The sequence below is a fragment of the Lepidochelys kempii genome, chromosome 23, assembly GCF_965140285.1.
Source record: "Lepidochelys kempii isolate rLepKem1 chromosome 23, rLepKem1.hap1, whole genome shotgun sequence".
In the NCBI taxonomy this organism is placed as follows: domain Eukaryota; kingdom Metazoa; phylum Chordata; order Testudines; family Cheloniidae; genus Lepidochelys; species Lepidochelys kempii.
The window spans coordinates 3767992-3888780 of record NC_136402.1 but is presented as its reverse complement, the minus strand read 5'-3'; the positions used below and the strand labels follow the sequence as shown (position 1 = coordinate 3888780).

The following is a 120789-nucleotide window of genomic DNA, read 5'->3' as shown; positions in this document are numbered from 1 at the left end:
AGAGGGGGTGAGGGAGCCCAGAGAGGGGAGCAGGGGTCAGGCCCCGGGTGGGGGAATTGGGGCAGGCCCCAAAGGGCAGAGCAGGGGGTTGGGGAGCTCAGAGGAGGTAACTGGGGGGTATTAAAGGGGCAGGGCCCGGGGGGGGAGCACAGAGGGGGCTTAAGGGGATATCAAAGGGGCAGGCCTGGGGGGGGGGGCGGGGGTGTGAAAAGGGCTTGGGGTGTGAAGGGGATCGGGGCTGGGGGAGGGGCGTCGAAAGGTGCTGTGGTCGCTGCGCTGTTGGGGCCCCTGTGACCCCCCCGCCCCCCCCAGCCCGGGACAAGGGCTGCACGGTTTGTGACCGTGGCTTTCTTTGGGCGACCTGGTTTGTCCTGCTTTAGTCCCTAAGCTGCCCCCACACACACACACACACCCTCCTGCGCCCTCCATGTCCACGCCCCTGTCTCCTGCCGTAACGACACTGCAGCCATTCCCCCTCTTCGTCCCCGCTCCGGGGCTGGTCGCCAGAAGGCGACTTTGGACCATGCTGAATAAAAATAAGGGTTTGGCTGCACTCCCAGCGCTGAACCGGTGCAGCTGCACTGCGGTAGCACTCAGCGAAGACGCTGTCTACACCAGTGGTTTTCAAAGCCGGTCCGCCGCTTGTTCAGGGAAAGCCCCTGGCGGGCCGGGCCGGTTTGTTTTCCTGCCGCGTCCGCAGGTTCAGCCGATCGCAGCGTCCACTGGCCGCAGTTCGCTGCTCCAGGCCAACGGGGGCTGTGGGAAGCGGCGCGGGCCGAGGGATGTGCTGGCCACCCTTCCCGCAGCCCCCATTGGCCTGGAGTGGCGAACTGTGGCCGGTGGGCGGCGCGATCGGCCGAACCTGTGGACGCGGCAGGTAAACAAACTGGCCCGGCCCGTCAGGGGCTTTCTCTGAACAAACAGCGGACCAGTTTTGAGAACCACTGATCTACACCGATGGGGGTGCCCCACTTCCCGGAGAGGCGGTAGCTTCAGTCCGCAGGAGAAGCCCTCCCGTCGACGCAGTATTGTCTACAGCAGGAGTTAGATCAGTATAACAGCGTTGCTTAGGGGTGTGGAAAATCCACCTACCTATACTGACATAAGTTTGTAGTGTAGCCCAAGGCTAACACTCTCTTCTGAAAATGCATTAATTTGATGTGTGGATCCAGGGGCAAATCTCAGCTCTGCAAACTGGACCGTGGGAGCCTTTCTGTCTTTGGAGCCCCAGTATTATCAGTGCTAGCCGATCACGGAGCCTGCTAATTCAGCAGACTTCAATTAAGACAATCGGCACAGTCTGCTGACAAAGGCACTCAGCCAGGTTTATTGCTCTCAAGGCAGAGTCCTAGTACCCTGGCTCCTTGGTTAGAGGTACACTAACACATGAGTGCCCAGTGGCAAGGAATGATTCAGTCAGCAGCAGGAGTCTCTGCTGTCCCCAAGCCATGCAAAGGATCAAGGCGAGGAACCCTGACATTTATAAACTGAGCCAAACAATTGGGATAAACAACTTAGGTGCCACCTTACATGGTTCATGACATCTGTTTGTTACCTCCCCTTGTTCCTGATATGTTGGATAAAACATCCCTGTTCATTATTCTGTCAAATCATCTTATCATGTACAAGATTGGGATGTATCTGTACTAGCCTTCGGAAATGTATTTGTCTAATATGTAATTTATGTAAATATCTAGTGCATTATTATTTTGCCAAGGCAAGGCGTACTCTGTGTTCACGGCCTTTGGTTCAGGCCTCAGATCTCACGCCAGGCCCAGTGCTCCAGGCTCTCTCTCTCTACTACATCTGGTAGAGGTGTTCGTACACTGTAGGATTCAGCATTGTCTCTTACATAGATTTGTACTGGATCTCCTTTCAAAAGTCTAGTATCATTAAATTCTTCATTGAGTTCTTCCACCCTCCTCACTAGGCCCATCCTGGCTGCTACACTACAGCTGAGAAGATTGTTGGGCTTTGATCACATGCACTCTGAATGCATAGCTTTCGTCTTTGTAATTTGTTTCTGTGGTGAACTAGCCCAAGCAGCTCAGAATTCCTCCAGGGCTAATCAGAGCTGTGTCAGGTGGCTTCAGCTGTGGAAGGGGTTCAAGGTGATTCCGAGATGACTGTGACATCAGCTCCTGAGTCAATTTTAAAGTCAATCATCTTGCCATGAATATTCAGTTTCACTCTTCAGACAGGTTCTGTGTCATCACAAGTGATAGATCCCAGAAACAATGGCTCTTGATTGTCTGTAGTATGAGTCAACTCCCTGACTGCTTTGGTGTGGCAAACAATTGCAAAATGTCCATCTTTCTTGCATTTATTACACTGTGCGCCTCTGGCTGGATATGCATCATCTCTTGGGATATGACTTTTTCCACACTTTGTGTAAATCAGCTGGAATTTGTCCCTCTTAGCCTGGGAGTTCTCTCTGCTTGCCTCAGGGCTTTTCTGATAATGACTTTTAACGCTAAAGTGTCTGTTTACAGGTTCTAAGGCCATGTCTTCACTAGCACTGATGTCAGCAAAACTTTTATTGCTCAGGGGTGTGAAAAAAACACACACGCCGGTGTGACATAAGTTTTGCCAACATAAGCGCTCACGTGCACAGTGCTATGTTGGCAGGACACGCTCTCCTGCTGACATAGCTACCGCTGCTCATTGAGCTGGTCTTCTTATGTCGATGGGAGAGCTCTCTCCCGTTGGCATAACGCGGCTCTACAAGTGCTTTTAGAGCAGAACCGCTTTATCAGTGCAGCTGTGCCACTGTAAGCTTGTAAGTGTAGACATGGCCTAAGCTAGTTTCAGGTTTTCCAGTTTGTAAAGTTTCTCTAGGTATGGCCGTTTCACCAGTTCAGATTTTATCCTTTAGTGCTCTGGCAGGTGTGGCTGAGGTTCATTTAAATAAGGAATTTTACACACACTGCCACCTTTTCGCTGAACAGCATAATCTAATTTAGCATCCCATTTCAAAAAAGGCAGGAGCTTGGATCCAAGCGTGTTGTGTAGGTGCAGAGGTCCACCTGGGGGGCACTGGATCAGCATTCATGTCGTGCCCTCTGTCAGTACCTGGCTAACTGCTGAAAAGCTAATGATCCAGCCGAATTCAGTGAACCCTGGTCACTTGTCAGCCATCATCCCTGACGTGGTGCCATCCCCTGGCTTTCTAGTCATCGCCTTGGCAGAGGTCTCCTCTTTGCAGCTCCTCTCATACCCTCTGGGAAAATTGTAAGGATCCACTGTCTTAGCTTCTCCGCCTCTCAGTACCCACTGGGCTACAAGGCAGCAGGCAAACTCTGGTGGCACATTCCTTCGTTCGTGTCATTCAGTCCGCTTGTCATCTGGAAAAACAACCAAAGGCAACTTAGGTCAGGTCCTGGAATAAAGGCCAATTGTCCTTAAAAATCAAAAGCAGCCAAATCGCTGCCACTAGAGAGCTGTGATTCCCCAGCTGCATATTGCACTGCCTCCATGAAATAAAAATCTTAACCGCTTGAGGGCACAGGCACAGAGAGTCATCCATTCAGGGATGGATGGAGGCACAGATGAGGCAGCTGCTCATCAGTGTGGTTGGTCTGAAAGAGAAAAATAGTGTCTCTGGAATGAACTGTTAGAGAATTTCTTCCATGAGGAGTAAATGCCCACTCTCTGCTCCCCCACCCCATATAGGGTTTTATCTACCTCTCCAACAATATAAGGCCCAGAGGAATCTACGTTGTTGGGGATGGGCGGGAGTCCAGGCTGGACATCTCTTATTCCACCAGGGATGGAAGGAAGGAACTGAAGTATAAAATTGCAGAACCAATAACTGTGGTATGTAACCTATCACTGAAATCAGCCTCTGTACCAGATGACTGGAGAATAGCTAAATGTGATGCCAATTTTTTAAAAAGGCTCCAGAGGCGATCCTGGCCATTACGGGCCAGTGAGCCTAACTTCAGTACCAGGCAAATTGGGTGAAACGAGAGTAAAGAACAGAATTATCGGACACATAGATGAACACGCTATATTGGGGAAAAGTCAACATGGCTTTTGAAAAGGGAAATCATGCCTCACCAATCTATTAGAATTCTTTGAGGGGGTCAACAAGCAGGTGGACGAGGTGATCCAGTGGATATAATGTACTTGGACTTTCACAAAGCCTTTGACAAGCTCCCTCACCAAAGGTTTTTGAGCATGGGATAAGAGGGAAGGTCCTCTCGTGGGTCAGTAACTGGTTAAAAGACAGGAAACAAAACGTGGGAATAAACCGTCAGTTTTCACAGTAGCGAGAGGTAAATAGCGGGGTCCCCCAAGGATCTGTCCTGGGCCCAGTGCTGTTCAACATATTCATAAATGATCTGGAAAAGGGGGTAAACTGTGAAGTGGCAAAATGTGCAGATGGTACAAAATTACTCAAGATAGTTAAGCCCAAAGAGAGCTACAAAAGGGTCTCACAAAACTGGGTGACTAGGCAAAAAAATGGCAGGTGCAATTCAGTGTTGATAAATGCAAAGTAATGCACATTGGAAAACAAAATCCCAACCATTCGTACAAAATGATGGGGTCTAAATTAGCTGTTAGCTCTCAAGAAAGTGATCTTGGAGTCATTGTGATATGTTCTCTGAAAACATCCACTCAGTGTGCAGGACAGTCAGAAAAGCTAACAATGTTAGGAACCATTAGGAAAGGGATAGATAATAAGATAGAATATAACATAATGCCACTATATACATCCATGTGTAACCCACACACCTCCTGGATGTGGTTTCTGTCCCATCTTGTGGCACCAAGACCACTTAGAGAGAGACATTAATGAGTCTGCTTAACAGCCATATGGCTTGTAGCTCATGCAGTAGAGGCTCATGCATTAAGCTCCCGAGGTCCCAGGTTCAATCCTGCCTGCCGATGACTAGGGTCTCTTGGCGTTACACATGGTACGCCCACACCTTGAATATTGCATGCAGTTCTGGTCGCCCCATCTCACAAAAGAGATATTGGAACTGGAAAAGGTGCAGAAAAGGGCAATGAAAATGATGAGGGGGATGGAACCGCTTCTCTACTAAGAGAGTTTTAAAAGCCTGGGACTGTCCAGCTTAGAAAAGAGACGCCTGAGGGGGGTATGAGAGAGGTCGATAAAATCATGCCTGGCGCAGAGAAAGTGACTGGGGAACGTGTTATTTACCCCTTCGCATCACACAAGAATTAGGAGCCACCTGATGAAATCAATGGGCAGCATGTTTAAATCAAACAAAAGGAAGTACTTTGTCACCCAGCGCATAGTTAACCTGTGGAACTCATGGGGATGTTGTGAAGGGTAAAAGTATAACTGGGTTCAAAAACAAGTGAGATAAGCTCCTGGAGGACAGGTCCATCAGTGCTATTAGCCAAGATGGCCCGGATGCAACCCCATGGTCTGGGTGTCCCTGAACCTCTGATTGCCAGAAGCTGGGACTGGATGCCAGGGGATGGATCACTCAATAATTGCCCTGTTCTGTTCATTCCCTCTGAAGCGTCTGACACTGGCAGAAGACAGGAAGCTGGGGCTACATGGACAATTGGTCTGACCCAGTATGGCCGTTCTTATGATGGGATAGATGCATGTGGCACCAAGCTGTTAAGAATTATGAGGCAGAGGGAAGATACGGGGGACTCATGGGGGTGAAGATGGGGTGGGGGGAGAGAAGCTAATGGTTGCGAAGACTCCTTCTGAATGTGATCCTGATAGAATCATAGAAATGCCGGGCTGAAAGGGCCCTCGAGAGGTCATCAAGCCCAGCCCTCTGAGCTGAGGCCAGATCAAGAAAACCTAGACCAACTTCTTCTGAAAAACCTCCAGCGACAGGGATTCCTGTTCCAGACCTTCACTCCCCTGAAAGTTTGTCTTAATATCTCACCTAAATTTCCCTTGCTGCAGATTAAGCCCATTGCATCTTGTCCTGCCTTCTGCGGACATGGCAAACAATTGACGCAGTGCTGCCTGGCTGAGTCTGCAGGTGGGATAGCTTGGAGATCTGGCTCAGCGGGGTGCTGACCAGGTTGCCTGATGCTGGCCACTTAAATGGCAGCACTGTCACCTTATGATTGTTTTTAGCAGAAACCTTCAACTCCTCGGGGATATGGGATGGAGCAACAGCCCTGCCCCTCCCTCCCTGTTCAGACTTTCTTCCCTATCTGCTAGGTACCTGTCCCTACAGGCCCCAAGATACCAACTGGCAGCGTTCAACTCCACCACCCAAAGCAAACAAACCCCAAGGAACGCAGGGGAGGGAATGAACCAGGGATAGTTTTCTATTAACCTTTGATCTGTTTCATTCTGCGTCTGACATTCCTTCGGGGTTAGCGAAACGCTCAGAGCCGAGCTTGCCTCAACAACCCAGATGCCAGACTGGTGGCATGCCAGCATGGCAGGGAATGCTTGTGTGCCTCAGCTTCCCCATCTGTAAAATGGGGATAATCCCACCTACCTTCTAGCGGTGTCATGAAGCTTCACATTTATGGGGGTGTTCAGACCCTATAGTTTGGTTAATGCACAATCACCTGACATAGGAACAGCAAGACTGGATCAGGCCTGAGGGCCATTTGGCCCAGTATCCTGGCTCTGACACTTCCCAGCACCAGATGGTTCCGAGGCAGGTGTAAGAACCCTACAGTAGCAGGTATGGGAGAATCAGCACCCCACATTAGAGAGTAGGATGAGACTAAACAGTCAGAAATTGACTTAAACCCCCAGAAGCTGGAGGTTCAATATCCCTGCCAATATTTTTGTTAGCATGAATGCCTCTAACTCTGGATATTCTTGTTATCCACATAAATATTCAGTCTCTTTTTGAATCTTCCTAAGTTCCCAGCCTGAACAAAATCATGTGGCAGGGAGTTCCCCAGACTAATTATGCATTGTGGGTTTTGTCGGGTTTGAATTTCCCACCTTTAACTTCATTCAGTGTCCCCTGCCCTTGTATTATAAGACAGGAGGAAAAGAAGCTCCAAACAACTGTCTTTTTCCCAGTCTCTACATTACAGATTTATCATCTCCCTGCCCTTTTATTCATCTTTCTACGGTAACCAGCCCAATCTCTTCCCTCTCGTTATTGGAGAGTTTTTCCAGGCCCTCGATCATTCTCGTCACCTTTCTCTGCACACCCTGTAATTCTGCGATAACCTTTTCGACATGAGGCAACCAGCGCTGCACACGACCACATGTACCCAGTTATTTCTCCAGCCTCTCTAAAACTTACTGGCTGCCCCATCACCTGGGGCGCTGGATTCTGCAAAGCCTTTGACACTGATTCTGTTAATTACTGAAGCTGCACTGAAACTTGTGCTAACCATTAAAAAAAACCAGCAGCCACCGACTCCGATTTTGCCCCCAGGTACCCTTTGCACTAGAAGTGCGGAATAGCTAAATGCATGAGGAGTTTGAACTCAGATCCTCAAACCACTTTTTAACTTAAGCCGGACAAAAGACTTTTTGTGCAGCCTGGTGTCAGGGATTGTACCTTTAAGAGACCTGGCAGTGAAACACCCCAGGAAGTGAACTGGTTGGAAGCAAGTGAGCTGCAGGCTTGTATAAAGATGTATTTGTTTGCGTTAGCCGCCTCCATGCCTGATACCAAGCAGGGGACGGCAAAGCCAGAGACACAGGGCCTGCTGGTGTGAATCAGCACCGCTCAGACTTTAAACATCTGGTTGATCCCGGTTCATATCCTTTTCTTCCCCTTTACTATCCTAGAACTCAAAATAGCTTGACCATTTTCCTTCGGCTTTTCCAGGGAAATGACCCTCTGGCCTGAGATAAATCCTTGGGATTTTTCAGACAATATATATTTTTTAAAAATAACATTACAAGAGGATGAAAAAATAGGGCCCAGAGTGCAATAGGTGCTGCATCCTTAGTTAACCCAGAATGGTCCCAGAAAAGCCATTTGTAAATTTGTCCCTCCTCATGAATCACTTACAGTGCTCCCTGCAGCACAGCGCCCCCTAGCACTGCACGGGGGCATTGGGGTCAGGCCTGACTGCCAGGGGAGAGTGCCCCCTACTGGCCCCGCTTTTCCCTGCAGCACAGCGCCCCCTAGTGCTGCACTGGGGCATTGGGGTCAGGCCTGACTGCCAGGGGAGAGTGCCCCCTACTGCCCCCCCTTCTCCCTGCAGCACAGCTCCCCCAGCACCACACGGGGGCATTGGGGTCAGGCCTGACTGCCGGGGGACAGCGCCCCCTACTGAGTCCCCGCCCCGCTCCTCGCAGCACCAGTACCGCCCTGACGCACGGGCGAATGCTGCAATCCCTCACCTGCGCCCGAGGCGTTAGGCTGGAAACAGGCAGGGATACCACTCAGGTCCCACTGGGTCCCAGCAGCCAGTGGGCAGCGTGGCTGCTCTCACCCGGGCCAGGATGGACAGGAATGCATGTTGCTCCCCTGAACCCAGCAGTCCCACTGCAGCTGCTCCAGGAGCTTGCTCAGGAATTGAGGCGTGGGCTGCTCCCGGTGACCCTCGCAGGGGTGGCATTGCTGGTCGGTCTTGCAGGTCCTGAGCTTCTCCAGCTGGCTCAGGTGCCTGATCAGCAAGGAGAGGCTCTCCGTGTGCTCCCTGTGCTCCCACTGGATCACCCGCAGCTCGGTGTGGAAGCAGTTCAGGTTCTCCGCCATGCACACCTGCTGGGGCAGCAGCAGAATGTGGGAGGGGATGGGAAAATGGATCGGTTTCAGGGGCCCAGAGGGCCCTTCCCATTGACCCCAGCCGCGGGACAGCGGGGCTCGCCACCCCAGGAACCGGTGACAACGAAGCAGCGCCTGACCCCGTCCCGTCAATTTCCTTAAATGTCCGAACCCTGCTAGGTCCCAGGCTCTAGCCGGAGCCAGGAGCTGTGGGCCTTGCTGGCTCAAACCATCCTCCGGCTGGGTCCCCAAAATCTCATCAGCTGGGCCTTGACCACCACCTCTTCCTGTGAAGCCACGAACCTTCCTTGGCCAGAATTCTGGACTCAGACACCTGGGTTCTAGTCCCAGCTCTGTCCCTGGCCTGCTGGGTGACCTTGGGCCAGTCTGTGCCTCAGTTTCCCCTCCAACCCTTTGTCTATGTAGATCATAAGCTCTTTGGGGACAGGGATTATATCCATCTAGGGTATTTATGTGCCTATAGTGACCGAGCCCCTCAAAAAATGAGTGCGTTTCCCAGGAAATCCCTAGATTTCCTATGCAAGATGTACCCTCTCCAGTTATGTAAGAATTCAGCCTTTTGAAGCTTCCCTGTGAGGAGGGGACCATTGTCTGCTGATCACCTGTTATGCCAGGACAAGCTCAGAGGCCCAACCTATATATAAAGGAGGAACTCACGGATCTACAGAGAGTTTGTTCTGAACCAAGGCGGTTATGAACTGGTAAAACCACTTGGTGGGGTGTGAAGGGCTGAGCCCGGAGCCAGAGCGCTTGCTGGAGCTGCGGGATCTCTGCTAAGCTCGTTAGCGCCCACGTCCGGAACTTTGATCGTTTCAATGTTTTCTCTGGGATGCTTCGGACCGAAGAGTAAATGGGCTTGCTTAGAAAATCTGGGCCGTGCCTGTACCTTTAACTTATAGGCAATTACACTGTTCCCTTGCCTCTGAGGGAAAAGTTGAGTCTCTCTTGCTGGGGACCTCACAGTGTAAGCAGGGACCTGTGCAAAGTGGAAGAACCCGTCAGGAGGGAGAGAGACACAGGTCTCTGGCCAAGAGAGGTGATAGCTGAAGAGCCTTAAGCGGGTGCCCTTGGTGGACTGGGAATACAGGGGCAGTTCGCCTGAACAGTGCCACTATCACCCCCATTTTACAGGTGGGGAAACTGAGGCACGAGGCGGGTAAATGACTTTCGTCAGAGCTGGAAATTGAACCCAGGTTTCCTGAATCCTGGGCAAGGGCTAGAGCCCCTGGGCCGTCCCTCCTCTGAGTCTGGGTGTGCACCTGGCACAGCGGGGCCTCTGGGTGGCCCCCTAATCCAACCCACCCACACTTTATAAAACCATCCAAGAGCCTCAGCTGGTGCAAGGTGGTAGCAGGAGTGACCAATGCTGCCACTGTCAAGCCATCGAGTCCCTGCTGTGAGGGGACAGATCAGAATCAGGGCCTTAGAGCAGAAAGGCCCCATATCCCATTGCGCCGCGACCTGGGGCCTGTGTCCTAACCCATGAACGGCATTCCCCATACCGCCGAGCCACACTTACTGCTGGAAATTCACCCACTTCAACAGCGCTACCCCGGGCTGGGTTGGACCCAGCGCATGGAGGGTTTCAAGGGGACCGCTGGAGCCTGGGTGGCAGAGGGTACGTACTGTGATGTCTTCCGGGGTGTAGAGAATCCCATCGGTGGCGTCCCCCTGGAAGAGAGCAGCACCACGGGTTAGGGGGACAGGCCCCGCGTAAGGCAGCAGGGGGAAGTAGATTCCGGAATAGATCCTCCATGCAGCTGTTCCTATTCCACAAAAGCTGTTCCGGTCAATTTCCCCCTGCAGACAAGCCAGCTCCCCCGGCCTTCTGTTTAAATTTCCTCTGAGCAATCGTGGGCCCATTATACAGATATAGCTAACTGAGACTGCGCCCTGTACGGAGGAATCTGCCCGACACTTTGCACTTCTCGGTCCCCTGACATTTCAGAGGCTCAGGGCCTTTTACAGGGCACAATTAAATGAGCCTGTTAAAACACCGCCCAACCAATGGCAGGGAAGGATCATGATCCCTGTTTTACAGATGGGGAAACTGAGGCACGGAGCAGGGACGTGATGCATCCAAGGTTGAAAGGAGAGCTCACATCAAACCTGGGAAAGCGGGTGTACTAAAACTGGAGAGCAGGGGGGCTGGGAGCCAGGAATCCTGGGGTCTATCCTCAGCTCTGGGAGCAGAGCAGGGTCTAGTGGTTAAAGCAGGGGCTGCGGATCCAGGACTCCTGGGTTCTATTCTCAGCTCTGGAAAGAGGGATACAGGGGCAGAGGAATGCAATGAGGGATTCATGGAGGGTGAGGTGCCATGCTGATGGGATGCCATGGGGGTGGGCCGCAAGGCGGGTACAGCCCCTGGCAGCAATGTGGTACCTTGCCCCCGGCTGCCAATGTGTCTCGGCTGCGTCCACTCCCTTCCCACGCCTGGGCCTCTCTCTCTACTGAGCGAGGAGCCTGGGGCAGGAGATAGCAATACCTGCCTGTTAGGAACGGCTCCGAGACTCCAGCTGCCCATGGGGGGCCCAAGAGGCTACCCAGGCCCTTCACCTATGGCATGGGGGTGGGAGAGCTCCATCCCATCTTGTATCCCCCCCTGCACTGCTCACCAGCAACTTGGTGACGTTCTGCAGGACCCTGATGGCCTCCTTTCCACAGACCCGTCTCCCGCGCACTAAGCCGCTCGTCAGCAAAGAGACCAAGAGGAGCACGTGGAGTCCCGTCATGCCGGGAGGCAGCCTGGCCTGCTAAGGGCCATGTTCACGTCCACCGCTCCAGAGCCTTCAGAGTCCGAGATGCAGATGCAGCTGGAGAGCCCACGAGAGCCGGGCGAGGTCCTGGGGTCCTCTGCAAAGCTAGCGATGGGGGCATGGCCTGGCTGTCTCAGGCACCGTGTGGACCCCGCCCCCCCGGTGTGCTTCCATCAGCACTAGGGACCTTATGGCTGTCAGGGCCCAGGGTGAAACGACAAGGAGACAGACCCTGCTAGAGGGGGTGGGGCGGGGGGTCAGCAGTGGAATTTCCATCAACAAGAGTCGCTGTGGGACAATGTCACAACTCTGCCAGAGACCCCTCTATCCATCCCCATCCCCCACCACCCCTTCATCCATCCCCTCCCCTTCGTCCATCCCTCACTACCCCTTCATCCATCCCCATTCCTCGCCACCCCTGCATCCATCCCCATCCCTTCATCCATTCATCCCCATCCCTCGCTACCCCTTCATCCATCCCCATCCCTCGCCACCCCTGCATCCATCCCCATCCCTTCATCCATTCATCTCCATCCCTCGCCACCCCTTCATTCATCCCCATCTCTCCCCACCCCTGCATCCATCCCCATCCCTCACCATCCCTTCATCCATCCCCATCCCTTCACCCATCCATCCCCATCCCTCGCCACCCCTTCATTTATCCCCATCCATCCCCACCCCTCCCCATCTCTCTATCCACCCCCATCCCTCGCCAACCCTTCATTCATCTCCATCCATCCATCCCCACCCCTGCATCCATCCCCATCTCTCTATCCATCCCCATCTCTTCATTCATCCATCCCCATCTCTTGCCACCCCTGCATCCCTTCCCATCCCTCCCAACCCCTTCATCCATCCATCCCCATCCCCACTTATTTCTATCAGTATACACCTCTCTCTCTCTCCATCCATTGGTCTCTCTTTATCCTTATACACCCCCCCATCTATCCATTTCTATCCCCATACACATCTATCTATCTGTCTGTCTATCCCTATACACCTCCTCTATCTAATCTATCTATCCTCATACACACTCCTCTATCTATCTACCCCCTACACATCTATCTACAGATTTATCCCCATACACACCATCTGTCTCCATGCACCACTTCTGTCTAACCTATATATCCACCCATTCCTCCCCAACTCTCCCCATACACACCCACCCACCCACCCATCCATCTCTCTCTCTCTATATATATATATATGGCATCCATCCATTCACATACATACCTCTCTCTCCATCCATCCATCCCCACCTCTACGCATCTATCTCTGTACCCTCCTCTCCATCCATCCATCCCCACCTCTACGCATCTATCTCTGTACCCTCCTCTCCATCCATCCATCCCCACCTCTACGCATCTATCTCTGTACCCTCCTCTCTCTCCATCCATCCATCCAAACCTGACCTATGAGGAAAGGTTATAAAAAAATCGGCATGTTTAGTCTTGAGACAAGGAGGCTGAGCAGGGACCTGATAAGTGTCATCAGACACACTAAGGGCTGTTATAACGAGGACGGGAGTCAGCTGTTCTCCATGTCCACTGGAGGTTGGACAAGGAGCAATGGGCTTAATCCGCAGCGAGGGAGATTGAGGTGAGATATTAGGAGAAACTTTCTAACTCTCTGGGGAGTGAAGCTCTGGAACAGGCTCCCAAGGGAGACTGTGGGGACCCGGTCATTGGAGGTGTTAAAGGGCAGGTTGGACAAACACTTATCAAGGGTGGTCTAGGTTTCTTCCGTCCTGCCTCAGCACAGGGGGCTGGGCTTGCTGACCTCTCGAGGTCCCACCCAGCCCGACACCTCCCAGATTCTCTGATTTCTGTCAACCAGCAATCACGCCCCCTGTCCGCGCAGCTGCCCGGGCCTCATGGCAAAGCCAGGCCTGTTGAATGCAAGAGCGACACCTTAACCACTAGACCAGCCTGCCTCAGGATTGGAGCTGAGCTCGCCGACTCCTTCCCCCAGAGCCCTGCGCCAGCGACATCCCCTGCCGGCTGCCAGGCTCCGAGGGACCCGAGCCAGCGCCCCGGTGCGGAAAGGCGCCCGAGGGCGTTGCCAGCGTCTTCAGCCTCCGTCAATGCACCGTCTTAATTCGAGAAGGGGTCAGCCAGGGGGCAGATGGGCTCTCGGGCCTTCAGTCTGAGACCAGAGCCAGGCTGGGGCCCGCGGGGGAGCAGGGTCTGGCAGGGCAGCCTGGAGCCGGCATAACTCTCTGCCGTGGCTCACTGGGAGTCTGCGGCGCTGGCTGACGACATGTAAACATGAGCGGGGGAGGAGGGGGCGACTGGCCAGAGCAGCCATTAGTGGGGACTGCAGAGGCTGGAGGATCCTAACATGATTACGTCCAGACACTGGCTAATTATAAAGCTGCTGGCATCTCTGTCCCCACTCCCCCTCCCTCCATCTCCATACACACCGCTGTATCTATCCATCCATCCCTATACATACCGCTCCATCCACCCCTCCCCATACACACTGCTGTGTCTATCCATCCATCCCTACACACACCACTCCATCCCTCCCCATACATACTGCTCCATCCATCCATCCCCGTACACACCCTCCCTCTATCTCCATACACACTGATCCACCCATCCCTCCATCCCCATACACACCGCTCCGTCCCTCCCTCCCCATACACACCGCTCCGTCCCTCCATCCCCATACACACCGCTCCGTCCCTCCCTCCCCATACACACCGCTCCGTCCCTCCCTCCCCATACACACCGCTCCGTCCCTCCATCCCCGTACACACCGCTCCGTCCCTCCCTCCATCCCCATACACACCGCTCCATCCATCCCTCCATCCCCATACACACCGCTCCATCCATCCCTCCATCCCCATACACACCGCTCCGTCCCTCCATCCCCGTACACACCGCTCCGTCCATCCCTCCATCCCCATACACACCGCTCCATCCATCCCTCCATCCCCATACACACCGCTCCGTCCCTCCATCCCCGTACACACCGCTCCGTCCATCCCTCCATCCCCATACACACCGCTCCATCCATCCCTCCATCCCCATACACACCGCTCCGTCCCTCCATCCCCATACACACCGCTCCGTCCATCCCTCCATCCCCATACACACCGCTCCGTCCATCCCTCCATCCCCATACACACCGCTCCGTCCCTCCATCCCCGTACACACCGCTCCGTCCCTCCATCCCCATACACACCGCTCCATCCATCCCTCCATCCCCATACACACCGCTCCGTCCATCCCTCCATCCCCATACACACCGCTCCATCCCTCCATCCCCGTACACACCGCTCCGTCCCTCCATCCCCATACACACCGCTCCGTCCCTCCATCCCCATACACACCGCTCCGTCCCTCCATCCCCATACACACCGCTCCATCCATCCCTCCATCCCCATACACACCGCTCCGTCCCTCCATCCCCATACACACCGCTCCGTCCATCCCTCCATCCCCATACACACCGCTCCATCCATCCCTCCATCCCCATACACACCGCTCCGTCCCTCCATCCCCATACACACCGCTCCGTCCCTCCATCCCCATACACACCGCTCCGTCCCTCCATCCCCATACACACCGCTCCATCCATCCCTCCATCCCCATACACACCGCTCCGTCCATCCCTCCATCCCCATACACACCGCTCCGTCCCTCCATCCCCATACACACCGCTCCATCCATCCCTCCATCCCCATACACACCGCTCCGTCCCTCCATCCCCATACACACCGCTCCATCCATCCCTCCATCCCCATACACACCGCTCCGTCCCTCCATCCCCATACACACCGCTCCATCCCTCCATCCCCATACACACCGCTCCATCCATCCCTCCATCCCCATACACACCGCTCCATCCATCCCTCCATCCCCATACACACCGCTCCGTCCCTCCATCCCCATACACACCGCTCCGTCCCTCCATCCCCATACACACCGCTCTGTCCATCCCTCCATCCCCATACACACCGCTCCATCCCTCCATCCCCATACACACCGCTCCGTCCATCCCTCCATCCCCATACACACCGCTCCGTCCCTCCATCCCCATACACACCGCTCCGTCCCTCCATCCCCATACACACCGCTCCGTCCCTCCATCCCCATACACACCGCTCCGTCCCTCCATCCCCGTACACACCGCTCCGTCCCTCCCTCCATCCCCATACACACCGCTCCATCCATCCCTCCATCCCCATACACACCGCTCCGTCCCTCCATCCCCATACACACCGCTCCGTCCATCCCTCCATCCCCATACACACCGCTCCGTCCCTCCATCCCCATACACACCGCTCCGTCCATCCCTCCATCCCCATACACACCGCTCCGTCCATCCCTCCATCCCCATACACACCGCTCCGTCCCTCCATCCCCATACACACCGCTCCGTCCATCCCTCCATCCCCATACACACCGCTCCGTCCCTCCATCCCCATACACACCGCTCCGTCCATCCCTCCATCCCCATACACACCGCTCCGTCCATCCCTCCATCCCCATACACACCGCTCCGTCCCTCCATCCCCATACACACCGCTCCATCCATCCCTCCATCCCCATACACACCGCTCCGTCCATCCCTCCATCCCCATACACACCGCTCCGTCCCTCCATCCCCGTACACACCGCTCCGTCCCTCCATCCCCATACACACCGCTCCATCCCTCCCTCCATCCCCATACACACCGCTCCATCCATCCCTCCATCCCCATACACACCGCTCCATCCATCCCTCCCCATACACACCGCTCCATCCATCCCTCCATCCCCATACACACCGCTCCGTCCCTCCATCCCCATACACACCGCTCCATCCATCCCTCCATCCCCATACACACCGCTCCATCCATCCCTCCATCCCCATACACACCGCTCCATCCATCCCTCCATCCCCATACACACCGCTCCATCCGTCCCTCCATCCCCATACACACCGCTCCGTCCATCCCTCCATCCCCATACACACCGCTCCGTCCCTCCATCCCCATACACACCGCTCCGTCCCTCCATCCCCGTACACACCGCTCCGTCCCTCCATCCCCATACACACCGCTCCATCCATCCCTCCATCCCCATACACACCGCTCCGTCCCTCCATCCCCATACACACCGCTCCGTCCCTCCATCCCCGTACACAGCGCTCCGTCCCTCCATCCCCATACACACCGCTCCGTCCATCCCTCCATCCCCATACACACCGCTCCATCCATCCCTCCATCCCCATACACACCGCTCCGTCCATCCCTCCATCCCCATACACACCGCTCCGTCCATCCCTCCATCCCCATACACACCGCTCCGTCCATCCCTCCATCCCCATACACACCGCTCCATCCCTCCCTCCCCATACACACCGCTCCATCCATCCCTCCATCCCCATACACACCGCTCCGTCCCTCCCTCCATCCCCATACACACCGCTCCGTCCATCCCTCCATCCCCATACACACCGCTCCATCCCTCCATCCCCATACACACCGCTCCATCCATCCCTCCATCCCCATACACACCGCTCCGTCCCTCCATCCCCATACACACCGCTCCATCCATCCCTCCATCCCCATACACACCGCTCCATCCATCCCTCCATCCCCATACACACCGCTCCGTCCCTCCATCCCCATACACACCGCTCCGTCCCTCCATCCCCATACACACCGCTCCATCCCTCCATCCCCATACACACCGCTCCATCCATCCCTCCATCCCCATACACACCGCTCCGTCCCTCCATCCCCATACACACCGCTCCGTCCCTCCCTCCATCCCCATACACACCGCTCCGTCCATCCCTCCATCCCCATACACACCGCTCCGTCCCTCCATCCCCATACACACCGCTCCATCCCTCCATCCCCATACACACCGCTCCGTCCCTCCATCCCCATACACACCGCTCCGTCCCTCCATCCCCATACACACCGCTCCGTCCCTCCATCCCCATACACACCGCTCCGTCCCTCCATCCCCATACACACCGCTCCGTCCCTCCATCCCCATACACACCGCTCCATCCCTCCATCCCCATACACACCGCTCCATCCATCCCTCCATCCCCATACACACCGCTCCGTCCCTCCATCCCCGTACACACCGCTCCGTCCCTCCATCCCCATACACACCGCTCCATCCATCCCTCCCTCCCCATACACACCGCTCCGTCCATCCCTCCATCCCCATACACACCGCTCCATCCATCCCTCCATCCCCATACACACCGCTCCATCCCTCCCTCCCCATACACACCGCTCCATCCATCCCTCCATCCCCATACACACCGCTCCGTCCCTCCCTCCATCCCCATACACACCGCTCCGTCCATCCCTCCATCCCCATACACACCGCTCCGTCCCTCCATCCCCATACACACCGCTCCGTCCCTCCATCCCCATACACACCGCTCCGTCCCTCCATCCCCATACACACTGCTGTGTCTATCCATCCCCATACACACCGCTCCGTCCCTCCCTCCATCCCCATACACACCGCTCCGTCCCTCCATCCCCATACACACCGCTCCATCCATCCCTCCATCCCCATACACACCGCTCCATCCATCCCTCCATCCCCATACACACCGCTCCATCCATCCCTCCATCCCCATACACACCGCTCCATCCCTCCCTCCCCATACACACCGCTCCATCCATCCCTCCATCCCCATACACACCGCTCCGTCCCTCCCTCCATCCCCATACACACCGCTCCGTCCATCCCTCCATCCCCATACACACCGCTCCGTCCCTCCATCCCCATACACACCGCTCCATCCATCCCTCCATCCCCATACACACCGCTCCATCCCTCCATCCCCATACACACCGCTCCATCCATCCCTCCATCCCCATACACACCGCTCCATCCATCCCTCCATCCCCATACACACCGCTCCGTCCCTCCATCCCCATACACACCGCTCCGTCCCTCCATCCCCATACACACCGCTCCATCCATCCCTCCATCCCCATACACACCGCTCCATCCATCCCTCCATCCCCATACACACCGCTCCGTCCCTCCATCCCCATACACACCGCTCCGTCCCTCCATCCCCATACACACCGCTCCATCCATCCCTCCATCCCCATACACACCGCTCCGTCCATCCCTCCATCCCCATACACACCGCTCCGTCCCTCCATCCCCATACACACCGCTCCGTCCCTCCATCCCCATACACACCGCTCCATCCATCCCTCCATCCCCATACACACCGCTCCGTCCATCCCTCCATCCCCATACACACCGCTCCGTCCCTCCATCCCCATACACACCGCTCCGTCCATCCCTCCATCCCCATACACACCGCTCCATCCCTCCATCCCCATACACACCGCTCCATCCATCCCTCCATCCCCATACACACCGCTCCGTCCCTCCATCCCCATACACACCGCTCCGTCCATCCCTCCCCATACACACCGCTCCATCCCTCCATCCCCATACACACCGCTCCGTCCATCCCTCCATCCCCATACACACCGCTCCGTCCCTCCATCCCCATACACACCGCTCCGTCCATCCCTCCCCATACACACCGCTCCATCCCTCCATCCCCATACACACCGCTCCGTCCATCCCTCCATCCCCATACACACCGCTCCATCCATCCCTCCATCCCCATACACACCGCTCCGTCCCTCCATCCCCGTACACACCGCTCCGTCCCTCCATCCCCGTACACACCGCTCCATCCATCCCTCCATCCCCATACACACTGCTCCGTCCATCCCTCCATCCCCATACACACCGCTCCGTCCCTCCATCCCCGTACACACCGCTCCGTCCCTCCATCCCCATACACACCGCTCCATCCATCCCTCCATCCCCATACACACCGCTCCGTCCATCCCTCCATCCCCATACACACCGCTCCGTCCCTCCATCCCCATACACACCGCTCCGTCCCTCCATCCCCATACACACCGCTCCGTCCCTCCATCCCCATACACACCGCTCCGTCCCTCCATCCCCATACACACTGCTGTGTCTATCCATCCATCCCTACACACACCGCTCCATCCGTCCCTCCATCCCCATACACACCGCTCCGTCCATCCCTCCATCCCCATACACACCGCTCCGTCCCTCCCTCCATCCCCATACACACCGCTCCGTCCCTCCCTCCATCCCCATACATACCGCTCCATCCATCCATCCCCGTACACACCGCTCCGTCCCTCCCTCCATCCCCATACACACCGCTCCGTCCCTCCATCCCCATACACACCGCTCCATCCATCCCTCCATCCCCATACACACCGCTCCGTCCCTCCATCTCCATACACACCGATCCACCCATCCATCCCCATACACGCTGCTGTGTCTATCCAATCCAACCCTATACACAGCACTCCATCCATCCCCATATACACCCCTCTATCTATTCATCCACCCACATACACCGCCTCTGTCCATTCCCACACCCCCATCTATCCCTGTACTCTACACACCGGTCTCTCTATGCATTCCCCTACACACCCCTTATCTATCCATCCACCCCCACACCTCTCTGTCTATCCCTGTACACACCCCTCTAGCTACCCATCTATCCCCAGATGCACCTATCTACTCTTCCATCCCCATACGCACTCCCATTTCTATCTCTCTCCAGCCATCACTATACAGCCCCTCTATGTATTCATGCACTTCACACACTCCTCTATCCCTGTACACACCCCTCTATCCATCTACCCCCCCACCATTTCCTTCCATCTCACCACTCCTCTATCTACCCATCTACCCTCATGCACACCTATCCATCCATCCATCCACCCACCCATCCATCCATATACACCCCCACCCACCCACTCTGGCTTTTTCTATTTCTGTCCACTCCAGCCTCAGACACCCCCCTCTATCTATCTAATCTATCGAGCCCCCCATCCAGAAACTCTTACAACTCACCGAATGGTGTGATCTAATAGTGGGTGGGACACTGGCTGTCAGGACTCCTGGGTTCTGTTCCACCTGTGTCACGGTGCTGGCGGGGTGGGGGGTTGTAGGGCTCGGTCAATAACTGGTCACAGATGGCACCATGGGTGGAAGGAGCCAGAGGAATGTGACACATGAAAGCAAACAATGAACAAAGCCATGTCATCCCTCATGTCTCAGTAGGCCCTGCTAACCTGCCCCCTATGGCCAGGCATACACCGGACAAATATTGTTACCTGTGGCAACGGGGTTTCACTGGAATCCAGATTCACCCCACGCCAGTCCAGCGGTGCTGAGTCACGCGACACAAGGTGCTTTGCCTAATAATAACGGTCCCTTCTCCCAGCGTGTACTTTGGCTAATTTCTCTTCCCCGTATGCTGTCTGTCTGCAGCCCTCTGGCCCAGGGCTAGCTGTGCCTTAGCACTGCGTATGGGATCCCAGTATTAACAGCTCCTGCGCTCCACCCCAGAGATGGCTGCATTTCAGCACTAGGCAGATGAGCCCTTTATAAAAAGCTGCCCCGCCCTGCTGCAGAGGTGGCTGCATTTCAGTGCTGGACAAGTGATTCCTATATAAACAGCTGCTGTGCCCCACTCCAGAGGTGGTTGCACTTCAGTGCTGGGCAAGTGATCACTGTATAAACAACTATCGTCCCATCTCATAGTGGCTGCATTTCAGGAGAGGGTGTCTCTGAAAATAGCTACCATGCCCCACCCCAGACACGGCTGCATTTCAGCGCTGGGTGAGTGATTCCTATATAAACAGCTGCTGTCCCGCGCTCCAGACATGGCTGCATTTCAGTGCTGGGGGAGCAATCCTTGTATAAACACCTGCTCTGCTCTTCCCCACAGGTGGCTGCATATCAGTGTGGGAAGAGTGACCCCTGGACAAACAGTTACACCTCACCTCAGAGGCAGCTACATTTCATGCATGATCCTTGTACTAGCAGTATCCGTGTGGTGCCCCAAAAGTGGGTGCATCTCAGCACCAGGTGAGGGATCCCTGCTGTGCCCCACCCCAGAGGTGGCTGCATCTCAGTGCTGGATGCAGTGAATCTTCTGTGCCTAGTTTGCAAAGCACAGTGACAAAAAGTGCTACAGAACTGCAAAGAGAGCATTGTTAATTAGCTCCAGCCACGCTGGAGCGAACAGGCACCCACCCAAGACGGGCTCACGCCGATGGACAACCCAGCAACAGAAAGAAGAGGCTCAACTCCCGGCCTTCACAGCCCAGGGGGACAAAATCAGTTCTTCGACAGCTGTTTGGTGACCTGACCATGCCTCCCACCCATGGAGCGGGGAGAAGAACGGCAGATCCAGCAGGCTTTGTTCGGCTCCTTCCCCTACCCCTGCCTGCATGGGAAGGGAAAGGCCCGCAGAGCAGGGCTATCTAGCACGCACAGGTGCCCTTGGCTGGAAGCCCTTAAAATCCCTTTTCCTTGCTATGTTGCTGCAATAGGCAACAGGGACTGAAGCTTGAGCTAAAGGGCTGAGTCCCCCCCCCCCCTCCCATCCCCCGGGTCCCAGGCTATGAAATCCCCTGGTGGATCAGCCCAATGGGCTACATGGCCAGGGAGCTCCCTTGCCCCCAGCTGTTAGGCAGGACAACTCAGCGGGATGGGCCCTGCTGGGCAGGTGGGAAGCATGACAGGACCGGAGCAGGAAGGGCTGGTCTAGTGGCTGGGGCATGGGCATAGCCGAGTGAAAAGCACTTACACCGTCCCCCTGGGACATGCACATGGCTCCCTGCTCCGCCTTGGGTCTGCTTCTTCTTTCTGCTCTCTGGTCCACAGGGCAGAGAAGCGTCTTGGAGCTAAGCTTGGGGCGGGGAGGGGGCACGCCTTCACATGCCCCTCCCACTCAGCGCAAGGGGCAAGGAGAGGCCGAGACTTGCCCGTCTGACCCGTCCTGCTGAGCTTGTACAGGAAGGGCTGCCAGAGCGCGCAGCCCGCCCTACAAAGTCCAAGGAGGCGCGCGGGAGGCCGGATGGAGGAGCGGCTGCATTCCAGGCACTGTGGTTCCGCTTCCCCCGGGGGAGGGGAGAGGGCTTGTAGCTTGGCAAACTGGAGAAATTAGTACGCTTGGCACCGTCGGTTCCCAGACAAGGTGTCATTCTCCCAGTGGGGAAACTGAGGCACGGCAAGAGGGTGGGGGGAGAGACTTGTCCAGAACGGCAATGGCACAGCTGGGAAAGAAACCCAGGAGTCCTGGCTCCCAAATTCCTACCTCCATGAAACACTCTTCCCCCTAGGGCCGAAGACGGAACGGAGGAGTCCTGACACCAAGCCCCCAACTACTCAACCACGCTGCCCTCCCCAGAAGCAGGAGTAGAACCCAGGAGTCCTGATGCCCGGCTCCCCTGCTCCTTCTTCAGGGCTCACCTCCTGCACTTTTCCCCTCTCTCAGGGATACCTCGCTGACTCCCATCAGCCCCTAGACACGCACGGCTCCCTGCTCCGTCTTCCTTCCACATAGTTCCAGGGCTGTCATTCCAGGGAGGGCAGGAGCCATGGTCAAACCCCCGCCCCCATCCCGTCCGGTCCCGTCTGGTAGCAGACTCCTTCCCTGCTTAGAAGCCTTGAGGCTTGATATGGTATTACTGCTACCACCTATTAGGTGTATTACGGTAGCAGCTAGACGTCCCAGCTGAGATCAGATCCCCTTTACGTAGGGTGTGGCACAAACCCCATGTACGTCTACACTGCACTGTACCTCTGGTCTCAGGTTTGAACCCAAGCTCCCCTCCCCCCCGAGGAGGAGTCTGGTGGCACCTTAAAGAGAAACCTATTGATTTGGGCATAAGCTTTCGTGGGTAAAAAACCCACTTCTTCAGATGCATGGAGTGAAAATTACAGACACAGGCATAAATATATATTGGCACATGAAGAGAAGGGCGTTACCTTACAAATCTATAGATTTATATACATATAAATATATATCTATTTATGCTTGTATCTGAAGAAGTGGGGTTTTTTACCCACGAAAGCTTATGCTCAAATAAATCCGTTCGTCTTTAAGGTGCCACCGGACTCCTCGTCGTTTTTGTGGATACAGACTAACACGGCTCCCCCTGAGCAATGTAAGTTACACCGACCTATGTGCAGCTGTGGCCAGGGTCGGCGGGCGAGCTCCTCCAGCTGCCATCTTGCTGCCTCTTCACCAGACAGGCGACAGCCGCACAAGGGGCCAGGCTCAGCAGCCACAGCAGACTTGGCTCCCCGAGGGGGGAGTGCCACGCTCGCAGCTTGGGGCAGGGACCAGCTCGGTTCTGTGTCTGTCCCGTAATACACCTAACAGCAATAAAAATGTACAGCGCCTAGCACAACGGTATCCTGGTCTGTGCCTAGATGCTACCCTAATACACCTAATAGCAGTACAAATGTACAGCACCTGGCACAATGGGGGCCTGGTCTGTGCCTAGATGCTACCCTAATACACCTAATAGCAGTACAAATGTACAGCACCTGGCACAATGGGGCCTGGGCCACGACTCAGGCTCCTAGGCAGGCCACCTCATACCAAATAATGGCAACAGTCCCGAAGCAACAGCCCGACAAACGGCACTAACTGGGGCTGCAGCAGGAGAGCACAAGAGTGTTTTGCTCGGCGGCCGAGGAGGTGCCTGGATGAACAGTGATAGCCCAGCGTGACGGCTGCGGCACCGGGAACCAAACCGGGGACCTCCAGAGCTGACAGCGCCGTAGTTAGGGGACTGTATCAACACACCTCATGGGGGGATTGGCACAGCAGGGGACCTGCCCCATGCACCCCTGGGTGACACAAGCCCATTCAAACAGCTCACCCTCGCAGAGCTGGGCCGGGAACCCAGGAGCAGGTGCCTTTCACCCCCCACGCCCAGCCACCACCCAGAGGGCACTTTCCCCACGCTATACGCTCCGTAGAACAAGCCAAGGGGGAATCACAGTTTTGCCACCTGATGGTCGTTGAGGGTGGTAGTTGGATGTCTGCTCATCCCCATGCAACCCGATGGGCTGGGGGGGTCGGGGGTGAATTCCCAGCACTGGGGATTGAACCTTTGACCTCCAGGCAGGCAGAGCCAGAGGCAACGCCAGCAACCTGAAGGGTATGGCAGAGTCTGGTCACTAGAGGGGGGCAGAGAGCCACATGGTAGGTAACAGAAGAGCTGCAATATGATCCCCCCTTCTCATGACACCTCCTCCCTCCATCCTGGGGGGACCATGCCGCTTTCAGGGCCACGGGGCAGCCAGTCCCAGGGCAGTGGTGGTTTGCAGAGACGCCTCCTTCGGCAGGAGCCACGCCGCGGGGCGTCGAGCAGCTGCCACGTTCTTGGTCGCTGCCCCACTGGAGCTGGGATCGAGGTGCAAGGCCCCGTGTCCCACTCCCCAAGCCAGCCAGGCCGGAGCCAGTACCCCCTAAAGGGGAAAGGCCCCATGCGCCATTCCTCAACCTCCTGAGCCAGCCAGTCCCCCCTGCCCTTGGGGCCAGGTGGGAACCAGTGCCCCCTAGAGGGGAAAGGCCCCGTGCCCCATTCCCTAACGCCCCCAAGCCAGCCAGCTCCCCGCACCAGGGAGGCCGGGCGGCAGGCAGTGCCCCAGTCCCCTGCTATCAGCCTGGTTTTAAGAGTGTATTGGGTTTGTTTGTTTTTAAAATGACCTTCATGTCAAAGCAAAAAATTATCCGTACACCAAGATCTGCGCTGTGGGTTTATTTAACCGTGTCGTGTCACTTTAGGCAGAGCTACGCAGCTGAGGGGTGTGTATAGGAAGAAGGCCCGGATCATCGGGACAGCAGTCACGGGGCTAACACAGGGGATTAGGCGCCTAGAATCCACCCGACAGTTTAGTAAACCTGGCCACTCATTTTGGGTGCCCAACCTGGGCTAGATTTTCAGACACCCAGTCCCCTGGCTCTAACCACTGCATCATACTCCCTCCCAGAGCTGGGACTAGAACCCAGGAGTCCTGGGCCGTGCCCCCAGTCATTCAGAATCAGCAGCCCCTTTTGGAAGATTTGGGAGCTCAGCACGGAGTGTCCCGACACGCTGAATGCTTCAGCCCTCAACTTTTTTTGCGATCCCTGCGACGGCTGTTGAGAAAGCCGCTGTTTGGGGGCCATGGAGAACCCAGGTCTGCAAGACAGCAGCAGAAAAAAAGAAAGAAAGAAAGAAAGGCCCTGGTGCAGACCAGAGGGAGCGCTGAAAGGCGACCTGCCCAGGAATAGACAAGACTGGATCTGTGCCCTCTTCTGTCTGTCTCAGGCCTGGTCTGTAGAGAAAGGCGGCCTGCTTTAGCGATCCCGAGCCAATTCAAGTGGACCAGCGTGGACCCAGCTACTTCAGTATAAATGCGCTTACGCTGTAGCAAAGCGGTCATGATAGGGTTAACTAGGTTGCCCAGAGTATTATGGGCTGGAGCCATGCTCTACCCTTCCCCCCCCCCTTCCTTCCGGCACCCTCTAGAGGTTAGGTTAAGGCATGACCCTAGGATATGGGAATCCTGCATCCCTTTTCTGGCTCCCCTGCAACCTCCCTGTAAAACCTTGGCGAGAGTCCAAGGGAGCTTCCAGCCACTCGGCCAGCGTGCACGCTCTCTTGTGATGCAGGGAAGTGACGCAGCCCGTTCCCAGCCTTCAGGCCCCTGAGTGGACGTATTTTCCCTCGCAACTTGCAAAACCAGGGATGAGGCAAACTGCAAGGAGCACGCCTGAGGGGGAAATCGAGGCGCTTCCTGCAGAAAACGAGGATTAGCAGCAACCATTCCATCGGCTATTGCCTTGCAAATGAGATTTGGGCAGAGAAGCCGTTTTCCCGGCAATCAAACCTCCAGAAGTTTGTCACCAGCTCAGAAAGCAGGAGGGAAACGCTGGGAAGGCGGGCGCACAAGGCATCAAAACTGCAGAACGTTCCAGGTTTCATCGCAGGACGAGGGGAGACGTGGCCACGTGGCCACGTAGCCGAGGCCGGGCAAAAAGCAGGAGCTGAATATTGCTTGCTTGGCGGTGGCCTAGAGGCCAGGACAGATGTGGGGGGCGGGGGTTGTTAATCAAGGATGATCGCTGGCAGAAGGGAAGAACCTGGCCCAAAGCAGTAGAATTAGCACCAGCCCTGGATGCTGCCGTGAGAAACTGACAGGAGTTGCTCTCAGACGGCAGGGGCAGAAATCAAAACGTCTGCCCGCAAACACGGAAGTTGCTGCTTTATTTAAGGGCATCGCAAGAGAGTTGGAGGGATGACGGCGAAAAAGGGAGGGTAAGCCCATAATACCCCGGGGAACCCAATTAACTGGGGCTCCAAGGCGCGACCGTAATACATGCAATAGCAATAAAGATGTACAGCGCCTGGCACAGTGGGGGCCTGGTCCATGGCTAGGGCTCCTAGGGCCTTCCATAGTACAAATGGAGGGAGGGATAGCTCAGTGGTTTGAGCATTGGTCTGCTAAACCCAGGGTTGTGAGTTCAATCCTTGAGGGGGCCATTTAGGGATTGGGGGCAAAAATTGGGGATTGGTCCTGCTTTGAGCAGGGGGTTGGACTAGATACCTCCTGAGGTCCCTTCCAACCCTGATATTCTATGATTCTATGAAATAATAAATAATCACTGAGGTGGGTTTGCACTCATTTAACTAAGTTGGCTTTGAATTTTGGGGGCGGGGGGTTTAGTTAAATTGGTGCCATTTTTGCGCCTAGACCAGCCCCAGGGCTAGTTCTCCATCGAGTCCTGCAGGGTAGGTTGCCAGGTCAACGTTTCTCCTGTAAAAGCTTGCTTTATTGCCACTGCAAACTGAGATCAGGGCCCCCTGGGAGACTGCCCCTGCTCCAGACAGCTTCCAGTCTAACCGGACAAAGGCACAGTTATTGTACAGACCGAGGGGGACCCAGGCCTAGAAAGATGATGTAACTTGCCAAAGGTCACACAGGGAAGCTGTAGCGGAGGTGGGGAGTGACCCTTGATCTCCTGCATCCCCCACCAATGCTTTAACCACAGGGTAAGGCTACTTCTGTCCTATTGCCCCCGTCTCTGAGGTCCACGTGATTTCACGGCCCTCCTCCAGCATCAGTTTTATACCGGCACCCAGCACAGGGCCATCAACCGGGTTTGAACCTGACCAGATTGTCTCATTCTTTCCTTGTACTCCCCTTGTACAGCTGTCTCTACCTCGTCTCACTGGTCTTATGCCTAGTACGGGCCTCCACCACTCAAGCTAACAGAGTCGCTCCCAGAGCTGGCAGCGGTAGCAGACTGTTACCAGCTCGCAAGAAGGCTGGGGCGGACCAAGTTTAATTTCTCTGGGTGTCTTGATCCATTGGAAAGAAGCAGAACGGGGGGAGGGCCCACACCCCAATTTCATTTCCCTTCGCGAGTCACCTTTAACACCGCCGCGCTGCACACGCGGGGGATGTTTAACTCCTTCCCCGCCGCTGCTAGATGGGCCGGATGGATAACAGTCCATATATTGAAATCAAGGCCCTCACGCCAGTCTCTAAAGCCCACTCCTGTTCTCAGCCTCTTTTCCCTTCCAGGAAGCCCACCCAGAACTGCCTATGCCCAAAGTAGAGGGGGTTCAGCGATAGTTTACTGCCTCTACCTGCTGCAGCGACCCCATGGGGACCCCGGCTGCACAGATGGGGCCTCTGACCAGCAGCAAAAATCCAGCTTCTGTGCTCCGGTCAGCTGGAATCACAGCCAGTGAAAGTCACAAGCAAGGGCAGTTCCTTGTGCACAGGGGGGATGGAGAGATCCTATGGGAATATCACAGCAAGCCAAGCCAACCGCGGCACCGCCCGCTCTCGGTCCTATATTCTGTTCAGGATGGATCCAGTCCCGGGTTTCCTCAAGGCCAGGGATTGGATGCTGCCCGATTTCTCCTCTTCCTTGTAGTACCCCCGTTTCATCGCGGCCGTCAGGTACTTGAACAGACTCTGCCAGGGGAGGGGAGAGAGAACGCACAAGGGGTGAAGCAGGCCTGGCAGGGCGGCTGGTTCGGGCATGGTCACCTTGGGGCCAGGGAGGTGCCTTTTGCCCTCCCTGTGACATCCCACTAAAATCTGGCTAAGTTAGAAGCCTTTGGGGGAGGTAGGGGGGAATCTCAGTTTGCACATGCTCAGTAGAGACTGGTTAGAGTTTGGCAACTAAATTCTCCAAAGATTCCGTCTGCACTTAGCATGCTCCAGCCCAAGGCTGCAGGGGCTGAGCAGAACAGTCTGTCTGCGTGATCCGTATCGTAAAACGTACACGCGAGGGGGCCGAACCTAGCCCCCTTTGCACTCCCTGAATACACCCTGCAGGGGCTAGCCCAGTCCCCAGTTAGAGCAGCTTGAGGGCTGCTCTAAGTCATGCTCAGTCCCCCTGGGTCCTGGGGGGCAGCGAATAGCCACAGCGCAGGGCACTCCGGCCACGCCCCCGATCTGCCCCTTGTGGGCCCTGCGGAGGCCTGTACGGGGTGGACTATTTCAATCCACATCAAGGCCCCTGGATGCAGCCAGAAGAGCCTGAGTGTTGCTGAGAATCGGGCTCCAAACCCATTACTAGGCCAACCAGGAGGGCCAAGCCCCCCCCGTAAGCCCCAAAGAGGCCTCGTCTAGCTCCCATTCCGCTGCAGCTGACGGCGGGAGCCCCACAGAAAGGGATCGGGGAAGGATGAAGGGGTCCAGCCCACCCAGGCGTGGACGGGAGCTCTGCCAGCAGCAGCACGGGAGACGGCCGTGGAGCTGCTCCCTACCTGCCAGGCCTCCTCCACTTCCGGCGTCCAGCGCTCCTTGAGGATGGGCTGCACCGTGCTGATGAACTGGATGCCCACGTACTGGAAACAGAGAGCCAAGGCAGGGTCAGAGGGAGGCGCCAGCCCCAGCCCTTCCCTGCCCGGGCTACAGATGGACCTGTGGCAAATACAGACCGGTCCGGACGTGGCTGGGCGCCACCAAGAACACAGATCTCTCCCGGCCCAGCCAGCTGGTGGACCGATCACGCTGCACAGCTGTGTTTGCAGCCGTGCATGCAGGGGAAAGCAGTCCATAGTGGCGAATTGCGGGAGAAGGGGGAAGCAGTTCACACTGGGAAGTGCTGGGAAAAGCAGTTTGCACCGGCGGATTGTGGGGAAATCAGTTCGCACCAGGGTATCCTGGGATTGGGAAAATTGGTTCGTCCTGGTGAATGGTGGGAAACGCCATTTGCCCTGGAGCATGGTGGCGGGGGAAAAAGCAATGGGTACCAGTTCCAGGTTCCAACTGGTGAACTGTGGGGGGAAAGTGGTTTGTACTGGAGTATGCTGGGAAAAGCAGTTCGTCCTTGTGAATTGTGGGAAAAGCGGTTCATACTGGAGCATGCTGGGGGGAAAAGAGCCGTTTGCACAAGTGCATGCTGGGAAAAAGGATATTTCTACTCATGCATGCTGGGAAAAAGGCACTGTGTACCAGTGCATGCTGGGATAATTGCTTTGTACGGGAAGGTGCTGGGAAAAATCGCTCCCAGCCTGCCACCGTGGTGCAATGCACTCTGGGATACCCTCTGGGATACCCTGGTTCCAAACACCATGGGGGTTAGCAGATCCCACAGGAGCTCCCTGACCCCCGCAGAATGGGGAGGTCCACCCCCTCCCCTGCAGCCGGGTCCCTGGGGTGCTCACCTCATAGTACTTGGGAGGGGCATTGTATCTATAGTGACTCCTGCCAAGCTCAAAGGCCAGCTGTTCCAGCTTGTCCTCTTGGTCCAGCCGGGCCACGCTTTTCTCGATGAAGGACATCACCCTGGGGTGGGGGAGAATCAAGCATTGGATCGGGGGGCGTGGCTGCATCGCACTGGACTGTGGCTAGTCCCTGCTTCCCATGGGGCAGAGCGGTAGGCGGGAGATGTGCCATACGCCGCCAACATCCAGCCTTCTAGCCTGCCAAAGCTGGCTGCTTCAGGTGGGAGCCCATCTTGCACCGGGAGAAATTCCTTCCTGACCCCCTCCAGCACCAATGCCCTGGTGCATGAACATGGAGAACCCTCAGGCCCCATGTCCAGAGGCCCCAAGCCTTGGCAGGTCCCACTGGCTGCACAGTGAGTTGTGGGTGCTCAGCACCTCTGTAAAGCAAGCCCCTGGCACAGGTTCAGCTTCCCCAGAGTCGACCCAGCTCAGGAACGTTCTTTGGCAGGCAGTTCCACAGGCTAACAAGGGCTGGTCTGCAGACGCAGGGCCTTGTTCTTCAGACAATAATAATATCGGCCTAGCAAATTAACTGACTAACCAGCTCCCCCTCCCAGCCCCCCCCAAATCTCCCCCAAGCCCCCACAGTTCTGCTCCCAGCCCCCCAAAGCTCCCCCTGGCTCCTCTCCAACCTTCTTCCCATGCCCACCACCCCATACCATGGTTGGGTACTCCTTATGGGACTGGCTCCAGCCCTGACCCTCCCCGTCTCGGACCACTCCCATTTCCATAGCTTGATTACTTTACCTTTCAAAGCCGGGTCTGGTGGGAGAGCCCACCCTCATTTTGGGGAGCAGCTCCCCTTCCCACGTTAGCCAGCATGGGGAGATGAGATGCTTCTCCCCCACCCAGATCCAGGAACAAACCCAGGAGTCCTGGTTCCCAGCCTCTCTCCTGCTCTAACCACTAGATCCCACCTTCCTCCCCTCGGCGATCCTGGAATAGAACCCAGGAGTCCTGATTCCTGTCACTCAGCCACTTGCATTAGCCTTGTGACTCAAGGGCCGTGCTGCGCCCTCATGGACCCAGGAGCTCGGGCCTGGCATGGTAGCGGGTTCCACGGCACCCCCCCCCCCCCAGGGACCCACCTCAGGCCATGAGCTCGCAGCTCCTTGTTCATCTTGAGCTGCTGCAGGTCATCGATGTCCCGGAAGAGGAAGAAGACATCTTTGCACTCGGGGTGGGTCTCGAATAACCTGAGCGGGGGAGGGGAGGCAGACTTAGGGGGATCGGGCGCTAGCCGTTTAACTGGGTCTTTTTGGACTACAGGGCAGCTGTGCGAAGTGCACGGGCGTGACCCCTAGGGGTCGTGCCAAAACAACACTCTGCCGTGTATACTGCCCCTCCCCGCCCCACAGCACATTGCAATGGTGGGAGCCGTCCACCTGCCTGCGTAGACGGCAACATGGGAAGTGACTTGACCTCAGTAGGGACCAGGAGAGAACCCAGGAATCCTGACTCAGTGCCCCTCTGTAACTGGCAGAGCAGCCCTCCCCTTCCAGGAGTGGAACCCAGGAGTCCTGGCTCCCTGCCCCCCCCAACCACTGGACCCCACTCCCCCCCCTCCACAGAGCCAGGAGTGGAACCCAGGAGTCCTGGCTCCCTGCCCCCCCTGCTGTAACCACTAGACCTCACTCCCCTCCCAGAGCCAGGAGTGGAACCCAGGAGTCCTGGCTCCTGGGCCAATTCTCAGGGTTCAGACCACACACCTTTTCACAGGGTTTGGTGAGATTCTGGAATTCCCTTTTATCATTCATCACCCATTACTGTCATGTCTAGAGGTGCCAAGCAAGACCGGGGCCCCACTGTGCCAGGCAGTGCCCAGACCTCAGTTACTGTGTGTTTGTGTGTGCAGCACCTGGCACGATGGGGCCCTGATCTCGGTCACTGTGTGTCTGGGCGGCGCCCGGCCCGACGGGGCCCCGATCTCGGTCACTGTGTGTCTGGGCAGTGCCCGGCCCAATGGGGGCCCCCGATCTCAGTCACTGTGTGTCTGGGCGGCGCCCAGCCCAACGGGGCCCCGATCTCGGTCACTGTGTGTCTGGGCAGCGCCCGGCCCGACGGGGCCCCAATCTCAGTCACTGTGTGTCTAGGCGGCGCCCGGCCCGACGGGGGCCCCGATCTCGGTCACTGTGTGTCTAGGCGGCGCCCGGCCCGACGGGGCCCCAATCTCAGTCACTGTGTGTCTGGGCAGCGCCCGGCCCGACGGGGTCCCGATCTCAGTCACTGTGTGTCTAGGCGGCGCCCGGCCCGATGGGGTCCCGATCTCGGTCACTGCGTGTCTAGGCGGCGCCCGGCCCGACGGGACCCCGATCTCGGTCACTGCGTGTCTGGGCGGCGCCCGGCCCGACGGGGGCCCCGATCTCGGTCACTGTGTGTCTGGGCAGCGCCCGGCCCGACGGGGCCCCGATCTCGGTCACTGTGTGTCTGGGCAGCGCCCAGCGCAACGGGGCCCCGATCTCGGTCACTGCGTGTCTGGGCAGCGCCCAGCCCGACGGGGCCCCGATCTCGGTCACTGTGTGTCTGGGCAGCGCCCAGCCCGACGGGGCCCCGATCTCGGTCACTGCGTGTCTGGGCAGCGCCCAGCCCGACGGGGCCCCGATCTCGGTCACTGTGTGTCTAGGCAGCGCCCGGCGCGATGGGGCCCCGATCTCGGTCACTGCGTGTCTGGGCAGCGCCCGGCCCGACGGGGCCCCGATCTCGGTCACTGTGTGTCTGGGCAGCGCCTGGCGCGACGGGGCCCCGATCTCAGTCACTGTGTGTCTGAGCAGCGCCTGGCACGACGGGGTCCCGATCTCGGTTACTGTGTGTCTGGGCAGCGCCCAGCGCAACGGGGCCCCGATCTCGGTCACTGCGTGTCTGGGCAGCGCCCAGCCCGACGGGGCCCCGATCTCGGTCACTGCGTGTCTAGGCAGCGCCCGGCGCGATGGGGCCCCGATCTCAGATGCGGCCTGTGGGTGCGACCATAATCCACTAACCCTAATGTAGACAGACTGGATAAGAAGTCTCCCGTCTTTTGCCGAGCCCAAGAGAAACAAATGTTCAGCTGGGCTAACGCTCTGAACGAACAGCTTGGGTGGACGCTCTGCAAGCATCCGTGCTAAATATAGTGCTCTTGGGAGAGTGATTGTTCTGCACAGGGGAGCTCTGGGGAGAGCCATCTGTCAGCCCCTCGCCCCATGCGGCACGGAGGGGGAGGAGACCAGGTTCAGCGCACTTGTGCCCAGTGGAAGGCAGCAGCAAATTCCAGCCAGTGGTGCCACCGGCTGCAAGGCTTGTTGGCTTTTGCAGGCTAAGCAGGGTCTGGACTGATCAGTATCAGAGAAATGTCCGGCGGGAAGGGACCTCCGGAGGTCGTCAGGTCCAGCCCCCTGTGCTGGGGCCGGACCAAGTAAACCTAGACCAGCCCCGACCGGGGTTTGTCCAGCCTGTTCTGAAAAAGCTCCAGTGACGGGGATCCCACGACCTCCTTTGGGAGCCTGCTCCGGAGCGTCACTCCCCGGAGAGTTAGAGAGTTGCTCCTAATATCTCAACTAAATGTCCCTTGCGGTGGATTACACCCATTGCTTCTTGTCCTGCCTTCAGCAGACATGGAGAACAGCTGATCCTCGTCCTCTTTACAACACGCGTAACGTATCAGACGACTGTTCTCAGGCCCCCCCTCAGTCTGCTTTGCTCCAGACTAAACCTACCCACTTCTTTTAACCTCTCCTCCTAGGACAGGTTTGCTAAACCTTGGATTCTTTTTGTGGCTCTCCTCTGGGCTCTCTCCAGTTTGCCCACGTCTCTCCTAAAGCGCGGCGCCCAGAACTGGACACTGCGCCCCAGTGCCGAGTAGAGCAGGACAATGACCTCCGTGTTTTACATACGACACTCCTGATAACACACCCAGAATGTTACTTGCCTTTTTTGCAACTGCATCACATTGTTGACTCATATTCAGTTTGTGATCTACTCGAACGACCAGATCCTTTTCGGCAGTACAACCCCCTAACCGGTTGTTCCCCATTTTGCATTTGATTTTTCCTTCCTAAGTGACGTACTTTGCACTTGTCTTTATTGAATTTCATCATGTTCATTTCAGACCAATTCTCCAATTTATCCTGGTAGTTTTGAACTCTAATCCTGTCCTCCATAATGCTAACAACCCCTCCCAGGTCAGTTGCATCCACAGATTTTATAAGCGCACTCTCCACTCCATTATCCAAGTCATTGAGGAAAACATTGACCGGTACCGGGCCCAGGACTGACCCCTGCAGGACCCCACTACATACGTCCTCCCAATCTGACAGTGAACCATTGATAACTCCTCTTTGAGTTTGGCCTTTCAATCAGTTGTGCGACCACCATATAGTGATTTCATCTAGGCCACATTTCCCTAATTTGCTTATGACACCATCATGTGGGACTGTGTCAATAACCTTAGTTAAATCAAGCTATATCCCGTCTACCGCTTCCCCCTCATCCACTTGGCCAGCAACCCGGTCAAAGAAGGAAATTAGGTTGTTTTGGGATGATTTGTTTTTGACAAAGCCAGGCTGGTTATTCCTTATCACCCCATTATCCTCTAGGTGCTTATGAATTGATTTTTTAATAATTTGCTCCAGTATCTTTCTGAGTATCAGAGTTCGGCTGGCTGGTCTGTAATTCCCCTGGTCCTATTTGGACCCCTTTTTTAGTACTCTGTTTGCCCTTCTCCAGTCCTCTGGGACTCCCGTCCACCAGAAGTTCTCAAAGATAATCACTAATAGTTCTGAGATTGCTTCAGATAGTCCCTTAAGTCCCCTCCGGTGAATTTCATCAGAGGCTTGAATACATCCAACTTCTTTAAATAGTCCTTAACCAGTTCTTTCCCTAGTGTGGCTTGCGTTCCTTCCCCGAGTTGGTAATATTAATCATGTAGAGTCTCTGGCCACCATTAGTGAAGACTGAAGCAAAATAGGCATTAAACACCTCGGCCGCCTTCCCTGCTAAGTAAAGCACCTACACTTGCCTTCTTCTTCCTCTTAATGTATTTAAACAACCTCTTCTTGTGGCCTTTCGTGTCCCTTGCAAGGTTTAACTCATTTCTTTGCCCTTCCGATTTGTTCCCTGCATGTTTGTCCCTGTTCTGCTGTTCTCCTGCTTAGCAATGAATTCATCCATGTGTCCACTTTTTCCAGGCTTCCTCTTTGATTTTCAGGACATCAAAGAGCCATATTGGCCTCTCCTTATTCTTATCTTTCCTTCCCATTAGGATGGTTGGCAGTTATGCCTTTAATATTGTTTCCTTCAGAGACCGCCAGCTCACTGGAATTCCTTTGTCCCTTAATGTTCTCCCCGCGGGACATTACCTACTCGCTCTCTGCGTTTGTTAAAGTCTGCTTTTTCAAAAACAACGAGGAGTCCTTGTGGCACCTTAAAGACTAACACATTTATTTGGGCATAAGCTTTTGTGGGCTATAACTCACTTCATCCGATGCATGGAGTGGAAAATACAGTAGGCCATGCATCTGATGAAGTGGGTTGTAGCCCACGAAAGCTTATGCCCAAATCAATGTGTTAGTCTCTAAGGTGCCACAAGGACTCCTTGTTGCTTTTGCTGATACAGAGTAACACGGCTGCCCCTCTGAAACTGCTTTTTCAAAGTCCATTCTGCTTCTTCCACTTCTTCCTTTCCTTTGAATCAGGAAATCTCTCATTTCATGATCACTTTCACCCAAATCGCCTTCCAACTTCAGATTCGCTACCAATTTCTCCTTGCTGGTCAGACTCAAGTCGGAAAGGGGTTCCTTCCAGTGACCGAGATCAGGGCCCCAAGAACAGATTGGAAATGTTGGGTTTGGCCGTGTTTCTTTTCCAACAGATGCCTGGATAATTAAAGTCCCCCATTACGACCAGGTCTTGTCTTTTGGATATTTCTGTTATTTGTCCTAGAAATCCCCCATCCACCATCTCTTCCTGATTTGGTGGTCTGAAGTGGACCCCCACCATGACACCACCCCTAATTTTATATTACCCCTTTTATCTTTCCCTGGGGACTTTCAAGCAGTCTGCCTTCCTCCCACTTCCTTCAGAACCTCAGAAGAAGTGATGCTTGATGTTATGGGGCGCTGTGCTCTGAGAAGCGGGGCTCTGAGGGGGCTCAGTTGGGGGCACTCTCCCCACACAGTTCGTGCTGACTACACTGCCCCGGTGTGGCACCAGGGGGCACTGTCCTGCAGGGAGCAAGGTGGAGGGCTCGGTAAGGGGCATTCTCCCCTGGCAGCCACCATGGCCCATTGCAGTGCATAAATCAATGATCAAACTTTCGTAACCCTCCAAAAATCCAAGAAATAAAAACAGCACTCTGAAAATTTGAGGGAAAGGTTCAGATCGGGTTTCTGATGTTTGGAAGTGGATTTGCTGTGCATGGAACCGTCATCTAGTGTAAAGGACCGGACTCCTGGGTCCCCACCCCAGCTGTGGCCCGGACTCCCTGTAAACATTAGGGCTCCTGGGTCCAGGCCGCAGCTGTGCCCCAGACTCATTCACTGAGCATCAGGACTCCTGGGTCCCATCCCCAGCTGTGGCCTGGACTCCCTGTGAGTGTCAGGACTCCTGGGTCCTCTCCCCATCTGTGCCCTAGGCTCGCTGTGTGACCGTGGGCAAGCTCTTTCACCAATCTGTGCCTCAGTTTCCCCATCAGTAAAAGCAGGCTAGTGGTCACGTCCTGGGGTCTGTGAGATTTCCTTCCACTGTTTGTGAAGTGCCTTGAGGCGCCTGGATTTAAGGCCCCCTATGCCATGCCCAGTCTACTTGTCTGTGATTATGCTCTGAGCAAGTTCAGTGAAAGGAAATCACGGGCAATTCCTCGCCTGGGGCTAACTCCTTGGCCTCTGCGAGATGTGGCAAGTCCCTAAAACGGCAGAGAGGTGCTGGGCTATAGAACTCGGCTCTGCATGCTCCACAAGCCCAGACGTGGAAAATCCTCACTGACTTGGAGCAGTAGAGGGGTTTATGACACATAGTTTGACCGATTCAGTCCAGCGGTGGGAAGTACAGTCCTGACGCACCAGCTGGTGGACCAATGGCCTACACTTTAGTTTATTTGTGAGGGCAGCTGAGCCTGGGGGGGGGGGCGCTTGGTGCTGGTTAATTATGAATCTTTATGCAAAGCAGCCCAACGAAGGAGAGGAGGAAAAGCCGCAGGGATTAAATAACCCCGCCACCTCACCCCCCCAGCTTCCACCGGGATCCGCGGGGCTGCCCACTGGGAAGGAAAGTTAATTGGAGCCCCGGCACCTGGGGGTGCCACGGAAGTGGGTGATCGCCTGGGCGGTGCCCTTTCTGCACAGCTGATTGCGCTGTGGTTTATTGCTGGCGATGCAATGGGGCTGGAGGTGTGGGGGGGGCGGGGCTGCTGCGTTGATGCAGAATCCGGTTGCTAAGACGGAGCGGAAGGCGGTTGTCGTGTCAGGGCTCCTGCTTCGTCACACTTCAGAATCCCACCCTGGGGGGGCCTGGCCCTTTAAGCAGGGGAGCCAGCTGCGTCCTGTGCCAACCCCAGCCCACCTCTCCAGGTGGAGGGGAGGAGGGGCGCTTGGGGGAAGGTGAGCATGCAGAGCCAGGTCTGCCTGAGTTCGGGCAGTAGCTAGGACCAAGCACGGTTAGCCTGGGAATGCAGCCCTGTGGGGGAGAAGGCCGGGGAAGGCTAGAGGAGCAAGGAGGGATGGAAGGAGGCTGGCCTGAGATGCCAAGGCCTGGGGAGTGAGACCTGCTGGGAGTAGAACAGAAATCAGTGTGGCCTCATGGATTGAGCATCAGACTGGGGCTAGGGAGACCCTTCCCCTGCCTCGTGACTCAGTGTCCCCACCTGTCCAATGGGGATAATGCCACTGAGCTCCGTTGTAAAGTCCTCTGAGATCCTGCTGGATGGGGCGAGCTAGGGCGCGGAACCAGTGACTTGGAAAGAAGTGCACCTGAGGCCATGAAGAAAAGGGGCTGAAATCCTTCGGCTGCTGAGTTCTTTGAGCCACTGGCCGGCGAGAGCAGAGGACTGGGATGTCAGGGTTCATAAGCCATGCGGTTGTCAGGCAAACACAGGCCTTTTACCCATAACGCTGGCCGCATACATGCTGTGGGAAGGGCTCTCCCCTACAATCCTGCCTGCCAGGTGCATCCTGTCTTACTAGGGATCGCGATAGAGCACTAGCCGGGGGCACAGGACAACTGGCTTCTATTCCTGGCTTTGCCACTGATCTGTTGGGTGACTGGGGGCCAGTCCTTTTCCATCTCCGTGCCTCAGTTTCCCCTCCCAACTTTTGGGTATTTAGATTGTGAGCTCTTTAGGGCAGCACCCGGCATGATGGGGCCCTGATCTCGGCTGGGGTCTGGGCAGCGCCTGGCACGATGAAGCCCAGATCTCGGTTGGGGTCTGGGCAGCACCCGGCGCAACGGGGCCCTGATCTCAGCCGGGGTCTGCGCAGTGCAATGTGGTCTCCCCCAGCCCCAGCCAGAGGGAGGAGGGCCGGGTGCTGCTGGACACCTAGTACATCATCAAGCCAGGCAACACCAAGGAGAAGATCGCCTTCTTCGTGGCCCACCAGTGCAGCAGAAGCAGCCTCCTCCTAATGAATCTATAAGGGGCCAATGAATCTATCTATGAGGCCAAAGTTAAGGGGTGCTGAGATCCAGCCCCAGCTCTAACTGGAGCCTTCATTTCCCAGCAGGCCTTAATGACCCTCATTAGGCAGCTGATGCGATCGGACAGGCTTGCCGTGTTTCCAATCAATTTGCTGTTTCCCCTATTGGATTAGCCAGGAGACCTGCAGCCGGGTAATTGGAGTAATTGATGCCATATGGAACACAGGATGGGCTCCGGTGCCATGGGAGAGGAGCCTTCCCCACACGCGGGGCCGGAGTTCCCAGATAAACAGCCAAGGGGTGGGGGTTACGGATCAGCCTGCCCGGGGAAAGTTAAACCCTGCTGGTGCCTCTTCGCCCTTCCTGGTGGATGAACGTAGCCTGGGAGAGGCGCGTTTCTCTGCCCCAGCTCCTCTTGGCCTGCCTCTCCATCACGCTCAAAAGCCCTTTGTCCCTCTCTGGCAGCCCAAACGGTCCCCTGAGAATCTCCCCATGGCGGGGGTCTTCCCCAGCTGGTGTGGAGCTGGTGTACAGCCTCCTGTGACCAGAGAGCCCTGCGCTGTGACTGTTCTCTGCCCCCAGGGCTCATTGGGGGTGGATCAGGGACATAGCTGGGGTGCTCTGCGCTGTGGCTATTCTCTGCCCTCCAGGGAATTCAGCCAACATCTGCGTCACCAACGCTTGTGATTTCGTCAGGAGTCTCACGATATTTGGGGTCTTTCCCCAAAGTCCCAGCTGCGGGAGGCAGGGGATTTCGGGAGACCCTTGGCTCTCGTTTTAAACAGAAATGACGTGCGTTCCTCACGGAGGCAGCGAAAAGCTAGGGAACGCCGCAATGGAGAACCCAGAGTCTGTTCTCTCCTTTCAAATCTCGGGGCGGGGTGGGGGGGGGCGGTTTAAGCCACTCTGGTGATTTGGGGAGCCTTCACGCTGGCGACGCTGCGGCAACTCGCTGACTCCCGGGGAAGGTGCCTTTAATGGGCTGGCCCTGAGGCACGGGGGCCAGGGTGGGCACATGCCCCCCAGCCGCCCAGGCTGTGTCTGCTCTGCGGATGAGTGGAGGCTGGCAGGCTGCGGGACAGACTGTCCCCTCTGGCCTCCCCCCTCCAATGCTTGATCCAGCCAAACGAATCAGCAGGTCCTGGTCAGTTGCCACCTAGTGACCCCAAAGGGGTCTGATCTCTGGACAGTTTCTCCACCTCAGCAAGAACTCGAGCAAAGCAGTTTGCTCTTCCCCACCCCGCAGCTCAGCGCCCTGCTACCGGCAGGTCAGAGAGACACAAGCGCTAAGCCGGAGCAGGCATCAGCACCCCCCAGCCAAGCCGTCTGGTACGACCAAAGCCCACTGCACTGTGGCTATTCTCTGTCCCCACAAGGCTAATAGGGGCAGATCGGGGCTGGGGCCAGAGCAGGGTGGGGACTAGGAGGCAGGACTCCTGGGTTCTCTCCCCGCTCTGGGAGGGGACTGGGGTCTAGTGGTTAGATCCAAGGGGCCTGGGAGGCAGGACTCCTGGGTTCTTTCTGGGAGAGGAGTGGTTAGAGTAGCAGGGCTAGGCATAAGAATTTTTGGGTTCTCTTTCCATGTCTTATAAGGGTATTTGGTCTTGTGGCTGGAGCAATGGGGGTGGAGCCTGGGAGTCAGGACTCCTGGTTTCTGTTCTGAACCCTGTCACTAACTTTGGGCAGATCCCACCCTGTGCCTCAGTTCCTCCCTTCTGTTAGGAAGGCAATAAGGATACTGACCCTTCCTTCGGGAAGGGCTTTGAGAGCACGAGATGAGAAGCCCCCCAGTAACCGTGAAGGTTATTAATTCAGAGAGAGCCCCACAAGTGTGCTGACCGACAATTATTTGCTTGAGCGTATTACAATCGTAAACTGCTGCTCGCAACTTCTATCCAAGGATCCAAAAGTGCTTTACAGACCTGCATGAGTTCAGCACCACAAGCCACATCCCCTGGGGAAACAGAGGCAGGGAGAGGGGAGAATTGCCCAGGGTCACACGGTAAGTCAGTGTCGGAACTGGGAATGGAACCCAGGTGTCCTGTTCTCCCCTGGGGTAATGCTCAACCCTGCTCCCCTCCCAGAACTAAGTATGGAACCCAGGAGTCCTGGAACCCAGTGCCCCCTCTGCTGTAAGCACTAGACACCGGTCCTTCCCATCCCAAAGCTGGGAATAGGACCCAGGAGTCCTGGCACCCAACCCCCCCTGCTATAACCACTAGACCCCACCCCCTTCCCAGAGCTGGGATAGAACCCAGGAGTCCTGGCTCCCCTCCCAGAGCTGGGATAGAACCCAGGAGTCCTGGCTCCCAGCCCCCAATCATTAGACCCCACTCCCTTCCCAGAGCTGGGATAGAACCCAGGAGTCCTGGCTCCCCTCCCAGAGCTGGGAAAGAACCCAGGAATCAAAACCGACAGTGCCTGTATTCTAACCACCCAAATGTGAAATGTAGGAATAAACACAGGTGCAAAGAAACAATTTGCCGTTAAGAGCAAGACCCAAAGACATGTGCAGGGGTCGGTTTCCCTGGGCTTCCTCCTCACAGATCAGCGGCTGACCTCGAAGGCTAGCTCCAAACCGGCCCCATGGCCACACAGCAGCGTTCCAGTGGAGTCACTAGACCAGATCCGCAGCGGGCGTAAACAGCTACGGCCCCATTGGGTCAGATCCCACAGCTGGTGTGAATGGGCCAACGCTCCACCGGAGTCAAAGGAGCAGTGCCGGCTGACATCAGTTGCGGGTCTGGGCCCGTGGGTTCCCCTTGAACACCCGCGAGCTAGACCAGACACCAGCTCTGAACACACTTGCATTTTGGGCTCTGCTTTGCTAGAAACATGGAACTTTTTAAAGCCAAGAAACTCCCATCGGCTGCTTACAAACCAAACCAGTTGGGGGATTTTCTTTGGTGGCAAAAACTGTCCACCCCCAGCAATATCCCCGTGCACCCCAGAGCAAGCCAGACTCCAGGACAGGGACCAGGGAGGGGAGTGGGGATGACATGGACCAGGCGTCTGGATCGCAGACAGCCTCTGTGCCCGAACAGCCAGCGAGCCGGCAGCTTCGCTCACCTGATAAAGACGATGATGCCGACCCGGGCGATATTGTCGTGCAGGATCCGCCAGGACTCCTGGATCCGCTCCTTCTGCGCGTCCACCAGCGGAAAGGGAACTGCCCCCGGCCCGTCGCCGCCGTGCTCCGGTCCCGTTTTCGACGCCGCTTGGCTTTCCACTGACGGGCGCCGCTTAGACTCTGGAATGGTTTTCCCCGGGGTGATCCCGGAACCCGACAGAGCGCACCCCATCTCGAGAGGGGAATAAAACCCACCCCCAGCAGAGCTTCAGGGGACCGGGGGGCCGGACTCCTGGGTTCTATTCCTGGATCTTCCAAACCAGCTAGACAGACAGAGATACAACAAATGAGTTAGGGACCTGCAGCTGGACTGAATTTTAACCTTAGTACCTCCCCTGGGACGGAAGCCCCAGAGAGTATACCCCAGCGCAGAGCTCATCGCTCAAAGCACCACGAACTAGCTAACGATCTAAAGGGAAACAGACCTTCAGCCTGAGGGACAGCTGGTGTAAACTAGCTCCTTCCAAGCTGGCTGACTACCGGCGATTTACACCCCCTGAGGATCCGGCCCTGAACCTCCAAACGCTCCCAGCCAACGCCCCGATAACGGGGACCTCCTGATGCAGCCAGCAGCGTCCACCTACCCTGAAAGCCCCCCTCCCACCCCGTCCTGGGCGACCAGGAGGAGGCTGCTGGAGATGGTGAAAGAGGCCAGCGGCGTGTTTGAGGCTCACGCATGCAGGTGGATCGTATTTGTACAGAGCTGAATAGTCCAGGCTCTCCAGGGTCCTAGACTACACAGATTCAGCCCTGGTCGAAACATAATGAATGGGAGCGTCTGGTCTCCTACTCAGTGCACATGCTGGTGGGGGGGGGGTGGCTTTCCAAAGAGCTCCCCCAGCCAAACGTTTGCTGTCCTGGGCCTGCAGCTGGTAACAAGCTCTCAGGACCCGGCTTCTATGGAGCCGCATAGAAATAGTCCATAGACACACAGGACTGGAAGGGACCTCGAGAGGTCTCTAGTCCAGTCCCCTGCACTCCTGGCAGGACTCAGTATTGTCTGGACCAGGAGCGAGGCGATGTCGGCGAGACCGAGCCTGGGACGCTGCGCCCAGTTCTGGAGTGGGGGCGGGGGGAGGACGCATTCAAACACGCCTGTTGGCAAATTGGGGCGGGCGCAGAGAAGAGCCACAAAAATGATTCAAGAGCGGGAGAAAATCCCCACGCGCGAGAGAGATTTTAAGGGAGCTCCCGCTGGCTTATGACAAAGACGATCAAGAGGTGACCTGATTTAACAGCGTATATGGCCCTGGTTACTTGGTCACAGCGTCGACTGGGCGAGCGTCCCGGGCTTTAAAGGGGCTCTTGCGTTGAGCAGAGACAGGCAGAACAGAAATCACTGGCTGGAAGTTGAAGCTGGACATATTCCAACTGGAAATAAGGCCCTGCTTTTTCACAGCCAGGGGGACTAACCCTGGGAACAAACGGCCAAAGGAAGCGGCTGTCTTCAGACGCCTTGCTGCAAGACAGACTGGATAGTCCAGTGCAAGTGATGATCGGGCTCCGTATGTGGGGAGCTGGGCAAAGTTTAACAGCCTGGAGGTCAGACTGATGATGTAATGGTCCCGTCTGGCCTTGGCTTGGGCCAACCAGGGCCAGCTGGGGTGGATAGGGCAGACACTTGTCCAATAGGAACCAGGCCAAGGGCCATCCAACTTAGTTCATGCAGGTCCCAGGGGCTCCCAGCAAATGGATATGGTTTGGGTCTTTGCTGGCGCAAGGAATCCCTGTGCATTGGGGTCAGATCAAGCTGGATGTTTGTCCCGGAGGAGATCACCTGAGCTAGGCTTGCTGTACTGGAGGGAGGCGTCTTGAATTATTATTATGCTGCTAAGCATGTGCTATGCTCAGGGGCCCCGACTCCCAGCTTCCCCAGCCCGGCACTTGGGGGCAGGTGGCTTTTGAGCTCTGCTTTGCACTCCCTATATTCCAGGTCTGGCCTGAGGTGAATATTAGAGCAGCCTCGGGGTTGCTCTAATTTATGCGCTGCCCCCTGGGGGCAGAGAAAAGCCACAGTGCAGAGCACTCCAGCCAGGCGCCCAGTTCCGACTCAAGCAGAGAGCCCTGACACCAGCTCCACACTGGCCAGAGTAGATCCCCGGGACAGGGGGAATTTTGGCCCGGGGCTGCTTGTGCCCTCAGTGGGCCCTGAGCATGTTGCCCACTGACTCCAGCAGGAGGGAGTTAATCAGTCCCACAGCTGCATCTGGTAGGCGTCAGAAGCGCCATGACAACTGCCAAGCCCTGGGATCAGCGATGGATCCATGACATCCCTTTTTGGGGGGGGCGGGAAGTGCCCAAAAAACAATGAGGCCCTGGGCATATTCGTTAATTTCAATTGATGCTTCTTGAACAGTAGGAGTCAGTGTTAAACACATCCAGATTCATTCTGTGCCCGTTTACCCCGTCTGACTTGAAATCAGGATCTGTACCTTGGGTCAGGAGGGGCCCAGTGGACGGCTGGGCAGCTCGCACAGTGTGACGTGGCTGGAGGGGGGCAGAGGGGCTGGGGGGGCCACAGGGGCTGGGGTGCATGAGTCACGGGCACTTTGCATTGGATGGGGGCCTCTCTAGCTGGCCTCACGTGCTCTGAATCTGCCCCATTCTCCTGAGGTAGATCCATGCGGTCTGCACCCCCTGCCATAGTTCTTGACACCCTCCCTGCCCCCCCATGCCCTGGGAGAGGGTTGTCCCCTTGCTGGTATGACTCAGAGGCGGGGGAGGGAGGCTAGCCCATAACCTGCCCCCTCCTCCAGTGCAGAGCTAGGTGCAAATAAGCAGCTCCTTGCAGGTTCCATTTCCTAGAGTCACTCCCTGTGGGCCCTTCTCCGCCCCTACCCTGCTGCATGCTGGGAAAATCTGCAGACACGCACACACCCCTTACTGCTAATGATGCCAGGGAGCAGAGAATTCTGGGTATTTTTTCCAGGTCATAGTAGCTGAGCACTCCTGGGAGTATTGTGTCTGTTTTACAGGCGGGGAAACTGAGGCACAGAACAGTTGGGGGGGAACTTATCCCGCAGCAGCAGAGCCAGGAATAGAACCCAGGTATCCTGCCTCCTCCTCCTCCAGTGCCCTAGCCACTGTACTGCACTGCCTCATTGTATGGATGGGGAAACTGAGTCACGGAGCCTGGACAGTGACTTGCCCAAAGTCCAACAGGATGCTGGGACTTGGACCCAGAGCTGCTGAAACCCGGAGTTTAATGCCCCCGGCCCCGTCTAGCAACTGCTAAACCAATCTTCCTACCCGCCCCCCACCCCGCTGCACTGCATTCTGGGATACCTGCCCCAGTGTGGGACCCAGCCAAGGGCCTGCCAAGGCTGTCGCAAACCTGCTAACACGCAGGCTGCCCTCCCCTGGAGAGTCTCCGTCTGCCGGCCGGCCTCCCCCACGCGGGCTCGGGGGAATTCCAGCTCAGCCTGGATTTCTTCAAACTTATCTCCTGCCATCTGCATCCAGTTCCCAAAGGTCGGTATGCTCCCTGGCGCGCGGCCTGCCCGCCTTGCAGCCTTCTTCCCACCCCGCCTCGCGGCACACCAGCAGGCCCCAGCTGGCGACAGATCTTGGGGTGGGTGGGGGGGGTCACCCCGGATCTGGGGTTATTTTTTTTTAAACTCCAGAGCCTGTTTTACAGGGTCTTCCCCCACCCTCCCCCAATGCCGTTAATTAAATACACCTGTTTCTAAAAAGAAAAGTGGGCCTAACGGATTCTGTGCCAGAGACGAGGTGGGTGAGGGGAGACCTCCTTCTGCTGGGGACCACGCCAAACAAATTCTAGGCTATGCAGCCATCCGATCCCCCCTGCAGGCTTTGAATGCTGGGTTCTCAGATCCCCACCCCACCCCTGCCCCAAGCTGCTCCAACTGGAGCTCCAGGAAAAATTGCCAGGGGAGAGGGGGTTAATACATGCTTCACCAGTGGGGTGATGTAGCTATTTGCCAGGCAGCCGCAGGCAGGTGGCAATCAAGCGCCAGGAGCTCCCACCCCAGCTCTGGAAGGGAAATGTCACACAATGGTTAGAGAGAGACACATATATGTGACAAATCCAGCCTGAAAGGCAGAGCGGATTCGAGCTGGGTCTGCCGGGCACCTGGGTTCTGTTTCCAGCACTGGGACTTGGGGCGAGTTATTTGTAAAAGGGAAAAGTTTAAGATCCAGACGCTTTGAAAGGTTGGTGGGCTACGGTCGTCCTCTCCAGGCCACGGTCACAACTCCTGCACTGGGCTTTCTGCCTCCCACAGCCGCAGCCTGCAACCACAGGCCCCCTGCTCTTCCCAGAGCTGGGAAAAGGAACCCAGGAGTCCTGAATGCTATTTCACTGCTCCTTTTCCAGAGCCAGGGACAGCAGACAGGAGTCCTGACTCCCAGACCGCCCTGCTCCAATCACTAGACTCCACTCCCTTTCCAGACCCAGGGATAGAACCCAGACCGCCCTGCTCCAACCACTAGACCCCACGCCCTTTCCAGAGCCCGGGATAGAACCCAGGCGTCCTGACTCCCAGACCACCCTGCTCCAACCACTAGACCCCAATCTGCTGTAACCCCAAAGGCTGGGAATAGAACCCAGGAGTCCAGGGTCCCTCGTTCAGCTCATTGGAGCCCAGCTGCACCGTGGCTGGCCCCAGTTTGAACCCAGCTCCAAAAGAAAACATGCCCCCCCGGCCCCAAGCCCCTGTTCCTTCCCAAGCCCAGCCGGTAGCAGCTGTGGGACACAGCGAGCCAGAAAGGGGTGGGGTGGGGGGATCTAGTGCAGGGGTGTGGGGGGGGGGGAGGGGGGTTCTGTGCATCCATTTCCAGCCCCTTCATGTCTCCAGCCCGTCTGAAGGCAAGAGGGAGAGTGTCAGGCCAGGGTCACCCCGGGAGCCACCGCAAAGGCTGTCCGGCTGCAGCTGCAGCCAGCTCTGGGTTTGATCTGCTTGGTTGTGAGTCAGGGCTATGAGCAGCTGGGGAGGGGGAGCAGGAGAGGGGAGGGGTGGGGGGGAAGGGAGGGGGAGGAGTGTGGGGGCAGGGAAAGGGAAGGATATGTATGGGGAAGGGAGGGGTTGTGTAGGGGACAGAAAAGGGAGGGGGTTGTGAGGGGAGGGGGGGGAGGGAGAGGGGAGGATATGTATGGGGGAGGGGAAAGTTTGTGTAGGGAGGGGCAGAAAAGAGAGTGGCTGTGACAGGAGGGGGAGCAGGAGAGGGGGCGTGGGGGAAGGGAGGGGGAGGATATGTATGGGGGAAGGGAGGGGTTCCGTATGGAGGGGAGGGGGCAGAAAAGGGCATGGGTTGTGAGGAGAGGGGGAGCAGAAGAGGGGAGAGGTGTGGGGACAGAGAGGCTATGTATGGGTGAGTTTTTGCTCACAGGAGGCGGCCCCTGGCTCTGGGGCTCCTTGGTCTGTCATAACGAAGGAAGGACACTTAAGTGGTGGGCTGGGAATCAGGACTCCTGGGTTCTCTCCCTGGCTCTGGGAGGGGAGTGGGGTCTAGAGCAAGGCTGTATCAGAACCAGGACACCTGGGTTCTCTTTCTGGCTGCGGCAGGGAGAGGGGCCTAGTGGGTTGAGCCGGGAGCCAGAACTCCTGGGTTCTAATCCCACCAGCTCATTGTGGGGCAGCCACTTTCTCCTGAGCCTCAGTTTCCCCATCTGAGAAAGCTTGGCTAAGGAGATGTGCTGGGGACAGTTATTCCAATGAGGGCCTGCTCGAGAGAGAGAGGGAGTCCAGCATCACTGAAAACATCACTGTTTATTTATGGCTGGCAATTTTTTTTCTCTTCCAAAATTAACGTTAATACAAAAACAAACCAAACCAGAAGTAAAAAGAACAAACACGTCCAACCAAGTTGTACGTATGATACAGGGGCCGTAAACCAATCCACCAGGCCGGTAACATAACATCAGATCCTAACCACCGCCAATGGATTTACAAGAAGGCAAACTTCACAAGAAGCCAGAGGAACTAAAAACCCTGGGGCGTTAATTTAAAGGTGATTGTGACAGCATAAATAATGGACAAAGCTGTTTGAAAACCACAAAAGCTCTGGCGAGCAGGGGTGTGAGCCGAGGCGGCCGCTGGCCCAGAGGAAAGTGTAAACATTCATTTTCGGTCACAAGTGGCTGTCCAACGATTTGGACGGAGACAACGTTACTGGAGGCCTGATCCTGGCGCCTGGTCCCTCCTGCTCTAACCACTGACGGGAAGCAACACACTCCTTTCCCAAAGTTGGGGGTAGAACCCATGAAACCTGCTCTCAGTCCCCCCCACCCCTGCTCTAACCACTAGATGCCACTGCCCACCTAGACTTTACGAAGAACCCAGGAGTCCTGGCTTGCTCTAACCACTAGATCTAGCTACCTTGAGCTGGGAAAAGAACCCAGGCGTTCTGGCTCCTGGTGCTTTGCTCTCACCGCTAGGCCACGCGCCGTTGGATTGGAGCGCATTGGGGAAATCTGAGGCGACGTTGGCAGGAGCAATCCATTAGCGCTTGGAAGGGGCTCAGAGGCCATGGTGATGGGCAGCGTAGGAGCATACGAATACCTGGATAGCTTGATCCCTCATCCCTTCTCAATTTCACAGCCTTCAGCACTTACCACTCACCCCCGTCCCGCTCCCGCACACCCCTGGTCACACTCAAATGTCCACCGACCTCCTGTGTCACCCTCCCCCTCCTCGCCATGGCTCAGGGGGTCACGTCTGCCCAGGAGGGCGCAACGCAGCTGAGAATGGAACCCAGGAGTCCTGGCTTCCCTCCGCTAACTGTTGATCTTCACTCTCTCCTAGAACTAGGACAGGAACCCAGGTCCCCTTGCTCTCTCTGTTAGATCACACACCAACCCAGATCTGGGACTGGAACCCAGGAGTCGTGGCTCTCACCGCTAGACCACACGTCAAGCCAGACCTGAGAGTGGAACCCAGGAGTCCTGGCTCCCTCCCTAACCAGCAGGGCGCGTTCCTGCCCAGACCCGGGAAGAGAAGCCCAGCAAGCTGGCCGCCGACCCACTGGTCTGAGCGCCGCACTAGGCCTAGTGTCGGTTTTGCACTATCTTTTGGCTTTTCCATTTGCAGGGGTGGGGTGTTATTTGGGGGCCACATCAAATAAATCGGTCGATTCGCTGGATGGCTCTGAGGACAGGCAAAAACGACACCAGGAAAGAACTGGCCGAGGGACGGCAGGGATAGAAGCCGTGCCGGGGGGGATGAGGCTGGAAAAATACGTACCATGCGGCCCAGCGACAAAGCAGGGCAAAGCAGATGGGGTGGGAAGGGGGTTCCCCAGTGGGTGGGGGAAGGAAGGGCCACCTCCACCACAATTCCTCCCCAGGGCTGAGATTCACCCCTCTGCATTGGGACAACACCCCACAGGAAGTCACTGGAGGTAGGACAGTTCTGTATTTGTACAGCACCTGACAAGTGTCCTGGGCCATGACAGGGCACCTAGGTGCTACCGTAATACACCTAAGAGCAATAAAAATATACAGCACCGGGCACAATGCGGTCCTGGGCCATGACGGGGCACCTGAGTGTTACCATAATACACCTAATAGCAAAACAAATGTACAGCACCTGGCACAGTGGGGGGGTCTTGGATTATGACTGGGCTCCTGGGTGCTACTGTAACATAACTAATGCTAATAAAAACATACAGCTTCTGGCACAATGGGATCTGGCCCATGACTGGGGCGCCCGAGTGCTACCGTAATACACCTAATAGCAATGAAAACATGCAATTTTTGGCATGGGGGGAGGGGGTGTCCTGGTCCTAGGTGCTACGCTAACGCAGTCAATAATAATACCCTGGGGGAGTGGCTCGATTTACAACCATGTTGAGGGAGACAGAACCCCCTACTTCAGGGCATAAGATGATCTCAGACTATTAGAGATGAGACAGATTCCTAATGTGGCGGGGAGGGGGGAGCTTATCCCCCATCTGCCCCTGCAGGGTTCTTACACCTTGCTCTGCAGCACCTGGCGCTGGCCACCCTCAGAGCTGGGATACCGGGCGAGACGGGCCTCGGCTCAGCTCCAGTCTGGTGCCCCCTCTGACGTAAACCAGGTGGAAGTGAGATCAGAGTCAGGTCCATGAACAAAGAGGAGCTATGAGACCAGCTGAGGGCTGGGGAAGCTCAGTCGATTTCATTAACCGAGGAGAGGACGTGATGTCGGGCTAGAAGTACTGCCCTAGGTTGGGTTAAACCCCCTGAAACGGATGAGCTAACAGCTGTCCTTCATTCAACTTCAGTGTAAGATACAACAGCATTCTCCAAGACCACAGCAAACCACAGCCACTCAGGAATTCAAAAGACTTTGGTGAAGGGGAGTTTGGCAGAGTATAGATTTTGGGGTAAGTGTCTTGGAGGCACAGCACATGGAGAGGGAGATGCACAGAAAGAAAGACAGACACACCCACAGGATGTGTGCTGCTGTGGGTAAGGAAGCGAGCTCTCATGTTTTGGGTCCACCTGTGTTCAGAGAAACAGGACTTTGTATGGTCCCTTGCAAATAAACAAGATTGCATCAAAGGTGCCAGATTCTATCGTCAACTTCTCTTCCCAGCTGGAACAATTGCATGGCCCCCACCTTTGATGAGCCGCTTGAGTCAAAAAGGGGCGGTCGGACCTACACGGGAAGGAGTTTGTTGATAGTGGAGGGCTTGATAATTGAGCAAAGGGAAAACAAGATCTAGAGGCAGGGAGACTGGAAACAGGGAGGGGGCAGCAAGTGGGTAATGGGGCAAGGAGCTAACCATTGGAGAAGTTCCCCAAGGGACAGGGCAGATTCTCCAGCTCTCAGACTCTTTAGATCAAGACTGGCTAAAGATTGGCTCTAGTTTAGCCTGAAGGCATGGGCTGGACAGGAATGGCCAGGAGGGGCTGGCTGCCTGGATTATACAGAAAGGCAGGATGGTGCCTTCTGGCCTTTTAAAAAAAAAAAAAAAAGGCCACAAGAGAAGGAAATGAATGACATTTTAAACCTGGCCTTGACATCTTGACCAGATTGCCCAAGGCGAGCGTTGCCCCAGCAGTCAGAGGAGAAAAAAGTTGAATCTCAAATGGACGAAAACATGCAGGCTCATACATTACAAGCGGTAAAGGAGCTAATAACCATAGAGAGATTCCCCCCCCCGCCACCCAATTGGTGGGCTGTGAAATAATTTGCAGAAACATGTAGCTAAATGGTTCCATCTGGAAGGCTCGATATTAAATACCAGAGTCTCTTTAACTACCTGCTGCTCCAATTTAAAAATTGCCTTGTGCAATCCCAGCTTTAGAAATGAAGCAGAAAAACTCATTGCAAAACCACAGACATAGCTGCACTGCTTTTCCAAGGAGCCGATCTTTATTTCATTATTCTCATTTTATTGCCACCCTGTTCCTGATTTCCTCTTTTAGGGAAAGGAAACACACACACACACACACACACTATTTCCCCTTGTTAATTTCAAGGAAAACAAGCAGGGATTCAAACATCCCAAGAAGTTTCATCCAAATCACAACCCAGGATTGCTCCATCTGGAGGGATTTTACTGTACCTGTGCAATATTTAAGCAAACTGGTATTTTGCATCTTAAATTCATCAGCAAGATCCACTAGAATCTCAGGGTAACTCAGCTCCAGGGAAAGCTGGGAAGAAACTGAGGAGTGGTTTTGAGTTACAGGGTTTTATGTGCCTAGGGAGGGGGAAAAAATCATTCTGGAGTAATTTGGACCAGTGGCCACTCTGTAGAGCTGGAGAGCCACCAAGTTTAAACGGGGCGAGTCAATGGGGCCAGATTCCCAGCTGGTTTAAACAGACATTGAGCTGATGATTTCAATGTTGATCTGATACAAATATTTTTAAAAACCGGTTCTACCCAACTGTCCCAATGCAATTTTTACGGGCAAATTTGAGTTTAAGGTGCGTTTAGGCCTCGTAAACAGACGGACTTGGCTGCCTTGTCATTTCCAGCACGCTCTGTGTGATCCTGGGGCCAACTCTTAAGCATGTGTTGAGGACACACCTGTGGTTCCCTTGGAGAGAAAGCAACTTCCCACTTCCTACATATTTTAGGGCATGCACCAGCTTCAGCTCACCAGAGCTGTAGTTTCAGTTTCTATTAGATTAATTACAGTAGCACCCGGAAAAATTGAGATGTATGCCGTGCCCAGAGCAAGCAACACACCCTGCCCCAAAGAGTCCACAATCCCCCTGGGGGGAAATGAGGCACAGGGCAGATGAAGTGACTAGACCACAGTCACACACTAGGAGTTTGTAGCAGAACTAGGAATACGACCCCTGGGCAACAGCTCACGCAGGTTTAAGGGGGACTTCTGTGGAGCTGGATTTCTGCCCGGGGAGGCCCAAACAGCAGAGTGAAGGCACAACAGGGATTGTCTGGCTGCCACAGCTCAGCATCTCAATGCACCAGAGTCCAAAGACAAACTGACCCCCGGGTCTAGCAAGCCGAGCCAGGCTCCACGCAGCTTAATGCACCAGGCTCTGCACCAGGACAATGGCTTTCCCCAGGCCTGCTGCCCTCGCTCTGCTGGGCTGCTTCAAGCAGAGTGTGGCTGAAGCAAGGATTTGGCCCGGAAGACACTTTGGTTTTCACCCTTAAAAGGAGCAGGAAAATAGTTGGGTGTATGCCTACTGCCCCCTGCTGGCTCTGCGTGGGTCCACACTGCTCCCTTCTGGCTAGGCGGGTGTGCGTGCAGATCCCCCTGCTGGCTAAAGAGGTGTGCATATGTCCGTACTGCACCGTGCACGCTGAAGGGTGCGTGCAGGTGTGTATCCTGCCCCCTGCTGGCTAGGCTTTTGTGTGCGTTTGTGTCCCCCTAGTGCCCACTCCTCTTTACAAACACCCACACCGCTCACTTTGGTCCCCGTCCAGGCCCAATCCGCAGAGGAACGAGCTAGGCAGTTAAAACAACCCAGAGCCAGAACCGAATGCCGTTTGCCTCAGGTGGGGGCTTGCAAGGCGGAGAGCACTTAGCCTGTTGGCCTGTGGGTGCCGTGGCCACCTGGCTGGGACGAGCACAATCCGCTGGGGCCACACGGCTTTTACAGAACAGGTCCCGCAGCTCCCTCCTGGCCTGGGAGGGCTAGAGACAGTTGCTTAATTGCACGGACAGACTCTTGAGTTCAGCTGGCCTTATCCACCCCACTGTGCCTCTAAAGTCACCCAAGGAAACCAGATCCACAGCTGGCATCAAGGGGCTTCATTCCATTGGGGTCAATGGGCCCAGATCCCCAGCTGGTATCAACGGGCCTCACTGCAGTGGGGTCAATGGGCGTCGCTCCATTAATGGACCCAGACCCCCAGCTGGTATCAATGGGCCTCATTCAATTGAGGTCAATGGGCCCAGACCCCCAGCTGGTGTCAATAGAGTAGGGCCAAATTACCCTAGCTGGGGATCTGGCCCCACCCCTGCCAACCCCAGTGGGTCAATAACAATTCATCCCCCCCTACCATCCAGCCCTAGAAATTGGTCCCATTGGTCCCAGGGACATGCAGAGCCAGGAGTGGTCCTGCAGCCGTGGCTGTAAACCCCCCCGCCCGACCTGGCCCGTCACGTTTTCTGCGGGGTCTCTAAGGTGCTGCCGTTGATCCGCCTTGCGCTGGGCTGCCCAGGTGCTGCCAGCAGCGGGTGGGTGAGGCTGACCTGCGCGTTGCTGAAGGAGGCGATCCGGCCGCTGCCCCCGATCTGGATGTTGACAGTGGTGGAGTAGCTGGCCCGATGGGGTCCCGTGTCCCGAGCCAAGTCCCCCCTCGCTTTGGGGTACTCCTCTGGCGAACCCGGCGGCCCCATGCTGCCCGCCCGCTCAGCGTACCTGGAACGCAAGCCGGGGATGTCTGGCCACTTGATGCCATCCAGTTCGTCGGGGCTGGGACTGGCTGAGCCGCTAGAGGGCGCCCCGGAGCAGCACCCCGCCCTGTCTGCATCCCTAGGGGATGGGGGGCTCTCGGGGTTTCCCCTCGGCCTCCTGCCTGGCTGAGGTAACGTGGCGGAGGGGTAGGAGGTGGGCTGCAGGGGGGAGGAGAGGCGGGGGGTGGAAGGCTGGGTGGGGACATGCAAGGGGGCGAAGGAGCAAGGCCGTGGGGGGGCACAGCCAGCTCTTCCCACTGCAGGGCGTTGGCTGGAGGGAGGGGGGGAGCACACCCGCTGGCAGGCCGGCGCTGGAGACTGGACCCTGGAGCTGGGCTCTGAAGCAGAGGAGAAGGGGGTGGGCTGCTTAGCTCGGGGGCCCAGGCACATCCCCGAGAGACGGTCGAAGGCCAGCAGCACGGCTGAGCCAGGTGCCAAGGGGATGGGCTCCCCCAGCCAGCTGGAATTGCGGCAAAAGCCCGCGGGAGAGGGCGACCCGGGGCTGGCACAGGGGGGAGGGCAGACGCTGAGCTGGGAAGGGTCCCGCTTGCTGGTACAATGGGACCAGGCATTGGCCTTCTCACTGGGTAATGGAGCAGATGGGGGTGCTAGGGCTCTGGAGCCCAAGGGGCCGGGGGGTGGTCTCGGGACGGCTGAGCAAGGAGGCAGAGGCTTGGTGGGTGCCGAGGTCTCTGCTGACAGAGGCTGGGTGCCAGGTGGCCCCAAAGGGCAGGGGGGCGGTCTCGGGATGGCTGAGCAAGGAGGCAGAGGCTTGGTGGGTGCCGAGGTCTCTGCTGACGGAGGCTGGGTGCCAGGTGGCCCCAAGGGGCTGGGGGGCGGTCTCGGGATGGTTGAGCAGGGAGGCAGAGGCCTAGTGGGTGCCGGGGTCTCTGCTGACGGAGGCTGGATGCCAGGTGGCCCCAAGGGGCCGGGAGCCGGTCTCGGGATGGCTGAGCAAGCAGGCAGAGGCCTGGTGGGTGCCGGAGTCTCTGCTGGAGGAGGCTGGATGCCAGGTGGCCCCGAGGGGGCAGCATTTCTCTTGGCCAGGCTCTGGCTGATGCAGGAGGCGGCAATGTACCTGGAGATGGCCGCGGCGCTGGAGGACAGGCGCCGGTGTGCTGGGGAGGAGGTCTGGAGGCGCGGCAGAGCCGGGACGGGGCTGCGATCCAGGCTGGAGCTGGGCGAAGTGGGAGCCGGCCGGGCTGCGGTGCGGCCGGGCTGGGCAGCTGGGGACGGGCGTGCCACCCCCGTGGCCCGGGAAGGCAGCCGGGTGCCCCGGGACAGCAGAGCTACCAGAGGCAGGACGTTGCTGTGGAGCGGAGACGGGGACCCCGCAGCACCGGAGGGTGCCGCCGGCAGGACAGGGTCCGGCGCGGCAGGCGGGGACGCCTCTCCTGTCCCGCAGCTGACGGGCCCCGGCGATGGCTCCTCAGTGCCAGGCGGGGAATCCCCGCCCAAAGCCAGGGCCCGCTCCTCGGGCAGCAGGTTCTGCTCCCCCGCCGGCTCCTGGGAGCCGGCGCCAGGGATGGAGGGGCCCGGCCCCAGCAGGTCAGGCTCGGCAGACGTGCCGACACACGCTGGCTCACGCTCCTCCGCAGGGCTGGGGGAGGCGGCTGGGACCGGACCGGCCACCTCCGGCGCCTGCTGGCTCAGGGCCGCTTCCGAGAAGGGAGAGGAGGCTGGTGTCTCCACGGAAACCTCCCTGGCACTCGCCTCACCCTGGCGCCCGCTGGCCGCCAGCTCTGCCCCCGCCAGCCTGGCTTGGCAGCCTGGCACCGACGGGCACCCGGCTCCCTCAAAGTCCCCGGCTTCGGGCGTCATGCCACTTCCACCGGTAGCGCCAGGAGCAGGCGGCAGAGACCTGCCCGTGCCGGGGCCTTCCCCAGCCGGATCACCTGGGCTCGGGGGGTGCCTGCTGAGCTTCGGAGGCGATTCCACCAGCAGCGGGGGAGGTGAAACAGCCACGGGGGCGGGAAGCTCCTGCCAGGCGGGCCCTGGCTCCTCGGCCGGGGCCGAACCCAGGCACTGGGAAGCCAGGAGAGGTGGAGGCCGGTCGCTGTGCAGATCCAGGGCGTTCCCTCGGATGGCGGCCACCAGCAGCACGTTCTCCTGGATGCAGTTCAGGTGCAGGAGGGGCTCACGGATGAGCACGTGGCCGTAGATCCGGGGCTCGCCTGGGGGAGAGAAGGGGAGAGGGGTCAGCGGCTCCCTGTCGACTTAAGTGCCTTATCCCCACGCGCAGCTGGGTGGCCTAGCGGGTAGAGCACAAGCATGAGCTTCAGAAGACCCAGTTCTTCCTTGCGCTGCTCCAGGGTGACCTTGGGCAAGTCCCGTGCCTCAGTTTCCCCATCTGTAAAAAGGGGGGTAATGAGACTGACCCCCTTTGTGAAGCACTCGGAGACCTGCTGAGGAGACGAATATTATTCTCTCTCCTACTGCAGGCTCAGCACGCGGCCCCAATTTACCCCCGAAGCTAGGGGTGCAGGGACCCCAGCAGGACAGAGCCTAGGGTCAGACCCCCTCCCCACCCCAGCTGGTGTGAACGGGAGTTAGGAGTCCCGGAAGTCAAAGGAATGGTGCTGAGTCCCACTGCACGGGGATATTACTCTGGCGTTCATCCCAGCTGGGGATCTGTCCTAGCAAATCAACTCCTGAATCCCTTTGAGCAGGTAACTCTGCCCGTCGTGCGAGTGCCAGACGGGGGGCTGCAGTCTCTTGCTCAGACGCACATACATTGCTCAGATGGCAGTGTCTGATTTCCCCAGAGCCAGCCCCCCGGCTCTGGTTTCCCAGCGGCTCTTCCCATCTGCTCTCAGGCCCCTGCAAGGAACATTTTCTTTCCTGGGCTCCGGTCCCAGGACAGCTACTTTTGTGCGGCCGCCCGGGGAGGAGCAGGAGCAGCCTGCAGGGGTTCCAGCCAGCTTTCTATGCTGATCCCCCCTGGAATGACTGTGTGCGCGCGAACGGGGCCCAGCTGCGCCTATGAATGCTCCCTGCACAGAGCGAATGTGTTGCAGGCTGCAGGGATCATCCCCATCGGCTTAGGGGAGCTGGGACTAGAACCCACGTCCTTGAAATCCACCCAGGCCTGTACAGCTTAAGCTAAAGGAAAGCTCCGCAATCTGGCCGCTCCTCTGGCACCTCAAGCCCTGCCACAGCCGGCACAGAGTCCCCTCTGCAGCTCCAGGCAGCCGGATCCTGCCTTCCACGCCTGGGTCCCAGCACACCTTTGCTCAGGCTCCGCACTCCCGTCTCCCTGGGCGGCTCGGTGCCGGCCGCACGCCACAGGTCATTGCGTCGGGGACCCGTTATCTAGCGCTGGGACAGGCCTGGTGGCTCCGGGGAGCAGTCCAGCCTGCTCTGGTGTCCAGGCACCCGGGGACAAGCGCTCAGACAGCAGAGACTGACGTAAAGAGGGATCCAGATTCCCTGCCCCTTGCCTCCCAGGTCCGTGTAAGCCAACGGCCAGGGAGCCGGGGGGCGAACAGGCCAGCGCTGCTGGAGGATCAGATCCTGCCCCGATCTGGACTCCACGTTGCCCCATTGCCCTGGGATCCATCATGATTCTCCACACAGCCTAGAGATTTGAAGGGGGGACTGGCTGGCTCAGGGGGGCAGGGAGTGGGACTCAGGGTGGGGAGCAGTGGGGAGAGGTAGAGCCATGCTGGAGAAAGCCTGGCACGCAGAGCGGCACCGTGGGGTGCCCTACAGAGGGTGGGGTCCTCTGACACCTGGGTCTTCCCCGGACCCCTCCCATGGCCCCCCTCCTAGCCATGCCGCAGTGGAGGGTCCTACCCACCCAGCCAGAGGCCCTGGGACTCACAGAGAGGGAGGCAGGGCCCTGGCATCTCCTCCCGCAGGCTTTGCAGGGTGCCCATCCTGCTGGGTGCCGGGCGGTGCGGCCCGTCCTGCGGCCTCCGGGCCGCCTTGGCCCGGCCGATCTTCTCGCTGTACATCCGGGCCAGGGCTTGCACCTTGCTGAGGATCCGCTCCGAGTTCTCCAGCAGGCAAGGGGCACTGTCCTCGGACAGCCCGGGCAGGGGGGCGTAGCCGGCGGGCGGGACACCGTCGGCGCGAGGGAGCCCGTCGCCGCGGGGCGGCCGGGGCGGGGCAGCCAGATCAGACTCCTCCACGATCCACAGGGGCTCCAGGAACGGTGGGGGCTCGCGAGCCGCCACCGGCCCTTTGCTGCCTCGCTTCGTGAGGGGGGTGCGCCCTCCCACGGCGTCCACCGCCCCCCGCTCTTTCTCCCGCCAGGCCCGCCGGATCTCCGCGCACGACTTGTACTCGGGCTCCTGGCTGGCAGCGGGCAGGGCAGCATGGCTGGCAGGCTGGCCCCGCCCCTTCCCAGCATCCTCTTGGTTGGCACCAGCTTCGGTGCCTTGGTCGATGAGCTGGCCCCGCCCCTTCCCAGCATCCTCTTGGTTGGCAGCAGATTGGGTGTTTTGGTCGATGAATTGACCACGCCCCTTCCCAGCATCCTCTTGGTTGGTGCCATGGATGTCTGGGTTGATAGGCCGGCCCCGCCCCTTCCCAGAATCCTCTTGGTTGGCACCAGATTGGGTGTTTTGGTTGATGAATTGACCATGCCCCCTCCCAGTATCCTCTTGGTTGGTGCCATGGATGTCTGGGTTGATAGGCCGGCCCTGACCCTTCCCAGCATCCTCTTGGGCCTCTTGGTTGGTGCCAAATTCAGTGCCTTGTTCAAAGGCCAGGCCCGCCCCCTTCCCAGAATCCTCTTGGTTAGCACCATGAGGGCTGGTGTTTTGGTCAAGAAACTGGCCCCACCTCCTCCGAGCATCCTCCTGGCGGGCAGGGCGGGCCTTGGCCCAACAAGCCCTGCCTCCCTCGCGGTCCATGGCGCCCTCCTGCTGGGGGAGGCGGTTGAGGTGGAGCACAGAGTCCCGCACCACACCTGCAGGGGCGGAGAGGGCGCCCTCCTGAGCGGGGGGGTCTGGGGCAGCCTCGCCTGCCTCGTAGTAGCACTTGATCTTCTCGATAAGCAGCCGGTCGTCTCGGGTCAGCGGCGAGTCCCGTGCTGCCCCATCCCCGTACGGGGGGCAGGCCCCATTGGTGGCGCCCAGCTCCCCGCTGGATGCTTCCAGCCCTTCACGCAAAGCATTATCCCCTGCCAGGACCTCTGGCTTGCCGGCAGCCTCCTCTGCATCCAGGTCTTCTAGGACACAAAGAGGGGAAGGGCCCCGCTCCTGCTTTTGCTGCTCCTCCTCCGATTCGCTGCGGGAGGGATGGCATGGCGGGAGGGGTTGCATCACGCCGAAGCTGCTACGGCGGGGCTCGTCTCGCCCAGGGGCATCTCCCTCCTGAACTTCGCTTCCCTCTGCTCGTTCTTCCAGCACGATGCGGTCCGGAGGCGGATCCTGGGGGATCAAAGCACACATCAGCAGGGTTAGAGGAGGATACTTCCCAGCAAAGGATTGTTCCATCAGAAAATGCTGATCCGTCGAAATCGGACCCCCGCTGGCGGGAAACGGACGCATTTCTCGCCTCGAAAACACCTGGGCGGGGGGGAAAGGATTCTACATTTTTTAAATGAAAAATTCCAGTTTTCCGGTTCAAACCAAATAATAAAAAATATAAATAGTAAAAAATGAGGTAACACGGCAGCGGATGGGTGAATCCTTCATTTCGCGCTTTGTTTCCATGTTACAAAGTGTTACCTGGGGCGGGCAGGGCTTGAAAATCACCCCAAAACGTGTTACGCCATTTATGGAGAGCCCCGAGTTGTTTTTTTTTTAAAAAAAAGGATCAAAAGTGAAATGAAACGTTTGAAACGACCGGAACGGAAACGAATTTCCAACTGGAGAAAATCTTTGAGATTTTGATTTTACGTCCCGATCTGGGAAGGGAAAATGTTTCCATCTCTTGACCGTGCTCCTAGGATGAGAAAAGTTTCCCGTCCAGGTCTAGCTAACAGCACCGTGGCCAGCGGTCACGATCCTTGCGGTTTCACTTAATAATCACCCAGCTCCTGGAATCATGGGCTTTCGGGGGAATCTCGGCTTTGATTCAAAGACCAAAAGGACATTGCTAGCCCTCCTGGTTGCACAGAAAAGGGGGAACCCGTGAGGTCAAAGGAGCAGAAAGAACACTTGAATCTCATGATTTCTCAGGCCAAAATCGTGGGATTTCTCAGCCAAATCTCGGGCTGGGCAGAAAGCTGATGGCACCGCGCTGGCAGAGCCGGGGTAGAAGTTTCATAAGGCCCGACGCACTTTCGGATCCCAAGTCCCATTTACGGGACCCAGGAAGAATCAGACTCTGAAGGGCCCGGTCGCTTTTGAAAATGGGGCTTTTGCTCTTAAGTGTTTTCGAAAATGTTACCAGAGGGCACACAGAAGTCTGAGTGCCAGGCCCTGCTCTGACCACCAGACCCCACTCCCCTCCCAGAGCCAGAGAAAGAACCCAGGAGTCCTGGCTCCTAGCCCCCAACCCTGCTCAAACCACTAGATCCCACTTCCCTCCCAGAGCCAGGGACAGAAACTAGGAGTCCTGGCTCCCAGACCCCTGCTCTGACCACTAAACCCCACTCCCCTCCCAGATCCGGGGATAGAACCCAGGAGTCCTGGCTCCCAGCCCAGTGCCCCATCCACTTGCGAATGCTGCCTCTATCCTCTCTCCCATTATGCCCCTTCTCCTCACGTACCTGCTCTGGCTGTGGAGCGGGGCTCCCAGGGCGCTGCTCCCCCTGCCCCCAGGGTGTCTCCTCCGTCCCCAGGTCCCTGCTCAGCCCCCTCTGGCTGAGCAGCTCCAGGATCTCCTCAGTGATGGACAGCGGCTCCTCGGCCAGGCAGAACGGGGGTGACTCGGCATCCTCGCCGGGGTCCGACTCCTCAGCCACGCTGGAGTCCAGGGTGCAGACGCTGCCCGAGGGCGCCAGGGGTAGCGGGGCGGGGAACAGCTCCCCCTCGCTGCCCGCGTGCTGCAAAGAGAACAGGCCCCAGGCTGCTAAGTCCCCCCAGATCCCTCCCTCCACGCAGGCCCCCCAGACCTGGGCACTGAGTGGGGAGAGGGAAGTGGGGTTATTCACCTGTTTTAACCCCCCCCCGACCCCCAACACAAGCTGGGGATGGAACCCAGGAGTCCTGATTCCCAGCCTCCCCCCGGCTCTAACCACTAGACCCCACTCCTCTCCCAGAGCTGGGGATAGAACCCAGGAGTCCTGATTCCCTGCCTCCTCCCACTCTAACCACCAGATCCCACTCCCCTCTCAGAGCCAAGGAGAGAACCCAGGAGTCCTGCCCCTCCCCCCAAGCTGGGAGCACAGCACACGCCTTCCAACCCCGGCACCGAGGCCCTTATTGGCAGCAATAAAACACCAACCGGGGAAGGGAAACCCCAGAACACGCCGGCTCCTTACCTTCAATTTGGGGGTGGCTGGGAGCCCCCGACAGCGACCTCAGCGCAGAAGGGAAAGAGACAAACCCAGAGTTAGACACCTGAGCAGCCGGCCCCAAACCCACCAGCACGGACCCATCTGGCAAAACAAGGGCCAGCCCCGCTGGTGCCTCCTAGGCTCAGGTCCTGTCCCGGGCTCTTAGGAACACAGGAATTTTCAGATCAGGTCAGACTTGGAGCCCATCTACCCCGGTATCGGGCCTGCATTAGAGGAAAGGGCAAGACTTCCCTCTAGTGGGCAGTGATGGGATAGCCAGTGCCTGTCTAACCTTCCGGGAAGGCTGAGGTCCAAAACTCAGCACTGTCTACGTGTCAGCAACGGTACTGGTTGGGGGGAGCCCAGGGCTGGGATAGCAGGGAGGTGAGGGGCACCAGGAAAGCTGTGGGAGAGCCCAGGGCTGGGATCGGTGGGGGCTGCGGGTCAGGGCTGCAGGCCAGTAAGAGAGCAGGGTGGAGGATACTTACCGTTCTGCTCCTGTCCCATCTGGCTCAGCTCAGTGGCCGGCTCTGTGGACAGAGGAAGAGGAAGCGTTAGCTGAAGCCCCCCAGGGGCAGGGAGAGGGCGGGAACACTCAGGTTCCACCCTGCCAGGAAGAGTTGGAGCTGCTCGGGTCACCTGGGGAGCTCCCCTGAGCTGCCCATGCCAGCAGGTGGAATGACAGCCGGGGAAACTGAGGCACAAAGTGGAGACGACTTATACAAAGTCACACAGGAAGTCTTTGGCAGAGAACCCAGGAGTCCTGACCTTCTTGTTTCCTGCTCTAGCCACTGGACCCCACCTCCCTTCCAGAGCTGGGGAGAGAACCCAGGAGTCCTGGCTCCCAGCCCCCCTGCTCTAACTCACTAGATCCCGCTCCCCTCCCAGAGCTGGGAGTCAGGACTCCTGGGTTCTCTCCCCAGCTCTGGGAGGGAAGTGGGGTCTAGTGGCTAGAGCAGGGGGGCTGGGTTCTCTCCCCAGCTCGGTCACTTATTTGCTGCAAGAACATCCATGCCTCAGTTTCCCCGTCGGGGGGGCTCCGTCTTCATGGCCCAATCAATCCTTCCCCTGTTGGCGGAGCCCACTGACAGCCCCATTTGCACCAGTTGGGAGGTGCCACCCCCCACAAATCCCCACAGGAGCCGGGCTGTCTCCTCTCCTGCCATCGTGTACTGGCTCAGGGGCACTCACCGGACTGCCTGCGCCCACGGCGGTATTGAGGGGCGCCATCCAGCTGGGCGACGGGGCAGCTTTTGCGGGCTCTCTCCGGCGGCTCTGAAACGGGACAGGAGAGACCAGATCAGAGAGGAATCCTGCCCCACCCTTGCCTCTGGCTTCCCTGGGGCTGGGGAAAGGCAGATGAACCGGGACAAGAGGGTCGGGATTCCCCGGCCAGCCCCTTAATTCAGCAGGGTCCTTGCACATGGGGACATTAGCACCAGGACCCGCTCCCTGGCACACGGTCCCACCCCCACCTGCTGGCGTCAAGATCCCCTTGGCGTCCCAGCTCAGCTCAACGGGGCCTGGCCCGTGGCTGGGAAGACCCCCACCCCACTGCACCCCGCCTTCCCCCCGGCCCCTTGGTACCTGACTGCCGCCTGCCGCGGCCGTAGCCCCAAGCGTCCTCCATCCTTGGAGAGGGGGCCGGCGTCTTCAGGGGCTCCGGGCTGCAGCGGATCTCCGGGGAGCCTGGTACAGACGAGGGGTTGGAGTGTCTAACACCGCACCTGCCCCCTCCCCAAACGCTGTCCATGCATCAGACCCCGGCAAATCTGGCAGCTCCACGAGCCCTGTGCTCTGCTTATACCCTGCCCAGCCCCTCCTCCTTCCATCCCCTCCAGTCCTGTCACTCAGCAACGGCCACAAGGCTACTGGCCTACAGCAGAGGTGGGGGGCTGGGAGCCAGGACTCCTGGGTTCTCTCCCCAGCTCTGGGAGGAGAGCAGGGTCTAGTGGTTAGAGCAGGGGAGGGCTGGGAGTCAGGACTCCTGGGTTCTCTCCCCAGCTCTGGGAGGAGAGCGGGGTCTAGGGGTTAGAGCAGGGGAGGGCTGGGAGTCAGGACTCCTGGGTTCTCTCCCCAGCTCTGGGAGGGGAGCGGGGTCTAGGGGTTAGAGCAGGGGAGGGCTGGGAGCCAGGACTCCTGGGTTCCCTCCCCAGCTCTGGGAGGGGAGCGGGGTCTAGGGGTTAGAGCAGGGGAGGGCTGGGAGCCAGGACTCCTGGGTTCCCTCCCCAGCTCTGGGAGGGGAGCGGGGTCTAGGGGTTAGAGCAGGGCAGGGCTGGGAGCCAGGACTCCTGGGTTCTCTCCCCAGCTCTGGGAGGGAAGCGGGGTCTAGGGGTTAGAGCAGGGGAGGGCTGGGAGCCAGGACTCCTGGGTTCTCTCCCCAGCTCTGGGAGAGGGGGGCTGGGTGCAGAGAGCCCCTCACTTACTTTGGAAGCTGTTCTCCAGCAGCACTTGCTTGGCCTGTAACAGCAAGGAAAAGGGGGTTACACACCTGGCTGCAGGGCACAGCGCCCCCTGCAGGGGTAAGAGGGGAGCGCAGCCCGCTGCGGGAGGCAGCCAGAGCCAATGGCTCCCTTAGGAACAGGAGCGAGGTCTGAGAACAGACCCCGAGCAGCCAGTGGAGACCCCTTAGCTGCATCCTTCCCCTGCTCACCTTCTGAGGGATCGACGCTGGGTGGTTCTCGACGATCAGACGCTTCAGGTAATGGATCCACAGCCGCTTCTCCTCCTGGTTCCTGGCCTGCAGAGGGGACGGGGGAAGTAACACCCACCGCTGAGATGCAGCCGCTGCTGGGGCAGGGGCTGTTCATACAGAGATCCCTCCCCTGGTGCTGAGATACAGCGTCCTCTGGGGTGGGGCGACGGGGCTATTTATACAGGAATCCCTTGTCCCGGAGAGAGGTACAGAGTCCTCTGGGGTGGAGCGCGGGGGCTGGTTATACAGGGACCCCTCGCCCAGCAGGGAGCGAGGAAGGATCCCAGTGAAGGTGCAGAGGGGAAACCGATCCGGGTTTTGGCCAGGGGCAAGGGCCAGGGGATCTTCACTAGCCACAACTTGGCAGGATCTCGGCTGCGTCTCTCCGGCAAAAGGACAACGCACCCCAACACAACCCTGGGGCCGTGAGGAGAGCGCCCCCTTCTGAGCCCCCCCACTCCCTGCAGGGGGTACCGGGGGGGGGGGGAGGCCTGCGTGATGAGGAAAGAGACCCTCCTCCCCAACACAGCGCCCCCTAGCGCCGCATTGGGGAATTGCCCTTGGAACTCGTTGCAAGGGCAGAGTCCTCCTCCCCCAGACCCCACTGACAAGTCCCTGCCCCCTAGCGCCGCAACATTCGGGGTGGAGGGGGGGCTGCACTCACCTGCACCACGTGCTGCTGCTTGGGGATGGTGAGGTCCGAGATCTTGAAGCTCAGGGGGTCCTTGAGGCTCTCCGACAGGGCCAGGTTACAGCACTGGGTCGGGGGAGCAGAGCGCAGCATGGTCCCTCCCTGCTCTGGCTGCCGGCCCCTCGTGGGGGCAGGGGACAGCACAGGGGCCCGGACACGACATGGGGGAGCTGCCGGGGGGGGAAACTGCCCAGGGGCCGGGCACCCCTCGATGGGGGCCACGCGGGCCCACTCTACAGGGGCTAGTACAGACCCCGCCTCGGCCACAGAGGGACAGCTGGGGAAAGCCAGCCAAGGTGAGGGGGGCCCCCTGCCATCCAGTGGATTTGGGATGCCCCTCCCCCAAAGGATAGGGAGCCCCCGCCCCCTAAGGGAAAGGGGTGCCCTTTCCCCTGCTCACCCCCCAGAGAATAGAGACCCGTCACCCAGCCGCCAGAGAAGAGAGCGAGCCCTGGCCATGCCCCCTTGGGGATGGGGGTGCCCCTCCCCCTTCCCATCCCCCACTGGATGGGGACGGCCCTCCCCCTGCTCACCCCCCAGAGAACAGGGAGCCCCCCTCCCTCACCCACTCCTCAGAGAAGAGAGCGAGCCCTGGCCATGCACCCCAGGGTGTAGGGGTGCCCCTCCCCCTGCTCACCCCCCAGAGAACAGGGAGCCCCCCTCCCTCACCCACTCCTCAGAGAAGAGAGCGAGCCCTGGCCATGCACCCCAGGGTGTAGGGGTGCCCCTCCCCCTGCTCACCCCCCAGAGAACAGGGAGCCCCCCTCCCTCACCCACTCCTCAGAGAAGAGAGCGAGCCCTGGCCATGCACCCCAGGGTGTAGGGGTGCCCCTCCCCCTGCTCACCCCCCAGAGAACAGGGAGCCCCCCTCCCTCACCCACTCCTCAGAGAAGAGAGCGAGCCCTGGCCATGCACCCCAGGGTGTAGGGGTGCCCCTGCCCCTGCTCACCCCCCACTGGACGGGGACACCCCTCCCCCCTGCTCGCCCCCCCTTACGAAGATGTGGCTCTTGTAGACGAAGGCCGGCCCGCGGCGCTTGGCGACCAGCAGCATCTTGCTGAAGAGGAAGAAGGCGCGTTCCCGCCGCACCCGCTGTACCCGGAACTGCCCCTCCAGCACCAGCTCCCCGAAGGCCTCCAGCTCCGGCCCCATCCAGTCCACCAGCAGCCCCTGCAGCTCCTGGGGGGGGGGACACGGCCACAGATCAGCCGCCGCGTGGGCCGGGGGGGGCGCTTGGCTGGATGGAGACCCGCTGGGGGGAGGGGAGGGACCAGCCGGGGGCCTGCCAAGGGGGTGACCTGGGGGGGAAGGGTCCCTGGCATGGGAGGGCTCAGGTGGGGGGCAGTTGGGGGTCCAGCCAGGAAGGGACCAGGAGATGGGGGAGACCAGTCGGGGTCTGTCAAGAGGGTGACCCGGGGTGGGGGGAGGAAGCGGGAGGTCGTGGAAAGGGCTGGGGGTCCGGCCAGGAGGGACCCTTTGCGGGGGGGGTTGACTGGGGTGGTAGGACGGTGCCCCCCCTGCCCCCCTCACCTGCAGCCGGGCGGCGTGTTCCTGCTTGCGCTTCATGTCGTTGATGTACCAGGCCACGGCCGTCATGGTGATGGTGGCTTCCTCCACCGCCTCGTAGCCCGCGCTGCTCCGCTCACAGTGCCGGGCCAGCTCCTGGGGGGCGGCAGGAGAACGGCCCCTCAAGTACCCACCGGCTCCCTCCACCGGCAGGGGCCACGGCAGCCTGGGGTCCTGGCACAGACGCCAGGGAGAGGCCAAGCTGGGCCCTCAGGGCAACAAGGGCCATGCCCCTGGGGCGAGCTCCCAGCGACTCCAGGGCCTCTCCCAGCAGGGGGAGCTGTGGGGCAGAGCTCCCAGCCTCTCCCAGCAGGGGGCGCTATGGGGCAGAGCTCCCAGTCTCTCCCAGCAGGGGGCGCTATGGGGAGTGGGGCGGGAGCTCCCAGTCTCTTCCAGCAGGGGGCGCTGTGGGGAGTGGGGCGGGAGCTCCCAGTCTCTTCCAGCAGGGGGCGCTGTGGGGAGTGGGGCGGGAGCTCCCAGTCTCTTCCAGCAGGGGGCGCTGTGGGGAGTGGGGCGGGAGCTCCCAGTCTCTTCCAGCAGGGGGCGCTGTGGGGAGTGGGGCGGGAGCTCTGGCTGCGGGGGGAGCTCCTGGCTGGACAGTGCTGGGGTCTTTGCTCTGTGGATCCATCACAGTCACTTCAAGCGGGTGCCCGTTCCCAGAGCCCTTTGCAGGGAACCTGCGCACCCCACCTGCGCCTCTGCCCACCTGAATCTCCCGCAGCCCGGGGAAAGGGGCAGGGAGTGTCGGCCCGGCCCTAGAGCCGGGGGTAAGGAGGCTGGTCCCTTCGGCGGTGCCACCCACCTGCAGCAGGAGATGGTACTTGAGGATCCTCTGGACGGGTTTCAGCAGGTAGGTCTCCAGGGGCAGGGAGTGGCACAGCGTGGCCTGGCGCTCCCGGAAAAACCCCGCCAGCACCTGGTTCTCCATGCACTCCCGCAGCACCGACACTGAGCTGGGGGGAGATGGGCAAGCTAGCCGGGCACCGCGAGGGCACCAGACCGCTAGGTGGCGAGCGATGGGGGACAGTGCCCATCCGCCCCAGCACTGGGCAAGGGAAAGTGCCCGCTTGCCTGGCACCAGACATTGGGGGGTGCCCGCCCCGGCACCGAGCGAGGGGGCATGCCTACCCACCCCAGTCTGGTTCCTAACATCCCTGCCCCCTTCCCCAAGCAGGGCTGGGGGGACACACTCAGATCCCAGTGGCCCAGGCATCCTCTCCCTCCTCCCCCTGCCCGGTGGGGGGGGACCCATGCTGCTCTGATACCCCGTCCCTCCCCACTCCTGGGCTGGGGGCAGCTACTCACTTGGGGTAGTTCATGCAGTAGAGGGTGTAGATGTCAAATTCCTCACTCTGCAAGAGAAGACAGAGGGCGTCAGGGGAGGGGGCAGCGCCAGGGAGGGCAGGGACGGGACAGGGGCATGGAGCGAGCGGGGTCGGGAGGCGCCAACCGGGGAGAAAGCCAAGGTGCAGAGAGGGAGGAGGGTTTCCCAGCCCCGCTCCCAAAGGGCACCCAACTCCCCTAGCACTCAGATGCAGCCACCTCTGGGGTGGGGCGCAAGGGTGTTCATACGCCAATCCTTCACCTAGCACTAAGATGCATCTGCCTCTGGGGTGGGATGCGGGGAGGCTGTTTATAAGGGATCCCTCACCTGGCACTGAGATGCAGCCATCTCTGGGGGTGGGGTGTGTGATTTAGGCTGTTTATACATGGAGCCCGGCAGTGAGGTGCAGCCACCTCTGGGGTGGGGTGCCGGGGCTGTTTTTATAGGGATCCCTCGCTCGGCTCCGAGATGCAGCCGTCTCTGGGGTGTGGCGCTCTCAGCCTAGACTCAGTCCCCACCTGGCCATTCCCCTTTGCTTGGCTCCTTCAAACTTCGTTCCCACCCCAGCCCACCCCTTCAATCTCCCACTGAAGTTCCCAGACTGACCCCCTCTACTCTGGCTGCACCCCACAACCTCAGGTCACCCCTCCTCCAACCCTCATCCCCCAATATCCCTTGATAACCTGTCCCCGCCAACCCCACCCCACGGCAGGCATCTCTCCCAAGATCCCCTTAGTGGAAATCAGTTTGCTCCTCCTTTCACTAGGCACTTCCTCATTTGATGTTCCCACCCCATTCCTTCCCTCCCTCCCTCCATCCTCCCCCACTCCATCCAGCCAGCATCCCTCTTTCCCCCTCCAACCCCCATCCATCCATCCATCCTTTATCCACCCACCCACCATCCTTCCACCCCTCTGTACCCTAGGCACTCTTCATTCTTTCCATTCCTCCTTCTCCCCCGCATCCCTCTCATTCTTCCCCCTTAGCCCTCCCCCAGCAAAGGGTCCCCCTAACCAGATCGGGTACGGCTCACCCTGCAACATTTAAGGGTGCTCTGCTCCAAACCCCCCCCCGGTTGGGAGGTGCCCCTTTCTCCTTGCAAAAGGGGGGGAATTAGATGTCCCACCCCCACGTGACACGGTCCCACCCCTCCATCGGCTCCTGCACCCAAAGTTGAACAGAGCCGGAAGGAGCCTGTGCAGTACACACCTGGGTATGCTAGGGGGTGCAGGAGAGGTGGAAAGGGGTCGCAGCCAGGTGCTGGAGGGGGGCAGGGAGGGGCAGGACAGGCGGGCGCTTACCCGTTGCACGAAGCACTCAGCGATGGCATGGGCGCTGCTGTTGCTCTCCAGCTCTTCCAGGAGCTCGCTGCACAAGGGGGAGAAACAGGGCAGGGGGTGAAGCCGCTGATGCAAAGGGGCACCCAGTGTAAAGGCTGTTTCTGAGGGGGGCGGGGGGGATCTGTGTTATCGGGAGACCCCTCTGCACGCACCCAGAAACTGCATGCCCAGACTCCAAATTTGCATGTAGTTTGCATAATTGCATTCCACTATACAGGCTGGATTCGAACCCATGACCTCAACGAACAAGGCACTGAGGCCCAGTCCCTGAGCTGTGCACTTTCCCTTCCTTTCAATGCAAGCAACAGGTGCAAGATTTCTGCTGCAAAGGCCCGGTCCCCACCCGCCACCAGAGCAAAAGGAGAATCCCCACTAGCCGCTAGCAGTATAGCGGCCATGACACACAGAGGGGCAGTGCTGATTAGAGCCAGTAGAGGGCAGCGGCACTCACATGCTTAGCGGCCAGGCCAACCCTCGCCAAATGCTTTAAGTAGGGGGTGGAGGGTGAATTTACACAGAAGGTGGGTTCTCTGGATTCACGTCTCCACAGGGCTGCGGGGCGGACGCGCCAGGGTCTCACTTCTCTAGGGCGCCCCCGCTGGGCCACTGGGATTAGGGAAAACTGGGAGGGGAGAGCGCCTCCTAGTGAGCAACTGACGGCCCCACGTCCTGTGTCAACCCCAGCGTCTGCTCTGCCCCAGAGCTGGGCTCCCTCCCCTCCCCGCCCCACCCCCCCTCACATGGACTCCCCGGCGATCAGCGCCCCGAGAACACCCTCCCCCACCCCACGCCCTCGCACGGCCCCGCCAGGAAATGAGCTCTGGGAACCGGCGGGCTGCAGAGGAGAAACCCAGCCGCAAACCACATGGCGGAAGGCGTGGCATGGGTGGGGGGGGGAGGCTTCCTCATTGATCCAACCTGCCCCCTCCAACCGTCCCCAGCCAAACATTGCCATGGGGAGAGGGGGGCTGAACCTATCCGCCACCCCCTCCTTCCACTTACTCGTTTCTGCATTCCTTCCTTCGTTTCAAACCCGACCCCTCCACACACGCACCCTAAACCTGGCTGCAGCTGATACCCTGATGTTCCCAGAGACCTGATTCCCAGCCCCCACTCCCGCTCTAACTACTAGACCCCACTCCCCTCCCAAAGCTGGGAATAGAACCCAGGAGTCCTGACTCCCAGCCCCACTCCTAACCACTAAATGCCCGCACCCCATATTGCCCCCTCCCCGTTTGCACTCTAATGCAAAGTCCCCCCCGCCACGACTAAGAAAATTCCCCAAGAAAGCAAGGACGCCTCTCCCCATTAAGAGGTGTCCTGGGTGGGGCCTGGGGTGGGATGTGGGGGAATCCCCCCCCCATGCTACTCAGCCCCCGCTCGGCATGCAGCTCCTTCCCCGACAGGGTTAAGCACCCCGGGCTCGGCTCGGCAGCCGGCCCACGCAGCTGAAATACTTAAACAGACGCAGATGGGAGTTCGGGCTCTTACAGGAAACAACCCCCCGCCCCCCCTTTCCCCTCCCCCACCCTGAGAATAGAGCTGGGGGGGCAGGGTGGCCCAGAGCCAGCCCTGGCTGCAAACCGAATGCGCCACGCAAACCAAGCGCCTGGCCCCGAGACGCTTCGTTCGCTGCCCCCGCTAGCAAACTGCTGGGGCGTCCCGCCCCCACCCAGCAAAGCGCCTGGATCCCCAGGGAAACAGCCCTGGGCTTTTTAGAGTGTGTGGGCGGGGGGGGGGAGAAGGGGGAGGGGAGCTGAGAGGCAGGACTCCTGGGTTCTATTCCCAGCTCTGAAAGGAGAGCGGTGACTAATGGTTAGAGTGAGGGGGGCTGGAGCCAGGGCTGTTGGGTTCTGTTCCTGGCTCCGGGAGAGGGAGTGGGGCCAAGTTGTTAGATCTCACCACACGCAGGGTTGAAGGGGTTCCTCTTTAACCCCATTGTTACAGCAAAGGAGAAACTGAGGCACACCCAGCTGGATGGCTGAGGCCCCCGCATCTCCAAGGATGCTGAAAAGCTGGCCAGGGGGCAGACCAGAGAAACAAGTATAGTCCAAAGAGGGAGAAAGGGTGGGGGGCAGCCCAGCCCCGCAGGTGGGGCACTGGAGTGAGAACTCACTGGACATTTTTCTAAAAGATCTGCTCTGGGAATTATCTGGGGGCAGGTCTCTGGCCTGTGCCATCCAGAAGATCAGGCTCCATGATACTAATGGGCCCTTCCGGCCTTGGCATCTCTGACTCTATGAACAAGCCACACCCCCCTCTGGGACTCAGTTTCCTCTCCCTGCCCTTTGTCTGGGAACTCCTTGGGGGCAGGGACTGTCGCTTATTCTGTGTCTGTGAAGCACCTGGCAGGATGGGGCCCTCAGTGTTTCATTTCAACTTTATCATCATTTGGGCTTGACTTTTAGATTGCATTAAAATATTAAATCTACCATACTCACCATTCGCTATAACATATACACATGAAAGATACTGTATGTACACACATCTCATTAAATAGATAGAAATATAATATTACACTTCATATTTTAACATCATCTAAAAGACAAAACATAATGAATTGAAACATTAATGTCAAAATTAAACATTTCTTGGCACTGTCGAAACGAAACGTGTCGACTTTTCCCTGTGAAAACGTCACTGAAAGTGACTGGTGCCACAAAACGTTTCAACCTTTCGATGGAAAAACTCTTCCATCGAAAATTCTTCTACCAGGTTCTGTCCCAACGTAGGTTGCGTCCGCCCAGGGCAGGAGGGCTCCCTACGTAAAGGACGTGGGAGATCTCGTGCCATCACCTTTTCCATGAGAGTTTGCACAGCAGCCGGGAGCGTTTGCGAAAATGTCTCTGATCCCGAAAGTTTCACCAATTAAAAGACCCGGGAAATTCCCCCATGCAAAAATAAAAAAACTTTGTGAACTTTGAGAGAGTTGTTTGAGTCAAAGCAAACCATCAAAACCGTTCACTCCCTCATTTAGCTCAAGGTTCCTTCCCGCTCCTAGAAAATTTTGACTTTTGGGGCAAAATCTTGAATTTCGGCCAGAGACTAAAATATTTCAAGTCAGTAGTCCTAATTTAGGTACCTTATGATCTCATTCTCTATGGGCCAGGCTCTTTGGTTGGACTACATCTCCCATGATGCATCACTTTCTCCTCTCTTAGTGAGGCCATGCTGCATCATGGGAGATCTAGATCCAGAGGTTGCAGGTTTAATCTCCACATGGGGGTCACTGTTACCAAAGTTGCAGGGAACTCAGAAATCAACTCAATACCCCCAGTAAGTCCCTCTCCCGATCATCTCCCACCATTCTCTCCCTGACCAGTGGGCGCTAGGAGACAGCAGACTCACCTGTTAAACTCATAGATGTCTTCGATGTTGCAGAACAAAGTGCTCACTTGCTCAGGTTTGAGGGGCAGGTGTCCACTGTCTATGATACAGCCAAGATAATCCTGCAAAACAGGAATGGGTCAGAACCTGGCGTTCCCGGAACGCCTCTCCTCCCGCAAAGCACTTTGCGGACATCACCAGGCAACACTGCATCATCATTTCATCCACGGTGCCAATGGTGGCTGTGAGGTGGGGCATGGCAGCTGTTTATACAGGGATTACTCATCCCAGCACTGAGATGCATCCACCTCTAGGGTGGAGCCTGGCAGCAGATTATACAAGGACGCCTCACTCAGCACTGAGATGTGCCCACTTCTGGGGTGGGCCAGGGCAGTTGTTTATACAGGGGTCATTCCCCCAGCACCGAAGTGCAACCGTCTCTGGGGCAGCTGTACAGGGACCACTCACCCCCGGTTGAAATGTGACTGACCTGGGGTGGGGCATGGCAGTTGCTTAACAGCCACACAGCAACATTGCTCCGGGATTACACACCCAACACGGAAATGCAGAAACTTCTGAGGTGGAGCACAGCAGCTGTTTATACAGGAATCCCTCGCCCAACACCAAAATGCAGCCACCTCTGGCAATGGGGCTCGGTAGCTCTTTATAAAGTTGTCCCTCACCCAGCACTGAGATGCAGCCACCTCTGGGGTGGAGCATGGCAGCTGTTTATACAGAGATCTCTCATCAATGAGACACTGCACTGGCTCAGCCATGGGGAGAGACCATGGTGCATCGTGGGAGATGGAGTCTGGCCTGGTTCGCCAGTCTCTCTCAAGGTGGACAAATGTTGCCAGCGGCTGGAATCAAGGGGTGCCATCATTCCCCTGACTGAAGGGGCAGAAAGAGCCGAGCTGAAATCTACATGCAGCACAGACCGGGGCTCCTTTCCCTCCAGAAGGCAACATGTTTAGGGGGTGGGACTGGAAGCCAGGACGCCTGGATTCCATCCCCAGCTCTAGGAAGGCGTGTGGTATAATGATCAGATGAGGAGTCAGGACTCCTGGGTTCTTTCCCAGCTCTGGGAGGAGCGGGTGGCTAAGGACTATGGGATGGGGAGGGGCCTGAGACTCAGGACTCCTGGGTTCTTTCCCAGCTCTGGGAGGAGCGGGTGGTGTAAGGACTACCGGAGGGGGAGGAGCCTGAGAGTCAGGACTCCTGGGTTCTTTCCCAGCTCTGGGAGGAGCGGGTGGCTAAGGACTATGGGATGGGGAGGGGCCTGAGACTCAGGACTCCTGGGTTCTTTCCCAGCTTTGGGAGGAGCGGGTGGTGTAAGGACTACCGGAGGGGGAGGAGCCTGAGAGTCAGGACTCCTGGGTTTTTCCCCAACTCTAGGAGTAGGGTGCGGTGTAAAGATTAGAGGGGAGGGCGGAAAGGGGGCAGGACTCCTGGGATCTATCTTTAGCTCTAGGAGGGGGATGTGCAGTTTGATGATCAGAGCAGAGGCCAGGACTCCTGGGTCCCTTTCCCACCCGCTCTGCGCCTCGGTTTCCCCGAGTGAAATAACATTTCCTTCCACCCCCTGAGCATCACTGTGCTGAATGTCCCAGCACTCGCCCACCCACCAAATGCTGTTAATAAACCCGGAAAGAGCTCTGCTGAGACAATCTGTTAAATCATTCTCATTTCTGTGCCAGTGACCTTTCTCTAGCTTCCCCGCCGTAGCCAGAAAAACCCGCCTCTCCACGCGGAGACTCAGCGCTGGCCAGGACCCAGCATGGCTCCAGCTGATTCACAAAAGCCCTAGAATGCAGGGACCTGCCCCGAGCACAAGCCGCGCAACCGAGATTTCTGAATCCAGGAGTCCTGGCTCCCCCCGAGCCCTAACCACTAGATTCCCCTCCCAGAGCCGGCAATAGAACCCAGGAGTCCTGGCGCCCAGCCCCCCTTGTTCTAACCCCTGCTCTGGGAGGGGATTGGAGTCTAGTGGTTAGAGCAGGGGGACTGGGAGTCAGGACTCCTGGGTTCTGATGGCGAATGGTTCAAACCAAGTCCTGGGAGGACATTGGTCCAGCACAGAGTCCAAGGGGCCCATGATCCGAGTCCAGCTCTGGGATGAGCCGTTTGCTGCCGGGGCTGGAGTTACTGGGGAGCCGGCTGCAGGCCTGGAGCCAGGCTCCCGGCAAAGGCTCCCCGCCCCCTCCCGCCAGAGCTCGCATTTCAGCCCTTCCTGCTGGAGGAATAACTGGGATTCTTTGGGCCTCTCTCGGGGCAGACGGGGCCTGTCTGACCCGCCAGGGCAGACGCTGATCCACTGACACTCGCGAGGCAGCTGAGCAGCAAATTACACCCCGCACCCCCCCCCCCAAATTGTTATGATGCTCACAAAGGTCCCTCCGGGATCACCTCTGAGCTGAGACAGCGCTGCTGAGTGGCCAGGGGGTTGGGCTAGGCCTCAGGAGTCCTGGGTCCGACTCCTGGCTCCGCCCCAGATTTGCCATGTGACGCTGGGGAAGTCACAAGCCCTCTTTATGACTCAGTTTCCCCACCCTTTGTCTGATCAGACAAGAAGCCCTTTGGGGCAGAGCCTGTCTGGGCAGCACCCGGCGCCATGAGGCCTCTATCTCGGGTGGGGCCTATAGCTGCTACTGGAAAATCAATGGCAATTCATATCGTCTCTTAATTATATGCATTAGCATGAAGAAACCCATAGCAAAATCAGGGCCCCATTAACTTGGGTGCTATACTTGCTCCCCACAGCGCCCCCTGCTGGGAGAGGCCAGGACTGGAGCAGCCGAGGGCTCCCCCACAGCCAGCGCCCCGCCGCACTCCCCACAGCGCCCCCTGCTGGGAGATCCCAGGACTGGAGCAGCCAGGGGCTCCCCCCGCAGCCAGTGCCCCACCCCGCTCCCCACAGCGCCCCCTGCTGGACGAGTCTGGGGCTGGAGTAGCCGGCCGCTCCCTTTGCTCACCTCCACGATGCTCCTCAGGTCCCGGACGTAAGCCTGCTCCGTCTCCACAATCTCCAGCACCACCCGGTCCAGTTGGGACAGCTTGACCCGCCGTTCCCTGGCTCTGGCAGGCCCGGGAGACCAGGCACCACCACGCTTGGCCCCCCCCGGGGGCCGCTCGGCCTCGGCCGACCCCTCCAGCAGCGCCACGGGGGTGAGGTCGAGGCTGATGTCGCTGCCGTTCTGCTGGGCGTCGGGGGGGTAGCCGGCGGGGCAGCCCCCGCCCAAGGCCCCGCTGCTGCCGAAGGCGCTCTGGCTGTCGGGCAGGGAGGCGGAGGAGGCAGAGGAGCTGAGGCTGACGGGCCGCTCGCCGTCCGAGCACACCGTGTTGACCGAGGTGCAGCTGCCCGAGATGGTGGCGGCAGCCATACCGCCGGCGATCCCGCTCAGCGAGGACACGGAGGATGGTCTGGCGACCACTGGGGAGGGAAAGCGAGACGGACGGCTTAGCGGCGCCCACCCTGCTGGGAGATTCCCCATCCCGCAGCGCCCCCTGCTGGGAGAGGCTGGGACTGGAGTAGCCGGGAGTTCCCCTTACAACCAAGGCTCCTGCCCCGCTCCCCACAGCACCCCTTACTGGGAGAAGCCAGGGCAGGAGTTCCTGGATTCGCCACCCTGCTCCTGGAGGGGAGTAGGGTCTACTAGTCAGAGCAGAGAGGTGTGTCTGGACTCCTGGGTTCCCCCCAACCCCGAGCTCTGTCCCTGGGTGACGTTGGGCAAGCCTCGCGCCCCCCACCCCATGCCTCAGTTTCTCCTTCTGTGTAAGAGGTACCATAACACCCACCTCCCTCACCACTGAGGGGCGCGCGCGTGAGGGTGGCTAAACTCATTCGTGCCTGCAGAGCTCCTCCGACGGGATACAACGGGGGAGCCAAAGGGCCACTGCATTGATGCCCAGGGCTGAGGCAGATTTCCCCATGCCCGCGAGCAGCGGCCACGGCTGGCGCATCAAGGGATCGATTCCTCCCCCCTCCACCTCTGTGGCTCTCCGGCCCAGCGTGGCTAGGAACGGCCATAGCTCTCTCTATTCAGCCTCTCTCAGGCTGAGTCTCCTGCACTAATAGGAGACAGGTGCACCCCACGAGCCGGGGGGGGTCCTTTCCAGTCCTACTGTCCCGCCGACCCAGACCCCGATAAGCTGGCTACATTGGATGCCCCCAGCACCCTCCCCTGCATCTTGCAAACTCCCCCATGCCCGCGATGAGCCATTGCCCTGGAGCTGCAACCACTTTGAGTTCAACACGCCACCCCCCACTCCGCCTCGTCACCTCCAATCCCTGCTCCGTGGGGTTTTGCCCCCATCCGACGTGGCGACGCCAGGGGGACCCGTCCCCAGCTGCACTTCACGCTCCCCCCGCCAGCCCCGGCTCCAAGAGCTTCCTCGCCCGCCTTGCACCTTCAAGGCTGTGGTTTGTGTTGCATTGTGGGAGGAGAGGCTTTGCACACACTGAGCTCAGCCGCTCAGGAAAAGGTTTGCACAAAAATACACATTAGAGACGGGGCCCTGGATTCAGACAGCCCCGGGGCAGGTCCTGTGGCATGAGCCCATGTCTCTCATCTCTCTTTATGTGTTATATACACGGATCCCTGTCTGCATGCACACCCCCACACACCCCCACCACTAAGCACACACCCCTGCGTGCGCCCACCCACCCACACCTCCGTGCTTGCACACACCTCAATGCACACAACTCTCTATGCACACCCCCCCCTCCTGTGTGCACACATGCACACCCCTTGCACATGCGCACGCCCCCTCTGGGCATGCACACCCCACTGTACCCACACAGCCCTCTAGGCACCCCCGATGTGCCCCCCCAGACACACACACCATGCGTTTGTGCACAGATGAACTTTTCCCATGCACTCACCCACCACTCATGCACGCCCCTGGTGCACGCCCACGCCACCACGCACATATTACACAAGCCCACCACCGGTTAAGCACCCGGATGCACAAATGCCTCTATGCACACATCTCCCTGTACGTGTACACGGCCGCCCCAGCCACGCGCACACAATTCAAGGCCACTCCATGCACGCACCCCCCACCCCTCCATGCACGCACACACGCGTCCCAACCCAGCACTGTGCCCATGCGCCGGTGAACAAACACCTCTCGGCATGCGCGGCCCCCCCTCTCCATGCACAGAGAACTATGGAGAATTACGCACACGCGCCCAGAGTGGATTTGAACAGCCGTGGGGAGTGGCACACAGACAGCAGTATAACAATACCTCCGCAGCGCTCATCATCGGCTGATCTCAGAGCGCTCCGTTCTACCGATGGAGAAACTGAGGCACAGAAAGGGGAAGGGACTTCCTCAAAGGCCCCCAGCAACAGAGCCGGGAATGGAGCCCGGGTCTCCCGAACACCAGTCCAGCGCACTATCCACAAGGCAACACTGCCTGCCATCTATGGTGGCACAAATATGCAGACCCTTCACCCTCCCTCATTGCCCATGCTCCAGGAGGGGTCAGTAGGAACACAACTCTGGCAGCAGGAGGCCTGGGGTCGGGGTCTGCTGGCCCCATGGACTCCAATGGAGCGACGCCCGTTGACACCAGCCGGGGATCTGGCCCCTCCTGACAGTTTACATCTCTCTGGCCTTTTCCGTTGCAGCCAGCGAGCAGGTGATTCAAAACGAGCAGCAGCCACAGAGCCAGAGAGAGGAACCGACTGCAAGCGACACTTCGGCGGAAGGAAGTGGAACCTGCACAGATCGCAGGAAACGGGCGGGACACCGGGGGGCGCCGGCACTGCCTGGCCATCTCCGTGCGCCCTGGCATCGTGCCTCAGTTTCCCCTTTAAAAGCCCCCACCCTGATTCTTTCCAATGGGGGGGGAGGGTCCAGCTTCAATGCAGACAGGTTGGATGGGGTTCTCTGCTTGTCTCTTGTCAGTTTCAACGGCAGGGGAAGGGTTAAATTCAATCCCTTAAAGGGCCCATCCACCCCCCCACCCACCAGGCTCCTCTTGCCAAGACTGCCAGGAATGCGGAAGCCCTTGTAGGACCTGTTTGCTTTTGTCTCCCCATTGGGGGCCTCCTGGATCCAACCGGCTGCATGAAGCCTGGACGTTTATTATTCTAACCCCGGCCCACCACTCACTGGAAGGGAGGCGGGTGGGACTGGCCGATGCCCGGCCCGGCATGGAGTCCATGACTCCAGCTTTGACCCTCCTGCCCCATCACTGCATCCCCAGTCGCCTCCTCCTCTGGCTGCCCCATTCGGGCCGGGATCCGCATCTTTGGGCCTGAGAGTCAGGCCCGCCCCCCCTCCCCCGCCCCAGTCACTGAGCTCTGGGCTGGGGTGTGGGGAGGTCGCTTTGATTCCCTTTGCTCTATGTGTTCTGGGTCCTGCCTGACCTCCAGTGTCAGGCAGAGCAGCCCCTGGGCTGCTCTAACTCACCCCCCATCCACCCGGAGCCCCTCTCTTCCTCATCTGAGCTAAGATTGGCTCCTTCCCTCTGCTGGGGTGGGTTACTCAGCTCTGAGAAGTGGGCTGCAGCCTGGGTGCAACGGAAAACCCCATCCGCTGCTGCCGTTATTATTCAGCTCTGTTTACGTAGGGCCACCCCTGAGCACGGGGATCTGCAGGCGCAGCTGGGAGACGCTCATTGTCCGAGTGGACAAAACACGGGGCAGGTCTCAAGAAGGGCTTTGAAGAAGGCGGGGGGTGGTAGTGGGTTAGGGATGGGGAGATTGTTCAGGGGCTGCTGGGAAGAGGGAATAAAAAAGAGCGTGGGAAGAAGAGAGACAAGGAGCCCGTGAAGCAACTCGCAATCACTGTGCCCCCATCTGACAGATGGGGAAACTGAGGCATGTGGAAGGGGGGGGCCCCGGGGATTTGCCCAAGGTCAGCCAGCAAATCAGTGGCAAAGCTGGGAATAAAACCCAGGAGTCCTGGCTCCCAGGCCCCCCCACTCTAACCCATTAAACCCCTCTCCCCTCCCACAGCTGGGAAAAGATCCCAGCAGTCCAAACTCCCAATCCGCCCACTCTAGCTACTAGACCTCACTCCCCTCCCACACCGGAGAATAGGACCCAGGAGTCCTGCCTCCCCTTCTCTGCTCTGTGCAGTAACCCATCCCGTCTGCGGGCGGAGCAGACCATCTCATCAGCCCGGGAGCTCTGCGTCCAGCCCCCACAGGAGAGGCTGCCCCTTGGAGGGGGTCACATCACGTGGGGGCCCCAGGCACCAACCTTGATTGCCTGCTTTCTTGTTGCTGCCCCGACGAGCTCCCTCAGGCATGGTGCTGTGGTCTCCGACGGACGTCCTGCACAGAGAGGGAGACAATACCGAGTCACACATCATCCTGGGCCACGTCCCCTGCAGACTGTTCTCCAGAGAAGGGCAGACATAGCATCTGTCTTTAAAAAGGGGACCAAATAGGACCAGGGGATTACAGACCAGCCAGCCTAACTCTGAAACCTGGGAAGATACCAGAACCAATTATTAAACAATTAATTTGCAAACACCTAGAGGATAACAGGGTGATAAGCAATAGCCAGCCTGGCTTTGTCAAGAGCAAATCATCCCAAACCCACCTAATTCCTTTCTTCGGCAGGGTCGCTGGCCGAGTGGGAAGCTGTAGACATGAAATCGCTTGATTCGACTAAGGCTTTTGACACAGTCCCGCATGACAGTCTCACAAGCAAATGGGGGAACCGTGGGTCTTCTCGATCAAATCGCTGTCCGGTGGGCGCACAACTGGTGGAAAGACCGACCTCAAAAAGGAGGAATCAACAGGTCACTGTCAAAGTGGGAGGGCGTAGTGGGTGCCACAGGGGTCAGTCCTGGGCCCGGCACTGGTCAATATTTTCCTCAGTGACTCGGATAATGGAGCGGAGAGTCCTGGTTATACAAGCTGCAGATGACACCAAGCTGGGAGGGGTGGTGCACACTTTGCAGGGCAGGATTAGAATTGAAAATGACCAGGACAAATCGGAGACTCGGTCTGAAATCTACAGGATGAACTTCAATAAAGACAAGCGCAAAGAACGTCACGTTGGAAGGAAAAATCAGATGGAAAATGGGGAATAACCGGCTAGGGGGTCGTGCTGCCGGAAAGGATCTGGGCGTTGGAGTGGATCACAAACTGAATATGAGTCAACAAGGAGAAGCAGTTGCAAAAAAAGCTAGCATCATTCTGGGTGTGTTAACAGGAGCGTCGTACGCAAGACACGGGAGGTCACTGTCCTGCGCGACTCAGCACCGGTGAGGCTACGGTGTCCAGTTCTGGGCGCCGCGCTTTAGGAGAGACGTGGGCAAATTGGAGAGAGGCCAGAGGAGAGCCACAAAAAGGATCCAAGGTTTAGCAAACCTGCCCTAGGAGGAGAGGTTAAAAAACGTGGGTAGATTTAGTCTGTGGGAAAGAAGGCTGAGGGGGGACCTGAGAACAATTAATACGTTAATTGGTGTTGTAAAGAGGACAGGGATCAGCTGTTCTCCACGTCCACTGGAGGCAGAACAAGATGCAATGGGCTTAATCTGCAGGGAGAGAGATTGAGGTGAGATATCAGGACAAACTTTCCAGCTCTCCGGGGAGTGAAGCTCTGGAACAGGCTCCCCAGAGAGGTCGTGGGATCCCGGTCACTGGAGGTTTTTAGGAACAGACTGGACAAACCCCTGTCGGGGCTGGTCTAGGTTTACATGGCCCTACCCCGGCGCAGGGGGCTGAACCTGATGACCTCCCAAAGTCCCTTCCAGTTGGACATTTCTCTGATACCGATTGGCTTGGACCCTGCTTAGCTTGCAAAACAAGTGCAGGGCCCCTCCCAGGCCTGGCAATAGGACCCAGGAGTCCTGATTCCCAGCCCTGTCTGCTCAAAGCACTAGACCCCACTCCCCGCCCAGAGCTGGGAACAAACCAGGAGTCTCACAACTGCTTTGCTCAAACCCACAGTCCACACTTGAGTAGAAACATTCAGGTTTGGATTGGATTTGATGATCTTCCTCGGGGGGAAGGGCCTGGGTCATTTACCAAATTTCAGTTGGATACCAGATTATTCTTCCCTCTCGCGCCTAACAGAAGCTCTCTGTAGGATGGTGGTTAAACATCCTCCATGCCCAACCCCAGAAGCGGCTGCATTTCAGCATCAGGTGAGCAAGCCCTGTACGAACAGCTGCCATGCCTCACCCCAGAGCGGGCTGCATCTCGGCACTGCACGGGGAAGGCCTGCATGAACAGCTGCCCACCCCAGAGGCGGCTTCATCTCGGCACTGCACGGGGAAGGCCTGCATGAACAGCTGCCCACCCCAGAGGGGGCTGCATCTCGGCACTGCACGGGGAAGGCCTGCATGAACAGCTGCCCACCCCAGAGGGGGCTGCATCTCGGCACTGCATGGAGAAAAACAACCCCGTGGGCACAACGGAAGCACGAGCCACTCAGTGCAAAATGCAGCGAGGCACAGACCACTTTACGGACCCAGGGCAAGTGTCCCCCAGGCTCTGCCAACAGGACCAAGCCTCGTCTGACGCAAGTGGGGGAAGAACCCAAGGTGAATCCACGGCCTCACGGACACGGAGGCACCTTTCTGCTGCAGACTGGGACGTGCACTTGCCTGCGGGGGGCTGATCCTCGTGTCGCCCTTTCCCTGCACCGGTGCAAACGCAGCCTGGCTGAGCTGGGCGGCCTTTTGCTCTGCTGCAGATGTTGCTCCAGGGGCAGAGAGACAGGGAATCGGGCCCCTCTACGTGAGGCACAGCTGGGTCCCTCATGCCCGGTGCTCAGCCACTAACTGCCACTGCTACCAGGAAAGCTAGTTTAGCCAAGGAAGCAGTCTAGGCTGAGAACAAGGAGGGCATTAGCACTTCCCTTTGCCTCCCCGTGGAAGCATCATTAACCGCTGGTGCAAACTGTGCCGTGATGGTGCAACTCAGACCATGCAAACTGCATTGCGAGGTCCTGGTGCAATTCCCCCCTCGTGCAAACTGCATTGCACAGTGCTGGTGCAACCTACACGATGCAAACTGCACTGCACAGCATTGCTGCAAGTCCCCCTCGTGCAAATTGCACTATGCTGGTGCTGCTGGGGCAACCCTTCTTGTACAAAATGCACTGCAGCCTGTTGGTGCAACCCCCTCTCGTGCAAACAGCATGGTGTTGGTGCAACCCACACCGTGCAAATTCTGCTGCAACGTGCTGGGGCAATCCCTCCTCGTGCAAACTGTGCCGTGTGGGGTGGACGCCAACTCCCCCTCGTGCAAACTGGTGTGAACAGCGGCTTGCACCCTCCCAGCTTCCTAGGGGCAGACTGTGGGAGCTCATCGGAGGGGGCAGAGGCCCGTCAGGAACCGGCCTGCCACAAGGACTCTCACGCCTCCATGCCAATCAGCCGGGCCGCCGTCTGGCGGGGTTGGAACCAGGTCAGGATTGCCTGGCTGCCAGCCCCTGCGGAGGAGTGCATCACAATCATATCAAGCAGCCCTTCCGCCCTGCCACCCCCCCCGCATCCTTCCCACTTTCCTGGGGCTGCAAGAAGCTGGCGAAAGCTGGCACCGTTCATGCCTGCTGCCTGCCGGGCGGGCCTACGGCTTTAATTCCTGCTTCCCCCTATTCATCTCCATGGACCGGGACACAATCAACACAGGCCGGCAACACAATGCAGCCTATTCTGAGCCCAGCGACTTCAGCCCGACCAAAGCACTTCAAGCCTCAGGAGTTTCAACAATTATGCGTCACCTGCCACGGCCAGGAGCAACAGGTGCCCCCAATGCCCCGGCGATGGCTGGGAATTGATTAGGCAAGATACACCCCAATGACCCCAATGATCTTCATAAATGATCTGGAGGATGGTGTGGATTGCACTCTCAGCAAATTTGCGGATGATACTAAACTGGGAGGAGTGGTAGATACGCTGGAGGGGAGGGATAGGATACAGAAGGACCTAGACCAATTGGAAGATTGGGCCAAAAGGAATCTGATGAGGTTCAATAAGGATAAGTGCAGGGTCCTGCACTTAGGACGGAAGAACCCAATGCACAGCTACAGACTAGGGACCGAATGGCTAGGCAGCAGTTCTGCGGAAAAGGACCTAGGGGTGACAGTGGACGAGAAGCTGGATATGAGTCAGCAGTGTGCCCTTGTTGGCAAGAAGGCCAATGGCATTTTGGGATGTATAAGTAGGGGCATAGCGAGCAGATCGAGGGACGTGATCGTTCCCCTCTATTCGACATTGGTGAGGCCTCATCTGGAGTACTGTGTCCAGTTTTGGGCCCCACACTACAAGGATGTGGATAAATTGGAGAGAGTCCAGCGAAGGGCAACAAAAATGATTAGGGGACTGGAACACATGAGTTATGAGGAGAGGCTGAGGGAGCTGGGATTGTTTAGCCTGCAGAAGAGAAGAATGAGGGGGGATTTGATAGCTGCTTTCAACTACCTGAAAGGGGGTTCCAAAGAGGATGGCTCTAGACTGTTCTCAATGGTAGCAGATGACAGAACGAGGAGTAATGGTCTCAAGTTGCAGTGGGGGAGGTTTAGATTGGATATTAGGAAAAACTTTTTCACTAAGAGGGTGGTGAAACACTGGAATGCGTTACCTAGGGAGGTGGTAGAATCTCCTTCCTTAGAGGTTTTTAAGGTCAGGCTTGACAAAGCCCTGGCTGGGATGATTTAACTGGGAATTGGTCCTGCTTTGAGCAGGGGGTTGGACTAGATGACCTCCTGAGGTCCCTTCCAACCCTGATATTCTATGATTCTATGACCCAAACCCCAGAAACCCTCTGACCAATTGTGCAGCTGAGATCATGGCCCCCATCAGGCAGGCTGCAGCAGAGGGTCAGGTCTGGGGTTACAGGTGGAGCAACTATTAGGTATATTACGGTAGCACCTAGAGGTCCCAGCTAAGATTGGGGCCCCACCGTGCGGGGTGCTGCACAAAGCCAGAGCCAGCCCCGACCCAAAGAACTTCCGGTCCGATCCCCTTCGGAAGCGGAATAAGCTGACTCGGAAAAAGGGACTTCACTTGGTGCATGGGGAGCTACTGTGTTTTTAGTTCACACCCTACCTTAATCCGGAGTAACTTCCCCACCCCATGGGGAAACTGAGGCCCAAAGAGACACGAAGGGCCCTAGATCCCATAGCGAGTCTGTGGCAGCGCCAGGAATACAACCCAGATCTCTTCAAGCCCAGCCCAGTGCAGTAACCAGAAAACCAACCTGATGGGGAGTCCCGTCTGCCTCAGTTTCCCCACCTATACAGGGAGCAGGAGGATCCTTCCCTGTTTCCCACGGCCGTTGTGAGGAGGGCAATTGCGATCCCTAGCGCTTTTCATCATAGAACCGTCGGGCTGGAAGGGACCCCGAGAGGTGATCGCGTCCAGCCCCCTGCGCTGAGGCCGGACCGAGTTAACCTAGACCAGCCCTGACAGGGGTTTTTCCAGCTGTTCTTAAAAGCCTCCAGTGACGGGGATCCCACAACCTCCCTTGGACGCCTGTTCCAGAGCTTCATTCCCCGGAGGGTTCTGAGTTCTCCCCAGTGCCCAGCACAGCAGTGTGGTTGCCTCCCTGTTAACTCCCGTTAGCAGTCACGTTTCAAAAGAACTTTACTAAGGAGGTCAGCACCATTAGCCGCATTTGGGTAAATTGAGGCACGGAGGGGCCAGTGACTTTCCCAAAGTCACCCAGCGGAAAACACAACCCAGGTTTCCTGTGTCCCAGTCTAGCACTCGATCCACTAGGCCACGCTGCGCCTAGCACGACCCGCAACTCCTGATCAGGGTGGTACCACAAGACAAACAGCAACAGGAGAAGCAAGGGGGTTCAACGACCCAGGGAAGGGCGTGAGGCCCAGCTGCCTGCCAGCAGGGCGGCGGTGGAGGGGATGCCTGCTCTGTGCACAGAAACCGGGGTGGGTTTACACTCACTCCCAGCAGTTCCCTCGGGTCGGGTGCCAGAGTCGCATTCCTGAGCTAATTCCTTTTTCCAGATTCCCCCACCCAAATCCCCAGGCTTAAAACAGAAAGAGTGGGGGGAAATATCCCCTAATAAGGTCAAATGGGACACCCTCCATGGGCCACGTTCTTTCTGCCAGCGGCAGGCTTTGGAGTGGGAATCCAGTCACTGCCGCGTGCTCACTCCGGATTTCCGCTGGAGCGGCCGAGAGCAAACTTGGGCTTGGCTGGGAATCGGTTCTTGGGTCTTTGGTTTTCACGGACACCTTGGTCCTGGTTCTCAGTCATGCTCAGGTCCCCTTGTGAGGCTCTCCCACCCACAGGGGGCCTCCCTGGTCTGCCGGGAACTGGTGTAAGGGCCCTGCTCACAGCCCCGGAAGTAGGGGTCGATCAGGGCCGGAGCGCTCTGCACTGTGACTATTCTCTGCTCCCCAGGGCCCAGAAGGGGTGCAACATGCGTTAGAGCAGCCCTGAGGCTGCACCAAGTGGACCAGAAAGGGCTCAAAATACAGGGAATGCAAAGGGGGCCCAAAGGAATCCTGTCATCCTTGCTTCAGGCTCCTAGGAGCTGCCTCCTATGGGCCCTGGGGGGCAAAGAACAGCCACAGCGCAGCGCTCTGGCCACGCCCCGAAGCTAAAACTGCATCTCTCTGGATATTGTACAGCACCTGCCATATTGTCACAGCTCCACTGTCAATGACAGTGACAAAGACGAAGCAAAACCCGTCCTCCCTATTGTTCCAAACAAAGAAACCCCAAGAGGAAGGATCGAATGCATAAAAAGAAGAGGGTGTGGCGTGTGAAGATATTTGGTGCTTCCCATAAGGCCCTAGCTTCTGGAGTCATGGGATTTCTAATAAATCTAGCTTGCTTGAGTTTCTAGCCGTCATGTTTTCCGAGAAATCCTTGGAAACATGGACTGAGCATGACCCTAAGGATTACATAAACCAGAAGGGAAGTAAAAAGAACCCCAACGTTATTGTTAGTTGGTGTTTCTACTTCTTTTACGAGGATCATTTGTCAGCCCCCAACCTAGACAGCCAGTGAGCTAGTTTTTATCTGGTCCCTAGATTTGTCCAGGTTGGGTGGCCCAACAGAAGTTAAAGATCCCACCGAGGAAGTGCTCTGCATCACTGGGACGCCCTCCCATCATCCCAAGGTGCAGTGCCCAGGCAAGGGGCTGTAACACAGCTATCATATTAAATATCAGATCAGAGTCCCCATGACATGTCTCCATGGCCCCGAACTGAACATCCTCAGAATCCGTGACAGGTTTCAGAGCAGCCACCGTGTTAGTCTGTATCCGCAAAAAGAACAGGAGGATTTGTGGCACCTTAGAGACGGACACATTTATTAGAGCATAAGCTTTCCACGTCATCAGATGCATAGAATGGAACATCCAGTACGAAGATGTGTATCTACATACAGAGAAGGTGGGAGTTGCCATACAAACTGTAAGAGGCTAATTAATTACGATGAGCTGTTATCAGCCGGCGAAAAAAACTCTCTACGCAAAAGAATAAATGGACACAAATCTGACATCAGGAATCATTACGTTCAAAAACCGGTAGGAGAACACGTCAACCTCCCTGGCCACTCAGTAACAGACTTAAGGGTGGCGATTCTGCAACAGAAAAGCTTCAAAAACAGACTCCAACGAGAAACTGCTGAGCTTGAATTAATATGCAAACTAGATACCATTAACTTGGGCTTGAATAGAGACTGGGAGTGGCGGGGTCATTACACATATTGAATCGATTTCCCCATGTTAAGTATCCTCACACCTTGCCAACTCTCAAAATGGGCCATCTTGATTATCACTACAAAAGTTTTTTTCTCCTGCTGATAATAGCTCATCTTAATTAATTAGCCTCTGACAGTTTGTATGGCAACTTCCACCTTCTCTGTATGTAGATATATGTCTTCTTACTATACGTTCCATGCTATGCATCCGATGAAGTGAGCTGTAACCCACGAAAGCTTATGCTCTAAAAAATTTGTTAGTCTCTAAGGTGCCACAAGTCCTCCTGTTCTCTGAAGTCATGATTCCTTGGAATTTCGTTCTGATGCAGAGCGAAGTTTTTCCCCCCAAAAATGTCGCAATTTCCCACAAAATAGAAATCTCGGGGGCCTAACCCACTCTAAAAGCAGATCAGACCTGACAGCCAATCCTGCTCCTGCTTTAACCACTCCCCTCCCAGAGTCAGGATAAGAACCAGGATAAGGAGTCCTGACCCTGCTCTATCCACTAGATCCCCCTCTCCTCCTGGGAGACGGGCCTAGAACCCAGGTGTCCTGCCGCCCAGTTCCACCCCTTCCACCATCACAACCCCCATCCTCTATCTAACCGGCCTGTGACCTCCCCCACCCCTCCCCAGTCTGCCACAAGCTGACCTCCCTGTGCAGGCATGTCCATACTGCAGAAGCAGCTGGGAGCCTTGGTTCACAGGAGTTGCCCGGACTAGAATCAGGGGATTTCCGGGTTCACAATTATCCCTTTCAGAGCCAACGAGCTGGAAAGCACCCACAGACCCAGCCGTGCCTACGGGGTTCTTATTCCAGGTAGGATCTTAGCACCCAGAGGCCTCGCAGAACACAGGGCCCCGTGGCACCCAGGGCTGCACAGACAAAGTGGAGAGCTATCCAGCCTAAGCAGACAAAGGACACACTAGAGATTTGCCCAGCTGGCAGATTGTGTTTGTATCACCACCGAGATCGGGGCCCCAGTGTGCTAGGAGCTGCACAACATGGTGCCAGAGACAGACCCTCTCCCAAAGAGCTTCCAGGCTAAATAACCAAGACAGACAAAGGACGGGAGGGAAAAGGAAGAGACCAGCGGCTGCATCAAAATACCTCAGGTCTCCTGGGTCCTATCCTCTGGTTGATCCACTCAAGCTCATTCGAACTCAATCCTCCCAGTCCCTCAGTTGTGTTGGGTCTTATAGTATTATCCCAGTTTTACTGCTGGGAAACTGAGGCACAGAGCGGTGCTTCATCCAGCAAGGACCTGCCCACCAGGAAACACGTGAGACCCCACGACTGGGAAGGAAGCAGAGAATATCCATGCCTGCTCCTTCTCTGCCCCCAGTGCCCACAACTGAGCCAGGCCGTGATCCCCAGCATGTCCTGCCTCACGTCTGCGCAGCGCCTAGCACCGTGCGGTCTTGCTCAGAGCTTCTACCCACTGCCATAACATATGTCACATCCACACACCCTATAGCACCTCATCACTTTCTGGCAGCCCCGTGTAACCGCCGGCGAGAAAGAAAAGGTCCGGCTGTCATTTAGCGACGCTTCCAGAGCGTGCCCCGCTCTGGACGCAAAGGGTTCTGGGATGGCGAACACTGGGGCGTGGGATCAAACACAAACTGGGCAGGGTGCCCAAAATTACCAAACACATGCAATGCACAGACATGCCCTGAACCGAGAGGGCAGGAAAAAGGGGGAAAACTTTCACTCCCAGAGGTTTGCATCCCATGATCCTCTCAAAGGGCTTCCATCGGGCCAGGGTTGTTTTACACACACACACACACACACACACACGGCAGTGTAAGCGCAGGGACCGGGAGTGACTCCCCCAGTGCCGCAAAGAAAAATCGGTGGCAGAATCAGGAAATGGGAACCAGGACTCCTGGTTCCCAATCGCAGCCACTAGATCCCACTCTCCTCACAGAGCCGTGCAAAGAACCCAGGTGTCCTGACACCCACGCTCACCCTTGCTCTCACCACTAGACCACACGTCCCTGGGAGACACAGGAAGGAAAGTCAGCTCTGTTGACATGCAGCCCTGTGCTCTAACCACTAGGCATCACCCCTTCCCACAGCTTGGGAGCGACCTGAGACCTCCTGACGGCCCATCTCCTGCTCTCACCACTAGACCCCACTCCCCTTGGAGATGGAACTCGGGACTCTTGACTCTGAGTCCCGTACTCTTACCACTAGACCACTCCACCAAGGCAGCCCACGGACCGACGCGAAGCGCAGATCTGGTTGGGTCAGAACCACCCTGCCTCCCAGCTTGGTACGTTTGCCTTCATTCCTAATCATTGCGCCACCCAGCAGCTGGTACACAACAGTCGCCGCACTCCACCCCAGAGGTGGCTGCTTTCCAGCAGCTGCACACACGAAGGCAAAAATCCCTTGACGTCACGCAGAGGCCGGGGTTTTGGCTGCCGTCAGCAGAAGCCAGGTCAGAACCGGGCTGGTGGGGTTTGGCCAGCAAAGCACTTTGGCATGCTCCAACAGAAGGAACCGGATTCTGCTCCTGGAAGACGCTGGCAAACTGCATGTTGGCTGCCTCCACCGGAGGATAACAACCTACTAGAGCCGCCAGCTGCGAGTTAGTCCTTTGGCTTTAGCAACGGAGATCTGGCGCGTTGAAGGCCCTGGGTTCAAGTCCTCCGGCTGCAAGTCTAGCGGCCTCCCTCCACCCCCGACGTGGGTCAACTCCACCAGTGTGACTCCAGATTGTCATCTGAAGTGTCCCAAACCTAACCCCACCAAGGGCTTTCAGGGTCCGAATCTGCTCCCTGGGAGAGTCTGTCCCAGAACGGACAAATGCGAACGACCTCCGCTCGTGAAGAGACCTTCCTCCGCGCGGACTGGCCTGGGCGGATACAGACAGACAAAGCGAGGGCAGAGTTGAGCTTCCCTTCCTTCCTTCCTTCCTTCCTTCCATCCACGTCTGTGGCTCCTGCTGTGGTGGCCAAGCCTGACCTCAGATGAACTCTCTTGCTCCAGCCCCGAGGGTCGCTGGGGGTCTGGCCAGCAGCATGTGCACACCCTGCAAGAAGCCAAACCAACGGCCACGGGGGGAACCAGGCTGGCGTCAGTCTTCGGAGAGTGGATCTTCAGGGCAAGTTACTCCTGCCTGCCCTAAGCGTGCTGTGCCAGCCATGGGCACCTGACCCAGACTAGCGCCCCATGCCAGGGCCATCTAACCCAGCCCAGCGGTCACCCAACCCAGCCCAGTGACCGCATCCAGGACAGATCACCCTGTCCCCATGCCCAGGGCCCCTCAGCCCGCCACCCCAGGGTCATCCCATCCAGCACCTTGCACCCAGGAGCCTTCCAACAGTCTCCCAACATCTCAGTGCCCCACGCTTGGGGGCCCCCCGCAAAGGTTTTCTGGGTCTACACTGCCCATTTGCTTGCTTTAATGATTTAAATACCAGGGAACAAGACAGACAGAGAGACGCGGTGAGACAGATTTTTCCGCACTGCTCCTGGACCCTGTTGAAAACTAGCTTCCTTCCAAGAATGGTAGCTCTTGGCACCGCTAAACCCAACGGTTAACAGCCGGCTCGGCCGTTGCCAGCTGGTTCTCTCTCTCTCACCCCCTGCTGGGACTGGCATCGCCACCCTGGCCCAGCCCGGAGTTAAAGGCATCGATTTTAAGGAATCTGAAGGAGAGGGGCCGATTTTACAGGGAGCAGTGGAGAGCGAGACGGGAATACTGCATCCCGTTTTGGAGTCCCCGTTTTAGAAAGGACAATGCCAAAACCTGGGATGGGTGCAAAGAAGAGCTGCTGAAAGGTTCCAGGTCTGGAAAACCTGCCTCCCGGTCAGGGGTTGAAGGAGATCGGGCGAATGTATCCAAGGGACGGTTAAGAAGGGGCTTGGTCCTGGTCTGGAAGCAGTTCCACAGCGAGTTCGGATACCCGGGAGCGATTAAATTCGACAGACAAAAGAAGAACGGGATCAAACAGCTGAGACCACAAGCGAGACACATTCGGACGGGGATGCAAATAAGGCGCCCGTTTTGAACAGGGAGGGGGACTGACCCAGGGCCGCGGTGGGCTCTCCATCACTTGGAGTCTAAGCGGAGATGGGATGTCTCGCTAAAAGAGATGCTCTTGCTCGACTATCAGATAGGGGCTGGACGCAGGACGCCCTGGGTGGGGTTCTCTGGCGTGGAAAGGGGCAGATTGGATGGTCCCTTCTGGCCATAAGATCTCTGAATGATGTGGCCTGACCTCGAGCCTATCACAGGATGACGAGTTGGCCCCTGTAGACACGGCCCCCTCCAGGCAGGGCACCAGCCAGGGTTGAATCCAGCCCTTCTGCTACGTGTGCAAAGGGACCAGGACAAACCCCTTCCTTGACAGGGATCCTTCCATTCCCAAAAGCAAGGGTGGCCAGGCCAGGCCAGGCCAGGCATCCTCCTCCGGGAAACGTGCAATTTGCTGGCTTGCACGGACTCAGGAGGACACAGGAATCTACTCCCATTCCTGTCCTAAGACGCTGTGGTGGTGACACTGCTCGCCAGCTGCTCGGTTGCATCCCAGAGGGGGCTGCATTACAGTGGCAGGTGAAGCAAATCCTGTCTAGAGTGGGAAGGCCCAGGTTCTCAGTTCCCCTGTCCCTGTGGTAGAAACAGGGATGGGGGGGGGGCTTTAAGTCCTCTTGGCACCTCGTTGCCTGGTCCCCGATGTCAGCTAGAGCAGCCTCAGAGCTGAGCAGAGCTGCTCTAACTCACAATTCATCTCTCTATGAGCCCAGGGGGCAGAGCATAGCCACAACACAGTATGCTCTGGCCACACCCCTGACCCATCCCCCATGGACCCTGGGGGACAGAGAATAGCCAAAGAACAGGGGGCCTCCAATTACCCCCTATGCTGGGGGGGTGGGGGGGGGCGAAAGCAGGGCCCTAACTCCAACTGCACTCCCGCCAGGGAGCCAGCCACGCAGTGGGAGATTCATCTCTAGGTTCTGTCCTGTGGCAGGAGCTAGGGGTGCGCGTGGGGTGCTGCCCCCTGACGGATGGAACTGGAACTGCTCCGCTGCAGGTCAGAGCCCCCTATGCGGCCAGCAGCCACTGGAGATTCCCCTTGAGCTCAAGTGGCCGGGACCTGCGTTCTTTCTCATCTTCCTCCCCCATCCCAACTTCAACTCTGACCCACACGTGTGGGGCAGAAATTCAACCTCTCGGCTGGAGCTGGCCAATCCAGGGCCGGGGGGCATGGCTAGGGATGTCACCCCAGAACAGGGGGCGCCTAGGCAGCACTGTCCAAATGCCTCTAGCCTATTAGGAAAGGCCCCGGGGCATTACCCTTTTCTGCGCCCCCCCCCGCCCCTCACTCCAGACTGCTTCCTCCTCCTCCGGGCTGGGCCCCGCCCCAGTGCCCCGTTCCCATTGTCCCGGGTGCTGCACGGTTGGTGAAACCCAGCTCAGCTGCCCTGCCCCATGGATGGATACAATACAATGCAGAACTCAGATGGGGGGGTCCACTTCCCAGCCACCCCATATAACCTCGACCCTACACAGAATCCTCCCCTCCCCCACTGCCCTGCAACAAAAATCTCCCCTCACCCCCGCCCCGAGACCACACACACCCTATGCGACCCCCCCTTCCTTGATTTAGACCCTCTCCCCTGCAAGCCCCAATTACCTCCAACACCCACACAGCCCTCCCCCCCCAGCGCGGCATTCAAAACCACCCTGCCACAGACCCCCCCCCCTCCCCCAGATATCCCAGAGCCGATTTCCCACTCCCGTACACAGCCCCCTCCCCCAAGAGATTCCCTCTAGATCTCTTAGAGGAAATCCCCCTCCCCCTCAGTACGACCCACCCCAGCAAGGATCCCCCTAGATTTCCCAGAGCAGATCCCCCCACCAAGGCCCCCTCCCAGATTTCCCAGAGCAGATCCCCCCTCTCCAGTCAGGGACACCCCCCTCCCAGATTTCCCAGAGCAGATCCCCCCTCTCCAGTCAGGGACACCCCCCTCCCAGATTTCCCAGAGCGGATCCCCCCTCTCCAGTCAGGGACACCCCCCTCCCAGATTTCCCAGAGCGGATCCCCCCTCCCCAGCACGCAGCCCCTCCGGCCAGGGACTCTCCCCCGATCCCCACTCCCCTGGAGCCGGGCTCGGGCACCCCACTCCCGCAGCTCCGGCACACAAAGGCAGCCCCTGTTCCTGCCCCCCCTGAGCCGAGAAACTTTCCCGAGCCCCGTCTCTGTGTGTGTGTGTCTCTGTGTGTGTGTCTGTGTCTCTCTGTGTGTGTCTCTGTGTGTGTGTGTGTCTGTGTCTCTCTGTGTGTGTCTCTGTCTGTGTGTTTGTGTCTCTGTGTGTGTGTCTGTTTCTGTGTGTTTGTGTCTGTGTGTGTGTGTCTGTTTCTGTGTGTGTGTGTGTGTCTGTTTCTGTGTGTGTGTGTGTCTCTGTCTCTGTGTGTCTGTGTCTCTGTGTGTGTGTGTCTGTGTGTGTCTCTGTCTCTGTGTGTGTGTGTGTGTCTCTGTGTGTGTGTGTCACGCTTTCCAGCGGGCGCCCCCCAGCCGGACTCACCTCCCAGGCTGTGCGGCGGCGCAGGGCGCGGCGCTCCCGGAGCCCGGGCGGGCTCGGATCCCGGCTCAGAGCGCGGCGGGCGCCCGGCCCAGCCCGTCAGCGGCGCCGGGGGCCGCGGGAACGGCCATGCGGACGGGCCGCCAGGGTGTGCGAGCGAGGGGCGGCCCCGGCCCGGGCCGTGCGCGGGGGGGGGGGGGGGGCTGCGCGCGCACAGCGACAGCGGGGGGGGGGGGGGTGTGCAGCGAACAAATCCGTGGGTGTGAGTGTGCAGCTAACCTCGGCTTTGTATGTGTAGCTGCAAGTCTGTGTGTGTGTAACCACAGCTCTGTGTGTGTGTGTAACTACAGCCCTGTGTGTGTAACCACAGCTCTGTGTGTGTGTGTGTAACCACAGCTCTGTGTGTGTGTGTAACTACAGCCCTGTGTGTGTAACCACAGCTCTGTGTGTGTGTGTGTAACTACAGACCTGTGTGTGTAACCACAGCTCTGTGTGTGTGTGTAACTACAGACCTGTGTGTGTGTGTGTAACCACAGCTCTGTGTGTGTGTGTAACTACAGACCTGTGTGTGTAACCACAGCTCTGTGTGTGTGTGTATGTAACTACAGACCTGTGTGTGTAACCACAGCTCTGTGTGTGTGTGTGTAACTACAGACCTGTGTGTGTAACCACAGCTCTGTGTGTGTGTGTATGTAACTACAGACCTGTGTGTGTGTGTGTAACCACAGCTCTGTGTGTGTGTGTAACTACAGACCTGTGTGTGTAACCACAGCTCTGTGTGTGTGTGTGTAACTACAGACCTGTGTGTGTGTAACCACAGCTCTGTGTGTGTGTGTGTAACTACAGACCTGTGTGTGTGTGTGTAACCACAGCTCTGTGTGTGTGTGTGTAACTACAGACCTGTGTGTGTAACCACAGCTCTGTGTGTGTGTGTGTGTAACTACAGACCTGTGTGTGTGTGTAACCACAGCTCTGTGTGTGTGTGTGTAACTACAGACCTGTGTGTGTGTGTGTAACCACAGCTCTGTGTGTGTGTGTGTAACTACAGACCTGTGTGTGTGTGTAACCACAGCTCTGTGTGTGTGTGTGTGTAACCACAGACCTGTGTGTGTGTGTGTAACCACAGCTCTGTGTGTGTGTAACTACAGACCTGTGTGTGTGTGTGTAACTACAGCTCTGTGTGTGTGTGTAACTACAGACCTGTGTGTGTAACTACAGACCTGTGTGTGTGTGTGTAACTACAGATCTCTGTGTGTGTGTGGGTGGGTGTGTTCAGGATGTAACAACTTCCCCCTGCAACACACCCCACCTGGGTCGCTTTCCCTTCTTCCCAAGCCGGTGCAAGTCCCCCGGGTCGTCTTTGGATCCAGTTGGTAAAAAAAGCGGGGGGGGGGGGGCCCAGAGCCCAGCTGGGGGGGATGGGGGGGCTCCAGAGCCCAGCTGGGGGGGATGGGGGGCCCCAGAGTCCAGCTGGGGGGGGATGGGGGTCGGGGGGGTAACTGATGGATGCCCAGTTGAAATGTTGAAGGCTGGACTGGGAGGGAGGGGGAACGGACAAGCAAAAATTCTCTCACACTTCCTTACGGGGGGGTCTAACTACACACGCACACACAGTCCATACAACCGCAGCAGCAGGATCACGCACCACCCCCCCACAGAATGGGTACAGCCAGGCCAGGCAGCGGGATCTCACACACACACACACACAGTGGGTTTAAGCCGGGCAGTGGGATCTCACACACACACAGAGTGGGTATAGGCCAGGCAGTGGGATCTCTCTCTCTCACACACACACACAGAGTGGGTATAGGCCAGGCAGTGGGATCTCTCTCTCTGTCACACACACACACACACACAGAATGGGTATAGGCCTGGCAGTAGGAACAAACACACACAGAGAGTAGGTACAAGCCAGGCAGCGGGATCACGCACACACACACCATACTGAGATACAGCAGGAGCAGATAACATACACACAGAGTTTGTAGGTAGGCTTGGAAGGGTTAGATTTTGATCAATGTCAGTAACCATCAATTTCACCTTGCACACTCAAAGGGAGGAAAAAATCTTTCCCTGGGATGATCACTGAAATGTATGCAGAGGCAAAGTGAGAAAAAAAACGCTGATTGAGAACTTAGGAGAGTTGGATTTAAGGATGTTGTACTTTGATGTCGACAATTTGTGTTTTAGCGGCGATAAAGCTTTCGCTTTTGGAATATCAGCATCAAATTAAATAATTGTCTGATCCCCTCCATCGCCTGATCCTCCCCTGCCATGAGTTCCCACAACTGTGATCGTTTGAATCGGTAAAAATTGAAAAAAGACTTAAAAATAAGCATCCATATGATCCACTGAAATGATGAAAACCATCACATTCTTGCCCAGCCTAGTTCTTAGATAGGGTGCACAATTTTCTCCCTGGAGGCTTGGGTTAATTGCAACTGGAAACAAAACATTTGTAATGACTCTGCCGTAGCGTCTACAATTCTTTATTTCACACTGGTTCAAACACAACTAAAGAGACAACCTCACCCGCTTATTATTGTCCCTGCCGTGGGTTGAAAAATCCAATTTTATTTTGGCCAAAAAAAAATTCGAACAATTTTGGTTGAAATTTTTGGCCAAAACTTTCAATTTTTGTTGACGACAAAATCCCAAATGAGGCTTGGGGGGTCATTCTGAATCGACATTCTCATTGGCCATCCGAGTGAAACGTTCCTTCCTTTTTGGTTTTCAGAACATAAATTGAAATGAAAATATTGATGTGAAATGAAAAAGTTTTGGGGATTTTTTTTTTGTGTGATGAAAATTCAAAAATGTTGTCTCCGATTGAACTAAACAAATTCAGTCAATACATTTCAGCTAGCTCTAAATATCTTGGTAGCATCAAGAGGCGCTAACTGAAATCAGGGCCCCCATTGTGTCAGAGTTGCACAGACACAAAGTGACAGTCCCTGCATTGCAGGGCTTACAAACATGCAGGGGACAGAAAGGGAAACTGAGGCACAAAGCAGGGACATGACTGACCCAACGTCACCCAGCAGGCCAGGAGCAGAGCGGAGAATAGACCCCAAGTCTCCCAAGGCCCGCCCCAGTGCTCTATCCGGGAGGCCACACTGCCTCCGCTGGAATTTACAATCATGCCACTGAAGGCGTTAAAAACTGAAACCTGAGCAAAGCCTCACGCGGCGCTGAATGGTGGCAGCTAAGGACCTCCACCCAAATCGGAGGCAAGGCAGGCAAAAGGGAGAATTGCTCTGCTTGTTTTCCAGCTGGGGAAACTGAGTCACAGAGGCGGGCAGGAGCCAGATTTCCTAGGGCTTGACCCCCACAACAAAAGTGCCAAGCACCTGACACAGTGAGCTCTATTGAAATAGAAAAATCAAGGTCCAGGTACCATAGGGAGCTGGCAACAGCCAGGAATAGACCTGCCCCAGCCAGCCCTTCTTACCAAGCACAAAGCCTTTATGATTTTTTAAGTGCTGACCACAGTTATTCTATGTCCCTGAGACAAAGCCCCCTGGCCCCTCCCCACCCAGCCTTCAGACATCCTAGCTGCCAAGTCAGCAGTGCACGGGAGAAAGGACCCATTCAGGGCTGCTGGATCACTAAACCGACATCAGCTTCCCATCTTGGGGCCTTCTCTTCCCCGGGAGGGGGGCGAATTGGCTGGCGTAGCTATAGGGGCATAACTCTTGTGTTCTAGCTCTCCCTGGTACAACTTCCAAAGTGGAGTGGTTATTCTGGAGTAGAGCGTGCAAACAAGGGGCTCTTCCGGGCTAGCCGGAGTAGCGGGATAATTATTCCAGGGGAGCGATACCCACCAATTTCCCCAGGTAGGCCAAGTTCTCACTGGGGATCCCCGGGGTGACTTGCCCCCAGCAGCTTGAGGGCGGGTTGCTTAGGACGCTTGCTCCCAGCAATTACTGCCTGATCCGCCCCCACGGAGATGGGGAAGGGGGTCCAGGGTGTGTCCCCACCCCTCCAGAGAAGATGAACGAATCATGCTTTAGCTCTTTCGCTCGAGGATCTCAAAGCACTTTACAGATTATTATTATTGATTTTTATTATGGTAGCACCTAGGAACCCCAGGTATGGCCCCGGCCCGCATTGTGCAGGGCGCTGTACATTTTCATGGCTCTTAGGTGTATTACAGTAGCACTTAGGCACCCCAGGCATGGCCCCGGCCCGCATTGTGCCAGAAGCTGTACAAACATGGAGCAAACAGACAGCCCTTGTCCCAGTGATCCAAGCCTGCCCAGCCCCCTGGTCCAAGCCCAGATGACAAACTCGAGCCGCTGCCTGTGTGCCAAAGTTCACACTGCAATTCTATGCCTGCTAGCTGGAGCTGAGCTCGCCCACGTCTGCCCCCCAGGGGGTGCAGCAGGCCCCAAGCTGGAGGGGAGAGGTACCCGGAGAGACAGCTGGAAGGAGCAGCTGAGATGCACAGTGTCTGCCTCTGGAAGGAACCCGGGGCGGTTTTTGGGTCAGGCTGAAGAGAATGCTCCTGGTGCTGTAAGCAAAGGGAGCTGTTTGGATTCCTTCTGCGTTCAGTCGTCCGTTCTTTGTAAATAAACAAAACTGCCTCCAAGAAATAGCCAACTGCCTCCAACTTCTGCTCCCAGCTGGAACACCCACAGGGCCCCCAGCTTTGACTTGCTGCTCGGGTCAAAAAGGCGCAAGAGCATTGTTAACCTCGTTTCACAGATGGGGAAACTGAGGTACAGAGAAACCTGGAAAGCGGCTCCCCCCAGGTTCACACAGCAGAGCTACTTCTCAGTGCAGGGGACAGAACCCAGGAGTCCTGACTCCCAGCCCCCTGCTCAAACCACTAGATCCCACTCCCCTCTCAGAGCTGGAAATAGAACCCAGGAGTCCTGATACTCAGGCCTCCTAGAATCACCAGACCAGCCTTCCCCGTCGAGCTCATGGATCTTTGTTCATTGCTGCTTTTGAACCCACCCTTCAAGTAACTGGTGCAAAAGAAGAACCACCCTGGGGTCTGATTCCCTGTAGATCTCCAAGCCCTTCCCCAAAAAGATCAGTACCATTATCCCTGTTTTAAAGATGGGGAAACTGAGGCAGGGAGCAGGAACTTGCCCAGCAGAGCCAGTACGAGAACCCGTGTTTCCTGAGTCCCAGCCCAACGCTCCGTTCACTAGGCCACAGTGCCGTGCATGGGGCACCCGGCTGATAGCCGGCCCAGCCGGCATAGCTTGGTGTTGCTTGCGTGCCCGTGAGCTAGTTTTAAATCGTGAAGCTGGGGAAATGTCTCCGAGCTGAAGGGCAGGGGGCCGTAAATCAACCGAATGTTGCAAAATCCTGGCCCACTCTTGTCTCAGAGACTCAGTCCCGCGGGGCGTGTGATGTAACAGCCGCCGCATTGACTCAGTGAGGCAGCTCCCCACCAGCTCCCCCCTGGCTGGGTTTGGGATCCCCGGCGCTGTGGAGAACATGGGTCAGAGCATCTCCCGCTGCCGTGCGAAAGCGGGGTGGAAACTTCACAACGTGGAATCGAACCAACCCTGCTGGGCCTACGCCCTGGGGAACGTTCAATCCCAACTAGAGCTAAGCCAAGCCCACGCTACTTAGCCATGGGGTTCAGCCGGGCAACGGCTTGTTGCATGCCCCAGATTTCCTGTTAGCCCTTGAGTGTGTGGCCCCGGGGCTGTGCCCGGGGGCCCTCAGGGAGCTGGAGAATTGCTTCTCTTTAGAAGGTTAATGTGCCAAAAGGACTCCCAGGATCGAGGTCCCAGCCCATGGGATCCCCACCCACTGCAGGTGGGGATCTCCTTGTGCCTGTGTGGGTGTGTGCATATGTTTGGCCCTGACTTCAGCAGTAAAGCTGAGTTACTCGCAGCACTTCCCCTGGTCCGGGAGCAAGAAGCCCCGGGGGAGGGGCGGGGGGACGCCTCTCCAGTTGTGGGGGTAATTTACAGACCACGCCTCCCACTCTGCAGCTCCCGGTGTGGGCTGGAAAGCTCCCGCTGCCAGCGAGGGGAGGGGAGAGGAAATAACTCACAAGCTGCTCAGGGTCTCATTCATGTGGGGAAACCACCTCTTCCGGCTTGAAAGGGTACTGAGTCGCCTTAGGTCCTCGGTGGCACCATATTGAACGGCACAATATTGACCTTGGTTATACTAGTCCGTAATGGCATGATATTGACCTTGGTTATACTGGACTGTTGTCTGTAATGGCACGATATTAAACTTGGTTATATTGGTCCGTAATGTCATAATATTGACCTTGGTTACACTGGTCTGTAGCGGCATGATATTGACCTTGGTTACACTGGTTCATAATGGCATGATATTGACCTTGGTAATATTGTTCAGTCAAGGCATGATATTGACCTTGATTACACTGGTTCATAATGGCATGATATTGACCTTGGTTATATTGGTCCATAATGTCACAATATTGACCTTGGTTACACTGGTCTGTAGCGCCATGATATTGACCTTGGTTACACTGGTTCATAATGGCACAATATTGACCTTGGTTATATTGGTCCATAAAGGTCTGATATTGACCTTGGTTACACTGGTTCACAATGGCACGCTATTGACCTTGACAATACTGGTCTGTAACGGCACGCTATTGACCTCAGTTACGCCATAGTGTGCCCTCACCGTAGAATGCCGACACTGGTCTGTACTAACACACTATTGACCTCCGCTACTTAGGCCTCAAAGAGCATGTTGTTGATCTTGGCACTCTAATGACAGACAATTGTTCCAAGCTAGCATCAGCTAGACCCTGGGACAGCTTCTCCTTCTGAACCCTCCCCAAGTGCCCTGATGGGGCGACCAGTGATGTCTTCCCCCCTAGGTCTGAAGCCTGTGCAGCTGTTCCTACACCTCCCTGCCTGCAGCCCCCTCAGGCAGGCACAGGAGATGGCCAGAGCGCTCGGTGCGCCGGTTGTCGCCAGCTGGTGCATACCCCGGCCACTGCAAGTCAGAGCAACCCCCAGTCTGCTCTAGTCTGCCCTGGGGCAGAGAATCAGGGGGCTTGAAGGTTTACTGACAGTGCCAGAGAACCTGCCCACCCGGCCCAGATTCAGCTGGCCATAATGGCACCATATTGACTAGCTCACATCTCTCTACAGAGGCCCCTTTCCCAGAGTTATACTGGGTAACGTAGTTCTGCTGTGAGGCTCCAGGCTCATTCCACCCCTCGGCCTCTCTGTGGAGAGGTCTACGTCTGAGGCAGTGTTGATCCCCACCCCCTCAAAAAAAACCCCTCTCCATGCCTCAGTTTCCCTGTCTGCGAAATGGGGGTGTTGTTCCTTCTCTCCTTTGTGAAGCACTTTGAGATCTAGGGATGATTTGTAAATTGCCTTTGGCTGCTGAGCCACTCCTATAGGCAACATTGTGGGTGGAGACTGCCCAGAAAGCTGGGTTCTATCCCTGGCCTCGGGTAGGTCCCCTCCCCCAGCTCTGCGCCTCAGTTTCCCCTATCTGAAAAATGAAGGTGGCACCAATGACTCGATCTTTGGCACTGGGCTCCTGCACCGCGGAGAACCCGGCCCCTTTAAGGACGTTCACACTGCCCTATTGTTGTCTCCCAGGGGCACACAGGGAGCCCTTGCCAAGTGGCACCACTGCGCTGGCCAGTTGTTGATTTCCCAGCCTGGAAATTAGCAGGCCGTGTCTTGGGAACCTTGACGCTAAGGGAGATGTCATGCCTTTGCCAGGCTCTCATTTCCTGCATCCCAGAAAACCCCAGACTTCCTGGCAGAGCTGAACCACCCAGATGCGGTGCCATAAACCCAATGTCCCCGGGAGCCCTCCCTCTGGGAACGGGCCCTCTGCCCGGCTAAACCAATGGCCAGCCCTGCAGCCGACCCCCGCCGCTCAGGGGAGCGCACTGCACAAGCCTGGAACCTGGTTCTCAGTGTCGGTCGGCTCTGGAGTGACGACCGTTTACACTAGCTGGGGATCTGGCCCCGCCGACTCCAGCCGAGCGAGGCTGATTTCCCCCGGCAGGGGATCTGGCCCGTTTGCACAGCTGGGGCTGGCCCCTTTCCCAGCAGCTGTTTTTTTCAGAGCAGACGATATATTTGGTGATTTATTTTCTGGCTTCGATCTGAACGGGCGCAAAGGGGCTTTTAAAGGGGCCGCACCGTCTGGCCAGACCCAAGGCCTAACGCTGAGGTCTTGACTCTTAAACGGCACCAGAGATGGGGTGTCCCGTCCCACCCCAGGCTTGTGCCCCGACTTTAACAGGGCAGCACCTGATGCCTCACAGGATTGAGGCCCTGGCTCCCACTGATTTCAACAGGCGCAGGATGCCAGGCCAGGCTTCCCATCCCGTAAGGGGGTGGAGAGCTGGTGGGGGTGGGGGGGGAGGGAGCGTTAATGTGGGGTGGGCCCAGAGGAGGGAGTGTGAAGGGGGCCACGGGTGGGGGGGACAGGAGGAGGGACCCAAGGGGGGAGCAAGAAGGGAAGGAGGAGCTCTGAGTGCTGAGGGGAGCGGGGAGTGCAGCAGAGGGGCAAAGGGTGTGAATGTTGGGGGGGCACAGGGGAGGGGTGTGAATGTTGGGGGGCAGAGAGGGAGGTGTGTGAGTGCTGGGGGCACAGGACGAGGGGGGTGAAAGTAGGGAGGCCATGTGCTGGGGGAGGGGTGTGAATGTTGGGGGGGCACGGGGGAGGGGTTTGAGTGCGGGGGGGGCTAGGTGCTGGGGGGGTCATTCTAGCCCCCCACTCCTGGTGCGGCTGCACTGGTTGGTGCCACAGCCCCCCGGCGCAGCCAGAGCGAGCCCTGCGGCCTTTCCCACGCCCCGCAGCCTCCGAGCGCTCCCAGCTGAGCTGACAACCGCCCTGGCCCCACACTCCCTCCCCGGCCCCCGCCCCAGGCTGGGCCCACCGGGCTGCACGTCCAGAGCTGCAGCTGGACTCCCCCGCAGCCAGTGCTCCTGCCCCGCTCCCCACAGCGCCCCCTGCTGGGCGAGGCCGGGACTGGAGTAGCCAGGAGCTCCCCCCACAGCCAGCGCCCTGCCCCGCTCCCCACAGCGCCCCCTGCTGGGTCAGGCTGGGACTGGAGTAACCGGGGGCTCGCCCCACAGCCAGCCTCTGCCCCGCTCCCCACAGTGCCCCCTGCTGGGACAGGCTGGGACTGGAGTAACGGGGGGCTCCCCCCACAGCCAGCCCCTGCCCCGCTCCCCACAGTGCCCCCTGCTGGGACAGGCTGGGACTGGAGTAACCAGGGGCTCCCCCCACAGCCAGCCTCTGCCCCACTCCCCACAGCGCCCCCTGCTGGGACAGGCTGGGACTGGAGTAACCAGGGGCTCCCCCCACAGCCAGCCTCTGCCCCACTCCCCACAGTGCCCCCTGCTGGGACAGGCTGGGACTGGAGTAACCGGGGGCTCCCCCCACAGCCAGCCCCTGCCCCGCTCCCCCCTCCCAGCGCCCCCTGCTGGGAACGGAGTACCTGTGAGCACTCGCACACTGTGCCGAGCCGGGCATGGCCCCCACAACTCCAGCGCGTGCCCCTGAGTCCCAAAACAAGAGGCGAGTCGCCGAGTCCGAGCGGCCGCCTCAGCCCTCTTCCCTCCAGCCACTGCCAACGCCTCCACCGCCTCTGCCCAGCACATCGCGCCTGGCAGTGCCTGCCGTCGGCAGCACAAAGACCTGATTCTTCCTCCGGCAGGTCCAGGGAGCTGCGCTCGGCGGCTGGGAGCTTCCATTGTGCCTGCCTCCCCGAACGGAAACCGGGGGTCAGGACGCCTGGGTCCTCACCCCAGCTCTGGGGGCCAGCAAATTCTAGTGGCCAGAGCACAGGGCTGGGGGGCAGGACGCCTGGGTTCTCACCCCGGCTCTGGGATGGGAGTGGGATTTAGTAGGTTAGGGGTGTGGGAGGGCTAGGGCGCAGGACTCCTGGGGTCTGTTCCTGACTCTCCAAGGGGGATAGGATCCAGTGGCTTGAGCAGGGGTGGGGCAAGTCAGGGTTCTAGTCCCAGTTTTGGAGCTGTGGTTAGGGCTGAAATCAGGGGGTGCTCATCAGCTGTGAGAATCAGTCTCAGAGGCACCCCAGATCAGCAGCTCCGTGTGAAGATCTTGGCCTCATTACGGGGCCTAAAAATTTCCAGCTCTGGCTTTGCTGAGGGTCCCTGTGCTGGGTCCTAGGAGCCCACAAGCTCCTTGCTTCATAACCACCTGGCTCATGGGTCACGTGACCCCCCCCCCAACCTGCCCCCAGGCCTAGAGAGCAGCCAGGGAGGGACCCATGCCATCGAAAGGGACTCAGGGATCTCCCCAGGACATAACACCCTGGCATCCACCCTCTGCTCTGGCCATACTTAGGCGGGGCATGACTCTTCCAGGGGCAATATGGCCGGCCACCCAGTTGGCACAAGGGCTGTTAGGAGAGGCAGTGTTGCCTAGTGGCTAGTGCACTGGTCTGTGCTGCAGGACACCTCAGTTCTATTCCCAGCTCTGTCACTGGGCAACCTCGGGCAAGTCCTCCCCCAGCATGCCTCAGTTTCCACATCGGTCAAATGATTTTTTGTAAAGTGCTTTGAGATCGGCGGGTAATCCCACCGAGGGACATGGGACGGGAATCCGGCTGCTACCGAGGCAGGCCAAGGTGAGGCAAACAGCCGTGCACCCTCTGTCGCACACCAGGAGAATGGGGAGGGGAGAGAAAAAAATCGCAGCAGCCGTCTAGTCCAGCCCACGCGCCCCAAGGCAGGACAACGTATTCCCTAGCCCCGCCCTGACAGGGGTTTCTCTAACACCTGTTCTTAAAAACCTCCCATGATGGGGATCCTACAACCTCCTTTGGGAGCCTGGTCCAGAGCTTCACTCCCCGGAGAGCTACAAAGTTAGTCCTGATATCTCACCTCAGTCGGCCTGTGTTATGCAGGAGGTGAGACTAGATGGTCGCAGTGGACCCCTCTGGCTTTATGATCGATGCCTGCTCTCCTGACCCTGCTCTCCAGAGCCCCGACTACCACTGCTCGGGCTCACTGCCACACCAGGTCCTGACCAGGCACGGGTCGGGGGTGGGGGAATGGAACCTGGGTGCCCCCACATGACAGTAGCAGAGACTCAATTAACAAAGCGCTCGTCCATTTCCTCGCCTTTCCCCCCTGCCGTCGGCGTGACAATCCTCCGGCCGGGTCAAACGTTGGCGGGGCGCGGCCTGCCACAACTCAGCACAAAACCAACACAGCAAAGCGATTTCTCACCGAGCGGGGCACGGCTTGTCGAGGGCCTGTAACGGTGCCTGTGTAGGCCGAGCGCTTTCCAGGCAGGAGGCTTCAAGTGCTTTGTGAGCTGTGGGAACCCCCCTCTCAGGTGAGGGCGTGCAGGGTTTGTTTTTGCCCTGGCACCGGAGCGCTGCTGTCACTGGGGTGGGGCAGGGCTGCTATTTACACAGACTTGTCCTTTGCTAATATGCAGCCACTTCTGGGTTGGAACATACTTACGTTTTATATAGGGATTCCTCACCTGTCACTGAGATGCGGCCGCCTCTGGGACAGGGCGCAGCAGCTGTTTACACAGTGGTCCCTTACCTGTCAGTGAGATGCAGCCACCTCTGGGACAGAGCACAGCAGCTGTTTACACAGTGGTCCCTTACCTGTCAGTGAGATGCAGCCACCTCTGGGACAGGGCGCAGCAGCTGTTTACACAGTGGTCCCTTACCTGTCAGTGAGATGCAGCCACCTCTGGGGCAGGGCGCAGCAGCTGTTTACACAGGAATCCCATACCTGTCACTAAGATGCAGCCACCTCTGAGGCAGGGTGCAGCAGCTTTTTATCCAGGGATCCCTTGTCCAGCACTGAAATGCAGCAGCTTCTGGTGTGGGCTATGGCAGCTGGCTAGCGAGGGTTTGCTCACCCAGCGCTGAGATGCAGCTGCCTTTAGGCTGGAACAAAAGGCAGCTGTTTGCACGGGAGTCACTCACCCAGTACTGAGCTGCAGCTGCCCCTGGTGCAATAAAGATACCCCCTCCCCTGAACCTACCACCCTGGTAAAACAAAGGAAGTCTCCCGAGAGAGCTACAGGCAGAGATTCGGCATCTGAGGCCTGAAACTGGCCTACGTACCCCTGAAAGCCTCATGCCATGGCTGGGTCTTTGCATGGGTGAATTTCACTTCAAGAATACAAGCATCTGCATACACACACACACAGAGCAGATACAGGCCAGACAACAGCAGGGTCTCACACACACACACACTTAAAGGGATCTCGGATCATCACACTGGATTGAAACAGGGGCACCTTGGCTTGGCTGGCAGCTGCATTTGGAGAGCAGAAATCTGGAGCCGGAGGAGTGGGGATACCAAACTGATCGGAAGAAAGAAAAGCGGGGGGGGGGGGGGCGGGGAATGAGAAAAAAAAGGGGAGTGGGGCAGAGATGGCCCAAATGCCGCCCTGCTAACCATAAGCTCCTGCCGTCTCGCGTATTCGTTTTCAGCCCAAAATGTTCCATTGTCGTAACTGAGCATGAACTCACCGCTCAGGAATGCACTTCAAAAATGTGATTATTCTCTTGAAAGAAAACACGTGTTGGCCAAATCCTGGGGAGCGCGGGCAGGAGGGGGAAGCCGGCATGGGGGCTGAGCTGAGCGACGCTCCGCTCCGACTGCTGACAAACTGCTGCCATGCGAAACGCACCAACGAAACTCACCAATGCTGTGAGCTGAAAGCTGGGGTGGGTACAGGCGTGTGGGAAAGTGCGATGCACGTGTTTGAGTGTGTGTGTCCAGGTGTATTCGTGTGTGTTAGTGAGAGAGAGACAGAACACGGCAGGGCCTGTCTCCTCCATACAGGAGAGGAGGAAACCTTGGCAGAGGTTCGGCCTAGTTCTGGCTCAAAGCACAGATGTGATGATGTGAGCGACGTCTCAGCTGACGCATTGAGCTGGATTTCTTCCTTTCCGAAGGATTGGTGCTGGTTCAGGGCCAGCGAAAGCTCATGGCACCCACGACAATAGCCCCAAGCTCTTAATTAGCACCTGGCATCAGCAGATCTTAAAGGAGGCCAGTCTCTTTATACTGATGGGGAAACTGAGGCACAGTGACTCGCCCAAGGTAGCCAAGCAGGCCAATGGCAGAGCCAGGAATAGAACTCAGGTCAGACCGGAACACAACCCGCTGGGCCACACTGCCTCCACTTCTTAACTCTTGCTCACACCCACAGGGCCAGGATACCATCGCCTGACACCGTGTGTGGTCATCGACAACAGTGTAAAGCGGGTGCATGCAGGTCTGAGCAGACAGAGTTTTGCACCCGCTGATGCAAATGGCCTGCAAATTGCAGGGTGGTAGAGAATCAGGCCCGGTGCCTGTAGCCAATTCTTTGAACCCAATTCCACGAACCCAATTCCACATTACCGGTGGGTAGAGAGGGGACGGTAGCGCAGGAGATGGAAAGCTGCAGCAGCCCAGATGGATTTCCAATCATGCTGTTTAAAACACCCTGGGTTGTCTTTACATTTAACTCCAATGGCCAATGAGCAGTCTGGAGAAAGGCCCTCTTTGTTAAATATACAACAAACCGGTACCCTATTGGTGCTACCATAAATCAGCCTAGAGTGAGCTTCCCCACAGCAGTGCCCTGCTGTAACCAGCCGGTCACGCTTCCTGATTGGTCGAACTGCAGCCACCAGACTATCTGTTCCCCCCTCCCCCTATTCTGCGAAGACTTTGTTATATTGTGTTGCCTAAGAAACTGGATTCTTGGAAAGTAGAAAGTAGACCCCTCCCTCCTGAAGAGAAAAAAATAGGGAGAGAGATGGGCCATTTTCAAATGTAGCCCCCCCGCCCCCGAAAAATAGAAATGTCAGTTTCAAATGTACCACTCCCGCCTCGCAACCCTGCCCCACCATAAATAACAGCCATCATGGTTTCAAATGCTCCCTGAAAATAGAAATATTGGTTTCCAATCTATTCCTACCCCTGCCACGTCTCCCGGTGCCTTTAATCTGGATGAGACCCAGACTGGAAACTGCTGCAGTACGTTACCAGCACAGGCTAAAGCTCCCTAGACGAGCTATTCTCACAGACTCGGCCCCCCACCCCAAGCCCGCGTGAAAGGGTCAGGAGTCTCGAGCCCGTCCCCCAGCCAGACACTTGGGTTTTCCCCACCTTCCCTTGGCCAAAGCGAGATGATTTAACTGGGAATTGGTCCTGCTTCGAGCAGGGGGTTGGACTAGATGACCTTCTGGGGTCCCTTCCAACCCTGATATTCTATGATTCTACGATTCTATGAGAGAGGGCCGTGGATCCCGCCCAGCCACCCCCTCCGATGAAGCCATTTCCCCCTCTCAAGCATCACTCCTGGAGTCCAGCGCTCCGTCTGGGGGCAGGGGAATGCTTTGCCTTTTTAAGGCATGGCTGAGAGGCGACCCGCGGTCAGATTACTCACTCCCTGCTCTGGTGGCGTGGGAACCAGCGGCTTGGTCTGAACTCCACCGGTCCTGCTCCTTCCCCCACCACCCCCTCTTCTCCCTGGGAGAGTTCACACAAGTGCTTCCAATTTAAGAGGGGAAAGAGAGAGAGAGAGGATCCCCTGCAGAGCAGACAGACACGCGCACACCCCCAGCTGACATGGGCTTGTCCCAACCACGCTGCTATCCCTACTCACGCTACAGGCCCTGATGGGCCAGGGGCCACCCAAAGAGCTTACATTCAATGGACGCAGGCAGAAGTAGCACCCTCGCCGTTTGACTGATGGGGAAACTGAGGCATGGAGTGGGGCTGAGGAGAGCAACGTGCCCAAAGTCACCCCACAAGCCGGTGGCACTGCTGGGACCTGCGTCCCAGCCCAGGGCTGGAAACCTCAAGGTCAACCTGCCTCGCTGCTTAACCAGCGCTTAGCTGAATATTTCCCATGTGCAGCCTGCACTTTGCCTGCTAACCGCAGGGTGTAGTTTGACAGCTACCTCTCCCCCCACCACGCACATCTGGACAGAGCCCCCCTGCTGTGGGGAGTTTGTCCCAGCGGGTCAAACCCATCTCCCCTACAGCCAGGGTTACAGAAGTGACCTTTTCCCATCAAATCCAAGCCTGATTTAGAGATTTCTGTTCTAGGGCGGATCCATATCGGGCACCCAACACCATAGCATCCGAGCCCCTCACTATAAAGTATATATTCCCTCAACCCACCCCCCTGGGGATCAAGACAGGGCTCTTATCCCCCACTGTACGGATGGGGAAACTGAGGCACGGAGCAGCTTGAAACCGGGTCTCCTGAGTCCTCACCTACCACCCCATCTCTAACAGCTCTAACACGCTGGCTTAATGCTGATGGGGGCTCCAGATCCCCTCATCCATCAATGGGCTTTGGGGTCATTGGTAAAAGCGAGGCCCTGGAATGGACAGAAAGAATGTGGGGCGGGGGGGAGAGGAGTAGGTTCCTGCCCAATGGGTCCCATCTACCCCACCCCTAATCTAGACCACCTCCAAAACGGCAGGGCTGGCTCAGGCCACCGGATTGCCCCCTGCCTGTGGGGCCAGTCCAGATCAGAAGTACCAGGCCCTGTTCCCTTCCCCATGGCAGCAGAACAAACAGAGCTGTGCTGGGGTGTGAAATAAGGCATACAACACCTCCTGCCCCGATGAGGCAGAGCGGATGCCTCATCCAGCTCCCCTGGGGGGAGACGGGGTCTTTGCCCTGCACCCCGCCCCCCCCAGCCCAGTGAGCAGAGGGTGGGTCTAAGCAGTAAAATTCTGACCTGGATCCGGAACGACCCCCGAATTCAGGAGGGTTTGGGTCAGGGTGTCCCCTTGCCCCACCCCGAGGCTGGGACTGGCAGTGCAGTTAGGATCTGGATCAGAACTTTTCCCAAAGTTCAGGGGTATTTTGAATAGAACCCAGGAGTCCTGAGTCCCAGCCCTCCTCCCCCCAACCCAACCCACTAAACCTCACTCCCCCTCAGAGCTGTTGAGAGAACCCAGGAATCCTAACGCCTACCCCACCCCCCACCCTCTAACCACTAGACCCCACTCCCTTCCCAACTCCTGCAAAGCAAACCCAGCAGTTCTGACTCTCAATTGCCACCCCTGCCTCTTATCCTACTAAACCCCCATCTCTACCGCTCCCAGAGCTGGGGTAGAACCCGAGTCCTGACTCCTGCTTCCCTCTGCTCTAATCACTCGACCTCACTGCCTTCCCAACTCCTGGGAATAGAACCCAGGAATCCAGATTACCGTCCCCTCACCGTCCAACTCTAACCCACTAATCCCAACTCCCTTACCAGATCTGTGAATAGAACCCAGGAGTCCTGCTCCCGTTCCCCACTTCCCCCATTTAACTAACATTCTCTGGAAGGCAAGTGAGCCCAGCACCTCCAAAAGCCAGGGCCAGGAGATTTCACATGGAAGAGCTGGGTCCCATAGCAAGCACTGTTGGGCTCAGGGCCTGGAACAGAAGTAGGTCAGCCGGGCGGAAAGACGGTGAGGGGCTTGGGAAGTGTTTCGATTTCAGGTCCCATTGCCCTCCGTCACTGAGTCATGGGCCTGGGGCACTTCCGGTCAATGTCGGCCAATGTCAGTTTCGCCATCCACGCAAACCGTCCAGGACACAGCTAAGAATCTCCATTTGCAGGTGGGCAACGTCGGAGAAACGCTGCTTGAGAACCTGTCCCACCCTCGTGCGTATAAAAGGGTGAGGGAGACCAGGTGTGGGAGAGGTAATTTTTTCCTGGGACAAAATTTTATTTTGTTTGACTTTCTTGGACAGCCCACCTGGTCTCGCTAATATCCTGGGGCCCACACGGCTCCACCCATCAACTGTGCTGCGGTGAAGGCTACACAAAGCCCGTTGCTACAGCTCTGCTGACAGCCGGCTTATAAAGCTTTCACTTTTCGAATCGCAACACCGATAACCCTTGCCCGACTCCTCCCCCCGACCCCAGCCACGATTCCCCTGCTGCAACTGTGGAAAAGTTAAATCAATAAAAATAGAAAAACCGTCCTGAAGAAGAGCTCCGTGGAGCTGGAAAGAGTCTCTCTTCCACCAACAGAAGTTGGTCCAATCAAAGAGATCTGGCCTCTCCCCCCCCACCCCACCCCCCACCCCTCATGCTTAAAAATAAACACTGATTTAAAAAAAAAAATCAAAATCTTCCAGGACGAATTGTTCCCCCCTTGCCTTAAATTGCAGCAGCTCTGGAGGTTAGTACACAGTTATATCTTACCCTCGGGCCACCCCGGGGGACTGAATCTCCACCAAACCACTGCCCAAACTGAAACCAAGCAGCAGCCGAGAATCACTGCCGCCATGGAAGGTGCTGGCCTGCGTGGGACACCGCTTCCCTCGAAGGGATGGAATCCAAACTGCATATGTGTGTCCTAGACCCCTATACCACATGCAGCTAGAAGCGATTCTCCTTTCGCTCAAGTGGCAATGGTGGCCCTCTGGCATGGGCAGAGCTGGGTCCTGTCGCCTCTGCAGGCCTGAAATTCGGAGTGGTTGATGTATATGGACCAGGGAGGAGATCCACAGGACCATGCCTCATTCAGTGCACAGAGTAGATAATGCTCAAGGAGAGGCTCGGTGGGGGCATTTAAATCCAGGGAAAGAATTTTGGCAAAAGCTGTTCTGGTTATTTGTGATTTCTCCCTTGGTGCTGTGTGAGCATGGCAGGGTGTCCATGTGAGAGAGAGGACACGCAGGAGAATGCCAGTTTGGGTATGGTTCTGAGCCCTTCCTACAGGGTGTGTTCAAACCCCATTGAGATTGATAGGTGTGAACTCGCCCTTCAATTCACATAACTGTAAGCATGAGACCGCACTTAAGACAAAAGGGGGGCAGATAGCAAAGCTGGGCTGACTATTGTTTTGGGAAGGGGTGGGGGAAGAGAGAACTGCCAAAAACTGACGTCAGACAAGAGCAGAGAGACAGGCAAAAAGCAAGAAAGTCCAGCAATAGCCCGTGAGCACCACGTGACCCTGGAAAATGCCAGAGAGAGATTTTTTTGGATAAAGAGGCTTGGGGCGGTAAGCTAAGGAACTGCTCCAAGCAGGCCTTCATACGTTCCTTAGAAATAAACAAGATTGCATCAAAGAAAATACCAGACTCCATCCATTTCTATTTCCAGCGGAACATCCCCAGGGCTCTGAAATTTGACTAGCTGCTAGGGTCGAGAGGGGGCAACAGTCTGGAGATGAGTGAGTGAGAGAGAGAGAGAGAGTGTGTGTGTGTGTGTGCAAATGATTGTGAGTGTGTCCTTTTTATCCCCAACACTCCCCCATCCCCTGGCGATAGCCGTCCCAACAGCTGTAAATTAATGTTTCATTTCCTGGTTCTCTCCAGTTAGCTGTGTCAGCCACTCACCCATCAGACAAGTCTTGGCAGAAGCTTCCCTCGCCAGCCCAGTGTAACCAGCCCACAGGCGGAGGAGTGAGAGCTGCCAGGCCCGGGCTGAGGGCAGAATTGGGTGTATGCGACTGAAAGACCCATTTACCTCTATGACCTACTGACATCACCAGGGACAACCATGATGTCACATGTAGAGGGTGTGACATCACTCTGGGTGACTGTGACATCACATGTGGAGGCCGTGATGTCACGCCAGCTTGCATGTGGCATCACACGAGGCAGGTGTGACGTCACACCAGGGTGGCCGTAAGGTCATATGAGGAGGGGTGATGTCACTCGGGGTGACTGTGATGTCACATGACCAGGTGATGGCATCACTCTGGGGCCATGCCAGGGTCACCGTCACGTCCTTTGTGGAGCAAATGCAGAGCAGTGAGACCGTGGGACTGAGGATAGCCACGCTCAGAGGGTGTGATGTCCCAGGAGTGACGGTGATGTCCAGCGCAGAGGGCACGAGGTGGACGACCATGATGTCATGGCCATGGAATAGCCCTTCCACACCACCAGGAGGGCAATGGCCTGTTGACACATCAAGGGTTAAGGCTGCTAAATAGGATCAAGGCATTCTAGTTCCGGACTAAGAGGGTCCACACAGGGAGTTAATCTGGAGTCAGTCCTTGGGGAGATAAGCCCTTATGCACCCATTCAACAAAAAAAGCAGGACCCACGTGGCCCTTCTGCCAGCCACCTGGTAGCTGCGTGCCTTGCAAACACTAGCAATTTACCCCAGCAGACAAGTGGCCAAGTGGCTAGCACCCCGGTCTGGGACTCACAAAACCGAGTCTATTCCCCACTCTGTCGCTGGCCTGCTGGGTAACCTTGGGCAAGCCCCTGTCTCTGTGCCTCAGTTTCCTCCCTCACTAAAACGGTGATGGTACTGACCTTTGTGAAGGGCTTTGGGGTCCATGGCTGGAAAAAGCGAGGGAATATTTAATATTAGCCTCATTTAACAAACACCACAGATGGGGAAACTGAGGCCCAGAGGGATGACGTGACCTTGCTAAGGTGGCCGAGTTGGGAGGCGGGTGCGGATCTCCTGGGCCCCAATCAGAATAACGGACTTTTTTCAGTTCAGTGGCAGGGCCGAAAAACCAAAAGAAGGTTGGTTTGGGTTGAACCAAACCAACCGTTTCCCCAGAGTTTCGGTGAATTGGAAAAGTTCATTCTGGGTGTGTTCCAGAGCAGGGATTTGACCCTGAGCTCTCCAGAGCTTGGGTGGGCATCCTAGTCACTGGATTAAAAGGTACAGGGGAAGGGGCAGTAGCACTGGTTTGTGAATCCGTGTCAAATTCCCCAATCATTTCGGCTTGATTGAAAGGGCAATTTCCGACAAAGTAACGGCCTGAAAAACATCACCCACTTCTGTCTCACTCCCCACTCGTGCAGTTCAGGTCACACCGAATCCAAATTTTATCCTGGTGCCTTGGCCACAAGAGCATCTTCCCCTTAGAGGGTGACTTCTAAAGCAGAGGGGGCATCAAGTGAACCCCTGACAGACGTGCAGGGCAGGTAGCTAGTTACGCTGCTAGATACCCGCTGTTCGCTTTAAATGGGTCAAAGCCGGAGCCTGGGAAAACTGAGACAGAAAAGGGAGAATGTCCGAAATGAGGAGCGTTCGGCATTTCCAATTTTGGTATGGAAAAAAAAAAAAAAGTCCATTACAAGATGAGTAATAAGAAGAGCTGAAAGAGGCATATAAATAAATGGATTATTTTGGGCCCCGGCTTGGTGAGTTTGTGACCTGCAGCCCCGGCTGGGAAGCCGCGGGAAAGAGACTGAAACGTCTGAAGACACTTGTCTTGCTAACGAGGCTCTGTTCCTGTCCGAACAACCGGCTGAAATTGGACAGTGGGCCCGATTCTGCCGTTGTTTCAGCTTCATAGAGTGTATGGCCCATCGAGTCCCATCCGGATAGCGCAACCCAGTGAGGTTCACTCTGTACTGGGCCCACTACATAACTGGGGGCTGGGTAAAGCGTCAAGTGCAAAGTACTTCTCTGAGGAAGGAAAAAATCAAATGCACAACGGCAAAACAGGGAATAACTGGCCAGGGGGTAGCCCCGCGGGACAGGTACTGGGAGGCTCGAGTGGATCACAAAATGATAGGACCCAACAGCGTGATGCAGTTTTAACATAACGTCGTTCTGGGGTGTATTCACAGGCAGGCGTGTCGTACGGAAGACCCGGGAGGTAATTATCCCGCACTGCTCGGCTATGCTGGAGTGCAGTGTCCAGTTCTGGGCACCGCGCTTTAGAAGAGACGTGGCTAAATTGGAGAGAGGCCAGAGGAGAGCCACGAAAAGGATCCAAGGTTTAGCAAACCTGCCCTAGGAGGAGAGGTTAAAAAAAGTGGGTAGGTTTAGTCTGGAGCAAAGCAGACTGAGAGTGGACCTGAGAACAGTTGTCAGATACATTAAGGGCTGTTCGAGAGAGGACGGGGGTCAGCTGTTCTCCACGTCCGCTAGAGGCAGGACAAGATGCAATGGGTGTAATCTGCAGTGAGGGAGATTGAGGTGAGATATCAGGACAAACTTGCTAACTCTCTGGGGAGTGAATCTCTGGAACAGGCGAGGTCATGGGATCCCCGTCAGAAGGTTTTTCAGAACAGGCTGGACAAACCCCTGTCAGGGCTGGGCTAGGTTGACTTGCTCCAGCCTCAGCGCAGGGGGCTGGACATGATGGCTTCTCGAGGTCCCTTCCAGCCAGCATGTCTATGATCCTTTCTCTTCAGGTGGAGACTGGCTGCCTTCCTAGAAGATCTTCCTAGAAGATCTCAAGAGAAGGCGGATGAACTGCTTCCCTTGGAAGTTGGTTCTGCTGGTCTAATCACCCTCACCGTTAAACTTTCAGGCCTTATGTCCAACTGGAGCGTATCTGGGTTCACTCCACCCATTGGCTCGTGTTCGGCCTTTCTCCACTAGATGGAAGAGCCCATTTACACATGGGCGTCAAATCCGGAATCACTCCAGTGACTTTGAGTTCGATCTCATGTACACACCAGTGTGACTCTAGAGTGACTCCAGTAACTAAACTAAACTAACTTTCTTTCTTTCTTTCCCTCCCCACGGCCCCTGGCTTTCCCCTTACACTCACGCAGACTGAGCACACTCCTATTCTGCTGGAGTCTCCTCCATGAAGCCTCTGCTAAACAAGGAAAAAATGAACCGAGCCTGAATTCGGCCCAGTTGTTGCATCTTAATGATCTGAGGCCCCCAGTCCTTCAGAACGAACACCGCAGGCGGCAGGAAAAGCCGCCACAGTGAATACCATAAGGGCTCAGGCGAGAGGCAGGGACAGGGTGTGTGCCTGGTGTGGGTGGGTGGGTATATGTGTACTGCCCAGTGCACAGGGAGAGGTGTTGTGGTTGTGTGTGTGGCGGATACCTGTGTAGGGGACATCTGGGTAGGGTAAAAGGTGTGTGCTCGTGTTTAGGGTATACAGTGAGTGCACGTGTCCCCCCGCTGTGTGAGTGTGCTGGGTGAATGAAGCGTGCACATATGTGTTGGGGGGGCCAGGTAATATGGTGGGGAGGGGTACCCGCTGCTCCCTGCCAGAGAAATTGAGACCAGCTGTGTGTGTTTGTGCGTCGAGGGGTGCACGCTATATAGTGTATATGGCCACTGAGGAGAAGACGAGGGAGAAAATGAACTGCACATAACAGGTGTCAGTCACGTCGCCTAATGCAGGGCTGCGGGGGACACAGATACTGCGCTGATGAGCCTGGGCTGAGAAGCTCTATCCACTGCAGGAGGCGTGTGAATGCTGTTGGTATGCGGGATACATGGGCTCTACACGTGAATTTAACGGGAGGGGTGTGTGTACAACCTACATGCTGTGTGAGTGTGTGTGTGTAGGTGGTGTGTATGTGCCTGGTGAATGTATAGCCTAGGCCGTAGACAGTGTGTGTGTGTGTTTACAAATGGTGCTGTGTGTATGAGTCTGATGAATATATAGTCTCGATGCTGTGTGTGTGTGTCCGTCTTTGGTGTACGTATAAGCTAGACGCTGTGTGTGTCGTTTTGGCATATGTATAGGCTAGATGCTCTGTGTGTGTAGGTGGTGTTGTGTGTAATGTGTCTGATCTGAATTTTCACACCACTTGGGCCGCAGGAGATGCGTGGGGTGTGTGCGTGTAAATCTATTTTTAGATTAGTTCCCTCCCGCCCCCCAAGAAACTCAGCGAAACAAGCAGCCCCTGGAAAAGTCTCCAGGCTTTTTGCGGACAGCGGGTCTATTAGGCCCTCTAGCGGGGAAAGATACAATAGCAGAGGGTCTGACTTCCTGCCCCTGGTCTTCTATACAGGGGGGAATTTCATCTTAGAATTGGACGCAGGGCTGGGCTAAGGCACCTGGCTCCTAAGACTACAGGTGGTGGAGAATTTGGTGATGAATTTTTTTTCCCCTCTGAAAATGCTGATTTGGCCAAACTAAGCTTTTCACAGCAAAGTTTCGGTTTTCATAAATTTTTCAAACCCCCCCCCCCCCCCATTTTTTTCTGAACAAAAACAAAGTTGCAAAATTGTCAAAAACTTTTGTTTTGTGATTTCTCCAAAGGGAACATCCGGATACAAAATGGCTTTTTGCTTCAAACTTTAAGCCCTGTGTGGTCTTTTTTTTTTTTTAAATGGTCACAACTGAAACAAACTGTTGCTCGCTCATCTCAACGGAGTGTTTTGCTTGACTCACCCTGAGCTTTTATTTCAGATTTTTTTGGCTGGTGAAAATTTGAGGGTCTGATTTTTCGGGCCAGTTTGGGATGGAAATGTTGTCTTTTGATATCTTGAAAACTTTTCCAGGATGGAAACACTGTTTCCCAACCAGCTCTGCCTGTGACATCAGAATTTCAGCTTTTTTGTTGTTGTTGTTAGTTTGTAGCCCTCATGTCTGCAAAGAAATGCTTGAAAACGTGACTGTGTAATTGACTCAGCGACGCTGCTTGAGTCTGCAGAGAGCCTGAGCCCCTTGTTCTGAGAGGAGTAAACTGCACCTTGCATCTCAATGGGGTGTTGACTCTGTGACCCACTGCTATCGGGGCCCCAGCTAACCCCACCTTAGCAGCTGGGCTCTCGGCACAGCAGGAGGAGAAGTACATAGTAAGCCCAGGCCACCAAGCAGAGAGACCCCAGATGCTGGGGCAAATTCTAATCAGTGCCTGCTGTTTTCTAACCTTTTTGGCTTTGCACGCTGAGCAGATGTCTCCATCTACTGGACTCTTTCCTTAGGGCCCCTTTGCTTAGAGGATCTTACCATGTCAGACGCTTTCAGCTCAGAGGAAAAGTTTAAACTGCTTCTCCAGCAAGACAGCGTGTTACCGTCTGCTGTTCCAACTGGAAATATCACTGGCACAAAGACTTCACATGGGGCTGAGGGCTTATCTGCAAGGGAAAGTTTTTTCACTCTAGGTTTTTCTGCTGTTATTATACCGGTATAACGCTCCCAAAACAGTGTGTCCTCTCTACTTCGGTTAAGCCAAGCTTCGGCGACTTCCCTTGTGAGTCATTGCAGCCACACAGCTCTGCGCTATTCCAAAATAACTGCACAGATCTCCCAGGGTGCAACGTTCTGCCACCAGGCTACTCAGTACATTCTGGGGTTTCTCTCACACAATTCTGTGGGATCCTTACTGGAATTCTGGGACTTGGAGGGGTCAGATTCACAAACTCCCACAATTCCTTTCCTGGTATCCCATACTTCACCTGAGTTCTTCTCCTGGATCCCCCAGGGGAACTTCTGTTATGCTGAAAGGTCTGAAAGGCTTCCATAAAAGGGGGACTTTGATCTACAGACAATCACAGACAATAGTTCAAGCTGATGGGCACATTAACCATGCTTCTTTCAGGATAAATGGAAGGAGCAATTAAGCCCCTTTATGGAGTGAGATAGCCAGAAATTAGAGAAGCCACCGCCCAAAGCAATTGGCTGCATGGCAAAGATAAGTGGAGCTATTCCATGTGGGCATAGGGGTTTCCCCGAGACTGACTGCAAAAACAAGGGACCGGGGGGGGGGGGGAGGGTGTGATAATTGGTTGCAGCTGCATGTGAGCCAGTAGCCGGCAAGAAAGCCATAGTGAGCATCGTCCAAGAGGGAAGAGAGCTCCTTGGGGCACAGGACAAGCTGGAGAGGCAGGCGTGGAAACTGGGAGTGAGGAAACTGCCTGCTGTTGTCTGTTCCTTCTGCATTCAAGGAAGCAGGACCATGCGTGGGTCCCTTGTAAATAAACAGGCTTGCAGCACAGAATAGACCTGACTCATATCTTCAGATCCTCCTCCCATGGGAAACAGTCCAGCAAGGCCCCGAATATTGACCCTCCACCCACTCCGGCCAACACTTCTGTACGGCATCACAGCTAAAGGAGAGACACAGCAGAAGTGGCGTCTCATGCATCTCTGTGACCTTAGGAAGGGATGCTGCTGGCAAATGGACCCAGGGGACCCCACCCGTGCTCCACCAGTGAATAGCCCCATCCTGAGTGGTCATGGCTCTCCCCTGCCTGGCGTTCTTTACGGCCATGCCAAGCGGGTTTAAAACACTAGCACTGATACACGTGTAAAGCCGCTGCCCTGCGTCAGCTGTCAGCAGTGGGGATGAGGCAGAAGCCGCCAACACAGTTGCCACACTGGGAGGGAAGGGGTAAAACAGGACCCAACCCGGGCCACCCAGCAGCCCCCCAGAGCCAGACCCATGCAGGGGAGACCCCGTACACACTCTGGGGGGTGCTGGAACTCAGGTGAGTTCTGGGGGCTGCAGAGAGGAGCCGGCCAGAATCTCAGGGACTGGGTAGTGGGCAGTCATGCTCAACAGTTGGAGCAGGAGTCAGTAGCCAGTAGCCAGAAATGGGAGCCCAGGGTCAGGACTGGAGTCAGAGCCACAGTCAGGAATCGGAGGGTCAGGACCGGGTGACCTGGGGAAGACCAGGAGCAAATGCTTGGAGCAGCCACTGAACGGCTGAGGCTGGGTTGTAAGATTCCCACCAGGCAGGTGGGGTAGCCAACCAGGTGGCCACTGCCAGCTAGCTGCGCTTGTTAGGTAGCCCAGAGACTGGCTCTGCTGCAGGCCCTGGTTGCTGACACTGAGTCTCCTGGCCGGGATCTCTGCACATCTGAAATTTCGGAGAGTTCCCGGCAGTTTGGATCAGACTCCCTCTGCCCTGTGCTACTTGCCCCACCTCCTTCCTTTCCACCTCTGAGCCTCTCCCCCTTTTCCTTCCCTGTTGCTGATCCCCTCAGAACTCCACCCAACCAAGAAACGATCCTGGCACTAACATGCCATTTGCTGCCCTCCTGTTGGTTTCTCTGATGGCATGTTCGCCCCCTTCCCCTTTCTGGGTGCGTCTGGTCTATTTGGATCATACAGGGAAAGGACCATCTGCTACCCTGTGCGTACAGAGCCTGGTGCATGACTGGGGGGCCCAGCTGCTACCGTAATTCACCCAAGAGCAATAAAAATGTACAGCACCTAGCACAAATTGGGGCCTACTCTATGCGCAGGGCTTCTAGGTGCTACGGTAATACACCTAAGAGCAATGAAAATGCACAGCGCCTACCACAACGGGGCCCCGCTATTGGCTGGTCCTTAGGCACTACCGTAACAAACACGATTAATAGGGAATCCGGAGGACCCAACTCGGCAGCCAGGGCTGTAGCAGGCCGTCTGTGGCCACTAGAGGGGGACAGAGCGCCATAGGGAGGGTGCTGCCCATGTGGGTCACCCCGGAAGGTCAATTTGGCCAGCCCGGCCTATGGCTGCAGATGTTATCTGCGTCTGCGAGCAGCACAAGGCTGGAATGCAGCGTGCGGCGGCTGCGGCCGTCGGGCATGGACTGAGCGCCCCAGCTGCTTCTGTGGGAAGCCCCTTGAATGCTCTCTCTCCAGACTGTATTTCCTGCAGAATGAAACCTAAGGGCCCTTTCCTACCCCCAGGCAAACAGCCCCCACTCACCCTGGGACCGGCTCCGCACGCAAGAGCTCTCAACCGATCTCTGCGGTGACAACAAAGGGGCTAGAAATCTAGACAGGGCGGGAATGTTGCCTTGGCGTGTACATGGGAGCAGCGCCCAGGCCCATCTAGCCCGGTATCCCGTCTCTGATGACGCCCAGCCCTCAGATGCAACAGACGAAGAGGCAAGGACCCTGCACGAGCAGACAGGGGATAATTGGACCCCCCCACCCCTATGAAGGGCTCAGTCTTGTCTCTAAAGTCTGGTTTTCAAGCCCTAAAGCAGGAAGTTTAATATCTCGGCCAAGATGTATGTTGTCATGAATTATGGCAATAAGGAAAAGAAAGAAAGAAAGTAAAAGGGGTGAGAAAGAAAGAAAGGGGGACAGAGAAAGGGGGGGCTGAGAAAGGGGGGCAGAGAAGGCACACAGAGAAAGGGGGGCTGAGAAAGGGGGGCTGAGCAGACAGAGAAAGGAGGGCTGACAAAGGGGGGACAGAGAAGGGGGGCTGACAAAGGGGGACAGAGAAAGGGGGGCTGAGCAGACGGACAGAGAAAGGGGGGTTGACAAAGGGGGGACAGAGAAAGGGGGGCTGAGCAGACAGAGAAAGGGGGCTGACAAAGGGGGGACAGAGAAAGGGGGGCTGAGCAGACAGACAGAGAAAGGGGGGCTGACAAAGTGGGGACAGAGAAGGGGGGCTGAGCAGACAGAGAAAGGGGGGCTGACAAAGGGGGACAGAGAAAGGGGGGCTTACAAAGGGGAGTCAGAGAAGGGGGGCTGAGCAGACAGACAGAGAAAGGGGGGCTGACAAAGGGGGGACAGAGAGAGGGGGGCTGAGCAGACGGACAGAGAAAGGGGGGCTGACAAAGGGGGACAGAAGGGGGGCTGACAAAGGGGGGACAGAGAGAGGGGGCTGAGCAGAAGGAGAGAGAAAGGGGGGCTGACAAAGGGGGGCAGAGAAAGGGGGGCTGAGCAGACAGAGAAAGGGGGGCTGACAAAGGGGGGGCAGAGAAAGGGGGGCTGAGCAGACAGAGAAAGGGGGGCTGACAAAGGGGGGGACAGAGAAAGGGGGGCTGAGCAGACGGAGAAAGGGGGGCTGACAAAGGGGGGGCAGAGAAAGGGGGGCTGAGCAGACAGAGAAAGGGGGGCTGACAAAGGGGGGACAGAGAGAGGGGGGCTGAGCAGACAGAGAAAGGGGGGCTGACAAAGGGGGACAGAGAAGGGGGGCTGAGCAGACAGAGAAAGGGGGGCTGACAAAGGGGGGGCTGACAAAGGGGGGCTGACAAAGGGGGGGCAGAGAGAGGGGGGCTGAGCAGAGAAAGGGGGGCTGACAAAGGGGGGGCAGAGAAGGGGGGCTGACAAAGGGGGGGCAGAGAGAGGGGGGCTGAGCAGACAGAGAAAGGGGGGCTGACAAAGGGG

The 120789-nt window shown here is 57.2% G+C and overlaps 3 protein-coding genes across 10 annotated transcripts; all 3 read right to left on the bottom strand.

Annotated features, from left to right (window-relative positions):
• Window positions 1-1338: 1338 nt before the first annotated feature.
• Window positions 1339-22329, bottom strand: LOC144929655 (uncharacterized). 5 transcript variants are annotated; one of them, XM_078849968.1, is made up of 8 exons: window positions 22070-22329; window positions 21261-21418; window positions 20326-20437; window positions 11279-11654; window positions 10290-10334; window positions 8276-8639; window positions 4060-4216; window positions 1339-3344 (listed from the first exon to the last, which is right to left on the bottom strand). In XM_078849968.1, exons 4-6 carry the CDS (start codon window positions 11393-11395, stop codon window positions 8364-8366), a joined length of 438 nt encoding a protein of 145 aa, XP_078706094.1. In that variant the 5' UTR covers window positions 11396-11654; window positions 20326-20437; window positions 21261-21418; window positions 22070-22329; the 3' UTR covers window positions 1339-3344; window positions 4060-4216; window positions 8276-8363. The 5 variants fall into 5 exon arrangements, with proteins under 5 accessions (XP_078706094.1, XP_078706093.1, XP_078706096.1 ...); XM_078849967.1 differs by having other exon boundaries at window positions 20326-21418; XM_078849970.1 differs by having other exon boundaries at window positions 11279-11651; window positions 20326-21418.
• Window positions 22330-25064: 2735 nt separating this feature from the next.
• LOC140902034 (neuroglobin) lies at window positions 25065-42402 on the bottom strand. The gene is made up of 6 exons (XM_073321642.2): window positions 42336-42402; window positions 41691-42014; window positions 31106-31213; window positions 29955-30075; window positions 29052-29132; window positions 25065-28251 (listed from the first exon to the last, which is right to left on the bottom strand). The coding sequence occupies exons 2-6, from the start codon at window positions 41921-41923 to the stop codon at window positions 28126-28128; spliced, it is 669 nt and encodes a 222-aa protein (XP_073177743.1). The 5' UTR covers window positions 41924-42014; window positions 42336-42402; the 3' UTR covers window positions 25065-28125.
• Window positions 42403-47461: 5059 nt separating this feature from the next.
• PLEKHG2 (pleckstrin homology and RhoGEF domain containing G2) lies at window positions 47462-102597 on the bottom strand. Of its 4 annotated transcripts, none has more exons than XM_073321614.2 (19): window positions 102537-102597; window positions 79129-79202; window positions 74887-75344; window positions 71936-72036; window positions 68549-68615; window positions 67229-67275; window positions 66726-66876; window positions 65888-66019; window positions 65354-65536; window positions 64331-64423; window positions 63625-63711; window positions 63398-63431; window positions 62559-62660; window positions 62163-62246; window positions 61460-61501; window positions 60957-60994; window positions 60243-60518; window positions 57402-58956; window positions 47462-55752 (listed from the first exon to the last, which is right to left on the bottom strand). In XM_073321614.2, the coding sequence occupies exons 1-19, from the start codon at window positions 102569-102571 to the stop codon at window positions 53282-53284; spliced, it is 6030 nt and encodes a 2009-aa protein (XP_073177715.2). In that variant the 5' UTR covers window positions 102572-102597; the 3' UTR covers window positions 47462-53281. The 4 variants fall into 4 exon arrangements, with proteins under 4 accessions (XP_073177715.2, XP_073177713.1, XP_073177716.1 ...); XM_073321612.2 differs by lacking the exon at window positions 102537-102597 and adding an exon at window positions 93107-93251; XM_073321615.2 differs by lacking the exon at window positions 102537-102597 and adding an exon at window positions 89876-89914.
• Window positions 102598-120789: the final 18192 nt, after the last annotated feature.

Excerpts from the sequence above, each read along its gene's own strand:
- LOC144929655 (XM_078849967.1), bottom strand. The coding sequence starts at position 11,395 with ATGACGGGACTCCACGTGCTCCTCTTGGTCTCTTTGCTGACGAGCGGC. Across the intron at positions 10,335-11,278 it reads AGAACGTCACCAAGTTGCTG|GGGGACGCCACCGATGGGAT; the intron begins GTGAGCAGTGCA and ends GCTCTCTTCCAG. Across the intron at positions 8,640-10,289 it reads ACACCCCGGAAGACATCACA|GTGTGCATGGCGGAGAACCT; the intron begins GTACGTACCCTC and ends CTGCCCCAGCAG.
- LOC140902034 (XM_073321642.2), bottom strand. The coding sequence starts at position 41,923 with ATGGGGTGCGCTCTGTCGGGTTCCGGGATCACCCCGGGGAAAACCATT. Across the intron at positions 31,214-41,690 it reads GGCATCATCGTCTTTATCAG|GTTATTCGAGACCCACCCCG; the intron begins GTGAGCGAAGCT and ends TCCCCCGCTCAG. Across the intron at positions 28,252-29,051 it reads AAGTGGAGGAGGCCTGGCAG|AGTCTGTTCAAGTACCTGAC; the intron begins GTAGGGAGCAGC and ends CTCCCCTGGCAG.
- PLEKHG2 (XM_073321614.2), bottom strand. The coding sequence starts at position 102,571 with ATGCCCGGCTCGGCACAGTGTGCGAGTGCTCACAG. Across the intron at positions 63,432-63,624 it reads CAGCGTCGATCCCTCAGAAG|GCCAAGCAAGTGCTGCTGGA; the intron begins GTGAGCAGGGGA and ends TTGCTGTTACAG. Across the intron at positions 60,995-61,459 it reads GATGGGACAGGAGCAGAACG|GTCGCTGTCGGGGGCTCCCA; the intron begins GTAAGTATCCTC and ends TTCTGCGCTGAG.